The sequence below is a fragment of the Saccoglossus kowalevskii genome, chromosome 10, assembly GCF_978046115.1.
Source record: "Saccoglossus kowalevskii chromosome 10, keSacKowa6.1, whole genome shotgun sequence".
NCBI lineage: Eukaryota > Metazoa > Hemichordata > Enteropneusta > Harrimaniidae > Saccoglossus > Saccoglossus kowalevskii.
The window spans coordinates 19936408-20080586 of record NC_140650.1 but is presented as its reverse complement, the minus strand read 5'-3'; the positions used below and the strand labels follow the sequence as shown (position 1 = coordinate 20080586).

General features: G+C 34.6%; 7 protein-coding genes and 1 long non-coding RNA gene across 8 annotated transcripts; 7 read left to right on the top strand and 1 right to left on the bottom strand.

The window, feature by feature from the left end:
- Positions 1 to 4615: 4615 nt before the first annotated feature.
- LOC146737944 (uncharacterized) lies at positions 4616 to 5613 on the bottom strand. The gene is made up of 2 exons (XR_014930793.1): positions 5284 to 5613; positions 4616 to 4789 (listed from the first exon to the last, which is right to left on the bottom strand). It is a non-coding gene; the product is annotated as an uncharacterized LOC146737944 (long non-coding RNA).
- A 31-nt stretch (positions 5614 to 5644) lies between these two features.
- LOC146737943 (uncharacterized) lies at positions 5645 to 16076 on the top strand. The gene is made up of 8 exons (XM_085504628.1): positions 5645 to 5662; positions 6274 to 6412; positions 8578 to 8700; positions 9606 to 9725; positions 13197 to 13319; positions 13989 to 14271; positions 15232 to 15305; positions 15769 to 16076. The coding sequence occupies exons 1-8, from the start codon at positions 5645 to 5647 to the stop codon at positions 15774 to 15776; spliced, it is 888 nt and encodes a 295-aa protein (XP_085360754.1). The 3' UTR covers positions 15777 to 16076.
- A 19654-nt stretch (positions 16077 to 35730) lies between these two features.
- On the top strand, positions 35731 to 49564 carry LOC102808774 (uncharacterized). Its single transcript, XM_085504747.1, has 10 exons — positions 35731 to 35814; positions 36043 to 36169; positions 39028 to 39150; positions 39778 to 39900; positions 42066 to 42188; positions 43094 to 43213; positions 46685 to 46807; positions 47477 to 47759; positions 48720 to 48793; positions 49257 to 49564. Exons 1-10 carry the CDS (start codon positions 35788 to 35790, stop codon positions 49262 to 49264), a joined length of 1131 nt encoding a protein of 376 aa, XP_085360873.1. The 5' UTR covers positions 35731 to 35787; the 3' UTR covers positions 49265 to 49564.
- Positions 49565 to 66244: 16680 nt separating this feature from the next.
- LOC146737942 (uncharacterized) lies at positions 66245 to 80329 on the top strand. Its single transcript, XM_085504746.1, has 10 exons — positions 66245 to 66328; positions 66557 to 66683; positions 69542 to 69664; positions 70292 to 70414; positions 72580 to 72702; positions 73608 to 73727; positions 77198 to 77320; positions 77990 to 78272; positions 79233 to 79306; positions 79769 to 80329. The coding sequence occupies exons 1-10, from the start codon at positions 66302 to 66304 to the stop codon at positions 79774 to 79776; spliced, it is 1131 nt and encodes a 376-aa protein (XP_085360872.1). The 5' UTR covers positions 66245 to 66301; the 3' UTR covers positions 79777 to 80329.
- A 2053-nt stretch (positions 80330 to 82382) lies between these two features.
- On the top strand, positions 82383 to 87120 carry LOC146737941 (uncharacterized). Its single transcript, XM_085504627.1, has one exon. The coding sequence runs from the start codon at positions 82681 to 82683 to the stop codon at positions 87118 to 87120; it is 4440 nt and encodes a 1479-aa protein (XP_085360753.1). The 5' UTR covers positions 82383 to 82680.
- A 24136-nt stretch (positions 87121 to 111256) lies between these two features.
- On the top strand, positions 111257 to 112927 carry LOC146737940 (uncharacterized). The gene is made up of 5 exons (XM_085504745.1): positions 111257 to 111696; positions 111876 to 111916; positions 112210 to 112286; positions 112529 to 112587; positions 112783 to 112927. The coding sequence occupies exons 1-5, from the start codon at positions 111571 to 111573 to the stop codon at positions 112849 to 112851; spliced, it is 372 nt and encodes a 123-aa protein (XP_085360871.1). The 5' UTR covers positions 111257 to 111570; the 3' UTR covers positions 112852 to 112927.
- Positions 112928 to 113074: 147 nt separating this feature from the next.
- On the top strand, positions 113075 to 121918 carry LOC102809783 (uncharacterized). Its single transcript, XM_085504626.1, has 13 exons — positions 113075 to 113188; positions 114183 to 114236; positions 114617 to 114696; positions 115668 to 115749; positions 117883 to 117933; positions 118199 to 118240; positions 118370 to 118419; positions 119002 to 119048; positions 119198 to 119268; positions 120482 to 120649; positions 121139 to 121203; positions 121282 to 121365; positions 121465 to 121918. Exons 1-13 carry the CDS (start codon positions 113075 to 113077, stop codon positions 121592 to 121594), a joined length of 1038 nt encoding a protein of 345 aa, XP_085360752.1. The 3' UTR covers positions 121595 to 121918.
- Positions 121919 to 131480: 9562 nt separating this feature from the next.
- On the top strand, positions 131481 to 138934 carry LOC146737939 (uncharacterized). The gene is made up of 9 exons (XM_085504625.1): positions 131481 to 131581; positions 132219 to 132341; positions 134383 to 134505; positions 135093 to 135159; positions 135360 to 135479; positions 136039 to 136161; positions 136854 to 137136; positions 138099 to 138172; positions 138636 to 138934. The coding sequence occupies exons 1-9, from the start codon at positions 131564 to 131566 to the stop codon at positions 138641 to 138643; spliced, it is 939 nt and encodes a 312-aa protein (XP_085360751.1). The 5' UTR covers positions 131481 to 131563; the 3' UTR covers positions 138644 to 138934.
- The last annotated feature ends 5245 nt before the right edge of the window (positions 138935 to 144179 follow it).

Genomic DNA, 144179 nt, shown 5'->3' with positions numbered 1-144179 from the left:
ATGCTCATAGATGCAAAAGAAGGATATATATTACTTTTCAGTATACACATCTCTGTTGATACTATCCCTCACATATTCTACTCCCAATTATTCCTGCGTAAAATTGAATAGCCTCTTTCCATGTTGACATTTTGAGTAAAATCACGTGACAGGCTGTTAAAATTGGCTGTTACATACTCTTCCGCCGGTCTGGAAAAATGTTTATTAGCTCTCATTCAAGCAACAATGCAGATTTCCCAGTGGGAGTGAAACAGTTCGACTCTACCATTACAAAATAGGGGTGTTTTCAGCAAAAAGCGAATAACCCTGGAGTGCACAAAACACACTTAATTTCGCAACAAATTTTGCATTAGTTACAGTAGCAGAATACAACAGAAATATCAGACGTTACATGAAAACACTATATATTGTATTTCGGCCCGAACCCTCTCTATTGTAATTCCAGGAATTACCCCCATAAGTGCATCCATTTTCCACCTTGGTATCACCCAGCCCTGCTAACAAACTCTTAATACCACGCTGAAGCGTTTGGTAATAAGACTGTAGCCTAAGGTTGTAACCCAAGTAAAAAAAACGTTCGTTGAAATATTGATATTCATTAAGCTTTTGGGATGACGTGCTTTCAATAAGCGTGTCCATAGGCCTTGATTACTGCGTTCCATTTGCCTATGAATAAAGAATGACACCTTGACGACCATAACAAATATCAAAGTATTGATCAGAAATTTTATAGAAAAAGCTGAGATTATCATTGCCTTATTTACCATTATGTACCACGTGTTACGTAGTTATTAAAAGATAACCTGGCAGTACAAAGTATTCTTTTCCTCTCTTTCATCCTACAGCTAAGATTGGTATTATGCGGCTATTCATAACAAAGTTCACGAAATGAACTAACTGCGGCAGTCACAATTGAGTCAATCAATAGCATTGCCATAAAACAGCAGTCTTTACCATTCAGGCACAGCATGAATCGTCTCGCACCGACAGATTCGGTAAGTTTTTAAGTGAGGTATATTCATTTCACCGTTAAACGTTGAATACTTATTGCTGTTTTGAACATTACTAATATATACTGAAAGAGTTATTAGTTCCACTATGGCAATCAAAGGTGTGGCTGTCGGGGGTAATGACCGACGTAAATTCACAAATGAAAAAAATCCAGTTGCTAAAGCATATCTGGTAAAGCAAACGTGCAATTAAAATATATCTCATGTACTCAGGAAAACACAAATCAGCAGTCGCGTGTTTCAAGGATGGCAAAGTATGTCATTGGACTCGCAACGTTGACAGTGATTGGTTCAGGTGCAGCTATTGGTGGTGGTTTGTTGTTGGGTACAAAATCATCAGGTAAGTTAGTATATGTGGAGTTGATTGTTGTATACACCGGAAGGTACATGTATGAGGTGATGGGGCGTATTTGTGAACGACTAAACTTTGAAAATCTTGTATGGTGAAATTGCGTTCCTGAAAATGTGTACATATTTAATTAAATTGAAATAAACTTAAATTTTGTTGCCAAAGTTAGGATTTACATAGAACTAATTTACTGTTTATTTATAACTATACTAATATATAACACTATTACGCCAATAAAACACCTTTGTCTAGATTTGTTTTCACCATGTTTAATATATGCAACATTACGATGTATATAATACACTATAAATTTAGGTCTGACAGAGTTCCAGTTTTAAATTAGTTAGTCACATATGGGGATGGAAATGATATCAATTGTACAGGAATGACAATGAGTATCATTTTTTTAAACAATGCAAAACAAATCCAACCTCACAGGTTATCGAGGGATATGCTATACGCCAATCTGTAACTAAGACATGTTTAGTACACTTCCCAGAGCAATACGATCAGAATTCTTAAAATCTTTAATAATATTAACAATGGAAGAAAGTCTTTATACTTTGCTAATGGCTAAAAAAACTGTTTGACCCATAGAAGCAGAGCTTCCAAGCTCTTTAAAATTAAGCTGTTAATTTCAGCTTGCAGATACATATGATTGTAGGCTGTATTGCTTGGCAACCAATATACACTGATACGCAATTGCAAATTAATTAGCATGTCTATGGTCAGAATAGACATAACTTTCATGCATTATTTTCATTGAGTTACCTAAATTGATTTGAACCAAGAAATACACCATCAACATTTCCTCCATTCATTACAAAATAATACTGGAAAAAATGTGGTATATGGTTGCTTAGTACATAGATGTTTTTACAGACGCAGCCAGTGATACATTTCGAAAATAAAAATACAAAATAAACGCAATCAGAGGCGCCGACCACGCGCGTTGCAAATAAATAGAACGCGTTGTGACACAGTCTCACCAGCTCCTTTCACTCACGCAATATAATTATGCTATTTCCTAACGCACTTATATATAATACATTGACGAAAAACACCACAAGAAAAATGTAAATCAGGCTTGTAATTACTAGTAACTCAACTCGAACGCAATATTCATCACTGTAAAAGTGGATAAATTCAAACCAGCCAGCTCATGACCGAAGACGTCCGGTCGTCTTCGTTGATATCCTCGCTAACTCATCATAATCGTGGTGGTGAACTGTTCAGCTGATTTTTCAAAAGATGGATATTCAATTCATATTCATCCCAACTTATTTGAATATTCTGTCGGAAATGCGAGACATTGTTCAAACAATTCTCTACAGGGATATGTCTGATGTCAACTAGTAATACGCAATTATCCAGGCAGTACTAGAAATTATTGCTGATACTAATCATGTTTTGTATTGAGAAGTTGGATACTTGAACGTGTAGTCCCCGGGCGTGTAGTAGACGAGCATAATCGTACTGTCACATGTTTTTCGTCTTAGCCTTGTATTTTCGTCTTAACCGTCGCAGTCCGCTTCATTGGATGTTTAGTTTGATAATTGATAAATGTGCTGTACACAAGTTTATTTAGAATTTCAATTGTTATCGTTATTTCGTGATTCGTCGAAACAGAAAGGCTGCTAATAGCACCACCTACGCATGTAGAGTGCGCCATCACAGGTCATGTTAGAATCGCGCTAAAACGTTTGTTTATGACAGGCAGCCATGATGAAAAGCTACGAGCACATTTATATGCAGCGTCTACTGAACCTTTCAACCGAAATACTGCTTTAGAGACCCAACGATGCAAGTCTATAATCTTCTGAACGTTTATTTGAGACCTGTATGTTATATTGTGTTACTGGAACTGTGTGATACTTCTACAGTCATTCATAAAGTGAGATCGTTGCCTCATGGTTACAAATAGTTTCACAGTTACTTTCACAGTGTCTGTATTGCTTTTATGTTATAGAATTCACCGTGTTTTAAATAAATCTGACCTAAACCGACGCACTGGAGGGATGATTATTTGAGCATGGTTGACACTAGTATGGGTATGATAGACGCAGTTTGACTACAGAACAATGAACATATATTCAGTGTGAGACTGTTGCTTTCAGGTTGTGTTAATACAAATATGATTTAAACTTGTCTCTTCCGTTGTCAACGTATTCAATATACGGAAATAGCATGTGTGTGTGCGTTTGCGTGAGTGAAATATGCGGGTGAGATTTCTCGTCGCAACGCGTTCTATTTATTTCCAACGCGCGTGGTAGGCGCCTTTAAATGCGTTTATTTTGTTATTTCATTCGCTGGCACTGTTTATTTTGTCATTTCTCACAACTGAATGTCCAAGCTGACTGTTTTGGCTGTAACATTATATAGATCCACAATGTTTCAGTATCTGAAACATCAAAATCACATTTCATAGAAAAACTTCATAGAAAGGAAGCATACGACATTATATGAAACAGCATAACATATAATCAATGATTAATTCAAAAAATGCCATGACAATGAGTCAACTGTACAAGAAAGTTCACACTTTAGTATACGTAAATGCATTGTTTCATGCTGACGGGCTGCGATTATCTTTTGAATTTGGTCTATTGGTATTGTTTTTCATATCATTTCGGTTTTCAATAACCTGTTTTAAAGTTTCGAAACCAAATGTAAGATGTATCACATAATTTATTTAAATGTGTATCAATAATGCTCAGACGCCAGAAAATAGCTTACGACAGTGAACTGATAATTCAATAACATAATATTAGTAACATCCTGGGTAATCCATAATACTTACGTTTTTCATCGTTAAAATGTTAATCGTTGCTATTTATACATATTCACAGATATTGATGAGTGTCTGGTTGACAATGGTGGATGTACTCATAAATGTATTAATATTAAAGGCAATTTGACATGTGACTGTTGGCCTGGATTCAATCTGATTAAAATCTGATGTAGTGTACAGGCTTTAATTATTTTGGCTATAAACTTGTTTTAATTTTATTTTGTATTACTTTTGTTATTAATGCCCTTTTATTTTATTATTTTACTTTGATTTTGATTTTTTTTAATTCCGCCCTACCTACATCTGAACCGATGCCTATGTAAGTCCCGTTCAAATCTCGCGTAAGTAACAGCCAATCACAGTCCCCCTTTTATACAGGCTGTCGGTTGCTTACTTTTCAGTGTATACGGGCAATTCTTCTGTACATTTATATTTTGCCCACTTGAATAAACCATTAATAGAAAATTGCTAGTATATTTTTATTTGCAAAAGAAATTCCACAGCATTTTACAATTTTTGTCATTTCATTGAATATTTTTTTCACTTCCAACAAATGTGTACACTTCCAGATACATCTTCGCCAGCCAAGGTTCGTTCATTCAGTCATCGCTTCAATTTTACATCACTGAGCATAATTATCTAGAATGGAAGCAAAAAAAAAGTAAATCGTAATGATTAGAACACTGTAAACAGCTATAGTAAACAATGCAAACTGATTTTAAATTGTATAGCGGTCACCGGCCCACGGCATCGACGCAGAAAATTGGAGCAAAACAATATTTCCTGATCAATTGCGATGTGTTCCAAATAAAAAATATTTTATTCCAGTCCAAATCAGCTCATTTACTTTAATAAAGTGTTATTGTATAATGTACAAAATGTTGATACAATTTGATGAATATTTACAGCTACGGCTTCAATACCGTAGACGATTTTGGCCCGATCTTCAACAAAACATCACCCGTCTCCAGGGCCGGCGACTGGAAAAAGACACTGGTGTTCGGTCGAACCGGTGGAAACAAAATCGTCACTCCCAGAATAACTATGCAAAATAACGATCTAAAGTCGAACCATTCGAGCCACAATATTAACATAAAAATGACTTTCGTTGCATTTGACAATGATAAACTTACCGAAAAGCCGTGTTTTTTTCGGTCGGTATAATCCGCCATTTTATTTGAGTGTGTTTGCCATCAGACTCTGCCCGGTGACGTCATCATGTGCGCTATAAAAGGAGGTCTGTGATTCGTTGACTAAAATCGTCGATAGTGGGTCTCGTTGAAATCTCGTTACATAGGCATCGGTTCAGATGTAGGTAGGGCGGAATTAAAAAAAATCACAAAATCAAAATCAAAGTAAAATAATAAAATAAAAGGGCATTAATAACAAAAGTAATAAAAAATAAAATTAAAATAAGTTTATAGCCAAAATAATTAAAGCCCGTACACTACATCAGATTTTAATCAGATTGGCCTGGATTCTACTTGGGTTCTGATGGCTCGTCCTGTTATGGTAAGTATCAACAACATATTTTGTTCAGCGAAAATTCAGCAATTTCAACGCAACCAAAATTAGGAATAGACAAAACAAACTGAATACATCAATAATAGAGCCACAACCACACATGATCTCGGTAGATGTAGTAATGTTATTTTGAATCAAATAGTCGTCTACAATTATGCGACTCTATTTTTAAATTTATCTTTAGTTTTTAGTCCCTTTGTATAGTGTGCTCAGTACAAGTTTGGTTTATAAAACCACGGCCATATATTCTGGATTCTCAAGCATGTTTTAAAACCAACATCATTCTTTGTTCTGACCATTTAGTTTAGATCATTTCGGTTTATCAAAACATTTAAGCACACATAACTTAACGAAGAAGTTTTGATGTATTTTCAGTTATTTAATTTTTTTCTATTTATATTGTATCTGTACCAGCTTAGGTTTTAATGTAGAGTTACTGTTTTTGTATGTGCCTTCTACTATATCTATACTGTCTAGTGCATTTATACATTTGTGAAACTTGATACAAGTTTTGGTCAGAGGGTTAAGTGCTAAGAAAATTCTGTTATTTCCTACCGATCCAATATTTAGTATGTCTATATGCATATCATGTTAATCAGTGTTCAATATTCACAGACATTGACGAATGTCAAACTATTAATGGTGGTTGTAGTCATGAGTGTACCAATAGTGTTGGCAATTTCACATGTAGCTGTCGTGATGGTTTCAGCATTGACTCTGATGGTTATTCATGTTATGGTAAGTATCACTAAACATATCCTGATCAGTGAACACACTTTACATGCATAAAAATAAAGTATAGTGGGCAAAGTTTTCATTTTTAATAGCATGTATAGTTTACATGTGACACAACGCTCATCTTCATTAGGATGTTATCACATCACAAGTCTCATGGTCGGTTGGTCGATGACTAAATCGGTCCCTTCCCCACCATCAGGCTTGACGTACTAAAATAATAATCTGTTGGAGGGCGGTGAGCTAATGCCATCCATACCCGAATCTTAAAATGCAGACGTTGTTTGGAACAAACTATCTTCATCCTGCCGACCACTTTGAACTTTCCAAAATTTAATATTTGCGGTTGTTTCACAAATAACATAAACATTGAATACGTTCACATGACAACATCACGATCATCACACGGAATGAAAAAAAAAGTAGTTCCCCGGGGGGAAACATCACGCCGAATAACGTCATGCACTGTCAAAATGTAAAATAATTTAAAGATATTCGTAAATTGTGTTTCATTCTTGGCATAATGTAATAGTCTCACGAAGTACTTAGTGAAACACAAGCTGGATTTTAAAAGGGAAGAAGCAATGCAAAACAAATTCACAAATTATTAGTAAAAACTAGCAAAACAATAAAATGTGTTTTCTCCATAAGCTCCAAGATAGGTTTCGACAGAGGCATAGCATGGGAGCATTGTAGTGCACAATAGAAAGTATGATATTTGCACAACAGTGACTCGCCTAATTCAGCACTTGTACCAGAAAGTTTGAACAAACGTCATCACTACAGTAGTTTAGTTTTGTTTGGTTTGATACAAAATTCGGTGACCGACATTTAGATGTATTCTGTTAGTCACTCTTCACACCGAAAAAAAGTTATGGAGTGAATATCAATGTAGGAAAAAGTCAAAAAAATTATGAAAACATTATTCTAGCAGAAATACTTGTTATACAGAATATGAAGATTCTGCAAAATGTAAACTGTTTCAAATATACTGATGCCACAATAACAACAGATTCTACCAGAAATAAGTTTAAACACGGAATTGAAACAGCTACTAGTACACTGACTAGACTAGAGGAAACCAAACGATAAAATCTGATTTTCAAAAAAACTAATAAATACGTTGATGACAGCTATTGTAACATCAGTTTCATTATATTGAACTTTAGTAGAAACCGAAGTGTTACAGCGGGCTGTTATTTATTAGTTATAGGGAAAAGACAGACAGAGCAGCCAAAGGAATGGAGGATGGACGATGTCACATGACTAAACTCAAAGACAATGAACTTGAGCTATTTTGCAACACGACTTGTCTGTAACTTAGTTCAACATCTTTGTGAATGCTGTGTTCCGTTCACAATTGCCTTATCTTATATTTTTGTGACAAGTTAACCTGGATCTTTATTCTAACTCATATGAAGCCTGGTAATGACTCGATATATATTCACAATATATATATTCATATACATTGATGTAGTTACTGATTGATGTATTCTGGTACGTTTTGTCTTCGATGTAAGTTTAGACTGAAACACATTTTCAAAATCATCTTATATTAACAAAATATCAACGAATATTCAAATACGGCATCCTCACCCATAATATGTGTTATAGGTGAAAAATGGAGACAATAGTACTGCGTATAATGTAGAACAAAGTTAACCACACGAGGCATCGAATACCAACAGTGTGATCCGTTACTTTCAATTCAATATACCACAGCACTGCAGTACAAAATTATCATTAACGTTAAATACTCTGTATTAGAACGTGGTGACAATTCATCAATCGGTGGTCATGCATATTTGGCACAGAAGGCACAGAAAAAACACAGAATTTCATGTCCCGCCTTTTGAGGGAAACATTTCGTCAGTACAAATTATTATTTGCTCTTAGAATACATTTCCATGACCGTAGTGTTAAAATAAAAGAACATTTACTAGCCATAATCCCCACATAAAGTAGAAATAACATTCTCATAAATACACTCTTTGAAAAAGTCGCACAGGGTAATTTACAAGTACAAGAGCACAACAAATATATCCAGACATATCCAGTTTGAGGCCAAATACGAAACATTTTACAATCACTAAAAACTATAATACTTTCAAAATTAACCGCCATGTTTCTTTGAGTAAAATTATACGGAAGTTCTAATATATTCCCAGACAATGATGAGTGTATGGTTGATAACGGTAGATGTAGCCAAGTGTGTACTAATGATATTGGAACGTACACATGTAGCTGTCGAGCTGGTTATATTATTGATTCTGATTCTCATTCCTGCAATGGTATGTATCTATCAATTTTGACAAGCTATATATCTCTTGCTGTAAATACTGAGTAGAAATAAAATGTTATTCTGGGTAAAAAGAAATGTCAGATATTTCATAATGTGCATGGGAATTAACAAAAAACGACAGAACATTAACAATTGGGTAAGACAATAGCTTTTAATTCATGAATTATGAATAGAAAGTAACCCGGAAATTATATTACAGAAGCCACGCACAGAATTTTGAGAACAATACTGTTTTCACAACTACACTACATATATTAATCACAAAAATTTATAGTAAAACTATTAAGTAGGTACAAGCTGTTTAGATCGATAACTATGATATATAGTACGCACTAATTGGCAATCATTGTCCCAAGCACTAATCGGCATATGTTGAAACTATAGCCTTTTTGCTGTTCAGCAAAATGTAAAAATGTTTATATTTTCAATACTAACTTTCAGTTAATTATATGTGATTGTTGATAAACCCCTAATGCAGTCCAATAAATTAATAAAGATATCTGGCACTGTGATATCAAGTTAACTATGATTTATATGGCAAATATGAACTTTTTTCAGCTATAGTTTTAGAAGTCGTGATCGTTGCATGCCCTAATCACACAAAAGCATAATTCCTATAGGGATTTACAAAGCTAAATAGAATTGCAGCAATGTCATATGATATAACAGCATTGCAACTGTTCCAACGTTGGGTTAAACAATGAGGAAGACGTTTGTTTCCCATTACATGTACTGTAGGATGTTAAATGCTTCCTCTTCATATGAAATAATATGCGGACGTTTAACAAATGCCTGTTTTAGGGGTGAAAACTATCTGGATAGAACAAATTGCTTGATGACACAGAATATATGTTGTTTGTTATTACCAAGTAAACTTATGTGACATATTCGTAGATATTGACGAGTGTCTGATTGAAAATGGCGACTGTTTCCACGAGTGCACCAATACTGATGGTAATTTTACATGCAGCTGTTGGCCAGGTTTCGCCATGGCTGCAGATAATTCATGCATTGGTGAGTATTAATTACTAATTTTAACCAGCGACGATTTGATTCTTGTTTAGCAAATAATGACAGAAAAGGACAAATTTGAATATGCCTGGCATACTACAAACAATTATACCTAAATTCTACATAGATGATAACATTTAATTTAATGTTAATCACCAACAATAGATCATTAAATATATAGCACAAATAACAAAATTGTATTTGTTCGTAACATATTTGCACGAATGAGAGAAGTGAATCGCGTAAGACGTTGTTTCCTAAAATTTGAGGCTATCTCTCAATACATTATTACTAGAAACGTAGGGCAAAGGTGTATACAAATGGCTTTACGGCATTGCATCGACATTCTCACGGTATTTTCGTCATATCATATTTATGCTTCATCTTTAAAAGCTCTTTAAGACACATTACTATAACCACATAAATTAAACATATATTGTACTATGCCTACTTGGTAGTACAGGAACTATTGTAAACGTATGTTGTATTATGCCTACTTGGTAGTACAGGAACTATTGTAAACGTATGTTGTACTATGCCTACTTGGTAGTACAGGGACTATTGTAAACGTATGTTGTACTATGCCTACTTGGTAGTACAGGGACTATTGTAAATGTATGTTGTATTATGCCTACTTGGTAGTACAGGGACTATTGTAAACGTATGTTGTACTATGCCTACTTGGTAGTACAGGGACTATTGTAAACGTATGTTGTATTATGCCTACTTGGTAGTACAGGGACTATTGTAAACGTATGTTGTACTATGCCTACCTGGTAGTACAGGGACTATTGTAAATGTATGTTGTATTATGCCTACTTGGTAGTACAGGGACTATTGTAAACGTATGTTGTACTATGCCTACTTGGTAGTACAGGGACTATTGTAAACGTATGTTGTATTATGCCTACTTGGTAGTACAGGGACTATTGTAAACGTATGTTGTATTATGCCTACTTGGTAGTACAGGGACTATTGTAAACGTATGTTGTATTATGCCTACTTGGTAGTACAGAGACTATTGTAAACGTATGTTGTACTATGCCTACCTGGTAGTACAGGGACTATTGTAAATGTATGTTGTATTATGTTGTATTATGCCTACTTGGTAGTACAGGGACTATTGTAAACGTATGTTGTATTATGCCTACTTGGTAGTACAGGGACTATTGTAAACGTATGTTGTACTATGCCTACTTGGTAGTACAGGGACTATTGTAAACGTATGTTGTATTATGCCTACTTGGTAGTACAGGGACTATTGTAAACGTATGTTGTATTATGCCTACTTGGTAGTACAGGGACTATTGTAAACGTATGTTGTACTATGCCTACTCGGTAGTACAGGGATTATTGTAAACGTATGTTGTATTATGCCTACTTGGTAGTACAGGGACTATTGTAAACGTATGTTGTACTATGCCTACTTGGTAGTACAGGGACTATTGTAAACGTATGTTGTATTATGCCTACTTGGTAGTACAGGGACTATTGTAAACGTATGCTGTAATATGCCTACTTGGTAGTACAGGGACTATTGTAAACGTATGTTGTATTATGCCTACTTGGTAGTACAGGAACTATTGTAAACGTATGTTGTATTATGCCTACTTGGTAGTACAGGGACTATTGTAAACGTATGTTGTATTATGCCTACTTGATAGTACAGGGACTATTGTAAACGTATATTGTACTATGCCTACTTGGTAGTACAGGGACTATTGTAAACGTATGTTGTATTATGCCTACTTGGTAGTACAGGGACTATTGTAAACGTATGTTGTATTATGCCTACTTGGTAGTACAGGGACTATTGTAAACGTATGTTGTATTATGCCTACTTATTAGTACAGGGACTATTGTAAACATATGTTGTACTATGCCTACTTGGTAGTACAGGGACTATTGTAAACGTATGTTGTATTATGCCTGCTTATTAGTATAGGGACTATTGTAAACGTATGTTATACTATGCCTACTTGGTAGTACAGGGACTATTGTAAACGTATGTTGTATTATGCCTACTTTGTACTACAGGGACTATTTTAAACGTGTGTTGTATTATGCCTACTTGGTAGTACATGGACTATTGTAAACGTATGCTGTACTATGCCTATTTGGTAGTACGGGGACTATTGTAAACGTATGCTGTACTATGCCTATTTGGTAGTACATGGACTATTGTAAACGTATGCTGTACTATGCCTATTTGGTAGTACAGGGACTATTGTAAAAGTATGTAAGTATTATGCCTAATTGGTAGTACAGGGACTATTGTAAAAGTATGTTGTATTTGTATTTGTATTTATTTATTTACACCAGAAAAAGAAAATATACATAACACAATTAATTTTTCCTTTTTACCACTGCAAAGGATTCTGGTGTGGGTCATGGAAATAGCTCATTTGAGCTAGTCGAGTCCTAGACCCGGAATAAGAAATAATACTGTACTGACGTGCGGATTATCATAAATTTATCATATACATATATTTTTATCGTGAAGTGGTGCAACATTATAGTTCAATTACTAAATATCAAAATAAAATAAATAAGTCATTGAAATTGCTGAGTGAATATAAACATTATTTTGTCGCACAATAAATAAATCACTAAATTTAATAAATCATTTTCTACAAAATAAACTAATCACTAAACTGCAAAATCAAGCAAACAATCAGTCTGTCAATGAAAAAAAAAATATCAAAAGGTAATCATATATATGTATATATGTGATTTTTATGCTCTATCCTGATATGGTGAATAATCATAATTCAATTGAATAAATAAGTAAATAAATAACTATGCCTTGGTAGTACATGGACTATAGTAAACGTATGTTGTATTATGCCTACTTGTTAGTACATGGACTATAGTAAACGTATGTTGTATTATGCCTACTTGGTAGTACAGGGACTATTGTAAAAGTATGTTGTATTATGCCTACTTATTAGTACAGGGACTATTGTAAAAGTATGTTGTACTATGCCTTCTTGGTAGTACATGGACTATAGTAAACGTATGTTGTATTATGCCTACTTGGTAGTACAGGGACTATTGTAAAAGTATGTTGTACTATGCCTACTTATTAGTACATGGACTATTGTAAAAGTATGTTGTACTATGCCTTCTTGGTAGTACATGGACTATAGTAAACGTATGTTGTATTATGCCGACCTGGTAGTACAGGGACTATTGTAAAAGTATGTTGTATTATGCCTACTTATTAGTACAGGGACTATTGTAAAAGTATGTTGTATTTTGCCTACTTGGTAGTACAGGGACTATTGTAAACGTATGTTGTATTATGCCTACTTATTAGTACAGGGACTATTGTAAACGTATGTTGTATTATGCATACTTATTAGTACAGGGACTATTGTGAACGGATGTTGCATTATGCCTACTTGGTAGTACAGGGACTATTTTAAACGTATGTGTCCTGCGACATTGCTACATTATATTATATATTCATAGACATTGACGAATGCCAGACAAACAATGGTGGATGTAGTGATTATTGCACCAATGATGTTGGTGCATACACGTGTAGCTGTTCAAATGGTTATTTTTTGGATTCAGATGGCCACTCATGCTATGGTATGTATTAAAGACAGATTACATTCATATATTACTATTAAATATATCAATTTTAAAACACAGGCCCATGTATATTACTTACTCTAATTCATAAATCAAGCAGTGTACTGTGCCGTGAATAACCTAATCTCATTGTTGTTTTGCGTTACATTTTTACCGACCGCCGACTTATTCATAATTTAACATATTAATTATAATCGTGATATTATAGCAGTTTTAATCTACATGAAAATGTTCATAAATGGGGTTATTTGATGTGCTTATATAACGTCGCTTAAAGTGACCCTATTTTACTTGTTCCGCCGGAAAACAGAACTTTAATCGTTCGTTATGACATTGTGTATTAAGTCATCCAAACGTTATAGCTTACGTCAGATTTTGCAAATAAAATATTTGAAACATCTAACAAATTTAAAAGAAAAGAGTGTGACACATTATCTTGGTGCAAAATATCGGTTTAGTTCACTGCATTAGACATGGTACGACTAGAAAAACGAACAGAACAATATTTAATGTAAAATATCTAATGATTTATTCGTGTATGCACATAGTTCAAGTACACATCTGTACCATATTAAATTATTAGACATGAAATTAATGAGTTTATTTACAACACACTAATGGGGCGACATACAAACAAAAATAAAGCTTGTTTATGTTATTGTGCAGGTCCTACAGTGGAATGTTCAAGATATTTCATCATACAAGAAATTTTACCCTTTTTGGAAGCACAGGCTCGGTGTGCTGAATTTAATGGGACGCTGGGGAGTATTAATTCTGACGAAGCGTACTCTGCTGTGGACGCTTTCTTTGGGGAAGTTCGACCACATGTAAATGCGTGGGTTGGAGCTAAAAGAATATCCGGAGAGTACTTCTGGCTTGATGGCAGTGAGTTCAATCATGCGAAGTGGGCGAATAACCAACCCAACAACCAGGATTGTGTATACAAAGGGTAAGCAAACCAATATTGGTCGATAAAAAGTAACTAAACTATGTTATGAATTTCATAATGTTTGTGGTATACAATATGTGTATGTTGCCTGCGATTTTTCAGCCGTTTTTCATAGTTTATTTCAAGTACATACAACATAAAATCATTTAACAAAATAGCAGCAGTTCTGATTCCATTTGTCTATTGTTCAAATTTTAACTCGTTCAATTATTCAACCATCGTTCTACCTAAACAAAATGCAGATGATTTTAGTAAATATATACTAGTATATATTGAGCAAGAGACCAGAACAGAAATAATTCAAATTTGATGAAAACAGCTTACAATATGTATTAAATAGTGTGAAAGATGGGTCGATTATGAAATAAAACATTGTTTCACGATATGTGCGATATTTTCACAGCTTTATATTTGAAACCTGTTACGCTATTTAATAAAATGACATTTATGTAACGGTGGTTGAGGTTATTCGTATATGTAGTAGAGGCGCAGAGTGAAGGAACAGTAATTACTCGTAATTTATTTCCTCTCTGGATATAAGACAGGTACATAACTGAGAATTAAATGATTTTACATACATACGGTATATTTCTTCCTGTTTATGTTACCACATATAAGTAACGTTTACACAAGTGCCAAATTGTCAAATACAAACGTAATAGGATTAGTTTAGAACAATGCGTTACGCCATGGATTAGTTTGAATATTAAGAAAGTTTGTTACAATATCACGATAACACACGTTATCACTGTTATAAATTTGGCATACAATATGCAATACGAATAAAAATTTATTTTTGATATTCTATGTTTTTCTTCTGTTCAAAATAGTTTTACTTTGAATTTGTTATCAAGTTACCTAACTTGTCATTGTATTCATTTTTTGTAAGCGTACAGCTGTGCAATATATTGTTATACTACTACAAATAATAACAAATAATCATGAATTGTTTTATTGTAGATGGAGTACTAACCACAGATATTATACTGGTGGTTGCGGGATGACACATCCAGCCTCTCTGTGTGAAGAAAACGGTAAATTTTAATATGAAAATTACATAAATTCCACGTTATCCCTCATTTTGATGTAATGAAATACAAGTATCCGTCTGCCACTTATAACACGCGTGTTGTAACTTTCTCAGTTGAGAAAACATTATACACAAATTGACCAGCGTTATTATTTAAAAAAAAAGAATGTCTGGAGCAGATCAGGCAACAATCTTAAAATCAATCGCAATTTCTGTCGCAACTGTCCAAACATACTATATTTTGTCCTGATCTGATTGAAGATGACCGAATGACAATAATTTTAATTCCAAAATTATATCGAAATTAGAGATTCATCCAATACTGAAGCGGATCGCAGTCCTATGTGTTCAGTCACGTTTAGTGTGTAACAATTACATCATACTACTATATAGCTGGTGTACATGTATAATACAAACATTGCATCTAATCCACTCTGTAAATGTTATTGTGTTTCTATCTTTGGCAGTATGTTAAGCAGGAATTGGTGGGCAGAGTGACATGTCGTCGTGGGATATGAACTATAAACTTAGCGAATTTAGTATTGAATGTGTCAGTTTGTGACAGTATGCATTATCAAATAACGAATAACACACAGTTGCTCTAAGACGCTACATCTCGGGTTATATCTTTATGAGACTGTATATTCTATTTGTAAATCATACGTTACAACTAATTTGTATGAATTGCACATTGTATTTTTTATACAACATAATACTTGTTTATTTGTTTGTTTTGCTATTGCTATTGCCAGATTAAAGCTGGTGCTAAACCTAACATATTGTCGCCTGTTATCTTACTTTCATCTGTCTAATCATTAAGCATTCCATCACCTTTTTCAAAACTTTAATTTCATAAATTACCCGCCATATTTTATAATACTCTTTGATAGCTGAAAACCAGGCATCCCAAATATATGAGACGACTATGTGTTCTAGTAAAAAAAAAATCTACATGTGTAGGACAAAATAAATGACCTATTAGAACGTGTTCATTGTGGTTAGGATGTGCGATATTACAATCCTCTTGTTATATGACGGCAGACAGTTCATTACATCTTATTATCTCCTAATATTACTCATATGAAAGCCAATTTAATCGTGTGTTTTCAAGTATCTGTGTACGCATGTTCGCCCTCCTGTATTCGGTCATATCTCACATTTGCCCGGACCGATCAAGTTGAAACTTCAAAATATATCTAACATCGCATCGGAACTATGCATCAGCATTTGTCATGGTCATGGTAGCTATTTTGTTTTAAAGCACGTGGTTCAAGATTTATGTGTTTAACATGCATGGACTGATCAAGTTTCAACTTCACACGTACATTATATCGCAGGTATGCACACACAGATTACATACTTCTAACACTGGCAGCGCTCTCAATTTCTTTACAGTTAGAAGTGGAAAGGAGTTGAGAACGCCATTAATGTTAAAAGTGTGATATGTCCATGTATTTTTTTTATTCGATTAAAACTAGATCTCGCACAGTTCATTATTTGATGCTTTTCATAAACGTATGGTTTCTGTTATTATGTTCGGAATTACAAAAATATGATTGCAATGTAGCTGTGAGTTTTGGAACTGATATTCCAGGAAGGCGTGTCCAATATATTGCAGATAATGACAATATCCAAACGATAGGTGTGTTCAATACGTTTCACTAATGTCAATGGAAAGACAACAAAGTGGTCCATCATATAGTAGATAGGCACAATGAAGGAAATAATTTATGCTCATAATGCTCATATGCTCAGTGGATTGGCCGTATTGCGGACCGATAGGAACATATTCTTGTAGAACCTGTTCTGACTAGTATTTTGTTATCAAAGATATTCAACTTCCATGAAGGCAAGTTGTAATCAGATGATATTATCGATCTACCTGATGATAACAGTGTTGATAATGGGTGATTCAATGTCAAAAAAAGTCAAGTTGCTGAGACATAAACGGCCATTCATGATTCACCTACAGATGAATTAGATACTAATTACTCGCTAACGACTCATTGCTGTGAAGTGTATGGTATTTAAAAAAGAAATGATCACCTTATTCACATAAAAAAATGTGTACTAATCAATTATTGGATAACGCTGGTCTACTTTGATATGCCAAAAAACAGCTTTCATTCTTCTGTTGCAATAACGTTGGTTGCAAAATAGTATCCATTTAAGAAAATGTTATGCAAGTATGTGTTGAAGAGAGGGTCATTACACCAGGGAATTCCATGGTCTGGGAGTCATACATACAATGGAATATGTTGCCGTTATGTGCAATACATCATTCAAAAATATTGAAATGAAGCAGTAATTTTTTTGATGGGTACTCAAATAACTCGTCACAGCACATCTCGGACGTAACATGGAACTGAAAAGAATATATATTTTCCATGTGACGAGGCCAGGAATATGAAATAATAAGAAGAAGAAATGTTTTTAGATTTATTAAACATGTTGAGAGGAATATCGAGTATCATTGTCGTGTTTAGGGAGTGTGCATCAGTATGTGACAACACATAAATGCAATGAATAATCTCTAGTTATGTTGTACAATATAAATTGATGCACTCAGAATCAATAAGTTTTTTTATGGAAGGTAGTGACAAGTGTAACGTTAACTCCTGATCATAGTTTTCGAGTGCACTTGTAAATTCAAGTGTGGAGTGGTAAAGTGTACAACAGTGCGTGTACAAACTGTAAAAGCTCCTGCACCAGATAATCTTCTTAAATTAAACAGTGCTTCCAGATTCCAGATTTGAATTCTATATTTCAATGTCTCTCATTCAATTGATATGTCACATATAAATCTTTGAAGACAATTACGTAAGTTTAAATTATAATAACATTTTCCATAAGACATTGGAGATCTAAAATACAAAGGTTGCTTGCACGTTTAGAGGGGTTAATTGTAGCCGTATATAGACTATATAATTTCCTCAAATATACATTAAAATTAATGTTTTTAAAAAAAACGTATTTCTTATCTTTTGATTTGTCTCTACTTTTTTCTGTTACTAAGCTGCATTGCATTATAACAAAATAATTGAAATACCTCCTGTTGAAGCTTTTTTGGGGTTGAGGCATTTTAACAATTTGACTGAATTGTCTAAAATATTGTTATGATAACATAGTTTATTATTTTTTATTGAATTCAATGATGTGCGGGTCATCACAAGATGGCAATCTCTCACCATCACTGAATTACTATCGCGCTAAAAAACTCGCGTGTGAAACTACGAAATCATTGAAACAAAATAAAAGAAAAAAAATGATACATATGATACCTATTAATTGTACTTTGCAAAGTTGTCAAGTTCGACCAGAGACCATAATAAAGATGATACACGCTGTACTGTACTGCAGTGGTCATGGCAATGCAAAGATTGACATCAGTCAAATGAGTTGGGAATATTTGATGCGATTTTATTTTGTGAGAGGTGACGGAATTTTTCTTTGGCGTTCAAAAGATTATACAGTTTGATATAGTCCTGTTATTTTCCATTGTGTCATCTTGAGCATAACTAATATTAACTATGTCTAACTGTCATGTTATGTAAGTCTATTTTTTATATTAGTCATTTGTCTACCAATGGTGTTGGCAATTTCCTAGGCTGGATTCAGCATAGGTGGGTTTTCATGTAACGGTTAGAAACATGAACACATTAAGATGAAGAAAACCAATTATCTATAAAGAACATATTAGTGTAGGTTCGCGTTCATTACATAACAATTCCACTCGTCTCTCTTCGGGGCTGTTTGGCGCAGTGAGGTGTATAAAAAGCCGTACGGGGCCCATGATACCACGAACAATACACAGTAAAGAATTGCATTCCAAAATTCTTACAAACTACAAAAACGAGGATTTCCGAAACCAATTTAGTATTGTAAGTAAGTGTCGGGATGAATGTAGCTTGTGCTTGTACCAACATTCAGTAGTCAAAATAAACTGTAGTCGCAAACTGCATGCCTAGAGCACCGTCTATCTCAGTAGTTGTCCCTATTTTCAGTAGTTGTACGTCCAAATGGAGTCAACGTGCGCGCGTTCTTTCCAGTTTCTGTTGCTGAGAATATCATTTGTGTGAAACTGAGCCAACGCGTGTTTTTTTCCGGGTAATTAGTTAAATAAATAAAAGAACAATATTATCACTTGTACACTGAATTCACAAAAGACACTAGTACCGATTATAATCATGTATTAGAAAGTAATTCAATTGAAACATATAATTCCAATAATGTATATTAAATGAAACAAGTTTCTAACCAATTTTCAAAACATGTTTCAAAGAACTCATTTTGGTAAGGGTTGAATATATATCGTTTATTTTACTCTACAAGCACAATATTGAATCAAATGTGATTTTATTGGGTATAAATTAGATATATGTACGTGTCTTCAGATGGTCAATACACTTCATAGTGTTGAAAACCACTTGAGCTGCTATGTATCTTGTTAAAATATCTCTGACTAACAAATTAGGATCTACAATTTCGATAAACCCTATTAAGGTTGCTTTGACGAAAAAAGGAAATTTTTAAACTTGAAGATATGTATGCTTAAAAACTCTTGCGTTGCAAGTAGTTAAAATTTAGCTATTCGTGCCGGGTATCAATTTATATTACACTGAAAAATATATAGTTTGATCTCGGATTAAACCCAGTAATACACGCATACCCATATTTTAGCCAAGTGTCCCGCTTCAGTGAGTGTTTAACATAATGTGCAAGAATCACAGAAAATATTTTTAAAAGTAATGAATTAAATCTTTTGTAAAAAATATGTGATGTAGCATATTTGAAAAAAAAATGTTACATAAACAACTGGGAAAGTTGTGGTTGTTTAAATTTGTTGCATAGTAGTACGTGACGCACTAAGATAAGTGTTTTCAACATCATCGATATATTCTTCATTTGTGGCCCAGTTGCACTTATGCAAAACTACACGTCCTATTGCTACTATACATGTAGATAATATTGCGAGTAATACGCCACCAACGACAGACCACTGCCAATCTGTTTCACGATCCTGTAAAACAATAGCATTTTCAAAATCAAAGAAAGCTTAGAAAGAACTCCATGTGCTGAGAGTATTGGAGACACATTAAATATAATTCGAAATTACTTAGCTGAAAACTAATTATGCAAATCAGAAAATTAATATGACCAGATTTGAGTGTAAAACTAATGAGGTCTGCGCAATGTAACAGAAAATCTATGTCTCCAAGTTTAATTGAAATGTGATTAGAACCAAAAAATTATGAATTATTATGCTTATTAGGGAATTAATATGAACAGATTTTTACCCCAAACTAATTAGGTTTGTACACTGTCCTAGAGCATCTTTGTACTAAGTTTCATTGAAATGGAATAATTAGAACCGTGAAAACTCCAAAATTTCGACCCATCTAAAAATTCGACCACCTTTTTATTTGCCGGGTTTCGGTGTTTTATTTACCTCCAAATTTTCGACTCCACTAAAAATTGCCGACTCATTCTTATTCGAAAATTGCGACCAGTTTTAGTTTTCCCCCAAACGAAAAAAAAAACGATGTGAGCGTTCAAACGGGACCTTCCTCAAAGGCATGAATCCGGGTTTCTGATTGACTGAGAGATTTTTATTTTATTGGTAACGAAAATATATTCTAAATAAACGAAGTTTCAAATAAAAACGAACACAAAAATCTCGGCATGCTGCGTTTCTGAATTGTTGATTATTACTGTACTCAGTAGTGATTATAATAATGTACACAAAATAAATTTGTTGAATGGTTATGAAATACAAATAAAAGTCAACTTAGTTTCATCGTAAGCGAATGATTCCGGTCTCGTATAAACGTTTGATGCTGTAGGATATCCGCCATGTTCTCTTAGGTCAAATCGCTAATTAACCAATCAAAAAGCTGGATGATGCCAACGTGTTCAAATTACCATAGCTTATTTAAATATGTTAATGTTATTGAACGCAATGCGGAAGAGATTGATGTTGTAGTACGATATTTTGGCTTGGATTTTGATGCGAAAACGGCATGATTTTTTTTAAATAAAAAAATTAGTTGTTTTTAAAAAATAAACTGGTCATCTGAAGAATAATTTAACATTGTTCACAGTGATAACAGCTCATTCTCGAAAGGAAGCTTACCCGCTCACGCTAGTCACGATAAAAATCATACACGTGTACTCTTGAATAGACAGACGTCAATGACTACGGTAAAACTTAGACTCTATTTTAGCCGGCAGGATTGATTGAAATGTCCGAAAAATGACGCCAAAATACACCTTAAAAGTCCCATTTTATTTTCTTAAATCCCATTTTATTTTTTAATCCAAGGGCGAATTTATGGCAGAATTTCGTCCCTCAAATAAGGGACACGTGAGCTTTGATTCTAACCGGATACATTGCACTGGGTCGGGGAGATCGTTTGCTAAACTTCCATGTATCTTTTGTCCAATGGGTACCTGTACTTCGAACATTCGCAAGTTTTCCTAGGTAGTGCGAGACAGCTTTGTCTTTTGACCTATTAGTTTTGTGCTGACCTCTTCTCCGCGTCTTGATGTTTTGTTTTGCTTGTCATAATACTCACTGATTGATGACTTTGTTTAGATTTTGAGTTACAACTCGGCCACGACCTTTGCTTTTACCGTGAAACATGAGGAAGTTTACGTCAATTGACGGACATTGCATTTTTTAAAAACTAATGAAGCACACTGTCTATCATCCCCATTTTTTTTTGCTGATTTCTATTCTGAAAAATTCGACCGTCCAAAAATGCACCTTAATTTTGACTCTAAAAACACGTCACATTTCTAACACCAATTATTTAAAACCGGTCGAAATTTTGGAGTTTTTACGGTACTTTTGATATCAGTGTGAAAGCCTAAAATTGGTTAATTATGCAAATTTGGTAATTAATATGTACAGATTTTAACCCACAATTATTCAGGTCTGTCTATTGTCCTACAGCATCCATGTACATTCATTGATATGTGATGTATAGTACCTGAGATATCAGTGTGAAAGTTGGTTAATTATGCAAATTAGGTGATTAATATGCACAAATATTTACCGGAAACTAATTGGGTCTGCATAATTCTAGATTCATTGAAATGTGATGATTAGTACTTTAGATATCAGTAGAAAAGCTGAAAATTAATTATGCAAATTAGGTAATTAATATGCACAATTATTTACCCTAAAACTAATCAGGTCTCTGCATAGTCCTAAAGGATCTATGTACCAAGTTTCATTGAAATGCGATGATTAGTACTTGAGATACCCGTGGAAAAGCTGAAAATTAACTAATTATGCAAATTAGGTGATTAATATGCACAAATATTTATCGAAAACAATCAATCTCTGCATAAACCTTGAGTATGTAAGTACCAAGTTTCATTGAAATGTAATGCTAACTACTTATATCAAATGCTGAAAATTAATTAATTATGCAAATTAGGTAATTAATATGTACTGATATTACCATAAAAACTATCAGGTCTGTGCAGTGTCGTATGACATCTATGTACCAAGTTTCATTGAAATGTGATGATTAGTACTTGAGATATCAGTGGAAAAACCGAAAATTGACTAATCATTATGCAAATTAGGTAATTAATATCCACGGATTATTACCAAAAACTAATCAAAACCTAGCATTAGTTCAGAGCATCTATGTACCAAGTTTCATCAAAATCCAATGAGTGGTTGTTTAGATATCAGTGGAACAGTCATGGAACCACTAAAAAATAGCTAATTATCATGCAAATTAGGTAATTAACGAGCATGGATTTTTACCAAAACCTAATCAAATCTGTGCATTGGTCCAGAGCATCTATGCACCAAGTTTCATCAAAAACCGATGTATGGTTCTTGAGATAGCAGTGGAACAGTCGGACACACATACACACATACACACACACATACACACATACACACATACACACATACACACATACACACATACACACATACACACATACAGACACACTAACTGCAAAGACTCCCATTTTGTGCTTTGCACATGGGAGTCAACAATATTCAATCAAAGAAAGCTTAGAAACAACTCCCGTGTTCTAAAGACATGAAGTACAAATAAGAAATACTGTATTTACTATATTAGAACTATATATCTTACATAATATAATATATATATATAATACATATAAAGTAAAAACTGTGTTTACTGCATGCAAAATTATTATAATATGTCTTTGTCACTTATATTTACAGTAAGAACATGTGTCTCTAATAGAGAAAGTACAGCATTTAAAAATATATCTGCAAGTGCAACGATCTAGGTGGTTCCAAGTAGCTATGATTTAACAATTATAAATAATTAATAAAATAATAATCATATATGATGATGTAGTATTTTTGTCAGACAGCGTAATTATAACACCATGTGTCACATGACCATGTAGAGTCATCAGATACATTGGTCATATAACATTGCTAGATATTTTATATCACTGTTTGCATGTCACTATCTACAGCAGTGATAGTACATTACTGTTATGCATAGTAAGAAAGAAACATGAAACTTAATAATATGCATGAATTTCAACCCTGAAGTAATCAGATCTGTTGATTGTCCAAAAACACCCATTAAAATTTGATGAGTGGTACTCAAGTTACATGTAGAGCACCTATACATTGGTTAATTTAAATACACAACAAATAACTGAACATGTATTTAGCTTATTCCAGAGCATCTATACACCACGTTTCTTTGTTTCTGATGAGTGGTTGAGATATTGGTGGAAAAGTTAAATATTGGATAATTAATTTTAGGTCATCAATATGCAGGAATTTCAACCAAAAACTATCCCAGAGCATTTATGTACCATGTTCCATTAAAATATGTTGAATGGAACTTAAAAAAACAAGTGAAAATGCTTAAAATTGGCTAATTAGTATGCAAATTAGGTGATTTATATGCTCGAATTTCAACCAAAACTTAATTAGTTTTGCGCATTATCCAAAAGCATCTATGTAACGAGTTTCATTGAAATCTGTTTAAAGGTTCTTAAGAAACAAGTGAAATTAGGCAAATTAATATGCAAATTTGGTGATTAATTGCCTAAAACAGAGTATTATTCGATAGCATCTATGTACCAAGTTTCATTAAGATCTGATAATTGGTTCTTGAAATACCAGTGGAACAGATATATCGATAGAATTATTGAAACAGTTTAATGTGGTTTGGATTGTACTCACCGGAGCAGACACGCTAATTGGAGTAAGCCCACTAACTGTAGAAGACATACTGTCTGGGGTAGACACAATATCTGGTGTAGAGACAATAGATACGGTAGAGACAATGTTCGGTGTTGTCACTATAGATGTAGGTGGCGGAGTAGGTGCTGGAGTAGACGTACCATCTTCTTCACCCCCTCGCAACTCTGCTATGTAATCTATCACAAACAACTTTAACTTTAACACTGTCAGTTGAATCAGCCATTCCTGTTACTGTGAGCATTACGACACTAAAATGAAAAATAATATTAGTTATAAGTGCCACACTAATGTTTCCTAATCATTTCGTTGTCTTTCCAGTATGAATATTATTCGCGATTTCATTTTGTACGATGCTTGGATGTATACCTTACAGTGCCTTCGTCAGTACCATCATCTGCAGCTACCAGTATATATCCATCTACAAATTCACTATTACCTACAGTGACGTCACTAATCATTAACTCCCGAACAAAACCTAACTCATCGGAGCAAGAGAGCGTATAGTTATCTGGATTGTCACCATTGTTCTCCACAGTGAACTTTATGAAAACCGCGCTACCATTAGTGTCCAGATAATCTATAAGACATGAGATATATACATATATAAGTATATGCATTCGTTATCAATGTAACATGTACATTTTCAACTGGTTACATATTTACTCGAGCGTTATACCTTTCCCAATATCCAAGTAGATCGCAAGAGCAATTGTTCGGATAACTAGACATGATACACATCAATTTAAAGGGGTGATTTCTGGCTACAAAGGAATTACGCGTGTGATTAAACAAGGATCGGCCACATGGTATTCTAAAACAAGTTTCAATTCTTTTAAACAAAGCATGTAAACAGGTTTACACAAACATGAAAGGGGAATTTATTTCTATGTTGTAAGTAGTCTCCTGGGTATTGGCTTTTGCGCGTTAACAGGAGCAGTTGGCAAGTCATAATGAGTGTGACATTATGTCAATGCACTTATATTGCAATCCACCGTGGATATTCAAACTGACATCCGTAACCTGAACTGCAATAGTTTTAGTTCTATAGAATGTATTTGAATTCACATCCATGCCTTGCACGATCAAACTGAAACCCTATAAAAGCACATAAACTGCGATAATTTATGCAAATGAGTAAGGCTAGTTTTTATTTTAAGAAACTGCAAAACGGATATACGAGATAAACAGGTTATTGAGTATGTGAACCTATGTTGGTGCAGTTTTTTTCCTAGCCTATTGCGAGCCTTTGTCAAGGTCAAGTAAAAATAACCTCGCTCGTTCAATAAATCTGATACTGACGAGCACCTGTGAGATATGCTAATATTTTTTAATAACCGTCACAGACTTGGTACAAAGTACAAAGTTGGTGCATACCTGTTGTGGGAATAAAGTTGATGCAGAGTAAGAATTCGTGTCAACTGCCTTCAGAAACACACGTCGAAGCCGAGTTACATTATGATTTGTTAAATATAGATCACTTACATTATAAACATATTCCTGTCCAACCATTGTGATGATGATAGTTACATTTTTCCCTAATAAACCAATAAAAGAATAAATTATGTAATCATTGACCGTGATCAGAGGTGTATTGACTTTGATCTGATAAATGTAAATATGATGTCAATGACTACATATATTCTGTTTTTCAATACTCTGTTTTCAATGTTCGTGTGAAGTTAAATAATAATATGTTTCCAACACGTTCACTCTGCCTTTAGCAGGAGTTCCATACATTGGGATGAGTTCACCACGATCACCTTCCACATAAAAACGATGAATAAAATCAATTGCACTGGTGGCATTTATTACAACACTTCGACTGCGGTCATCCAGAAATAATAAAGTCCATTGACCGTATGCGGGTGAGTTGTGTGCTAAAATAAGGTTAGATGATGTGTGAACGACGGTTGTATACACATTGAACGTATTACCTAGAATGAATGAAATGTTATATTAGTCTCTAGCAGTGATTCTGATTCCTGTTTCAGAACTTTAAAATTAATAGTTATTTGTTATTTGTACTGAATGCATGATATATGGTTCTTGTGAATTGTAAATCTAAATCTCATTAACTACATTAATATCTAATAGAATTGTTGCTTTTCACGTTGAACATACGTTTCCACTATTTTGAAAATGGGCGCTCCATTCTTATACTTTCTTTTCTAGTTATGTTAATTGAACTATGTGTTTGTGTTTTTTTTAATTATGTGTATGTAACTATTTACGAAAGATAATATTAAGACGCATTTAATTGAGATGTGTCCAAACAAAAACTGTGCTATAATGTAATGTACTATAATGTGGTGTAATGTAATGTAATGTAATGCATCTGGTGAAACGTGACATAAGCTGAATTAATATATGAAATACGTGTTATGCATAGATTCGTTCGTTCACAAGGTTAAATTTATTATTATTTGTCTAACATTAAGTGGCAACAAACGTAGCAGGAACAATCACAGTTGGTGATAAATAATACTTAGCATACCCAATGGCTCTTCAAGTTAGAATTGTATTAATTCCATTACCCTTTTAAATTTAATGCTTTATTAAACAGTTAATTATTTATTGTCAACCATATATTTGTATATAAAGAATTCTTATACTTATTCTTAATCTTATTCTTATTTTAGGAATGTATAGGTAGTTTTCACTTTGAATGGAAAATGGACAACATGCACAAACAAAGCATGTCAAGGCAACTTATCGTCCTATGTTCGCCTATATTTTAAGATATCTGCCTGCAGCAACAACTGATACCGCCTCTATACATCAATAGTAAAGTCATCAGTACGATGTTACCTAGTATAGTTTATTGCTAGCTCAGTTTTTGTTATCTTACTCTTATTTTAGGAATGTATAGGTAGTTTTCACTTTGAATGGAATATTGACAAAATGCACAAACAAAATATGTCAAGGCAGCTTGTCATTCTATGTTGGCCTTTATTGTAAGACATCTGACTGCCACAACAATTGATACCAATATGCATCAATAGTAAAGTCATCAGTACGATGTTACCTAGTATAGTTTATTGCTAGCTCAGTTCCGCTGTGAGATAATTCCGGACAATCACCTCCATCATAAGCAAAAAGAGCTCCAATCCAGTCTTTATATTCCTTAGGATTCTCTGTAACCTGCACAGGACCAAAACCTTAAACACGCAAAATATACATATTACACAAATATATCTCGAACCCAAAAAAAAACATTTTTAAATATTGTATAAATGACTGCACTGAAAGAACTCAAACGATAGTTTTCTTGTTCAGGTGGTATGTATTGCTATGTTCAATGATCCCTCCAAAAAGTACCATCACTTTTAAGAATTGTGTATGGAATAGCTATTTCATTGGTCGTAGTATGACTCGCAAACAAAAACAGCACACACTAAAAACAAAACAAAACAACAATACGTTTCTGGTGAAATGGAATTCAATCTAACCCACATAAATATTCGATTCACAAATAGTCATGAAATTCCCTAAATCGAAAAGTGAAACAAATCCTAAATGCAGTTTTGAAAGTCAAGTTTCCCCGCAAAACACGTGCAAAGTATATGCAGCGACGAGAGTGAAATACCTTCGTGAGCAAAAAAGGTTAAAAAGTTTTTTCCATCGGTTCACAAATTTGAGGTGATTCGCTGTACAATGCTGACAAACTTCAACGTGAAAGCAACCATGAATGTAGGGTAATAGTATACCCATAAGTCAATGCGGTTCGACAATTTCTTGACCAAGACATCTTACGTTTTTTGGCCTAATTGTACAGTGAACTAAATCAGTGAACTATACTGTTGCTATGATGTAGTCGAGACAGCTAGCCAAAACTCTGGTCCTTGTTGGTTCTTCTAGATCAAAAAGATGACTTCATGTGTATCGTAGATTTTGAGTGATAGAATTAAACTACATATCCTAAGCATACATTTGGTGAAATTGGTCACCAAAAATAAAAGTGACAGTTTGTCCGTCAGTCATGCATAAGTTAGTTGACACGTGAGTCAATGGAATTAAATGTGCACATGATCAAATTGCAAACACGAGACGACGGCCGAACAACAACTAGTCTTTAACCTGATTTTCCTTAATAGTGATACACAGAACATTTTATTTGTGTAGTTGTGACAGTATTTATGAGTCATCATAACAGCACAAAGGAAGAGGTCTTTTAACTTCTGTTCAACAGCGCGAAATAATAAAAAGAGACAGTACTTCAATTATTGTCATGAATTGTGCACGCTAGTTAAAAACAGTTGTCGTAATCAACGCATCCATATACGTCCAAATAGTCAAATAAGGGTAGTGAACGGACAGGGGGTGTTTGACAGATAGGACAGTAATTGGGGGGAAATAAAACAAAGAGTTACTTTTGCAGCATAAATGAGTTTTGCTCTAGAGGCAATAGTGTTAAAACATAGTTTTCACAGTGCTGTTGTTACAGTAGCAGGGTATGCAATCTCCTAAATATGTTGGTTTGATTTTGTTTAGTGTGTTTTTTCTTAATCATTGAGATTTTTTCATGGTTAATGAAGCCATCATATCGCCAAATCCAAGCTTGCTCTATATATGTTTGGCGGCTAACGTTGTTTCCTCACTCAAGCAAGTGCAACCACATTGTTGTTGCATTTTCAATTCAATGCGTCATTTTCTTTTGGTCGTCTGTACAGCTGTATGCATGGATTTTGTTCAAACTGGGTACAACCACCAAACCTTATGGGACTTCATTTATTTATTATTGTTGACATCCGATTCAAAATGACTGACTAGTGTTTTTTTTAATGAATGTAGTTCCACAGATATATCTCCGACATCCCTAGACTGACCATGTTCAGACTATATCTACATCATTCATCACGTGACGCCATTTTAGTGTTAAAATAAATCATTTGTGATATTCCGGAATGGGTCCCGGTAGATGGAGTTTGTTCAAATCTGGTACATAAATTGGACATGTTTTCAAATCTAATTCAAAATGCCCGACTGGTGGCTATTTTGTTTCAATGAATGCTTTTCTGGTGCTATATCACACTTTGACCGTTTATGTTCAAACTTTATATATTTTTCAAACTAGATAACACACAGAGACTATACAATGCGAATAAACGAAACACGATATGTCATTTAGAACTGTGGGAGATCTTGCAATGTAGCATTTGTGCAAAATGTGCCTTTCATTTTTTTTATATGAATGTTATTTCTAGCCAAATTGTAATATACAAATATAATATCAGAATTGAGCATTGGATACAGGGTACAATAAATAGTATTACACAATATTACTCTAAGTGTAGCTGTACACAAATAGGTTCATTTGTATAGTTATATCACCTGGGTCACTGAATGGAACAAGTACATATTCTGCAGGTTCATTCACAGTCCCAACTCGTTCATGTATAATTTCATAACATCCGTCCATGGCAATGCTCAAAGACACTTTGCTCTTCATCCTCAGATTGAATAAATTCAGAAAGGTGGTGTTGTCAGTGTGATACCGAAGCCCATATTCTTGAAAAAAAAACATGAAATATAAAATAATATGAATGTCAAGTGTTGAGTATCTGGCGCACAAGCTGTTTAAATGTGTATATATACTGGTGAAGGCCACTGATTATCAGGTTCAGGCAGCATGTGATCTGATTGAATTAAAGATCTCTATGGCCTCACTGTTTGGTCAACACCGTCCATTTCTTTCTCCAGTTGTGTTGAAAAAAGCTCTGGAGAAGCTGTAAACGCCTTTGTAACTACCATTTCTTAGTCGACCATGGTAACTTAGTCATAGTCAGTCTACATCTACTTGAATAACGATGATGTGATGTTGAAAGACTATAATACACATAAAATACATCGTGCATTATGAGATGTGTTATAACAATTTATTTTTTTATCTCTTTGATTAAATATAAATTAGTGAGAATTTTTAGTAATTGGTTGGATTTACTTAAGCGTGCATTGCGTATCTGTGTGCATAGTAAATGTTTATATAATTTATTTGAATTTGTGCTTTGCATCTGTTTATATGAACTGGTCTATTTAATAATCTCTGGTAAAACTCATTTTTACTATGCGAGTCACCCATGAATATTGAAGTTATGCTATGTTCTTGGTCATGCTGTAACCATAACCCACGTGATAGAGTGAAAGTACATTTTGGCGTTTGTTGAAATCTCTTTACAATGATGTGTCTCAGATCAGTAAATGAGTATGATATAGAACAAATTCAAGTTAAAAGAATAATGTACGCCACAATCCTTACCTGGAGCCAAAAAAAGTTCTCCGTTGCCATGATTGCTACTGCTGTAGCATTTTGAGGAAGATAGTAGTGAGGTGACAAAAAGAAGTCTTGAGATTCTTTGTTAATTCCACCAGTTGGATTTTTATATGTAAAATAATCATATTTACCGCCATAGGAACACTTCCCATTTACTGGTAAAATAATAAAAGATTAAATTAAATAAAGTAAGAAGACAAGACCTGCCTCCTCATAAACTGTTTTACAAGACTAACCGAATCGAAATTACGCAACTATAAGCAATAATAAAAAAATATGTTACATATTTATCTTTTAGAAAATTGTATTGTTTAAATAATATGACAAAGCCATATTATTTTCCATTATTTTCACAAAGCTTTCCATTCTGGACAAGTCATTAATTTTTATTTTAAAATACTTTAAGACATCTTTTCTCTCTACTTCATAGAAATTGCAATCTAAGATGAAATGCATTTCATCTTCAATTTGATCTGAATTGCATTTTTTGCACGTTCTTTCATTTTCTGGGGTTTTTTGTTTACTCTTCCTTCCCAATTCAATTTCAAGGTTGTGGTCACTGAGCCTAAACTTTGCTAAAACTCTACGTTGGCTGAAGTTTTTCATTTCATTTAGATAGTTTTCTAATTCAAATTTTTGTTTAAATATACTATATGTTCTAAGTTTGTTCCCCTCTTTTTTATTTAATTGTTTTTTCCATGATTGAATAAATTCATTTGTTTTTACATCATTGGTTTGTTGATTAATATTGTTGATCTTGTTAGTTTCTTTTATTTTAGACAAGTTTTTTTCTCCAAAAATTGTTTTTATTTGAGTAATCCAGATAGAATTATTTTGTATTTCCTTTAATGCATATTATAATATGTGATTTTCAGGAAGCAAATTTATTCTGTACCAATATTTAACTTTTGAAACCATTGCATTTATTCTTACTGGTAATCTACCTAGTTCACCCTCTTATACCAACTGATGGTGTAAATTTACTAACACCAAGAATAAAACGATAATAATTATTACAAACTTGCTCTAGGTTATTTGTGTCGTTTGTTAGTTGACCTGCCCAAATTTCTGACCCATACATTAGAATGGCTGTAACCAACTGATCAAATAATTTTAAACACAATGAAGTTGAAATCATTTTATGACTAAGTATAGTTTGTCTAATGGCAAATAATGTCTTCATTGCTTAATTTTTTAGCATACAATGGTTTGTTTTAAATTTTCCATTCGGAGTGAATATCATACCCAAATAACAAAAAACCTTGACTGGTGTTATGTTTTTACCATCTATAATAACAGTTTGGTTTGTCAGTACTCTGTTACTTGTGTTGAATATCATCACTTTGGTTTTCTTAATAACATTCACATTAAGATCCCAGGTTTTACAATAGTCTGCTAATTTATTCAGACAATTTTGTAAACCCTCTGAAGTCTGTGAAAACAAAACAAGATCGTCTGCATATAAAATAGAGTTTAAGGGTTTATCACCAATCATGATTGGTGTATCACCACTTTTACCCAAATGACCTGGAAGATCATTGATGAATATGTTAAAAAGGGTGGGTGAGGTATTACAACCCTGTTTCACACCACATGTGGACTGAAAACCCCCTGTTAAACCATTTGACATCTTGACCTTGTAGTTTATGTTATTGTACATGGATTTAATGATTTCATAGAAATGACCATTAATTCCTAAATTTTGTAATTTTAGAAATAATGCTTTCCTCCAGACTCTGTCGAAAGCTTTTCTAAAATATGAGTACATGCGTTTTGGTTTATCATAATTTTTTCCTTGACTGCTTTACAATGTTTTATCTATAGCTGTTTTAAGTAAAAAATAGTGCAACGGCGCGGGATTGGAATGTGGGAACGTGAAGTCGCTATCATAAAACGTCCCTGAAATCAAAATCGGTATTTCCACACCCCGTATGCAAATGTGGTCTGAGAGCAAACAAAGTAGTCCTTTCAAAAGTAGCGTTTTTCGAAACATAGCAGAAATAAACAATATTTAGAAGTACGATATTTTACCCTTGGGTACATAAATATACTTGAAACACTGTAATGGTACTTCTAGGCAGTCACTTATTTTGACTAAAACTAATTTGCGTATAACCCATGCAATAATGTTTTCGGTATTTTCACGGTAAATATGCAAATCAACATGGTATTGGCGATCCGCTGCACTAGGATTGCCCTTAAAATCACTTCTGTGTGTGTGTGATTTCCAGTGTTTTCACGTATTAATTCTTCTGTGATTTGTTTGGCTTGGCAGATTTCGCTCAAACTTAGCAGGTAGGTCACCCCTTCACCCTAGTTATTAGGGAAAATCTGGGAAAAAAATGTTGCCCACTGTTGCCATAAAAACTGTTTTTGGATAGCTACGCGCTAAATGTATCTCCTCCTACAAATTTAGTATAAAACACATCAGACAGCTTGAATGCGGGCACAAAAGTTACTATTTGAATTTTTTATATCTTTTTTCATTGATGAGAAATTTGACCCCAAAGTTAGGGTAACTGTTCACCGGGAATGGCTTTTTAACTCTTCTGTGATTTTTTAGGCTGGGCTGATTTGGTTCAAACTTGGCAGGCAAGTCACACCTTCACTCTAGTTAGGTTGTAAAATCTGAAAACAAATCCTGGCTACCGTTTTCATGGCAACAGCCAAAAACTGATTGTTTGAATACCTTCACGCCAAATGTATCACACCCTACATTTCTATGATTAAAAAGCACGGACGTAGCTCATTCTACTCAGCTTGAGTGTGGGCAACAATTTGCTGTTTTTTATGTCTATCTTCATTACCGAGAAAATTGACCCCAACGTTGGGGTAACTTTTCACCAGCAAGGGCTTTTAACTCCTCTGATATTTTTTATGGCTTAGCTAATTTTGTTCATACTTGGTAGGCAGGTAGTTCATGGCCACTGCTACCATGGCAACAGCCAAAAACTGTCTTTTTAATACGTTCGCCCCAAATTTATTACCTCCTACCAATCTTGTAATAACAGTGTTCAAATGGTCATGCATTTTGTTTTGGCTACGTTGCACACCGGTAAGAGATCACCGGCGCCGACATTGTTACACTGTATCAACGTAATCACAACACAACTTTGAACTTTGAATGGAATGTAAATGCTGCCTTCCATCTAGAAAATACTATCGCAAAACGGTTGGCAATAATACATTTAACGGCAGAATACGTCCTAGCAATAAAATAAAGTGACTTTTGAAGACTTTTTTTGTGCGAACTTCGTATACGGTGCCCGGTTTTAGTTATAAACCGACGTTAGCTTCACGTTCATGTCCTACCATGACAACAGCCGAAAACAACTAACGAACTATTTTTATTTTGTAAAATTTTCGTCTGCTATATTTATCCAATTCAAAACTTTCAGCAAACTGTTGGCATATTAGGTGTACATTACATGGAATACTACGATTGACAGAACTTGATGTATGTTGACTGAGTTTTATCAAACCCTCTTGGAAGATCCACCCGCAGTAAAATTAGCGATTGTCATGAAGAGCAACCATCAACATCAAAGTACCAGGGGTTTTTTGCTGGCGAATTTGCGGCGTTACCTAGTTCCAAATAAAGATTACCAACGCCAAATAAGCAACATTTAAACCCGTAATCAAGATTCATTCAATCCTCCGTGGCGGCTAACAAGCAACATCACAAGCGAAGTTGTGGCGTGCAGCTCAACGATGACGCGGTCGACGAAAGTCAACCTGTCAGTGGAGTACCGAAGTTGAACGGCATGTTTGCCAAGGCACAATTCTGTGGAGGAACTTTTAACTTCAACATAAATTTAAACTACCTATGATTGATTCGAAACGTTCCATCGAGATCGGACGGCGGCCTATCTGCACCCTTCACTATTGTATTCAAACGAATCACGTGGTGTGTCGTTCTCCTTCAAACCCGGGATTCAATCAATAGGGGAGTTTCAGTATAAGAAAAAACATCGCAAATCATGCAAATTCAACATTTTCAAACCAGTATACTAAAACAGAAATGCTCATAGATGCAAAAGAAGGATATATATTACTTTTCAGTATACACATCTCTGTTGATACTATCCCTCACATATTCTACTCCCAATTATTCCTGCGTAAAATTGAATAGCCTCTTTCCATGTTGACATTTTGAGTAAAATCACGTGACAGGCTGTTAAAATTGGCTGTTACATACTCTTCCGCCGGTCTGGAAAAATGTTTATTAGCTCTCATTCAAGCAACAATGCAGATTTCCCAGTGGGAGTGAAACAGTTCGACTCTACCATTACAAAATAGGGGTGTTTTCAGCAAAAAGCGAATAACCCTGGAGTGCACAAAACACACTTAATTTCGCAACAAATTTTGCATTAGTTACAGTAGCAGAATACAACAGAAATATCAGACGTTACATGAAAACACTATATATTGTATTTCGGCCCGAACCCTCTCTATTGTAATTCCAGGAATTACCCCCATAAGTGCATCCATTTTCCACCTTGGTATCACCCAGCCCTGCTAACAAACTCTTAATACCACGCTGAAGCGTTTGGTAATAAGACTGTAGCCTAAGGTTGTAACCCAAGTAAAAAAAACGTTCGTTGAAATATTGATATTCATTAAGCTTTTGGGATGACGTGCTTTCAATAAGCGTGTCCATAGGCCTTGATTACTGCGTTCCATTTGCCTATGAATAAAGAATGACACCTTGACGACCATAACAAATATCAAAGTATTGATCAGAAATTTTATAGAAAAAGCTGAGATTATCATTGCCTTATTTACCATTATGTACCACGTGTTACGTAGTTATTAAAAGATAACCTGGCAGTACCAAGTATTCTTTTCCTCTCTTTCATCCTACAGCTAAGATTGGTATTATGCGGCTATTCATAACAAAGTTCACGAAATGAACTAACTGCGGCAGTCACAATTGAGTCAATCAATAGCATTGCCATAAAACAGCAGTCTTTACCATTCAGGCACAGCATGAATCGTCTCGCACCGACAGATTCGGTAAGTTTTTAAGTGAGGTATATTCATTTCACCGTTAAACGTTGAATACTTATTGCTGTTTTGAACATTACTAATATATACTGAAAGAGTTATTAGTTCCACTATGGCAATCAAAGGTGTGGCTGTCGGGGGTAATGACCGACGTAAATTCACAAATGAAAAAAATCCAGTTGCTAAAGCATATCTGGTAAAGCAAACGTGCAATTAAAATATATCTCATGTACTCAGGAAAACACAAATCAGCAGTCGCGTGTTTCAAGGATGGCAAAGTATGTCATTGGACTCGCAACGTTGACAGTGATTGGTTCAGGTGCAGCTATTGGTGGTGGTTTGTTGTTGGGTACAAAATCATCAGGTAAGTTAGTATATGTGGAGTTGATTGTTGTATACACCGGAAGGTACATGTATGAGGTGATGGGGCGTATTTGTGAACGACTAAACTTTGAAAATCTTGTATGGTGAAATTGCGTTCCTGAAAATGTGTACATATTTAATTAAATTGAAATAAACTTAAATTTTGTTGCCAAAGTTAGGATTTACATAGAACTAATTTACTGTTTATTTATAACTATACTAATATATAACACTATTACGCCAATAAAACACCTTTGTCTAGATTTGTTTTCACCATGTTTAATATATGCAACATTACGATGTATATAATACACTATAAATTTAGGTCTGACAGAGTTCCAGTTTTAAATTAGTTAGTCACATATGGGGATGGAAATGATATCAATTGTACAGGAATGACAATGAGTATCATTTTTTTAAACAATGCAAAACAAATCCAACCTCACAGGTTATCGAGGGATATGCTATACGCCAATCTGTAACTAAGACATGTTTAGTACACTTCCCAGAGCAATACGATCAGAATTCTTAAAATCTTTAATAATATTAACAATGGAAGAAAGTCTTTATACTTTGCTAATGGCTAAAAAAACTGTTTGACCCATAGAAGCAGAGCTTCCAAGCTCTTTAAAATTAAGCTGTTAATTTCAGCTTGCAGATACATATGATTGTAGGCTGTATTGCTTGGCAACCAATATACACAGATACGCAATTGCAAATTAATTAGCATGTCTATGGTCAGAATAGACATAACTTTCATGCATTATTTTCATTGAGTTACCTAAATTGATTTGAACCAAGAAATACACCATCAACATTTCCTCCATTCATTACAAAATAATACTGGAAAAAATGTGGTATATGGTTGCTTAGTACATAGATGTTTTTACAGACGCAGCCAGTGATACATTTCGAAAATAAAAATACAAAATAAACGCAATCAGAGGCGCCGACCACGCGCGTTGCAAATAAATAGAACGCGTTGTGACACAGTCTCACCAGCTCCTTTCACTCACGCAATATAATTATGCTATTTCCTAACGCACTTATATATAATACATTGACGAAAAACACCACAAGAAAAATGTAAATCAGGCTTGTAATTACTAGTAACTCAACTCGAACGCAATATTCATCACTGTAAAAGTGGATAAATTCAAACCAGCCAGCTCATGACCGAAGACGTCCGGTCGTCTTCGTTGATATCCTCGCTAACTCATCATAATCGTGGTGGTGAACTGTTCAGCTGATTTTTCAAAAGATGGATATTCAATTCATATTCATCCCAACTTATTTGAATATTCTGTCGGAAATGCGAGACATTGTTCAAACAATTCTCTACAGGGATATGTCTGATGTCAACTAGTAATACGCAATTATCCAGGCAGTACTAGAAATTATTGCTGATACTAATCATGTTTTGTATTGAGAAGTTGGATACTTGAACGTGTAGTCCCCGGGCGTGTAGTAGACGAGCATAATCGTACTGTCACATGTTTTTCGTCTTAGCCTTGTATTTTCGTCTTAACCGTCGCAGTCCGCTTCATTGGATGTTTAGTTTGATAATTGATAAATGTGCTGTACACAAGTTTATTTAGAATTTCAATTGTTATCGTTATTTCGTGATTCGTCGAAACAGAAAGGCTGCTAATAGCACCACCTACGCATGTAGAGTGCGCCATCACAGGTCATGTTAGAATCGCGCTAAAACGTTTGTTTATGACAGGCAGCCATGATGAAAAGCTACGAGCACATTTATATGCAGCGTCTACTGAACCTTTCAACCGAAATACTGCTTTAGAGACCCAACGATGCAAGTCTATAATCTTCTGAACGTTTATTTGAGACCTGTATGTTATATTGTGTTACTGGAACTGTGTGATACTTCTACAGTCATTCATAAAGTGAGATCGTTGCCTCATGGTTACAAATAGTTTCACAGTTACTTTCACAGTGTCTGTATTGCTTTTATGTTATAGAATTCACCGTGTTTTAAATAAATCTGACCTAAACCGACGCACTGGAGGGATGATTATTTGAGCATGGTTGACACTAGTATGGGTATGATAGACGCAGTTTGACTACAGAACAATGAACATATATTCAGTGTGAGACTGTTGCTTTCAGGTTGTGTTAATACAAATATGATTTAAACTTGTCTCTTCCGTTGTCAACGTATTCAATATACGGAAATAGCATGTGTGTGTGCGTTTGCGTGAGTGAAATATGCGGGTGAGATTTCTCGTCGCAACGCGTTCTATTTATTTCCAACGCGCGTGGTAGGCGCCTTTAAATGCGTTTATTTTGTTATTTCATTCGCTGGCACTGTTTATTTTGTCATTTCTCACAACTGAATGTCCAAGCTGACTGTTTTGGCTGTAACATTATATAGATCCACAATGTTTCAGTATCTGAAATATCAAAATCACATTTCATAGAAAAACTTCATAGAAAGGAAGCATACGACATTATATGAAACAGCATAACATATAATCAATGATTAATTCAAAAAATGCCATGACAATGAGTCAACTGTACAAGAAAGTTCACACTTTAGTATACGTAAATGCATTGTTTCATGCTGACGGGCTGCGATTATCTTTTGAATTTGGTCTATTGGTATTGTTTTTCATATCATTTCGGTTTTCAATAACCTGTTTTAAAGTTTCGAAACCAAATGTAAGATGTATCACATAATTTATTTAAATGTGTATCAATAATGCTCAGACGCCAGAAAATAGCTTACGACAGTGAACTGATAATTCAATAACATAATATTAGTAACATCCTGGGTAATCCATAATACTTACGTTTTTCATCGTTAAAATGTTAATCGTTGCTATTTATACATATTCACAGATATTGATGAGTGTCTGGTTGACAATGGTGGATGTACTCATAAATGTATTAATATTAAAGGCAATTTGACATGTGACTGTTGGCCTGGATTCTACTTGGGTTCTGATGGCTCGTCCTGTTATGGTAAGTATCAACAACATATTTTGTTCAGCGAAAATTCAGCAATTTCAACGCAACCAAAATTAGGAATAGACAAAACAAACTGAATACATCAATAATAGAGCCACAACCACACATGATCTCGGTAGATGTAGTAATGTTATTTTGAATCAAATAGTCGTCTACAATTATGCGACTCTATTTTTAAATTTATCTTTAGTTTTTAGTCCCTTTGTATAGTGTGCTCAGTACAAGTTTGGTTTATAAAACCACGGCCATATATTCTGGATTCTCAAGCATGTTTTAAAACCAACATCATTCTTTGTTCTGACCATTTAGTTTAGATCATTTCGGTTTATCAAAACATTTAAGCACACATAACTTAACGAAGAAGTTTTGATGTATTTTCAGTTATTTAATTTTTTTCTATTTATATTGTATCTGTACCAGCTTAGGTTTTAATGTAGAGTTACTGTTTTTGTATGTGCCTTCTACTATATCTATACTGTCTAGTGCATTTATACATTTGTGAAACTTGATACAAGTTTTGGTCAGAGGGTTAAGTGCTAAGAAAATTCTGTTATTTCCTACCGATCCAATATTTAGTATGTCTATATGCATATCATGTTAATCAGTGTTCAATATTCACAGACATTGACGAATGTCAAACTATTAATGGTGGTTGTAGTCATGAGTGTACCAATAGTGTTGGCAATTTCACATGTAGCTGTCGTGATGGTTTCAGCATTGACTCTGATGGTTATTCATGTTATGGTAAGTATCACTAAACATATCCTGATCAGTGAACACACTTTACATGCATAAAAATAAAGTATAGTGGGCAAAGTTTTCATTTTTAATAGCATGTATAGTTTACATGTGACACAACGCTCATCTTCATTAGGATGTTATCACATCACAAGTCTCATGGTCGGTTGGTCGATGACTAAATCGGTCCCTTCCCCACCATCAGGCTTGACGTACTAAAATAATAATCTGTTGGAGGGCGGTGAGCTAATGCCATCCATACCCGAATCTTAAAATGCAGACGTTGTTTGGAACAAACTATCTTCATCCTGCCGACCACTTTGAACTTTCCAAAATTTAATATTTGCGGTTGTTTCACAAATAACATAAACATTGAATACGTTCACATGACAACATCACGATCATCACACGGAATGAAAAAAAAAGTAGTTCCCCGGGGGGAAACATCACGCCGAATAACGTCATGCACTGTCAAAATGTAAAATAATTTAAAGATATTCGTAAATTGTGTTTCATTCTTGGCATAATGTAATAGTCTCACGAAGTACTTAGTGAAACACAAGCTGGATTTTAAAAGGGAAGAAGCAATGCAAAACAAATTCACAAATTATTAGTAAAAACTAGCAAAACAATAAAATGTGTTTTCTCCATAAGCTCCAAGATAGGTTTCGACAGAGGCATAGCATGGGAGCATTGTAGTGCACAATAGAAAATATGATATTTGCACAACAGTGACTCGCCTAATTCAGCACTTGTACCAGAAAGTTTGAACAAACGTCATCACTACAGTAGTTTAGTTTTGTTTGGTTTGATACAAAATTCGGTGACCGACATTTAGATGTATTCTGTTAGTCACTCTTCACACCGAAAAAAAGTTATGGAGTGAATATCAATGTAGGAAAAAGTCAAAAAAATTATGAAAACATTATTCTAGCAGAAATACTTGTTATACAGAATATGAAGATTCTGCAAAATGTAAACTGTTTCAAATATACTGATGCCACAATAACAACAGATTCTACCAGAAATAAGTTTAAACACGGAATTGAAACAGCTACTAGTACACTGACTAGACTAGAGGAAACCAAACGATAAAATCTGATTTTCAAAAAAACTAATAAATACGTTGATGACAGCTATTGTAACATCAGTTTCATTATATTGAACTTTAGTAGAAACCGAAGTGTTACAGCGGGCTGTTATTTATTAGTTATAGGGAAAAGACAGACAGAGCAGCCAAAGGAATGGAGGATGGACGATGTCACATGACTAAACTCAAAGACAATGAACTTGAGCTATTTTGCAACACGACTTGTCTGTAACTTAGTTCAACATCTTTGTGAATGCTGTGTTCCGTTCACAATTGCCTTATCTTATATTTTTGTGACAAGTTAACCTGGATCTTTATTCTAACTCATATGAAGCCTGGTAATGACTCGATATATATTCACAATATATATATTCATATACATTGATGTAGTTACTGATTGATGTATTCTGGTACGTTTTGTCTTCGATGTAAGTTTAGACTGAAACACATTTTCAAAATCATCTTATATTAACAAAATATCAACGAATATTCAAATACGGCATCCTCACCCATAATATGTGTTATAGGTGAAAAATGGAGACAATAGTACTGCGTATAATGTAGAACAAAGTTAACCACACGAGGCATAGAATACCAACAGTGTGATCCGTTACTTTCAATTCAATATACCACAGCACTGCAGTACAAAATTATCATTAACGTTAAATACTCTGTATTAGAACGTGGTGACAATTCATCAATCGGTGGTCATGCATATTTGGCACAGAAGGCACAGAAAAAACACAGAATTTCATGTCCCGCCTTTTGAGGGAAACATTTCGTCAGTACAAATTATTATTTGCTCTTAGAATACATTTCCATGACCGTAGTGTTAAAATAAAAGAACATTTACTAGCCATAATCCCCACATAAAGTAGAAATAACATTCTCATAAATACACTCTTTGAAAAAGTCGCACAGGGTAATTTACAAGTACAAGAGCACAACAAATATATCCAGACATATCCAGTTTGAGGCCAAATACGAAACATTTTACAATCACTAAAAACTATAATACTTTCAAAATTAACCGCCATGTTTCTTTGAGTAAAATTATACGGAAGTTCTAATATATTCCCAGACAATGATGAGTGTATGGTTGATAACGGTAGATGTAGCCAAGTGTGTACTAATGATATTGGAACGTACACATGTAGCTGTCGAGCTGGTTATATTATTGATTCTGATTCTCATTCCTGCAATGGTATGTATCTATCAATTTTGACAAGCTATATATCTCTTGCTGTAAATACTGAGTAGAAATAAAATGTTATTCTGGGTAAAAAGAAATGTCAGATATTTCATAATGTGCATGGGAATTAACAAAAAACGACAGAACATTAACAATTGGGTAAGACAATAGCTTTTAATTCATGAATTATGAATAGAAAGTAACCCGGAAATTATATTACAGAAGCCACGCACAGAATTTTGAGAACAATACTGTTTTCACAACTACACTACATATATTAATCACAAAAATTTATAGTAAAACTATTAAGTAGGTACAAGCTGTTTAGATCGATAACTATGATATATAGTACGCACTAATTGGCAATCATTGTCCCAAGCACTAATCGGCATATGTTGAAACTATAGCCTTTTTGCTGTTCAGCAAAATGTAAAAATGTTTATATTTTCAATACTAACTTTCAGTTAATTATATGTGATTGTTGATAAACCCCTAATGCAGTCCAATAAATTAATAAAGATATCTGGCACTGTGATATCAAGTTAACTATGATTTATATGGCAAATATGAACTTTTTTCAGCTATAGTTTTAGAAGTCGTGATCGTTGCATGCCCTAATCACACAAAAGCATAATTCCTATAGGGATTTACAAAGCTAAATAGAATTGCAGCAATGTCATATGATATAACAGCATTGCAACTGTTCCAACGTTGGGTTAAACAATGAGGAAGACGTTTGTTTCCCATTACATGTACTGTAGGATGTTAAATGCTTCCTCTTCATATGAAATAATATGCGGACGTTTAACAAATGCCTGTTTTAGGGGTGAAAACTATCTGGATAGAACAAATTGCTTGATGACACAGAATATATGTTGTTTGTTATTACCAAGTAAACTTATGTGACATATTCGTAGATATTGACGAGTGTCTGATTGAAAATGGCGACTGTTTCCACGAGTGCACCAATACTGATGGTAATTTTACATGCAGCTGTTGGCCAGGTTTCGCCATGGCTGCAGATAATTCATGCATTGGTGAGTATTAATTACTAATTTTAACCAGCGACGATTTGATTCTTGTTTAGCAAATAATGACAGAAAAGGACAAATTTGAATATGCCTGGCATACTACAAACAATTATACCTAAATTCTACATAGATGATAACATTTAATTTAATGTTAATCACCAACAATAGATCATTAAATATATAGCACAAATAACAAAATTGTATTTGTTCGTAACATATTTGCACGAATGAGAGAAGTGAATCGCGTAAGACGTTGTTTCCTAAAATTTGAGGCTATCTCTCAATACATTATTACTAGAAACGTAGGGCAAAGGTGTATACAAATGGCTTTACGGCATTGCATCGACATTCTCACGGTATTTTCGTCATATCATATTTATGCTTCATCTTTAAAAGCTCTTTAAGACACATTACTATAACCACATAAATTAAACATATATTGTACTATGCCTACTTGGTAGTACAGGAACTATTGTAAACGTATGTTGTATTATGCCTACTTGGTAGTACAGGAACTATTGTAAACGTATGTTGTACTATGCCTACTTGGTAGTACAGGGACTATTGTAAACGTATGTTGTACTATGCCTACTTGGTAGTACAGGGACTATTGTAAATGTATGTTGTATTATGCCTACTTGGTAGTACAGGGACTATTGTAAACGTATGTTGTACTATGCCTACTTGGTAGTACAGGGACTATTGTAAACGTATGTTGTATTATGCCTACTTGGTAGTACAGGGACTATTGTAAACGTATGTTGTACTATGCCTACCTGGTAGTACAGGGACTATTGTAAATGTATGTTGTATTATGCCTACTTGGTAGTACAGGGACTATTGTAAACGTATGTTGTACTATGCCTACTTGGTAGTACAGGGACTATTGTAAACGTATGTTGTATTATGCCTACTTGGTAGTACAGGGACTATTGTAAACGTATGTTGTATTATGCCTACTTGGTAGTACAGGGACTATTGTAAACGTATGTTGTATTATGCCTACTTGGTAGTACAGAGACTATTGTAAACGTATGTTGTACTATGCCTACCTGGTAGTACAGGGACTATTGTAAATGTATGTTGTATTATGTTGTATTATGCCTACTTGGTAGTACAGGGACTATTGTAAACGTATGTTGTATTATGCCTACTTGGTAGTACAGGGACTATTGTAAACGTATGTTGTACTATGCCTACTTGGTAGTACAGGGACTATTGTAAACGTATGTTGTATTATGCCTACTTGGTAGTACAGGGAGTATTGTAAACGTATGTTGTATTATGCCTACTTGGTAGTACAGGGACTATTGTAAACGTATGTTGTACTATGCCTACTCGGTAGTACAGGGATTATTGTAAACGTATGTTGTATTATGCCTACTTGGTAGTACAGGGACTATTGTAAACGTATGTTGTACTATGCCTACTTGGTAGTACAGGGACTATTGTAAACGTATGTTGTATTATGCCTACTTGGTAGTACAGGGACTATTGTAAACGTATGCTGTAATATGCCTACTTGGTAGTACAGGGACTATTGTAAACGTATGTTGTATTATGCCTACTTGGTAGTACAGGAACTATTGTAAACGTATGTTGTATTATGCCTACTTGGTAGTACAGGGACTATTGTAAACGTATGTTGTATTATGCCTACTTGATAGTACAGGGACTATTGTAAACGTATATTGTACTATGCCTACTTGGTAGTACAGGGACTATTGTAAACGTATGTTGTATTATGCCTACTTGGTAGTACAGGGACTATTGTAAACGTATGTTGTATTATGCCTACTTGGTAGTACAGGGACTATTGTAAACGTATGTTGTATTATGCCTACTTATTAGTACAGGGACTATTGTAAACATATGTTGTACTATGCCTACTTGGTAGTACAGGGACTATTGTAAACGTATGTTGTATTATGCCTGCTTATTAGTATAGGGACTATTGTAAACGTATGTTATACTATGCCTACTTGGTAGTACAGGGACTATTGTAAACGTATGTTGTATTATGCCTACTTTGTACTACAGGGACTATTTTAAACGTGTGTTGTATTATGCCTACTTGGTAGTACATGGACTATTGTAAACGTATGCTGTACTATGCCTATTTGGTAGTACGGGGACTATTGTAAACGTATGCTGTACTATGCCTATTTGGTAGTACATGGACTATTGTAAACGTATGCTGTACTATGCCTATTTGGTAGTACAGGGACTATTGTAAAAGTATGTAAGTATTATGCCTAATTGGTAGTACAGGGACTATTGTAAAAGTATGTTGTATTTGTATTTGTATTTATTTATTTACACCAGAAAAAGAAAATATACATAACACAATTAATTTTTCCTTTTTACCACTGCAAAGGATTCTGGTGTGGGTCATGGAAATAGCTCATTTGAGCTAGTCGAGTCCTAGACCCGGAATAAGAAATAATACTGTACTGACGTGCGGATTATCATAAATTTATCATATACATATATTTTTATCGTGAAGTGGTGCAACATTATAGTTCAATTACTAAATATCAAAATAAAATAAATAAGTCATTGAAATTGCTGAGTGAATATAAACATTATTTTGTCGCACAATAAATAAATCACTAAATTTAATAAATCATTTTCTACAAAATAAACTAATCACTAAACTGCAAAATCAAGCAAACAATCAGTCTGTCAATGAAAAAAAAAATATCAAAAGGTAATCATATATATGTATATATGTGATTTTTATGCTCTATCCTGATATGGTGAATAATCATAATTCAATTGAATAAATAAGTAAATAAATAACTATGCCTTGGTAGTACATGGACTATAGTAAACGTATGTTGTATTATGCCTACTTGTTAGTACATGGACTATAGTAAACGTATGTTGTATTATGCCTACTTGGTAGTACAGGGACTATTGTAAAAGTATGTTGTATTATGCCTACTTATTAGTACAGGGACTATTGTAAAAGTATGTTGTACTATGCCTTCTTGGTAGTACATGGACTATAGTAAACGTATGTTGTATTATGCCTACTTGGTAGTACAGGGACTATTGTAAAAGTATGTTGTACTATGCCTACTTATTAGTACATGGACTATTGTAAAAGTATGTTGTACTATGCCTTCTTGGTAGTACATGGACTATAGTAAACGTATGTTGTATTATGCCGACCTGGTAGTACAGGGACTATTGTAAAAGTATGTTGTATTATGCCTACTTATTAGTACAGGGACTATTGTAAAAGTATGTTGTATTTTGCCTACTTGGTAGTACAGGGACTATTGTAAACGTATGTTGTATTATGCCTACTTATTAGTACAGGGACTATTGTAAACGTATGTTGTATTATGCATACTTATTAGTACAGGGACTATTGTGAACGGATGTTGCATTATGCCTACTTGGTAGTACAGGGACTATTTTAAACGTATGTGTCCTGCGACATTGCTACATTATATTATATATTCATAGACATTGACGAATGCCAGACAAACAATGGTGGATGTAGTGATTATTGCACCAATGATGTTGGTGCATACACGTGTAGCTGTTCAAATGGTTATTTTTTGGATTCAGATGGCCACTCATGCTATGGTATGTATTAAAGACAGATTACATTCATATATTACTATTAAATATATCAATTTTAAAACACAGGCCCATGTATATTACTTACTCTAATTCATAAATCAAGCAGTGTACTGTGCCGTGAATAACCTAATCTCATTGTTGTTTTGCGTTACATTTTTACCGACCGCCGACTTATTCATAATTTAACATATTAATTATAATCGTGATATTATAGCAGTTTTAATCTACATGAAAATGTTCATAAATGGGGTTATTTGATGTGCTTATATAACGTCGCTTAAAGTGACCCTATTTTACTTGTTCCGCCGGAAAACAGAACTTTAATCGTTCGTTATGACATTGTGTATTAAGTCATCCAAACGTTATAGCTTACGTCAGATTTTGCAAATAAAATATTTGAAACATCTAACAAATTTAAAAGAAAAGAGTGTGACACATTATCTTGGTGCAAAATATCGGTTTAGTTCACTGCATTAGACATGGTACGACTAGAAAAACGAACAGAACAATATTTAATGTAAAATATCTAATGATTTATTCGTGTATGCACATAGTTCAAGTACACATCTGTACCATATTAAATTATTAGACATGAAATTAATGAGTTTATTTACAACACACTAATGGGGCGACATACAAACAAAAATAAAGCTTGTTTATGTTATTGTGCAGGTCCTACAGTGGAATGTTCAAGATATTTCATCATACAAGAAATTTTACCCTTTTTGGAAGCACAGGCTCGGTGTGCTGAATTTAATGGGACGCTGGGGAGTATTAATTCTGACGAAGCGTACTCTGCTGTGGACGCTTTCTTTGGGGAAGTTCGACCACATGTAAATGCGTGGGTTGGAGCTAAAAGAATATCCGGAGAGTACTTCTGGCTTGATGGCAGTGAGTTCAATCATGCGAAGTGGGCGAATAACCAACCCAACAACCAGGATTGTGTATACAAAGGGTAAGCAAACCAATATTGGTCGATAAAAAGTAACTAAACTATGTTATGAATTTCATAATGTTTGTGGTATACAATATGTGTATGTTGCCTGCGATTTTTCAGCCGTTTTTCATAGTTTATTTCAAGTACATACAACATAAAATCATTTAACAAAATAGCAGCAGTTCTGATTCCATTTGTCTATTGTTCAAATTTTAACTCGTTCAATTATTCAACCATCGTTCTACCTAAACAAAATGCAGATGATTTTAGTAAATATATACTAGTATATATTGAGCAAGAGACCAGAACAGAAATAATTCAAATTTGATGAAAACAGCTTACAATATGTATTAAATAGTGTGAAAGATGGGTCGATTATGAAATAAAACATTGTTTCACGATATGTGCGATATTTTCACAGCTTTATATTTGAAACCTGTTACGCTATTTAATAAAATGACATTTATGTAACGGTGGTTGAGGTTATTCGTATATGTAGTAGAGGCGCAGAGTGAAGGAACAGTAATTACTCGTAATTTATTTCCTCTCTGGATATAAGACAGGTACATAACTGAGAATTAAATGATTTTACATACATACGGTATATTTCTTCCTGTTTATGTTACCACATATAAGTAACGTTTACACAAGTGCCAAATTGTCAAATACAAACGTAATAGGATTAGTTTAGAACAATGCGTTACGCCATGGATTAGTTTGAATATTAAGAAAGTTTGTTACAATATCACGATAACACACGTTATCACTGTTATAAATTTGGCATACAATATGCAATACGAATAAAAATTTATTTTTGATATTCTATGTTTTTCTTCTGTTCAAAATAGTTTTACTTTGAATTTGTTATCAAGTTACCTAACTTGTCATTGTATTCATTTTTTGTAAGCGTACAGCTGTGCAATATATTGTTATACTACTACAAATAATAACAAATAATCATGAATTGTTTTATTGTAGATGGAGTACTAACCACAGATATTATACTGGTGGTTGCGGGATGACACATCCAGCCTCTCTGTGTGAAGAAAACGGTAAATTTTAATATGAAAATTACATAAATTCCACGTTATCCCTCATTTTGATGTAATGAAATACAAGTATCCGTCTGCCACTTATAACACGCGTGTTGTAACTTTCTCAGTTGAGAAAACATTATACACAAATTGACCAGCGTTATTATTTAAAAAAAAAGAATGTCTGGAGCAGATCAGGCAACAATCTTAAAATCAATCGCAATTTCTGTCGCAACTGTCCAAACATACTATATTTTGTCCTGATCTGATTGAAGATGACCGAATGACAATAATTTTAATTCCAAAATTATATCGAAATTAGAGATTCATCCAATACTGAAGCGGATCGCAGTCCTATGTGTTCAGTCACGTTTAGTGTGTAACAATTACATCATACTACTATATAGCTGGTGTACATGTATAATACAAACATTGCATCTAATCCACTCTGTAAATGTTATTGTGTTTCTATCTTTGGCAGTATGTTAAGCAGGAATTGGTGGGCAGAGTGACATGTCGTCGTGGGATATGAACTATAAACTTAGCGAATTTAGTATTGAATGTGTCAGTTTGTGACAGTATGCATTATCAAATAACGAATAACACACAGTTGCTCTAAGACGCTACATCTCGGGTTATATCTTTATGAGACTGTATATTCTATTTGTAAATCATACGTTACAACTAATTTGTATGAATTGCACATTGTATTTTTTATACAACATAATACTTGTTTATTTGTTTGTTTTGCTATTGCTATTGCCAGATTAAAGCTGGTGCTAAACCTAACATATTGTCGCCTGTTATCTTACTTTCATCTGTCTAATCATTAAGCATTCCATCACCTTTTTCAAAACTTTAATTTCATAAATTACCCGCCATATTTTATAATACTCTTTGATAGCTGAAAATCAGGCATCCCAAATATATGAGACGACTATGTGTTCCAGTAAAAAAAAATTCTACATGTGTAGAACAAAATAAATGACCTATTAGAACGTGTTCATTGTGGTTAGGATGTGCGATATTACAATCCTCTTGTTATATGACGGCAGACAGTTCATTACATCTTATTATCTCCTAATATTACTCATATGAAAGCCAATTTAATCGTGTGTTTTCAAGTATCTGTGTACGCATGTTCGCCCTCCTGTATTCGGTCATATCTCACATTTGCCCGGACCGATCAAGTTGAAACTTCAAAATATATCTAACATCGCATCGGAACTATGCATCAGCATTTGTCATGGTCATGGTAGCTATTTTGTTTTAAAGCACGTGGTTCAAGATTTATGTGTTTAACATGCATGGACTGATCAAGTTTCAACTTCACACGTACATTATATCGCAGGTATGCACACACAGATTACATACTTCTAACACTGGCAGCGCTCTCAATTTCTTTACAGTTAGAAGTGGAAAGGAGTTGAGAACGCCATTAATGTTAAAAGTGTGATATGTCCATGTATTTTTTTTATTCGATTAAAACTAGATCTCGCACAGTTTATTATTTGATGCTTTTCATAAACGTATGGTTTCTGTTATTATGTTCGGAATTACAAAAATATGATTGCAATGTAGCTGTGAGTTTTGGAACTGATATTCCTGGAAGGCGTGTCCAATATATTGCAGATAATGACAATATCCAAACGATAGGTGTGTTCAATACGTTTCACTAATGTCAATGGAAAGACAACAAAGTGGTCCATCATATAGTAGATAGGCACAATGAAGGAAATAATTTATGCTCATAATGCTCATATGCTCAGTGGAATGGCCGTATTTCGGACCGATAGGAACATATTCTTGTAGAACCTGTTCTGACTAGTATTTTGTTATCAAAGATATTCAACTTCCATGAAGGCAAGTTGTAATCAGATGATATTATCGATCTACCTGATGATAACAGTGTTGATAATGGGTGATTCAATGTCAAAAAAAGTCAAGTTGCTGAGACATAAACGGCCATTCATGATTCACCTACAGATGAATTAGATACTAATTACTCGCTAACGACTCATTGCTGTGAAGTGTATGGTATTTAAAAAAGAAATGATCACCTTATTCACATAAAAAAATGTGTACTAATCAATTATTGGATAACGCTGGTCTACTTTGATATGCCAAAAAACAGCTTTCATTCTTCTGTTGCAATAACGTTGGTTGCAAAATAGTATCCATTTAAGAAAATGTTATGCAAGTATGTGTTGAAGAGAGGGTCATTACACCAGGGAATTCCATGGTCTGGGAGTCATACATACAATGGAATATGTTGCCGTTATGTGCAATACATCATTCAAAAATATTGAAATGAAGCAGTAATTTTTTTGATGGGTACTCAAATAACTCGTCACAGCACATCTCGGACGTAACATGGAACTGAAAAGAATATATATTTTCCATGTGACGAGGCCAGGAATATGAAATAATAAGAAGAAGAAATGTTTTTAGATTTATTAAACATGTTGAGAGGAATATCGAGTATCATTGTCGTGTTTAGGGAGTGTGCATCAGTATGTGACAACACATAAATGCAATGAATAATCTCTAGTTATGTTGTACAATATAAATTGATGCACTCAGAATCAATAAGTTTTTTTATGGAAGGTAGTGACAAGTGTAACGTTAACTCCTGATCATAGTTTTCGAGTGCACTTGTAAATTCAAGTGTGGAGTGGTAAAGTGTACAACAGTACGTGTACAAACTGTAAAAGCTCCTGCACCAGATAATCTTCTTAAATTAAACAGTGCTTCCAGATTCCAGATTTGAATTCTATATTTCAATGTCTCTCATTCAATTGATATGTCACATATAAATCTTTGAAGACAATTACGTAAGTTTAAATTATAATAACATTTTCCATAAGACATTGGAGATCTAAAATACAAAGGTTGCTTGCACGTTTAGAGGGGTTAATTGTAGCCGTATATAGACTATATAATTTCCTCAAATATACATTAAAATTAATGTTTTTAAAAAAACGTATTTCTTATCTTTTGATTTGTCTCTACTTTTTTCTGTTACTAAGCTGCATTGCATTATAACAAAATAATTGAAATACCTCCTGTTGAAGCTTTTTTGGGGTTGAGGCATTTTAACAATTTGACTGAATTGTCTAAAATATTGTTATGATAACATAGTTTATTATTTTTTATTGAATTCAATGATGTGCGGGTCATCACAAGATGGCAATCTCTCACCATCACTGAATTACTATCGCGCTAAAAAACTCGCGTGTGAAACTACGAAATCATTGAAACAAAATGAAAGAAAAAAAATGATACATATGATACCTATTAATTGTACTTTGCAAAGTTGTCAAGTTCGACCAGAGACCATAATAAAGATGATACACGCTGTACTGTACTGCAGTGGTCATAGCAATGCAAAGATTGACATCAGTCAAATAAGTTGGGAATATTTGATGCGATTTTATTTTGTGAGAGGTGACGGAATTTTTCTTTGGCGTTCAAAAGATTATACAGTTTGATATAGTCCTGTTATTTTCCATTGTGTCATCTTGAGCATAACTAATATTAACTATGTCTAACTGTCATGTTATGTAAGTCTATTTTTTATATTAGTCATTTGTCTACCAATAGTGTTGGCAATTTCCTAGGCTGGATTCAGCATAGGTGGGTTTTCATGTAACGGTTAGAAACATGAACACATTAAGATGAAGAAAACCAATTATCTATAAAGAACATATTAGTGTAGGTTCGCGTTCATTACATAACAATTCCACTTGTCTCTCTTCGGGGCTGTTTGGCGCAGTGAGGTGTATAAAAAGCCGTACGGGGCCCATGATACCACGAACAATACACAGTAAAGAATTGCATTCCAAAATTCTTACAAACTACAAAAACGAGGATTTCCGAAACCAATTTAGTATTGTAAGTAAGTGTCGGGATGAATGTAGCTTGTGCTTGTACCAACATTCAGTAGTCAAAATAAACTGTAGTCGCAAACTGCATGCCTAGAGCACCGTCTATCTCAGTAGTTGTCCCTATTTTCAGTAGTTGTAAGTCCAAATGGAGTCAACGTGCGCGCGTTCTTTCCAGTTTCTGTTGCTGAGAATATCATTTGTGTGAAACTGAGCCAACGCGTGTTTTTTTCCGGGTAATTAGTTAAATAAATAAAAGAACAATATTATCACTTGTACACTGAATTCACAAAAGACACTAGTACCGATTATAATCATGTATTAGAAAGTAATTCAATTGAAACATATAATTCCAATAATGTATATTAAATGAAACAAGTTTCTAACCAATTTTCAAAACATGTTTGAAAGAACTCATTTTGGTAAGGGTTGAATATATATCGTTTATTTTACTCCACAAGCACAATATTGAATCAAATGTGATTTTCTTGGGTATAAATTAGATATATGTACGTGTCTTCAGATAGTCAATACACTTCATAGTGTTGAAAACCACTTGAGCTGCTATGTATCTTGTTAAAATATCTCTGACTAACAAATTAGAATCTACAATTTCGATAAACTCTATTAAGGTTGCTTTGACGAAAAAAGGAAATTTTTAAACTTGAAGATATGTATGCTTAAAAACTCTTGCGTTGCAAGTAGTTAAAATTTAGCTATTCGTGCCGGGTATCAATTTATATTACACTGAAAAAGATATAGTTTGATCTCGGATTAAACCCAGTAATACACGCATACCCATATTTTAGCCAAGTGTCCCGCTTCAGTGAGTGTTTAACATAATGTGCAAGAATCACAGAAAATATTTTTAAAAGTAATGAATTAAATCTTTTGTAAAAAATATGTGATGTAGCATATTTGAAAAAAAAATGTTACATAAACAACTGGGAAAGTTGTGGTTGTTTAAATTTGTTGCATAGTAGTACGTGACGCACTAAGACAAGTGTTTTCAACATCATCGATATATTCTTCATTTGTGGCCCAGTTGCACTTACGCAAAACTACACGTCCTATTGCTACTATACATGTAGATAATATTGCGAGTAATACGCCACCAACGACAGACCACTGCCAATCTGTTTCACGATCCTGTAAAACAATAGCATTTTCAAAACAATATTCAATCAAAGAAAGCTTAGAAACAACTCCCGTGTTCTAAAGACATGAAGTACAAATAAGAAATACTGTATTTACTATATTAGAACTATATATCTTACATAATATAATATATATATAATACATATAAAGTAAAAACTGTGTTTACTGCATGCAAAATTATTATAATATGTCTTTGTCACTTATATTTACAGTAAGAACATGTGTTTCTAATAGAGAAAGTACAGCATTTAAAAATATATCTGCAAGTGCAACGATCTAGGTGGTTCCAAGTAGCTATGATTTAACAATTATAAATAATTAATAAAATAATAATCATATATGATGATGTAGTATTTTTGTCAGACAGCGTAATTATAACACCATGTGTCACATGACCATGTAGAGTCATCAGATACATTGGTCATATAACATTGCTAGATATTTTATATCACTGTTTGCATGTCACTATCTACAGCAGTGATTAGTACATTACTGTTATGCATAGTAAGAAAGAAACATGAAACTTAATAATATGCATGAATTTCAACCCTGAAGTAATCAGATCTGTTGATTGTCCAAAAACACCCATTAAAATTTGATGAGTGGTACTCAAGTTACATGTAGAGCACCTATACATTGGTTAATTTAAATACACAACAAATAACTGAACATGTATTTAGCTTATTCCAGAGCATCTATACACCACGTTTCTTTGTTTCTGATGAGTGGTTGAGATATTGGTGGAAAAGTTAAATATTGGATAATTAATTTTAGGTCATCAATATGCAGGAATTTCAACCAAAAACTATCCCAGAGCATTTATGTACCATGTTCCATTAAAATATGTTGAATGGAACTTAAAAAACAAGTGAAAATGCTTAAAATTGGCTAATTAGTATGCAAATTAGGTGATTTATATGCTCGAATTTCAACCAAAACTTAATTAGTTTTGCGCATTATCCAAAAGCATCTATGTAACGAGTTTCATTGAAACCTGTTTAAAGGTTCTTAAGAAACAAGTGAAATTAGGCAAATTAATATGCAAATTTGGTGATTAATTGCCTAAAACAGAGCATTATTCGATAGCATCTATGTACCAAGTTTCATTAAGATCTGATAATTGGTTCTTGAAATACCAGTGGAACAGATATATCGATAGAATTATTGAAACAGTTTAATGTGGTTTGGATTGTACTCACCGGAGCAGACATGCTAATTGGAGTAAGCCCACTAACTGTAGAAGACATACTGTCTGGGGTAGACACAATATCTGGTGTAGAGACAATAGATACGGTAGAGACAATGTCCGGTGTTGTCACTATAGATGTAGGTGGCGGAGTAGGTGCTGGAGTAGACGTACCATCTTCTTCACCCCCTCTGCTATGTAATCTATCACAAACAACTTTAACTTTAACACTGTCAGTTGAATCAGCCATTCCTGTTTCTGTGAGCATTACGACACTAAAATGAAAAATAATATTAGTTATAAGTGCCAAACTAATGTTTCCTAATCATCTCGTTGTCTTTCCAGTATGAATATTATTCGCGATTTCATTTTGTACGATGCTTGGATGTATACCTTACAGTGCCTTCGTCAGTACCATCATCTGCAGCTACCAGTATATATCCATCTACAAATTCATTATTACCTACAGTGACGTCACTAATCATTAACTCCCGAACAAAACCTAACTCATCGGAGCAAGAGAGCGTATAGTTATCTGGATTGTCACCATTGTTCTCCACAGTGAACTTTATGAAAACCGCGCTAACATTAGTGTCCAGATAATCTATAAGACATGAGATATATACATATATAAGTATATGCATTCGTTATCAATGTAACATGTACATTTTCAACTGGTTACATATTTACTCGAGCGTTATACCTTTCCCAATATCCAAGTAGATCGCAAGAGCAATTGTTCTGATAACTAGACATGATACACATCAATTTAAAGGGGTGATTTCTGGCTACAAAGAAATTACGCGTGTGATTAAACAAGGATCGGCCACATGGTATTCTAAAACAAGTTTCAATTCTTTTAAACAAAGCATGTAAACACGTTTACACAGACATGAAAGGGGAATTTATTTCTATGTTGTAAGTAGTCTCCTGGGTATTGGCTTTTGCGCGTTAACAGGAGCAGTTGGCAAGTCATAATGAGTGTGACATTATGTCAATGCACTTATATTGCAATCCACCGTGGATATTCAAACTGACATCCGTAACCAGAACTGCAATAGTTTTAGTTCTATAGAATGTATTTGAATTCACATCCATGCCTTGCACGATCAAACTGAAACCCTATAAAAGCACATAAACTGCGATAATTTATGCAAATGAGTAAGGCTAGTTTTTATTTTAAGAAACTGCAAAACGGATATACGAGATAAACAGGTTATTGAGTATGTGAACCTATGTTGGTGCAGTTTTTTTCCTAGCCTATTGCGAGCCTTTGTCAAGGAACAAGTAAAAATAACCTCGCTTGTTCAATAAATCTGATACTGACGAGCACCCGTGAGATATGCTAATATTTTTTAATAACCGTCACAGACTTGGTACAAAGTACAAAGTTGGTGCATACCTGTTGTGGGAATAAAGTTGATGCAGAGTAAGAATTCGTGTCAACTGCCTTCAGAAACACACGTCGAAGCCGAGTTACATTATGATTTGTTAAATATAGATCACTTACGTTATAAACATATTCCTGTCCAACCATTGTGATGATGATAGTTACATTTTTCCCTCATAAACCAATAAAAGAATAAATTATGTAATCATTGACCGTGATCAGAGGTGTATTGACTTTGATCTGATAAATGTAAATATGATGTCAATGACTACATATATTCTGTTTTTCAATACTCTGTTTTCAATGTTCGTGTGAAGTTAAATAATAATATGTTTCCAACACGTTCACTCTGCCTTTAGCAGGAGTTCCATACATTGGGATGAGTTCACCACGATCACCTTCCACATAAAAACGATGAATAAAATCAATTGCACTGGTGGCATTTATTACAACACTTCGACTGCGGTCATCCAGAAATAATAAAGTCCATTGACCGTATGCGGGTGAGTTGTGTGCTAAAATAAGGTTAGATGATGTGTGAACGACGGTTGTATACACATTGAACGTATTACCTAGAATGAATGAAATGTTATATTAGTCTCTAGCAGTGATTCTGATTCCTGTTTCAGAACTTTAAAATTAATAGTTATTTGTTATTTGTACTGAATGCATGATATATGGTTCTTGTGAATTGTAAATCTAAATCTCATTAACTACATTAATATCTAATAGAATTGTTGCTTTTCACGTTGAACATACGTTTCCACTATTTTGAAAATGGGCGCTCCATTCTTATACTTTCTTTTCTAGTTATGTTAATTGAACTATGTATGTGTTTGTGTTTTTTTTAATTATGTGTATGTAACTATTTACGAAAGATAATATTAAGACGCATTTAATTGAGATGTGTCCAAACAAAAACTGTGCTATAATGTAATGTACTATAATGTGGTGTAATGTAATGTAATGTAATGCATCTGGTGAAACGTGACATAAGCTGAATTAATATATGAAATACGTGTTATGCATAGATTCGTTCGTTCACAAGGTTAAATTTATTATTATTTGTCTAACATTAAGTGGCAACAAACGTAGCAGGAACAATCACAGTTGGTGATAAATGATACTTAGCATACCCAATGGCTCTTCAAGTTAGAATTGTATTAATTCCATTACCCTTTTAAATTTAATGCTTTATTAAACAGTTAATTATTTATTGTCAACCATATATTTGTATATAAAGAATTCTTATACTTATTCTTAATCTTATTCTTATTTTAGGAATGTATAGGTAGTTTTCACTTTGAATGGAAAATGGACAACATGCACAAACAAAGCATGTCAAGGCAACTTATCGTCCTATGGTCGCCTATATTTTAAGATATCTGCCTGCAGCAACAACTGATACCGCCTCTATACATCAATAGTAAAGTCATCAGTACGATGTTACCTAGTATAGTTTATTGCTAGCTCAGTTTTTTTTATCTTACTCTTATTTTAGGAATGTATAGGTAGTTTTCACTTTGAATGGAATATTGACAAAATGCACAAACAAAATATGTCAAGGCAGCTTGTCATTCTATGTTGGCCTTTATTGTAAGACATCTGACTGCCACAACAATTGATACCAATATGCATCAATAGTAAAGTCATCAGTACGATGTTACCTAGTATAGTTTATTGCTAGCTCAGTTCCGCTGTGAGATAATTCCGGACAATCACCTCCATCATAAGCAAAAAGAGCTCCAATCCAGTCTTTATATTCCTTAGGATTCTCTGTAACCTGCACAGGACCAAAACCTTAAACACGCAAAATATACATATTACACAAATATATCTCGAACCCAAAAAAAAACATTTTTAAATATTGTATAAATGACTGCACTGAAAGAACTCAAACGATAGTTTTCTTGTTCAGGTGGTATGTATTGCTATGTTCAATGATCCCTCCAAAAAGTACCATCACTTTTAAGAATTGTGTATGGAATAGCTATTTCATTGGTCGTAGTATGACTCGCAAACAAAAACAGCACACACTAAAAACAAAACAAAACAACAATACGTTTCTGGTGAAATGGAATTCAATCTAACCCACATAAATATTCGATTCACAAATAGTCATGAAATTCCCTAAATCGAAAAGTGAAACAAATCCTAAATGCAGTTTTGAAAGTCAAGTTTCCCCGCAAAACACGTGCAAAGTATATGCAGCGACGAGAGTGAAATACCTTCGTGAGCAAAAAAGGTTAAAAAGTTTTTTCCATCGGTTCACAAATTTGAGGTGATTCGCTGTACAATGCTGACAAACTTCAACGTGAAAGCAACCATGAATGTAGGGTAATAGTATATCCATAAGTCAATGCGGTTCGACAATTTCTTGACCAAGACATCTTACGTTTTTTGGCCTAATTGTACAGTGAACTAAATCAGTGAACTATACTGTTGCTATGATGTAGTCGAGACAGCTAGCCAAAACTCTGGTCCTTGTTGGTTCTTCTAGATCAAAAAGATGACTTCATGTGTATCGTAGATTTTGAGTGATAGAATTAAACTACATATCCTAAGCATACATTTGGTGAAATTGGTCACCAAAAATAAAAGTGACAGTTTGTCCGTCAGTCATGCATAAGTTAGTTGACACGTGAGTCAATGGAATTAAATGTGCACATGATCAAATTGCAAACACGAGACGACGGCCGAACAACAACTAGTCTTTAACCTGATTTTCCTTAATAGTGATACACAGAACATTTTATTTGTGTAGTTGTGACAGTATTTATGAGTCATCATAACAGCACAAAGGAAGAGGTCTTTTAACTTCTGTTCAACAGCGCGAAATAATAAAAAGAGACAGTACTTCAATTATTGTCATGAATTGTGCACGCTAGTTAAAAACAGTTGTCGTAATCAACGCATCCATATACGTCCAAATAGTCAAATAAGGGTAGTGAACGGACAGGGGGTGTTTGACAGATAGGACAGTAATTGGGGGGAAATAAAACAAAGAGTTACTTTTGCAGCATAAATGAGTTTTGCTCTAGAGGCAATAGTGTTAAAACATAGTTTTCACAGTGCTGTTGTTACAGTAGCAGGGTATGCAATCTCCTAAATATGTTGGTTTGATTTTGTTTAGTGTGTTTTTTCTTAATCATTGAGATTTTTTCATGGTTAATGAAGCCATCATATCGCCAAATCCAAGCTTGCTCTATATATGTTTGGCGGCTAACGTTGTTTCCTCACTCAAGCAAGTGCAACCACATTGTTGTTGCATTTTCAATTCAATGCGTCATTTTCTTTTGGTCGTCTGTACAGCTGTATGCATGGATTTTGTTCAAACTGGGTACAACCACCAAACCTTATGGGACTTCATTTATTTATTATTGTTGACATCCGATTCAAAATGACTGACTAGTGTTTTTTTTAATGAATGTAGTTCCACAGATATATCTCCGACATCCCTAGACTGACCATGTTCAGACTATATCTACATCATTCATCACGTGACGCCATTTTAGTGTTAAAATAAATCATTTGTGATATTCCGGAATGGGTCCCGGTAGATGGAGTTTGTTCAAATCTGGTACATAAATTGGACATGTTTTCAAATCTAATTCAAAATGCCCGACTGGTGGCTATTTTGTTTCAATGAATGCTTTTCTGGTGCTATATCACACTTTGACCGTTTATGTTCAAACTTTATATATTTTTCAAACTAGATAACACACAGAGACTATACAATGCGAATAAACGAAACACGATATGTCATTTAGAACTGTGGGAGATCTTGCAATGTAGCATTTGTGCAAAATGTGCCTTTCATTTTTTTTATATGAATGTTATTTCTAGCCAAATTGTAATATACAAATATAATATCAGAATTGAGCATTGGATACAGGGTACAATAAATAGTATTACACAATATTACTCTAAGTGTAGCTGTACACAAATAGGTTCATTTGTATAGTTATATCACCTGGGTCACTGAATGGAACAAGTACATATTCTGCAGGTTCATTCACAGTCCCAACTCGTTCATGTATAATTTCATAACATCCGTCCATGGCAATGCTCAAAGACACTTTGCTCTTCATCCTCAGATTGAATAAATTCAGAAAGGTGGTGTTGTCAGTGTGATACCGAAGCCCATATTCTTGAAAAAAAAACATGAAATATAAAATAATATGAATGTCAAGTGTTGAGTATCTGGCGCACAAGCTGTTTAAATGTGTATATATACTGGTGAAGGCCACTGATTATCAGGTTCAGGCAGCATGTGATCTGATTGAATTAAAGATCTCTATGGCCTCACTGTTTGGTCAACACCGTCCATTTCTTTCTCCAGTTGTGTTGAAAAAAGCTCTGGAGAAGCTGTAAACGCCTTTGTAACTACCATTTCTTAGTCGACCATGGTAACTTAGTCATAGTCAGTCTACATCTACTTGAATAACGATGATGTGATGTTGAAAGACTATAATACACATAAAATACATCGTGCATTATGAGATGTGTTATAACAATTTATTTTTTTATCTCTTTGATTAAATATAAATTAGTGAGAATTTTTAGTAATTGGTTGGATTTACTTAAGCGTGCATTGCGTATCTGTGTGCATAGTAAATGTTTATATAATTTATTTGAATTTGTGCTTTGCATCTGTTTATATGAACTGGTCTATTTAATAATCTCTGGTAAAACTCATTTTTACTATGCGAGTCACCCATGAATATTGAAGTTATGCTATGTTCTTGGTCATGCTGTAACCATAACCCACGTGATAGAGTGAAAGTACATTTTGGCGTTTGTTGAAATCTCTTTACAATGATGTGTCTCAGATCAGTAAATGAGTATGATATAGAACAAATTCAAGTTAAAAGAATAATGTACGCCACAATCCTTACCTGGAGCCAAAAAAAGTTCTCCGTTGCCATGATTGCTACTGCTGTAGCATTTTGAGGAAGATAGTAGTGAGGTGACAAAAAGAAGTCTTGAGATTCTTTGTTAATTCCACCAGTTGGATTTTTATATGTAAAATAATCATATTTACCGCCATAGGAACACTTCCCATTTACTGGTAAAATAATAAAAGATTAAATTAAATAAAGTAAGAAGACAAGACCTGCCTCCTCATAAACTGTTTTACAAGACTAACCGAATCGAAATTACGCAACTATAAGCAATAATAAAAAAATATGTTACATATTTATCTTTTAGAAAATTGTATTGTTTAAATAATATGACAAAGCCATATTATTTTCCATTATTTTCACAAAGCTTTCCATTCTGGACAAGTCATTAATTTTTATTTTAAAATACTTTAAGACATCTTTTCTCTCTACTTCATAGAAATTGCAATCTAAGATGAAATGCATTTCATCTTCAATTTGATCTGAATTGCATTTTTTGCACGTTCTTTCATTTTCTGGGGTTTTTTGTTTACTCTTCCTTCCCAATTCAATTTCAAGGTTGTGGTCACTGAGCCTAAACTTTGCTAAAACTCTACGTTGGCTGAAGTTTTTCATTTCATTTAGATAGTTTTCTAATTCAAATTTTTGTTTAAATATACTATATGTTCTAAGTTTGTTCCCCTCTTTTTTATTTAATTGTTTTTTCCATGATTGAATAAATTCATTTGTTTTTACATCATTGGTTTGTTGATTAATATTGTTGATCTTGTTAGTTTCTTTTATTTTAGACAAGTTTTTTTCTCCAAAAATTGTTTTTATTTGAGTAATCCAGATAGAATTATTTTGTATTTCCTTTAATGCATATTATAATATGTGATTTTCAGGAAGCAAATTTATTCTGTACCAATATTTAACTTTTGAAACCATTGCATTTATTCTTACTGGTAATCTACCTAGTTCACCCTCTTATACCAACTGATGGTGTAAATTTACTAACACCAAGAATAAAACGATAATAATTATTACAAACTTGCTCTAGGTTATTTGTGTCGTTTGTTAGTTGACCTGCCCAAATTTCTGACCCATACATTAGAATGGCTGTAACCAACTGATCAAATAATTTTAAACACAATGAAGTTGAAATCATTTTATGACTAAGTATAGTTTGTCTAATGGCAAATAATGTCTTCATTGCTTAATTTTTTAGCATACAATGGTTTGTTTTAAATTTTCCATTCGGAGTGAATATCATACCCAAATAACAAAAAACCTTGACTGGTGTTATGTTTTTACCATCTATAATAACAGTTTGGTTTGTCAGTACTCTGTTACTTGTGTTGAATATCATCACTTTGGTTTTCTTAATAACATTCACATTAAGATCCCAGGTTTTACAATAGTCTGCTAATTTATTCAGACAATTTTGTAAACCCTCTGAAGTCTGTGAAAACAAAACAAGATCGTCTGCATATAAAATAGAGTTTAAGGGTTTATCACCAATCATGATTGGTGTATCACCACTTTTACCCAAATGACCTGGAAGATCATTGATGAATATGTTAAAAAGGGTGGGTGAGGTATTACAACCCTGTTTCACACCACATGTGGACTGAAAACCCCCTGTTAAACCATTTGACATCTTGACCTTGTAGTTTATGTTATTGTACATGGATTTAATGATTTCATAGAAATGACCATTAATTCCTAAATTTTGTAATTTTAGAAATAATGCTTTCCTCCAGACTCTGTCGAAAGCTTTTCTAAAATATGAGTACATGCGTTTTGGTTTATCATAATTTTTTCCTTGACTGCTTTACAATGTTTTATCTATAGCTGTTTTAAGTAAAAAATAGTGCAACGGCGCGGGATTGGAATGTGGGAACGTGAAGTCGCTATCATAAAACGTCCCTGAAATCAAAATCGGTATTTCCACACCCCGTATGCAAATGTGGTCTGAGAGCAAACAAAGTAGTCCTTTCAAAAGTAGCGTTTTTCGAAACATAGCAGAAATAAACAATATTTAGAAGTACGATATTTTACCCTTGGGTACATAAATATACTTGAAACACTGTAATGGTACTTCTAGGCAGTCACTTATTTTGACTAAAACTAATTTGCGTATAACCCATGCAATAATGTTTTCGGTATTTTCACGGTAAATATGCAAATCAACATGGTACATGTATTGGCGATCCGCTGCACTAGGATTGCCCTTAAAATCACTTCTGTGTGTGTGTGATTTCCAGTGTTTTCACGTATTAATTCTTCTGTGATTTGTTTGGCTTGGCAGATTTCGCTCAAACTTAGCAGGTAGGTCACCCCTTCACCCTAGTTATTAGGGAAAATCTGGGGAAAAAATGTTGCCCACTGTTGCCATAAAAACTGTTTTTGGATAGCTACGCGCTAAATGTATCTCCTCCTACAAATTTAGTATAAAACACATCAGACAGCTTGAATGCGGGCACAAAAGTTACTATTTGAATTTTTTATATCTTTTTTCATTGATGAGAAATTTGACCCCAAAGTTAGGGTAACTGTTCACCGGGAATGGCTTTTTAACTCTTCTGTGATTTTTTAGGCTGGGCTGATTTGGTTCAAACTTGGCAGGCAAGTCACACCTTCACTCTAGTTAGGTTGTAAAATCTGAAAACAAATCCTGGCTACCGTTTTCATGGCAACAGCCAAAAACTGATTGTTTGAATACCTTCACGCCAAATGTATCACACCCTACATTTCTATGATTAAAAAGCACGGACGTAGCTCATTCTACTCAGCTTGAGTGTGGGCAACAATTTGCTGTTTTTTATGTCTATCTTCATTACCGAGAAAATTGACCCCAACGTTGGGGTAACTTTTCACCAGCAAGGGCTTTTAACTCCTCTGATATTTTTTATGGCTTAGCTAATTTTGTTCATACTTGGTAGGCAGGTAGTTCATGGCCACTGCTACCATGGCAACAGCCAAAAACTGTCTTTTTAATACGTTCGCCCCAAATTTATTACCTCCTACCAATCTTGTAATAACAGTGTTCAAATGGTCATGCATTTTGTTTTGGCTACGTTGCACACCGGTAAGAGATCACCGGCGCCGACATTGTTACACTGTATCAACGTAATCACAACACAACTTTGAACTTTGAATGGAATGTAAATGCTGCCTTCCATCTAGAAAATACTATCGCAAAACGGTTGGCAATAATACATTTAACGGCAGAATACGTCCTAGCAATAAAATAAAGTGACTTTTGAAGACTTTTTTTGTGCGAACTTCGTATACGGTGCCCGGTTTTAGTTATAAACCGACGTTAGCTTCACGTTCATGTCCTACCATGACAACAGCCGAAAACAACTAACGAACTATTTTTATTTTGTAAAATTTTCGTCTGCTATATTTATCCAATTCAAAACTTTCAGCAAACTGTTGGCATATTAGGTGTACATTACATGGAATACTACGATTGACAGAACTTGATGTATGTTGACTGAGTTTTATCAAACCCTCTTGGAAGATCCACCCGCAGTAAAATTAGCGATTGTCATGAAGAGCAACCATCAACATCAAAGTACCAGGGGTTTTTTGCTGGCGAATTTGCGGCGTTACCTAGTTCCAAATAAAGATTACCAACGCCAAATAAGCAACATTTAAACCCGTAATCAAGATTCATTCAATCCTCCGTGGCGGCTAACAAGCAACATCACAAGCGAAGTTGTGGCGTGCAGCTCAACGATGACGCGGTCGACGAAAGTCAACCTGTCAGTGGAGTACCGAAGTTGAACGGCATGTTTGCCAAGGCACAATTCTGTGGAGGAACTTTTAACTTCAACATAAATTTAAACTACCTATGATTGATTCGAAACGTTCCATCGAGATCGGACGGCGGCCTATCTGCACCCTTCACTATTGTATTCAAACGAATCACGTGGTGTGTCGTTCTCCTTCAAACCCGGGATTCAATCAATAGGGGAGTTTCAGTATAAGAAAAAACATCGCAAATCATGCAAATTCAACATTTTCAAACCAGTATACTAAAACAGAAATGCTCATAGATGCAAAAGAAGGATATATATTACTTTTCAGTATACACATCTCTGTTGATACTATCCCTCACATATTCTACTCCCAATTATTCCTGCGTAAAATTGAATAGCCTCTTTCCATGTTGACATTTTGAGTAAAATCACGTGACAGGCTGTTAAAATTGGCTGTTACATACTCTTCCGCCGGTCTGGAAAAATGTTTATTAGCTCTCATTCAAGCAACAATGCAGATTTCCCAGTGGGAGTGAAACAGTTCGACTCTACCATTACAAAATAGGGGTGTTTTCAGCAAAAAGCGAATAACCCTGGAGTGCACAAAACACACTTAATTTCGCAACAAATTTTGCATTAGTTACAGTAGCAGAATACAACAGAAATATCAGACGTTACATGAAAACACTATATATTGTATTTCGGCCCGAACCCTCTCTATTGTAATTCCAGGAATTACCCCCATAAGTGCATCCATTTTCCACCTTGGTATCACCCAGCCCTGCTAACAAACTCTTAATACCACGCTGAAGCGTTTGGTAATAAGACTGTAGCCTAAGGTTGTAACCCAAGTAAAAAAAACGTTCGTTGAAATATTGATATTCATTAAGCTTTTGGGATGACGTGCTTTCAATAAGCGTGTCCATAGGCCTTGATTACTGCGTTCCATTTGCCTATGAATAAAGAATGACACCTTGACGACCATAACAAATATCAAAGTATTGATCAGAAATTTTATAGAAAAAGCTGAGATTATCATTGCCTTATTTACCATTATGTACCACGTGTTACGTAGTTATTAAAAGATAACCTGGCAGTACCAAGTATTCTTTTCCTCTCTTTCATCCTACAGCTAAGATTGGTATTATGCGGCTATTCATAACAAAGTTCACGAAATGAACTAACTGCGGCAGTCACAATTGAGTCAATCAATAGCATTGCCATAAAACAGCAGTCTTTACCATTCAGGCACAGCATGAATCGTCTCGCACCGACAGATTCGGTAAGTTTTTAAGTGAGGTATATTCATTTCACCGTTAAACGTTGAATACTTATTGCTGTTTTGAACATTACTAATATATACTGAAAGAGTTATTAGTTCCACTATGGCAATCAAAGGTGTGGCTGTCGGGGGTAATGACCGACGTAAATTCACAAATGAAAAAAATCCAGTTGCTAAAGCATATCTGGTAAAGCAAACGTGCAATTAAAATATATCTCATGTACTCAGGAAAACACAAATCAGCAGTCGCGTGTTTCAAGGATGGCAAAGTATGTCATTGGACTCGCAACGTTGACAGTGATTGGTTCAGGTGCAGCTATTGGTGGTGGTTTGTTGTTGGGTACAAAATCATCAGGTAAGTTAGTATATGTGGAGTTGATTGTTGTATACACCGGAAGGTACATGTATGAGGTGATGGGGCGTATTTGTGAACGACTAAACTTTGAAAATCTTGTATGGTGAAATTGCGTTCCTGAAAATGTGTACATATTTAATTAAATTGAAATAAACTTAAATTTTGTTGCCAAAGTTAGGATTTACATAGAACTAATTTACTGTTTATTTATAACTATACTAATATATAACACTATTACGCCAATAAAACACCTTTGTCTAGATTTGTTTTCACCATGTTTAATATATGCAACATTACGATGTATATAATACACTATAAATTTAGGTCTGACAGAGTTCCAGTTTTAAATTAGTTAGTCACATATGGGGATGGAAATGATATCAATTGTACAGGAATGACAATGAGTATCATTTTTTTAAACAATGCAAAACAAATCCAACCTCACAGGTTATCGAGGGATATGCTATACGCCAATCTGTAACTAAGACATGTTTAGTACACTTCCCAGAGCAATACGATCAGAATTCTTAAAATCTTTAATAATATTAACAATGGAAGAAAGTCTTTATACTTTGCTAATGGCTAAAAAAACTGTTTGACCCATAGAAGCAGAGCTTCCAAGCTCTTTAAAATTAAGCTGTTAATTTCAGCTTGCAGATACATATGATTGTAGGCTGTATTGCTTGGCAACCAATATACACAGATACGCAATTGCAAATTAATTAGCATGTCTATGGTCAGAATAGACATAACTTTCATGCATTATTTTCATTGAGTTACCTAAATTGATTTGAACCAAGAAATACACCATCAACATTTCCTCCATTCATTACAAAATAATACTGGAAAAAATGTGGTATATGGTTGCTTAGTACATAGATGTTTTTACAGACGCAGCCAGTGATACATTTCGAAAATAAAAATACAAAATAAACGCAATCAGAGGCGCCGACCACGCGCGTTGCAAATAAATAGAACGCGTTGTGACACAGTCTCACCAGCTCCTTTCACTCACGCAATATAATTATGCTATTTCCTAACGCACTTATATATAATACATTGACGAAAAACACCACAAGAAAAATGTAAATCAGGCTTGTAATTACTAGTAACTCAACTCGAACGCAATATTCATCACTGTAAAAGTGGATAAATTCAAACCAGCCAGCTCATGACCGAAGACGTCCGGTCGTCTTCGTTGATATCCTCGCTAACTCATCATAATCGTGGTGGTGAACTGTTCAGCTGATTTTTCAAAAGATGGATATTCAATTCATATTCATCCCAACTTATTTGAATATTCTGTCGGAAATGCGAGACATTGTTCAAACAATTCTCTACAGGGATATGTCTGATGTCAACTAGTAATACGCAATTATCCAGGCAGTACTAGAAATTATTGCTGATACTAATCATGTTTTGTATTGAGAAGTTGGATACTTGAACGTGTAGTCCCCGGGCGTGTAGTAGACGAGCATAATCGTACTGTCACATGTTTTTCGTCTTAGCCTTGTATTTTCGTCTTAACCGTCGCAGTCCGCTTCATTGGATGTTTAGTTTGATAATTGATAAATGTGCTGTACACAAGTTTATTTAGAATTTCAATTGTTATCGTTATTTCGTGATTCGTCGAAACAGAAAGGCTGCTAATAGCACCACCTACGCATGTAGAGTGCGCCATCACAGGTCATGTTAGAATCGCGCTAAAACGTTTGTTTATGACAGGCAGCCATGATGAAAAGCTACGAGCACATTTATATGCAGCGTCTACTGAACCTTTCAACCGAAATACTGCTTTAGAGACCCAACGATGCAAGTCTATAATCTTCTGAACGTTTATTTGAGACCTGTATGTTATATTGTGTTACTGGAACTGTGTGATACTTCTACAGTCATTCATAAAGTGAGATCGTTGCCTCATGGTTACAAATAGTTTCACAGTTACTTTCACAGTGTCTGTATTGCTTTTATGTTATAGAATTCACCGTGTTTTAAATAAATCTGACCTAAACCGACGCACTGGAGGGATGATTATTTGAGCATGGTTGACACTAGTATGGGTATGATAGACGCAGTTTGACTACAGAACAATGAACATATATTCAGTGTGAGACTGTTGCTTTCAGGTTGTGTTAATACAAATATGATTTAAACTTGTCTCTTCCGTTGTCAACGTATTCAATATACGGAAATAGCATGTGTGTGTGCGTTTGCGTGAGTGAAATATGCGGGTGAGATTTCTCGTCGCAACGCGTTCTATTTATTTCCAACGCGCGTGGTAGGCGCCTTTAAATGCGTTTATTTTGTTATTTCATTCGCTGGCACTGTTTATTTTGTCATTTCTCACAACTGAATGTCCAAGCTGACTGTTTTGGCTGTAACATTATATAGATCCACAATGTTTCAGTATCTGAAACATCAAAATCACATTTCATAGAAAAACTTCATAGAAAGGAAGCATACGACATTATATGAAACAGCATAACATATAATCAATGATTAATTCAAAAAATGCCATGACAATGAGTCAACTGTACAAGAAAGTTCACACTTTAGTATACGTAAATGCATTGTTTCATGCTGACGGGCTGCGATTATCTTTTGAATTTGGTCTATTGGTATTGTTTTTCATATCATTTCGGTTTTCAATAACCTGTTTTAAAGTTTCGAAACCAAATGTAAGATGTATCACATAATTTATTTAAATGTGTATCAATAATGCTCAGACGCCAGAAAATAGCTTACGACAGTGAACTGATAATTCAATAACATAATATTAGTAACATCCTGGGTAATCCATAATACTTACGTTTTTCATCGTTAAAATGTTAATCGTTGCTATTTATACATATTCACAGATATTGATGAGTGTCTGGTTGACAATGGTGGATGTACTCATAAATGTATTAATATTAAAGGCAATTTGACATGTGACTGTTGGCCTGGATTCTACTTGGGTTCTGATGGCTCGTCCTGTTATGGTAAGTATCAACAACATATTTTGTTCAGCGAAAATTCAGCAATTTCAACGCAACCAAAATTAGGAATAGACAAAACAAACTGAATACATCAATAATAGAGCCACAACCACACATGATCTCGGTAGATGTAGTAATGTTATTTTGAATCAAATAGTCGTCTACAATTATGCGACTCTATTTTTAAATTTATCTTTAGTTTTTAGTCCCTTTGTATAGTGTGCTCAGTACAAGTTTGGTTTATAAAACCACGGCCATATATTCTGGATTCTCAAGCATGTTTTAAAACCAACATCATTCTTTGTTCTGACCATTTAGTTTAGATCATTTCGGTTTATCAAAACATTTAAGCACACATAACTTAACGAAGAAGTTTTGATGTATTTTCAGTTATTTAATTTTTTTCTATTTATATTGTATCTGTACCAGCTTAGGTTTTAATGTAGAGTTACTGTTTTTGTATGTGCCTTCTACTATATCTATACTGTCTAGTGCATTTATACATTTGTGAAACTTGATACAAGTTTTGGTCAGAGGGTTAAGTGCTAAGAAAATTCTGTTATTTCCTACCGATCCAATATTTAGTATGTCTATATGCATATCATGTTAATCAGTGTTCAATATTCACAGACATTGACGAATGTCAAACTATTAATGGTGGTTGTAGTCATGAGTGTACCAATAGTGTTGGCAATTTCACATGTAGCTGTCGTGATGGTTTCAGCATTGACTCTGATGGTTATTCATGTTATGGTAAGTATCACTAAACATATCCTGATCAGTGAACACACTTTACATGCATAAAAATAAAGTATAGTGGGCAAAGTTTTCATTTTTAATAGCATGTATAGTTTACATGTGACACAACGCTCATCTTCATTAGGATGTTATCACATCACAAGTCTCATGGTCGGTTGGTCGATGACTAAATCGGTCCCTTCCCCACCATCAGGCTTGACGTACTAAAATAATAATCTGTTGGAGGGCGGTGAGCTAATGCCATCCATACCCGAATCTTAAAATGCAGACGTTGTTTGGAACAAACTATCTTCATCCTGCCGACCACTTTGAACTTTCCAAAATTTAATATTTGCGGTTGTTTCACAAATAACATAAACATTGAATACGTTCACATGACAACATCACGATCATCACACGGAATGAAAAAAAAAGTAGTTCCCCGGGGGGAAACATCACGCCGAATAACGTCATGCACTGTCAAAATGTAAAATAATTTAAAGATATTCGTAAATTGTGTTTCATTCTTGGCATAATGTAATAGTCTCACGAAGTACTTAGTGAAACACAAGCTGGATTTTAAAAGGGAAGAAGCAATGCAAAACAAATTCACAAATTATTAGTAAAAACTAGCAAAACAATAAAATGTGTTTTCTCCATAAGCTCCAAGATAGGTTTCGACAGAGGCATAGCATGGGAGCATTGTAGTGCACAATAGAAAATATGATATTTGCACAACAGTGACTCGCCTAATTCAGCACTTGTACCAGAAAGTTTGAACAAACGTCATCACTACAGTAGTTTAGTTTTGTTTGGTTTGATACAAAATTCGGTGACCGACATTTAGATGTATTCTGTTAGTCACTCTTCACACCGAAAAAAAGTTATGGAGTGAATATCAATGTAGGAAAAAGTCAAAAAAATTATGAAAACATTATTCTAGCAGAAATACTTGTTATACAGAATATGAAGATTCTGCAAAATGTAAACTGTTTCAAATATACTGATGCCACAATAACAACAGATTCTACCAGAAATAAGTTTAAACACGGAATTGAAACAGCTACTAGTACACTGACTAGACTAGAGGAAACCAAACGATAAAATCTGATTTTCAAAAAAACTAATAAATACGTTGATGACAGCTATTGTAACATCAGTTTCATTATATTGAACTTTAGTAGAAACCGAAGTGTTACAGCGGGCTGTTATTTATTAGTTATAGGGAAAAGACAGACAGAGCAGCCAAAGGAATGGAGGATGGACGATGTCACATGACTAAACTCAAAGACAATGAACTTGAGCTATTTTGCAACACGACTTGTCTGTAACTTAGTTCAACATCTTTGTGAATGCTGTGTTCCGTTCACAATTGCCTTATCTTATATTTTTGTGACAAGTTAACCTGGATCTTTATTCTAACTCATATGAAGCCTGGTAATGACTCGATATATATTCACAATATATATATTCATATACATTGATGTAGTTACTGATTGATGTATTCTGGTACGTTTTGTCTTCGATGTAAGTTTAGACTGAAACACATTTTCAAAATCATCTTATATTAACAAAATATCAACGAATATTCAAATACGGCATCCTCACCCATAATATGTGTTATAGGTGAAAAATGGAGACAATAGTACTGCGTATAATGTAGAACAAAGTTAACCACACGAGGCATAGAATACCAACAGTGTGATCCGTTACTTTCAATTCAATATACCACAGCACTGCAGTACAAAATTATCATTAACGTTAAATACTCTGTATTAGAACGTGGTGACAATTCATCAATCGGTGGTCATGCATATTTGGCACAGAAGGCACAGAAAAAACACAGAATTTCATGTCCCGCCTTTTGAGGGAAACATTTCGTCAGTACAAATTATTATTTGCTCTTAGAATACATTTCCATGACCGTAGTGTTAAAATAAAAGAACATTTACTAGCCATAATCCCCACATAAAGTAGAAATAACATTCTCATAAATACACTCTTTGAAAAAGTCGCACAGGGTAATTTACAAGTACAAGAGCACAACAAATATATCCAGACATATCCAGTTTGAGGCCAAATACGAAACATTTTACAATCACTAAAAACTATAATACTTTCAAAATTAACCGCCATGTTTCTTTGAGTAAAATTATACGGAAGTTCTAATATATTCCCAGACAATGATGAGTGTATGGTTGATAACGGTAGATGTAGCCAAGTGTGTACTAATGATATTGGAACGTACACATGTAGCTGTCGAGCTGGTTATATTATTGATTCTGATTCTCATTCCTGCAATGGTATGTATCTATCAATTTTGACAAGCTATATATCTCTTGCTGTAAATACTGAGTAGAAATAAAATGTTATTCTGGGTAAAAAGAAATGTCAGATATTTCATAATGTGCATGGGAATTAACAAAAAACGACAGAACATTAACAATTGGGTAAGACAATAGCTTTTAATTCATGAATTATGAATAGAAAGTAACCCGGAAATTATATTACAGAAGCCACGCACAGAATTTTGAGAACAATACTGTTTTCACAACTACACTACATATATTAATCACAAAAATTTATAGTAAAACTATTAAGTAGGTACAAGCTGTTTAGATCGATAACTATGATATATAGTACGCACTAATTGGCAATCATTGTCCCAAGCACTAATCGGCATATGTTGAAACTATAGCCTTTTTGCTGTTCAGCAAAATGTAAAAATGTTTATATTTTCAATACTAACTTTCAGTTAATTATATGTGATTGTTGATAAACCCCTAATGCAGTCCAATAAATTAATAAAGATATCTGGCACTGTGATATCAAGTTAACTATGATTTATATGGCAAATATGAACTTTTTTCAGCTATAGTTTTAGAAGTCGTGATCGTTGCATGCCCTAATCACACAAAAGCATAATTCCTATAGGGATTTACAAAGCTAAATAGAATTGCAGCAATGTCATATGATATAACAGCATTGCAACTGTTCCAACGTTGGGTTAAACAATGAGGAAGACGTTTGTTTCCCATTACATGTACTGTAGGATGTTAAATGCTTCCTCTTCATATGAAATAATATGCGGACGTTTAACAAATGCCTGTTTTAGGGGTGAAAACTATCTGGATAGAACAAATTGCTTGATGACACAGAATATATGTTGTTTGTTATTACCAAGTAAACTTATGTGACATATTCGTAGATATTGACGAGTGTCTGATTGAAAATGGCGACTGTTTCCACGAGTGCACCAATACTGATGGTAATTTTACATGCAGCTGTTGGCCAGGTTTCGCCATGGCTGCAGATAATTCATGCATTGGTGAGTATTAATTACTAATTTTAACCAGCGACGATTTGATTCTTGTTTAGCAAATAATGACAGAAAAGGACAAATTTGAATATGCCTGGCATACTACAAACAATTATACCTAAATTCTACATAGATGATAACATTTAATTTAATGTTAATCACCAACAATAGATCATTAAATATATAGCACAAATAACAAAATTGTATTTGTTCGTAACATATTTGCACGAATGAGAGAAGTGAATCGCGTAAGACGTTGTTTCCTAAAATTTGAGGCTATCTCTCAATACATTATTACTAGAAACGTAGGGCAAAGGTGTATACAAATGGCTTTACGGCATTGCATCGACATTCTCACGGTATTTTCGTCATATCATATTTATGCTTCATCTTTAAAAGCTCTTTAAGACACATTACTATAACCACATAAATTAAACATATATTGTACTATGCCTACTTGGTAGTACAGGAACTATTGTAAACGTATGTTGTATTATGCCTACTTGGTAGTACAGGAACTATTGTAAACGTATGTTGTACTATGCCTACTTGGTAGTACAGGGACTATTGTAAACGTATGTTGTACTATGCCTACTTGGTAGTACAGGGACTATTGTAAATGTATGTTGTATTATGCCTACTTGGTAGTACAGGGACTATTGTAAACGTATGTTGTACTATGCCTACTTGGTAGTACAGGGACTATTGTAAACGTATGTTGTATTATGCCTACTTGGTAGTACAGGGACTATTGTAAACGTATGTTGTACTATGCCTACCTGGTAGTACAGGGACTATTGTAAATGTATGTTGTATTATGCCTACTTGGTAGTACAGGGACTATTGTAAACGTATGTTGTACTATGCCTACTTGGTAGTACAGGGACTATTGTAAACGTATGTTGTATTATGCCTACTTGGTAGTACAGGGACTATTGTAAACGTATGTTGTATTATGCCTACTTGGTAGTACAGGGACTATTGTAAACGTATGTTGTATTATGCCTACTTGGTAGTACAGAGACTATTGTAAACGTATGTTGTACTATGCCTACCTGGTAGTACAGGGACTATTGTAAATGTATGTTGTATTATGTTGTATTATGCCTACTTGGTAGTACAGGGACTATTGTAAACGTATGTTGTATTATGCCTACTTGGTAGTACAGGGACTATTGTAAACGTATGTTGTACTATGCCTACTTGGTAGTACAGGGACTATTGTAAACGTATGTTGTATTATGCCTACTTGGTAGTACAGGGACTATTGTAAACGTATGTTGTATTATGCCTACTTGGTAGTACAGGGACTATTGTAAACGTATGTTGTACTATGCCTACTCGGTAGTACAGGGATTATTGTAAACGTATGTTGTATTATGCCTACTTGGTAGTACAGGGACTATTGTAAACGTATGTTGTACTATGCCTACTTGGTAGTACAGGGACTATTGTAAACGTATGTTGTATTATGCCTACTTGGTAGTACAGGGACTATTGTAAACGTATGCTGTAATATGCCTACTTGGTAGTACAGGGACTATTGTAAACGTATGTTGTATTATGCCTACTTGGTAGTACAGGAACTATTGTAAACGTATGTTGTATTATGCCTACTTGGTAGTACAGGGACTATTGTAAACGTATGTTGTATTATGCCTACTTGATAGTACAGGGACTATTGTAAACGTATATTGTACTATGCCTACTTGGTAGTACAGGGACTATTGTAAACGTATGTTGTATTATGCCTACTTGGTAGTACAGGGACTATTGTAAACGTATGTTGTATTATGCCTACTTGGTAGTACAGGGACTATTGTAAACGTATGTTGTATTATGCCTACTTATTAGTACAGGGACTATTGTAAACATATGTTGTACTATGCCTACTTGGTAGTACAGGGACTATTGTAAACGTATGTTGTATTATGCCTGCTTATTAGTATAGGGACTATTGTAAACGTATGTTATACTATGCCTACTTGGTAGTACAGGGACTATTGTAAACGTATGTTGTATTATGCCTACTTTGTACTACAGGGACTATTTTAAACGTGTGTTGTATTATGCCTACTTGGTAGTACATGGACTATTGTAAACGTATGCTGTACTATGCCTATTTGGTAGTACGGGGACTATTGTAAACGTATGCTGTACTATGCCTATTTGGTAGTACATGGACTATTGTAAACGTATGCTGTACTATGCCTATTTGGTAGTACAGGGACTATTGTAAAAGTATGTAAGTATTATGCCTAATTGGTAGTACAAGGACTATTGTAAAAGTATGTTGTATTTGTATTTGTATTTATTTATTTACACCAGAAAAAGAAAATATACATAACACAATTAATTTTTCCTTTTTACCACTGCAAAGGATTCTGGTGTGGGTCATGGAAATAGCTCATTTGAGCTAGTCGAGTCCTAGACCCGGAATAAGAAATAATACTGTACTGACGTGCGGATTATCATAAATTTATCATATACATATATTTTTATCGTGAAGTGGTGCAACATTATAGTTCAATTACTAAATATCAAAATAAAATAAATAAGTCATTGAAATTGCTGAGTGAATATAAACATTATTTTGTCGCACAATAAATAAATCACTAAATTTAATAAATCATTTTCTACAAAATAAACTAATCACTAAACTGCAAAATCAAGCAAACAATCAGTCTGTCAATGAAAAAAAAATATCAAAAGGTAATCATATATATGTATATATGTGATTTTTATGCTCTATCCTGATATGGTGAATAATCATAATTCAATTGAATAAATAAGTAAATAAATAACTATGCCTTGGTAGTACATGGACTATAGTAAACGTATGTTGTATTATGCCTACTTGTTAGTACATGGACTATAGTAAACGTATGTTGTATTATGCCTACTTGGTAGTACAGGGACTATTGTAAAAGTATGTTGTATTATGCCTACTTATTAGTACAGGGACTATTGTAAAAGTATGTTGTACTATGCCTTCTTGGTAGTACATGGACTATAGTAAACGTATGTTGTATTATGCCTACTTGGTAGTACAGGGACTATTGTAAAAGTATGTTGTACTATGCCTACTTATTAGTACATGGACTATTGTAAAAGTATGTTGTACTATGCCTTCTTGGTAGTACATGGACTATAGTAAACGTATGTTGTATTATGCCGACCTGGTAGTACAGGGACTATTGTAAAAGTATGTTGTATTATGCCTACTTATTAGTACAGGGACTATTGTAAAAGTATGTTGTATTTTGCCTACTTGGTAGTACAGGGACTATTGTAAACGTATGTTGTATTATGCCTACTTATTAGTACAGGGACTATTGTAAACGTATGTTGTATTATGCATACTTATTAGTACAGGGACTATTGTGAACGGATGTTGCATTATGCCTACTTGGTAGTACAGGGACTATTTTAAACGTATGTGTCCTGCGACATTGCTACATTATATTATATATTCATAGACATTGACGAATGCCAGACAAACAATGGTGGATGTAGTGATTATTGCACCAATGATGTTGGTGCATACACGTGTAGCTGTTCAAATGGTTATTTTTTGGATTCAGATGGCCACTCATGCTATGGTATGTATTAAAGACAGATTACATTCATATATTACTATTAAATATATCAATTTTAAAACACAGGCCCATGTATATTACTTACTCTAATTCATAAATCAAGCAGTGTACTGTGCCGTGAATAACCTAATCTCATTGTTGTTTTGCGTTACATTTTTACCGACCGCCGACTTATTCATAATTTAACATATTAATTATAATCGTGATATTATAGCAGTTTTAATCTACATGAAAATGTTCATAAATGGGGTTATTTGATGTGCTTATATAACGTCGCTTAAAGTGACCCTATTTTACTTGTTCCGCCGGAAAACAGAACTTTAATCGTTCGTTATGACATTGTGTATTAAGTCATCCAAACGTTATAGCTTACGTCAGATTTTGCAAATAAAATATTTGAAACATCTAACAAATTTAAAAGAAAAGAGTGTGACACATTATCTTGGTGCAAAATATCGGTTTAGTTCACTGCATTAGACATGGTACGACTAGAAAAACGAACAGAACAATATTTAATGTAAAATATCTAATGATTTATTCGTGTATGCACATAGTTCAAGTACACATCTGTACCATATTAAATTATTAGACATGAAATTAATGAGTTTATTTACAACACACTAATGGGGCGACATACAAACAAAAATAAAGCTTGTTTATGTTATTGTGCAGGTCCTACAGTGGAATGTTCAAGATATTTCATCATACAAGAAATTTTACCCTTTTTGGAAGCACAGGCTCGGTGTGCTGAATTTAATGGGACGCTGGGGAGTATTAATTCTGACGAAGCGTACTCTGCTGTGGACGCTTTCTTTGGGGAAGTTCGACCACATGTAAATGCGTGGGTTGGAGCTAAAAGAATATCCGGAGAGTACTTCTGGCTTGATGGCAGTGAGTTCAATCATGCGAAGTGGGCGAATAACCAACCCAACAACCAGGATTGTGTATACAAAGGGTAAGCAAACCAATATTGGTCGATAAAAAGTAACTAAACTATGTTATGAATTTCATAATGTTTGTGGTATACAATATGTGTATGTTGCCTGCGATTTTTCAGCCGTTTTTCATAGTTTATTTCAAGTACATACAACATAAAATCATTTAACAAAATAGCAGCAGTTCTGATTCCATTTGTCTATTGTTCAAATTTTAACTCGTTCAATTATTCAACCATCGTTCTACCTAAACAAAATGCAGATGATTTTAGTAAATATATACTAGTATATATTGAGCAAGAGACCAGAACAGAAATAATTCAAATTTGATGAAAACAGCTTACAATATGTATTAAATAGTGTGAAAGATGGGTCGATTATGAAATAAAACATTGTTTCACGATATGTGCGATATTTTCACAGCTTTATATTTGAAACCTGTTACGCTATTTAATAAAATGACATTTATGTAACGGTGGTTGAGGTTATTCGTATATGTAGTAGAGGCGCAGAGTGAAGGAACAGTAATTACTCGTAATTTATTTCCTCTCTGGATATAAGACAGGTACATAACTGAGAATTAAATGATTTTACATACATACGGTATATTTCTTCCTGTTTATGTTACCACATATAAGTAACGTTTACACAAGTGCCAAATTGTCAAATACAAACGTAATAGGATTAGTTTAGAACAATGCGTTACGCCATGGATTAGTTTGAATATTAAGAAAGTTTGTTACAATATCACGATAACACACGTTATCACTGTTATAAATTTGGCATACAATATGCAATACGAATAAAAATTTATTTTTGATATTCTATGTTTTTCTTCTGTTCAAAATAGTTTTACTTTGAATTTGTTATCAAGTTACCTAACTTGTCATTGTATTCATTTTTTGTAAGCGTACAGCTGTGCAATATATTGTTATACTACTACAAATAATAACAAATAATCATGAATTGTTTTATTGTAGATGGAGTACTAACCACAGATATTATACTGGTGGTTGCGGGATGACACATCCAGCCTCTCTGTGTGAAGAAAACGGTAAATTTTAATATGAAAATTACATAAATTCCACGTTATCCCTCATTTTGATGTAATGAAATACAAGTATCCGTCTGCCACTTATAACACGCGTGTTGTAACTTTCTCAGTTGAGAAAACATTATACACAAATTGACCAGCGTTATTATTTAAAAAAAAAGAATGTCTGGAGCAGATCAGGCAACAATCTTAAAATCAATCGCAATTTCTGTCGCAACTGTCCAAACATACTATATTTTGTCCTGATCTGATTGAAGATGACCGAATGACAATAATTTTAATTCCAAAATTATATCGAAATTAGAGATTCATCCAATACTGAAGCGGATCGCAGTCCTATGTGTTCAGTCACGTTTAGTGTGTAACAATTACATCATACTACTATATAGCTGGTGTACATGTATAATACAAACATTGCATCTAATCCCTCTGTAAATGTTATCGTGTTTCTATCTTTGGCAGTATGTTAAGCAGGAATTGGTGGGCAGAGTGACATGTCGTCGTGGGATATGAACTATAAACTTAGCGAATTTAGTATTGAATGTGTCAGTTTGTGACAGTATGCATTATCAAATAACGAATAACACACAGTTGCTCTAAGACGCTACATCTCGGGTTATATCTTTATGAGACTGTATATTCTATTTGTAAATCATACGTTACAACTAATTTGTATGAATTGCCCCTTGTATTTTTTATACAACATAATACTAACATCGCATAATACTAACATCGCATCGGAACTATGCATCAGCATTTGTCATGGTCATGGTAGCTATTTTGTTTTAAAGCACGTGGTTCAAGATTTATGTGTTTAACATGCATGGACTGATCAAGTTTCAACTTCACACGTACATTATATCGCAGGTATGCACACACAGATTACATACTTCTAACACTGGCAGCGCTCTCAATTTCTTTACAGTTAGAAGTGGAAAGGAATTGAGAACGCCATTAATGTTAAAAGTGTGATATGTCCATGTATTTTTTTTATTCGATTAAAACTAGATCTCGCACAGTTTATTATTTGATGCTTTTCATAAACGTATGGTTTCTGTTATTATGTTCGGAATTACAAAAATATGATTGCAATGTAGCTGTGAGTTTTGGAACTGATATTCCAGGAAGGCGTGTCCAATATATTGCAGATAATGACAATATCCAAACGATAGGTGTGTTCAATACGTTTCACTAATGTCAATGGAAAGACAACAAAGTGGTCCATCATATAGTAGATAGGCACAATAAAGGAAATAATTTATGCTCATAATGCTCATATGCTCAGTGGAATGGCCGTATTGCGGACCGATAGGAACATATTCTTGTAGAACCTGTTCTGACTAGTATTTTGTTATCAAAGATATTCAACTTCCATGAAGGCAAGTTGTAATCAGATGATATTATCGATCTACCTGATGATAACAGTGTTGATAATGGGTGATTCAATGTCAAAAAAAGTCAAGTTGCTGAGACATAAACGGCCATTCATGATTCACCTACAGATGAATTAGATACTAATTACTCGCTAACGACTCATTGCTGTGAAGTGTATGGTATTTAAAAAAGAAATGATCACCTTATTCACATAAAAAAATGTGTACTAATCAATTATTGGATAACGCTGGTCTACTTTGATATGCCAAAAAACAGCTTTCATTCTTCTGTTGCAATAACGTTGGTTGCAAAATAGTATCCATTTAAGAAAATGTTATGCAAGTATGTGTTGAAGAGAGGGTCATTACACCAGGGAATTCCATGGTCTGGGAGTCATACATACAATGGAATATGTTGCAGTTATGTGCAATACATCATTCAAAAATATTGAAATGAAGCAGTAATTTTCTTGATGGGTACTCAAATAACTCGTCACAGCACATCTCGGACGTAACATGGAACTGAAAAGAATATATATTTTCCATGTGACGAGGCCAGGAATATGAAATAATAAGAAGAAGAAATGTTTTTAGATTTATTAAACATGTTGAGAGGAATATCGAGTATCATTGTCGTGTTTAGGGAGTGTGCATCAGTATGTGACAACACATAAATGCAATGAATAATCTCTAGTTATGTTGTACAATATAAATTGATGCACTCAGAATCAATAAGTTTTTTTATGGAAGGTAGTGACAAGTGTAACGTTAACTCCTGATCATAGTTTTCGAGTGCACTTGTAAATTCAAGTGTGGAGTGGTAAAGTGTACAACAGTGCGTGTACAAACTGTAAAAGCTCCTGCACCAGATAATCTTCTTAAATTAAACAGTGCTTCCAGATTCCAGATTTGAATTCTATATTTCAATGTCTCTCATTCAATTGATATGTCACATATAAATCTTTGAAGACAATTACGTAAGTTTAAATTATAATAACATTTTCCATAAGACATTGGAGATCTAAAATACAAAGGTTGCTTGCACGTTTAGAGGGGTTAATTGTAGCCATATATAGACTATATAATTTCCTCAAATATACATTAAAATTAATGTTTTTAAAAAAACGTATTTCTTATCTTTTGAATTCTTATTATTTATTCTTACATTAATTTGCATAAGTGGTTTTACGAGGTGCGCCCTCTGTGGCAGGAGGAAAACACTCAGGCGGTGGCTAAGATGGCGGAGTAGCTAGCGAGGACTGATGGTGAGTGATCTGTCGTGCTGGTTTTGTTATAGCGTTCTGTGACATATGGGGGCTCGTCCGGGAGCTTGTTTTCTTGTGTTATAGGGATCCTGTGGTATTTTATTTATGTTTCTTGAATTTCAAGTGCTGAAGTTAAGCCAGAAAATTTTGAGAACATTCGCGAACATGTGCTTGCCCCCCCCCCCCGAGGTATAGATAGCAAAAAAAAATTATCATGTTTTTCAGGCGATAATTTGATCATTGTAGATCACTTGCTGTGACAGTGCTGGTTGGTATCTCTTGGACACCTTACATCTTGCGGGGTAGTGGACTCATGCGTGAAGGTGCTTAGCACTGTGTGTGAAACTATCGAGATATCAGCTGATGTGTCCGCCTTTTCGAGACTAATTTTTAATTGCTACGGGCATTAGTAGATTTAATGTAATATAATAGTTTTGGCGAGTTTATTGATGGTAATTTAATGATTGTCATAAAGGAGTAAATTTGGTAACAGTAATCATAATTGTATAGCACTAGGACGCATTGTACGGCATAGGGTTAGTCATATTATAATTGTGTTTATTATATTTGGTGGTATATAGCCTAAGGTGTGTCTTGGTCGGTGAGTTTTTGGTGTGTACAATTCCATTTAAAAAACAAAACGGTGAACGTACGTGTCCGGCCACTAGTTGTATTATTGATATTTGAGATTGTGTATCTGTTATTATTATTTTGATTATCTTGGTGTAACTTCGATATGGAGAAATTAATAGAGTCGGGTTCTAAGCTTGGGTTGGAAGGTAAAAATTTGTTAGATTTTGTAACTCAACAGCAGAATATAGAGCGCGAAGAAAGACAGAGAGAACGTGAGTTCAAAAGGGTAGAGATTGAGAGAGGGCTTGAAGAGAAAAAGAAGGCTATGCAGCTTGAAGCTGATAGAAAAAGACAGCAGGCTGAGTTTGAAGAAAATGAAGCTCAGCGAAAACATGAGTTAGAAATGAAACAACTTGAGTTAAAAGGTGCTCTAAGTAGAAGCCCTGATAGTAGGTACACTGATTTAGCAAAATCACCTAAGCTTCCTGCTTTTGTTGATGGGAAGGATGAGTTGGATAGCTATTTGTTGCGTTTTGAGCGTTTTGCCGCAAGCAATGAGTGGGATAAATCCAAATGGGCTACGTCATTAAGTGCGTTGTTAACTGGTAAAGCTTTAGATGTATATTCTAGGCTTTCAGATATGGCAGCATCCGATTATGGGTTGGTTAAAGAAGCTTTGCTAAAAAGATATGAATTGACGGAGGAGGGCTATAGATTGAGGTTTATGAATTTCAAGCCCGAGAATGGTGAGAGTTGTGATCAATGTATAGTCAGGCTGAAAAATTACTTTCTTAAGTGGGTTGAGTTGTCTGGTACGGATAGGTCATTTAATGGTGTATGTGACTTGATGATTAAGCAACGGTTTATTGATTCTTGTCCCAGGGATGTATCCATACGCATGCGCGAGAAGCAGCCTAGAACTCTTGATGAGTTGGCTAAGTATGCTGACCGTTACTTAATTGCTCATGACAGGAAGTTGACCTCCCCTTGCGACTTCCCATGTATAAAATCTCAGATGCCGGGTGGTCAGGAAATCAATTCTGATGTTCAGTGTTATAAATGCAAAGAGTATGGTCATATGTCTCGAGAGTGCAAAGTGAGGCCTTCACAGGGTTACGGGGTCAGATGTTATAATTGTGGCCGTTTGGGACACAGATCTGTTACATGTCGATTTTCAACAAGGTTTGGTGATAGGCCTAATGTGAGAAAAGTCGGTGCTGCTGTGGTTGATTTAGGTGGTGATGCAGAACAGGAAGGTGAAATTAGTGCAGTATGTTTAGTGCAACCCAAGTTCACAACCAAGGCTGATATTGAATCTTGTATTGATGGTGGCGAGCTTTTGTTGGCTGGCGGAAAGAGAATACCACTAGTCCATAATGCCTGTTTCCAACAATCTGTTAAATCTAAAACCAAAATGCCTGTGGTAAAAGGAAGGATTGGAGAGAAAGTAGTTACCACATTGAGGGACACTGGCTGTAGTGGTGTGGTAGTAAAAAGAGATTTTGTTAGTGACAACCAGTACACTGGAAAGTTTTGTTGTATGCTCATGATAGATAATACTGCACGTACTGTACCTATAGCTAAGCTTTATGTAGACACCCCGTATTTCACTGGTGAGGTGGAGGCACAGTGTTTGCCTGATGCTATTTATGATCTAGTCATTGGTAATGTTGAAGGAGCCAGGGCACCAGATGATCCTGACCCACAATGGCAAGAAATGTGTGCAGTGGCTACTCGTGCTATGGCTAAGAAAGGTAACAAAATAGTCCCTCTGTGTGTACCTGATGGGGGTAAGTCATTAGATGTAAGTAAGGCTCAGCTAGTAAAATTGCAGCATGACGATCCATCTCTCAGTAAATATTGGTCCTTGAAGGAACCTAAGTTTAAAGGTAACCAGGAAGTTATGTTTCTGGAGAAAGGCGATATACTATACAGACAGTTTACTCATCCTCATGTGAATCAGGGTAGGCCTGTTAAGCAGATGGTTGTACCTATGCCATTGCGTAACCAGGTCATGATGGTGGCGCATGATTCGATAACGGGAGGGCATATGGGCGTAAAGAAAACTAGTGATAGAGTCCTGAGCAATTTCTACTGGCCAGGAATACATGGTGACATAACAAGATTCTGTAGATCTTGTGATATTTGCCAGAGAACGGTACCTAAAGGTAAAATTGCAAAAGTCCCCCTTCAGAAGATGCCACTGATAGATGTGCCGTTCAAAAGGGTTGCTATTGATTTAGTTGGTCCTATTCACCCTCCTAGTGAAAAAGGTCATAAGTACATCTTGACATTAGTAGACTATGCTACCAGGTATCCAGAGGCAATACCCCTGAAACATATCAGTACAGAGGATGTAGCTGAAGCACTGGTTGATATGTACAGTCGCCTAGGTATACCAGAGGAGATTCTACATGACATGGGAACTCAATTCGTGTCAGAGTGTATGTGTGAAGTTTCTCGTCTGTTGAGTATTAGACAACTGTCAACCACCCCTTATCATCCAATGTGTAATGGCCTGGTTGAAAAGTTTAATGGTACGTTAAAAGCAATGTTGAAGCGTTTGTGCAGTGAGCAGCCAAAGCAGTGGCACCGCTACATCAATGCATTGTTATTCGCCTATAGAGAAGTGCCCCAAGAATCAACAGGTTTTGCTCCATTTGAGCTGATGTATGGGAGGACTATCAGAGGTCCTATGCATATTTTGAAGCAACTCTGGACGACAGAGACTGAGGAACCAGAAATTAGAAACAGTTATCAGTATGTGTTTGAGTTAAGAGAGCGCTTGGACGAAACACTGAAAATTGCACAGGTAGAGATGCAGAAATCCCAGCAACGGTACAAGCACTACTATGATAGGAAGGTGAAAGTCAGAAGGTTTCAACCTGGACAAACGGTTCTTATTCTACTACCAACTGATAGTAACAAGTTATTAATGCAGTGGAAGGGGCCATATGAAATTGATAGTGTGATTGGTGTAAATGACTATAGAGTAAAGGTACGTGGAAAGTACAAAACTTATCATGCTAACTTGCTGAAGAAGTATATTCAACGAAATGAGCAGAGTAGTGAAGCTGATGACAATCTGCCTGTCTTGGGCATTGCTAGTGCAGCTGTCATAGAGTATGAAGAGTCTTTAGATGAAGACGCTGTACAGGATGATGACTTGTTGGTGCTGAATTCTTGCATGTCAAAGGAGTCAGTAGCTGACGTGAAGTATGGCAGGAACCTGACTCATGATCAGGAGCAATCAGTTCGCTGTCTAGTGCACGAGTATAAGCACATATTTACAGACCTACCTGGCACTACCAACCTTATCCAGCATCGTATTCAACTGAGAACCGATGAACCTATAAGATCGAGGCCTTACCCGGTGCCATATAGTGTACGAGAGTCTTTGAAAGAGGACATTCAAAGTATGTTGAAGATGGGAGTTATAAGAGAAACCGAATCCCCATACGCATCACCTGTCGTGATAGTACGCAAAAAAGATGGATCGAATCGTATATGTATTGACTACCGAAAACTAAACAAGGTAACAGTGTTTGATCCAGAGCCAATGGTGACGCCAGATGATATGTTCCAAGATCTCAGTAAAGACAAGTACTTTACTAAGGTGGATCTTAGTAAGGGGTTTTGGCAGGTTCCTGTGGCGGGGGAGGACATACACAAAACAGCTTTTGTTACCCCAGATGGTACCTACGAGTTTTTGAAAATGCCATTCGGAATGATGAATTCTGGTGCAACCCTGGTCCGTGGTGTCAGAAAGATGTTGAGTGGGATGTGTAAGGTGGTTAGTTATGTTGACGATATTTTGGTTCACACCATCACTTGGTGTGAGCATATAACTACACTCAAAGAGTTGTTCAGCAGGATGGCTGATGCTCAGCTTACTGCTAGACCATCCAAGTGCATAATAGCTTCTGATGTTATTGATTTCGTCGGTCATCGAGTTGGTCAGGGTTTTCTGAGTCCACACGAGGATAATGTAAAAAAGGTTAGAAATGTTCCTCGGCCCATGACTAAGAAGGAAGTCAGGTCGTTTCTTGGTCTAACTGGATTTTACAGGGAGTATATACCTAACTATGCAGCTATTGCAGTACCATTAACTGATTTAACAAAGAATGGCCAACCCATCAAAGTTGTGTGGGGAGAAGCACAAGAGAAGGCTTACCGAACTCTTATCCATGTAATAACCAGTAAACCTATATTGAGGTTGCATGATTCACACAAGCGTTACGTGTTACGTACAGATGCTTCTGATGTTGGGATTGCAGCAGTCCTGTTACAAGGTCATGATGGAAAGTTATTCCCTGTGAGTTATGCTAGCAAGAAGTTGTCACAAAGAGAAAAGGCATATTCGACTATCGAAAAGGAATGCTTGGCGATCGTGTGGTCTGTAAAGAAGTATATGATGTATTTGTATGGAACCCAGTTCATTCTCCAGACAGACCATCAGCCGTTATTGTATGTTGACAAGGCTAAATTCATCAATGACAAAGTAATGCGATGGGCAATGTTTCTGCAGAACTACCGATTTACCGTTGAATGTATTAAGGGCTCAGATAACCATGGAGCTGATTTTCTAAGTAGAGCAGTTTAAGGACTATGTAACAGAATTCATGTGCTGTGCAGAAACTTTATAAGTTTCCTCTTGAAAGGGGAGTGATGTCATGAATTCTTATTATTTATTCTTACATTAATTTGCATAAGTGGTTTTACGAGGTGCGCCCTCTGTGGCAGGAGGAAAACACTCAGGCGGTGGCTAAGATGGCGGAGTAGCTAGCGAGGACTGATGGTGAGTGATCTGTCGTGCCTGTTTTGTTATAGCGTTCTGTGACAATATAGACTATATAATTTCCTCAAATATACATTAAAATTAATGTTTTTAAAAAAACGTATTTCTTATCTTTTGATTTGTCTCTACTTTGTTCTGTTACTATGCTGCATTGCATTATAACAAAATAATTGAAATACCTCCTGTTGAAGCTTTTTTGGGGTTGAGGCATTTTAACAATTTGACTGAATTGTCTAAAATATTGTTATGATAACATAGTTTATTATTTTTTATTGAATTCAATGATGTGCGGGTCATCACAAGATGGCAATCTCTCACCATCACTGAATTACTATCGCGCTAAAAAACTCGCGTGTGAAACTACGAAATCATTGAAACAAAATGAAAGAAGAAAAATGATACATATGATACCTATTAATTGTACTTTGCAAAGTTGTCAAGTTCGACCAGAGACCATAATAAAGATGATACACGCTGTACTGTACTGCAGTGGTCATAGCAATGCAAAGATTGACATCAGTCAAATGAGTTGGGAATATTTGATGCGATTTTATTTTGTGAGAGGTGACGGAATTTTTCTTTGGCGTTCAAAAGATTATACAGTTTGATATAGTCCTGTTATTTTCCATTGTGTCATCTTGAGCGTCACTAATATTAACTATGTCTAACTGTCATGTTATGTAAGTCTATTTTTTATATTAGTCATTTGTCTACCAATAGTGTTGGCAATTTCCTAGGCTGGATTCAGCATAGGTGGGTTTTCATGTAACGGTTAGAAACATGAACACATTAAGATGAAGAAAACAAATTATCTATAAAGAACATATTAGTGTAGGTTCGCGTTCATTACATAACAATTCCACTCGTCTCTCTTCGGGGCTGTTTGGCGCAGTGAGGTGTATAAAAAGCCGTACGGGGCCCATGATACCACGAACAATACACAGTAAAGAATTGCATTCCAAAATTCTTACAAACTACAAAAACGAGGATTTCCGAAACCAATTTAGTATTGTAAGTAAGTGTCGGGATGAATGTAGCTTGTGCTTGTACCAACATTCAGTAGTCAAAATAAACTGTAGTCGCAAACTGCATGCCTAGAGCACCGTCTATCTCAGTAGTTGTCCCTATTTTCAGTAGTTGTACGTCCAAATGGAGTCAACGTGCGCGCGTTCTTTCCAGTTTCTGTTGCTGAGAATATCATTTGTGTGAAACTGAGCCAACGCGTGTTTTTTTCCGGGTAATTAGTTAAATAAATAAAAGAACAATATTATCACTTGTACACTGAATTCACAAAAGACACTAGTACCGATTATAATCATGTATTAGAAAGTAATTCAATTGAAACATATAATTCCAATAATGTATATTAAATGAAACAAGTTTCTAACCAATTTTCAAAACATGTTTGAAAGAACTCATTTTGGTAAGGGTTGAATATATATCGTTTATTTTACTCCACAAGCACAATATTGAATCAAATGTGATTTTCTTGGGTATAAATTAGATATATGTACGTGTCTTCAGATAGTCAATACACTTCATAGTGTTGAAAACCACTTGAGCTGCTATGTATCTTGTTAAAATATCTCTGACTAACAAATTAGAATCTACAATTTCGATAAACTCTATTAAGGTTGCTTTGACGAAAAAAGGAAATTTTTAAACTTGAAGATATGTATGCTTAAAAACTCTTGCGTTGCAAGTAGTTAAAATTTAGCTATTCGTGCCGGGTATCAATTTATATTACACTGAAAAAGATATAGTTTGATCTCGGATTAAACCCAGTAATACACGCATACCCATATTTTAGCCAAGTGTCCCGCTTCAGTGAGTGTTTAACATAATGTGCAAGAATCACAGAAAATATTTTTAAAAGTAATGAATTAAATCTTTTGTAAAAAATATGTGATGTAGCATATTTGAAAAAAAAATGTTACATAAACAACTGGGAAAGTTGTGGTTGTTTAAATTTGTTGCATAGTAGTACGTGACGCACTAAGACAAGTGTTTTCAACATCATCGATATATTCTTCATTTGTGGCCCAGTTGCACTTACGCAAAACTACACGTCCTATTGCTACTATACATGTAGATAATATTGCGAGTAATACGCCACCAACGACAGACCACTGCCAATCTGTTTCACGATCCTGTAAAACAATAGCATTTTCAAAACAATATTCAATCAAAGAAAGCTTAGAAACAACTCCCGTGTTCTAAAGACATGAAGTACAAATAAGAAATACTGTATTTACTATATTAGAACTATATATCTTACATAATATAATATATATATAATACATATAAAGTAAAAACTGTGTTTACTGCATGCAAAATTATTATAATATGTCTTTGTCACTTATATTTACAGTAAGAACATGTGTTTCTAATAGAGAAAGTACAGCATTTAAAAATAGATCTGCAAGTGCAACGATCTAGGTGGTTCCAAGTAGCTATGATTTAACAATTATAAATAATTAATAAAATAATAATCATATATGATGATGTAGTATTTTTGTCAGACAGCGTAATTATAACACCATGTGTCACATGACCATGTAGAGTCATCAGATACATTGGTCATATAACATTGCTAGATATTTTATATCACTGTTTGCATGTCACTATCTACAGCAGTGATTAGTACATTACTGTTATGCATAGTAAGAAAGAAACATGAAACTTAATAATATGCATGAATTTCAACCCTGAAGTAATCAGATCTGTTGATTGTCCAAAAACACCCATTAAAATTTGATGAGTGGTACTCAAGTTACATGTAGAGCACCTATACATTGGTTAATTTAAATACACAACAAATAACTGAACATGTATTTAGCTTATTCCAGAGCATCTATACACCACGTTTCTTTGTTTCTGATGAGTGGTTGAGATATTGGTGGAAAAGTTAAATATTGGATAATTAATTTTAGGTCATCAATATGCAGGAATTTCAACCAAAAACTATCCCAGAGCATTTATGTACCATGTTCCATTAAAATATGTTGAATGGAACTTAAAAAACAAGTGAAAATGCTTAAAATTGGCTAATTAGTATGCAAATTAGGTGATTTATATGCTCGAATTTCAACCAAAACTTAATTAGTTTTGCGCATTATCCAAAAGCATCTATGTAACGAGTTTCATTGAAACCTGTTTAAAGGTTCTTAAGAAACAAGTGAAATTAGGCAAATTAATATGCAAATTTGGTGATTAATTGCCTAAAACAGAGCATTATTCGATAGCATCTATGTACCAAGTTTCATTAAGATCTGATAATTGGTTCTTGAAATACCAGTGGAACAGATATATCGATAGAATTATTGAAACAGTTTAATGTGGTTTGGATTGTACTCACCGGAGCAGACATGCTAATTGGAGTAAGCCCACTAACTGTAGAAGACATACTGTCTGGGGTAGACACAGTATCTGGTGTAGAGACAATAGATACGGTAGAGACAATGTCCGGTGTTGTCACTATAGATGTAGGTGGCGGAGTAGGTGCTGGAGTAGACGTACCATCTTCTTCACCCCCTCTGCTATGTAATCTATCACAAACAAATTTAACTTTAACACTGTCAGTTGAATCAGCCATTCCTGTTTCTGTGAGCATTACGACACTAAAATGAAAAATAATATTAGTTATAAGTGCCAAACTAATGTTTCCTAATCATCTCGTTGTCTTTCCAGTATGAATATTATTCGCGATTTCATTTTGTACGATGCTTGGATGTATACCTTACAGTGCCTTCGTCAGTACCATCATCTGCAGCTACCAGTATATATCCATCTACAAATTCATTATTACCTACAGTGACGTCACTAATCATTAACTCCCGAACAAAACCTAACTCATCGGAGCAAGAGAGCGTATAGTTATCTGGATTGTCACCATTGTTCTCCACAGTGAACTTTATGAAAACCGCGCTACCATTAGTGTCCAGATAATCTATAAGACATGAGATATATACATATATAAGTATATGCATTCGTTATCAATGTAACATGTACATTTTCAACTGGTTACATATTTACTCGAGCGTTATACCTTTCCCAATATCCAAGTAGATCGCAAGAGCAATTGTTCTGATAACTAGACATGATACACATCAATTTAAAGGGGTGATTTCTGGCTACAAAGAAATTACGCGTGTGATTAAACAAGGATCGGCCACATGGTATTCTAAAACAAGTTTCAATTCTTTTAAACAAAGCATGTAAACACGTTTACACAGACATGAAAGGGGAATTTATTTCTATGTTGTAAGTAGTCTCCTGGGTATTGGCTTTTGCGCGTTAACAGGAGCAGTTGGCAAGTCATAATGAGTGTGACATTATGTCAATGCACTTATATTGCAATCCACCGTGGATATTCAAACTGACATCCGTAACCAGAACTGCAATAGTTTTAGTTCTATAGAATGTATTTGAATTCACATCCATGCCTTGCACGATCAAACTGAAACCCTATAAAAGCACATAAACTGCGATAATTTATGCAAATGAGTAAGGCTAGTTTTTATTTTAAGAAACTGCAAAACGGATATACGAGATAAACAGGTTATTGAGTATGTGAACCTATGTTGGTGCAGTTTTTTTCCTAGCCTATTGCGAGCCTTTGTCAAGGAACAAGTAAAAATAACCTCGCTTGTTCAATAAATCTGATACTGACGAGCACCCGTGAGATATGCTAATATTTTTTAATAACCGTCACAGACTTGGTACAAAGTACAAAGTTGGTGCATACCTGTTGTGGGAATAAAGTTGATGCAGAGTAAGAATTCGTGTCAACTGCCTCCAGAAACACACGTCGAAGCCGAGTTACATTATGATTTGTTAAATATAGATCACTTACGTTATAAACATATTCCTGTCCAACCATTGTGATGATGATAGTTACATTTTTCCCTCATAAACCAATAAAAGAATAAATTATGTAATCATTGACCGTGATCAGAGGTGTTCAACATGCACAAACAAAGCATGTCAAGGCAACTTATCGTCCTATGGTCGCCTATATTTTAAGATATCTGCCTGCAGCAACAACTGATACCGCCTCTATACATCAATAGTAAAGTCATCAGTACGATGTTACCTAGTATAGTTTATTGCTAGCTCAGTTTTTTTTATCTTACTCTTATTTTAGGAATGTATAGGTAGTTTTCACTTTGAATGGAATATTGACAAAATGCACAAACAAAATATGTCAAGGCAGCTTGTCATTCTATGTTGGCCTTTATTGTAAGACATCTGACTGCCACAACAATTGATACCAATATGCATCAATAGTAAAGTCATCAGTACGATGTTACCTAGTATAGTTTATTGCTAGCTCAGTTCCGCTGTGAGATAATTCCGGACAATCACCTCCAACATAAGCAAAAAGAGCTCCAATCCAGTCTTTATATTCATTAGGATTCTCTGTAACCTGCACAGGACCAAAACCTTAAACACGCAAAATATACATATTACACAAATACATCTCGAACCCAAAAAAGCATTTTTAAATATTGTATAAATGACTGCACTGAAAGAACTCAAACGATAGTTTTCTTGTTCAGGTGGTATGTATTGCTATGTTCAATGATCCCTCCAAAAAGTACCATCACTTTTAAGAATTGTGTATGGAATAGCTATTTCATTGGTCGTAGTATGACTCGCAAACAAAAACAGCACACACTAAAAACAAAACAAAACAACAATACGTTTCTGGTGAAATGGAATTCAATCTAACCCACATAAATATTCGATTCACAAATAGTCATGAAATTCCCTTGATGGAATAAATCGAAAAGTGAAACAAATCCTAAATGCAGTTTTGAAAGTCAAGTTTCCCCGCAAAACACGTGCAAAGTATATGCAGCGACGAGAGTGAAATACCTTCGTGAGCAAAAAAGGTTAAAAAGTTTTTTCCATCGGTTCACAAATTTGAGGTGATTCGCTGTACAATGCTGACAAACTTCAACGTGAAAGCAACCATGAATGTAGGGTAATAGTATATCCATAAGTCAATGCGGTTCGCCAATTTCTTGACCAAGACATCTTACGTTTTTTGGCCTAATTGTACAGTGAACTAAATCAGTGAACTATACTGTTGCTATGATGTAGTCGAGACAGCTAGCCAAAACTCTGGTCCTTGTTGGTTCTTCTAGATCAAAAAGATGACTTCATGTGTATCGTAGATTTTGAGTGATAGAATTAAACTACATATCCTAAGCATACATTTGGTGAAATTGGTCACCAAAAATAAAAGTGACAGTTTGTCCGTCAGTCATGCATAAGTTAGTTGACACGTGAGTCAATGGAATTAAATGTGCACATGATAAAATTGCAAACACGAGACGACGGCCGAACAACAACTAGTCTTTAACCTGATTTTCCTTAATAGTGATACACAGAACATTTTATTTGTGTAGTTGTGACAGTATTTATGAGTCATCATAACAGCACAAAGGAAGAGGTCTTTTAACATCTGTTCAACAGCGCGAAATAATAAAAAGAGACAGTACTTCAATTACTGTCATGAATTGTGCACGCTAGTTAAAAACAGTTGTCGTAATCAACGCATCCATATACGTTCAAATAGTCAAATAAGGATAGTGAACGGACAGGGGGTGTTTGACAGATAGGACAGTAATTGGGGGGAAATAAAACAAAGAGTTACTTTTGCAGCATAAATGAGTTTTGCTCTAGAGGCAATAGTGTTAAAACATAGTTTTCACAGTGCTGTTGTTACAGTAGCAGGGTATGCAATCTCCTAAATATGTTGGTTTGATTTTGTTTAGTGTGTTTTTCCTTAATCATTGAGATTTTTTCATGGTTAATGAAGCCATCATATCGCCAAATCCAAGCTTGCTCTATATATGTTTGGCGGCTAACGTTGTTTCCTCGCTCAAGCAAGTGCAACCACATTGTTGTTGCATTTTCAATTCAATGCGTCATTTACTTTTGGTCGTCTGTACAGCTGTATGCATGGATTTTGTTCAAACTGGGTACAACCACCAAACCTTATGGGACTTCATTTATTTATTATTGTTGACATCCGATTCAAAATGACTGACTAGTGTTTTTTTTAATGAATGTAGTTCCACAGATATATCTCCGACATCCCTAGACTGACCATGTTCAGACTATATCTACATCATTCATCACGTGACGCCATTTTAGTGTTAAAATCAAGCATTTATGATATTCCGGACTGGGTCCTGGTAGATGGATTTCGTTCAAACCTGGTACATAAATTGGACATGTTTTCAAATCTAATTCAAAATGCCCGACTGGTGGCTATTTTGTTTCAATGAATGCTTTTCTGGTGCTATATCACACTTTGACCGTTTATGTTCAAACTTTATATATTTTTCAAACTAGATAACACACAAAGACTATACAATGCGAATAAACGAAACACGATATGTCATTTAGAACTGTGGGAGATCTTGCAATGTAGCATTTGTGCAAAATGTGCCTTTCATTTTTTTTTTATATGAATGTTATTTCTAGCCAAATTGTAATATACAAATATAATATCAGAATTGAGCATTGGATACAGGGTACAATAAATAGTATTACACAATGTTACTCTAAGTGTAGCTGTACACAAATAGGTTCATTTGTATAGTTATATCACCTGGGTCACTGAATGGAACAAGTACATATTCTGCAGGTTCATTCACAGTCCCAACTCGTTCATGTATAATTTCATAACATCCGTCCATGGCAATGCTCAAAGACACTTTGCTCTTCATCCTCAGATTGAATAAATTCAGAAAGGTGGTGTTGTCAGTGTGATACCGAAGCCCATATTCTTGAAAAAAAAAACATGAAATATAAAATAATATGAATGTCAAGTGTTGAGTATCTGGCGCACAAGCTGTTTAAATGTGTATATATACTGGTGAAGGCCACTGATCATCAGGTTCATGCAGCATGTGATCTGATTGAATTAAAGATCTCTATGGCCTCACTGTTTGGTCAACACCGTCCATTTCTTTCTCCAGTTGTGTTGAAAAAAGCTCTGGAGAAGCTGTAAACGCCTTTGTAACTACCATTTCTTAGTCGACCATGGTAACTTAGTCATAGTCAGTCTACATCTACTTGAATAACGATGATGTGATGTTGAAAGACTATAGTACACATAAAATACATCGTGCATTATGAGATGTGTTATAACAATTTATTTTTTTATCTCTTTGATTAAATATAAATTAGTGAGAATTTTTAGTAATTGGTTGGATTTACTTAAGCGTGCATTGCGTATCTGTGTGCATAGTAAATGTTTATATAATTTATTTGAATTTGTGTTTTGCATCTGTTTATATGAACTGGTCTATTTAATAATCTCTGGTAAAACTCATTTTTACTATGCGAGTCACCCATGAATATTGAAGTTATGCTATGTTCTTGGTCATGCTGTAACCATAACCCACGTGATATAGTGAAAGTACATTTTGGCGTTTGTTGAAACCTCTTTACAATGATGTGTCTCAGATCAGTAAATGAGTATGATATAGAACAAATTCAAGTTAAAAGAATAATGTACGCCACAATCCTTACCTGGAGCCAAAAAAAAGTTCTCCGTTGCCATGATTGCTACTGCTGTAGCATTTTGATGAAGATAGTAGTGAGGTGACAAAAAGAAGTCTTGAGATTCTTTGTTAATTCCACCAGTTGGATTTTTATATGTAAAATAATCATATTTACCGCCATAGGAACACTTCCCATTTACTGGTAAAATAATAAAAGATTAAATTAAATAAAGTAAGAAGACAAGACCTGCCTCCTCATAAACTGTTTTACAAGACTAACCGAATCGAAATTACGCAACTATAAGCAATAATAAAAAAATATGTTACATATTTATCTTTTAGAAAATTGTATTTTTTAAATAATATGACAAAGCCATATTATTTTCCATTATTTTCACAAAGCTTTCCATTCTGGACAAGTCATTAATTTTTATTTTAAAATACTTTAAGACATCTTTTCTCTCTACTTCATAGAAATTGCAATCTAAGATGAAATGCATTTCATCTTCAATTTGATTTGAATTGCATTTTTTGCACGTTCTTTCATTTTCTGGGGTTTTTTGTTTACTCTTCCTTCCCAATTCAATTTCAAGGTTGTGGTCACTGAGCCTAAACTTTGCTAAAACTCTACGTTGGCTGAAGTTTTTCATTTCATTTAGATAGTTTTCTAATTCAAATTTTTGTTTAAATATACTATATGTTCTAAGTTTGTTCCCCTCTTTTTTATTTAATTGTTTTCTCCATGATTGAATAAATTCATTTGTTTTTACATCATTGGTTAGTTGATTAATATTGTTGATCTTGTTAGTTTCTTTTATTTTAGACAAGTTTTTTTCTCCAAAAATTGTTTTTATTTGAGTAATCCAGATAGAATTATTTTGTATTTCCTTTAATGCATATTATAATATGTGATTTTCAGGAAGCAAATTTATTCTGTACCAGTATTTAACCTTTGAAACCATTGCATTTATTCTTACTGGTAATCTACCTAGTTCACCCCCTTATACCAACTGATGGTGTAAATTTACTAACACCAAGAATAAAACGATAATAATTACTACAAACTTGCTCTAGGTTATTTGTGTCATTTGTTAGTTCACCTGCCCAAATTTCTGACCCATACATTAGAATGGGTGTAAACAACTGATCAAATAATTTTAAACACAATGAAGATGAAATCATTTTATGACTAAGTATAGTTTGTCTAATGGCAAATAATGTCTTCATTGCTTAATTTTTTAGCATATAATGGTTTGTTTTAAATTTTCCATTCGGAGTGAATATCATACCCAAATAACAGAACTCCTTGACTGGTGTTATGTTTTTACCATCTATAATAACAGTTTAGTTTGTCAGTACTCTGTTACTTGTGTTGAATATCATCACTTTGGTTTTCTTAATAACATTCACATTAAGATTCCAGGTTTTACAATCGTCTGCTAATTTATTCAGACAATTTTGTAAACCCTCTGAAGTCTGTGAAAACAAAACAAGATCGTCTGCATATAAAATAGAGTTTAAGGGTTTATCAACAATCATGATTGGTGTATCACCACTTTTACCCAAATGACCTGGAAGATCATTGATGAATATGTTAAAAAGGGTGGGTGAGATATTACAACCCTGTTTCACACCACATGTGGACTGAAAACCCCCTGTTAAACCATTTGACATCTTGGCCTTGTAGTTTATGTTATTGTACATGGATTTAATGATTTCATAGAAATGACCATTAATTCCTAAATTTTGTAATTTTAGAAATAATGCTTTCCTCCAGACGCTGTCGAAAGCTTTTCTAAAATATGAGTACATGCGTTTTGGTTTATCATAATTTTTTCCTTGACTGCTTTACAATGTTTTATCTATAGCTGTTTTAAGTAAAAAATAGTGCAACGGCGTGGGATTGGAATGTAGGAACGTGAAGTCGCTATCATAAAACGTCCCTGAAATCAAAATCGGTATTTCCACACCCCGTATGCAAATGTTGTCTGAGAGCAAACAAAGTAGTCCTTTCAAAAGTAGCGTTTTTCGAAACATAGCAGAAATAAACAATATTTAGAAGTACGATATTTTACCCTTGGGTACATAAATATACTTGAACAACTGTAATGGTACTTCTAGGCAGTCACTTATTTTGACTAAAACTAATTTGCGTATAACCCATGCAATAATGTTTTCGGTATTTTCACGGTAAATATGCAAATCAACATGGTATTGGCGATCCGCTCCACTAGGATTGCCCTTAAAATCACTTCTATGTGTGTGTGATTTCCAGTGTTTTCACGTATTAATTCTTCTGTGATTTGTTTGGCTTGGCTGATTTCGCTCAAACTTAGCAGGTAGGTCACCCCTTCACCCTAGTTATTAGGAAAAATCTGGGGAAAAAATGTTGCCCACTGTTGCCATAAAAACTGTTTTTGGATAGCTACGCGCTAAATGTATCTCCTCCTACAAATTTAGTATAAAACACATCAGACAGCTTGAATGCGGGCACAAAAGTTACTATTTGAATTTTTTATATCTTTTTTCATTGATGAGAAATTTGACCCCAAAGTTAGGGTAACTGTTCACCGGGAATGGCTTTTTAACTCTTCTGTGATTTTTTAGGCTGGGCTGATTTGGTTCAAACTTGGCAGGCAAGTCACACCTTCACTCTAGTTAGGTTGTAAAATCTGAAAACAAGTTCTGGCTACCGTTTTCATGGCAACAGCCAAAAACTGGTTGTTTGAATACCTTCACGCCAAATGTATCACACCCTACATTTCTATGATTAAAAAGCACGGACGTAGCTCATTCTACTCACTTTAAGTGTGGGCAACAATTTACTGTTTTTTATGTCTATCTTCATTACCGAGAAAATTGACCCCAACGTTGGGGTAACTTCACCAGCAAGGGCTTTTAACTCCTCTGATATTTTTTATGGCTTAGCTAATTTTGTTCATACTTGGTAGGCAGGTAGTTCATGGCCACTGCTACCATGGCAACAGACAAAAACTGTTTTTTTAATACGTTCGCCCCAAATTTATTACCTCCAACCAATCTTGTAATAACAGTGTTCAAATGGTCATGCATTTTGTTTTGGCTACGTTGCACACCGGTAAGAGATCACCGGCGCCGACATTGTTACACTGTATCAACGTAATCACAACACAACTTTGAACTTTGAATGGAATGTAAATGCTGCCTCCCATCTAGAAAATACTATCGCAAAACGGTTGGCAATAATACATTTAACGGCAGAATACGTCCTAGCAATAAAATAAAGTGACTTTTGAAGACTTTTTTTTGCGAACTTCGTATACGGTGCCCGGTTTTAGTTATAAACCGACGTTAGCTTCACGTTCATGTCCTACCATGACAACATCCGAAAACAAATTGCTTGTTTTTGAGCGGAGCAGATCGACAACCAGCCTACCGGCTTGTTTTCATTGGCAATCGAGCTATTTTTATTTTGTAAAATTTTCGTCTGCTATATTTATCCAGTTCAAAACGTTCAGCAAACTGTTGGCATATTAGGTGTACATTACATGGAATACTACGATTGACATAACTTGATGTATGTTGACTGAGTTTTATCAAACCCTCTTGGAAGATCCACCCGCAGTAAAATTAGCGATTGCCATGAAGAGCAACCATCAACATCAAAGTACCAGGGGTTTTTTGCTGGCGAATTTGCGGCGTTACCTAGTTCCAAATAAAGATTACCAACGCCAAATAAGCAACATTTAAACCCGTAATCAAGATTCATTCAATCCTCCGTGGCGGCTAACAAGCAACATCACAAGCGAAGTTGTGGCGTGCAGCTCAACGACGACGCGGTCGACGAAAGTCAACCTGTCAGTGGAGTACCGAAGTTGAACGGCATGTTTGCCAAGGCACAATTCTGTGGAGGAACTTTTAACTTCAACATAAATTTAAACTACCTATGATTGATTCGAAACGTTCCATCGAGATCGGACGGCGGCCTATCTGCACCCTTCACTATTGTATTCAAACGAATCACGTGGTGTGTCGTTCTCCTTCAAACCCGGGATTCAATCAATAGGGGAGTTTCAGTAAAAGAAAAAACATCGCAAATCATGCAAATTCAACATTTTCAAACCAGTATACTAAAACAGAAATGCTCAGAGATGCAAAAGAAGGATATATATTACTTTTCAGTATACACATCTCTGTTGATACTATCCCTCACATATTCTACTCCCAATTATTCCTGCGTAAAATTGAATAGCCTCTTTCCATGTTGACATTTTGAGTAAAATCACGTGACAGGCTGTTAAAATTGGCTGTTACATACTCTTCCGCCAGTCTGGAAAAATGTTTAATTAGCTTTCATTCAAGCAACAATGCAGATTTCCCAGTGGGAGTGAAACAGTTCGACTCTACCATTAAAAAATAGGGGTGTTTTCAGCAAAAAGCGAATAACCCTGGAGTGCACAAAACACACTTAATTTCGCAACAAATTTTGCATTAGTTACAGTAGCAGAATACAACAGAAATATCAGACGTTACATGAAAACACTATATATTGTATTTCGGCCCGAACCCTCTCTATTGTAATTCCAGGAATTACCCCCATAAGTGCATCCATTTTCCACCTTGGTATCACCCAGCCCTGCAAACAAACTCTTAATACCACGCTGAAGCGTTTGGTAATAAGACAGTAGCCTAAGGTTGTAACCCAAGTAAAAAAACGTTCGTTGAAATATTGATATTCATTAAGCTTTTGGAATGACGTGTGTTAAGCGTCCGTAGGGGTTTTTAACGCCATAGGGGCCTACATTACAGTATATTTCGAAGTTTTCATTAGTTTTTCGTAATTATTTTGCATGTAATGAACGTATTACACAATTTTGTAGAAAATTTATACATATTCTACCAAAAGTGAGATAGTATACCAATTGTTTTAATATTTTTCTTCTCAAACAGTATTGGTGCAATTATCCATACATTTACGCCGAATTACGAGTTTTCAGTTACCTAGGGCGCACATACAAGGTCGCCATTTTTTTTTATTTTCTCAGAACGCGAAACCTGCAGACCGGATTTCAGATCGGCATACGATAAAATAGGTGTACAGAGAGGTGACATAAAGCAAAACAGTACAGGTGAGTTATTCATAATTAGTGGAAATTCCAGCATATGAAAAACGGGCAAGTGAATCAGTCTGATTGTCTGACCGACGGATCTATTCGCTGGAACGGCAGTGTCCCGGGCGCACTGTACAGTACAGGCCAAGTGGTACGGGCTGTGTCAAGCAATATTCGAGCCCACGAAATATTCCGTGTTCATTGTATTACTTTGTAGTATGTTATTAGTTTGATTCATGTCGACCTGAACAGCGCAATGTACTTTGATTACTGTCGACTCACTGACAGTACCCGTTTACAACTGAAAAAAAATCCGTCAAGATATCGGGCAACACAACATCTTGCGCTAAACTATCCGACTGTTCGCTACCATTTTGAAACAAAACTGAGAGATCCTGGAAAACCAGTGAGAAGGGATTTGCTTTACTCTAATGTACTCTTATGTTAACTCCTTATTCCACACACACAAAATGACCCAAAATTCATTTTTGGGTAGTTTATAATTGGTTCCTTTGACAGAAACATCCCATCATATCTGAAAAATATGTTCGTTGACCTATGTTGAAAAAAATCATATGTAGTCTCGGGGGGGGGCAACATATGGTTGTCGCAAAATATTGGAAATTCTGTCGGTAGCTGGTAAATTGGAAAACTGGTAGCCCATAATAATTTTTAGTAGCCAACATTTGTGGTTCAAGTCATAAACAGATGTGACTGTCAATACTCATTTCATGAATGATATCCAGTTTGTTGTTCCATACTTTGTTTTGATGATAAATTCTAGTTTTATAAATTTCTAGTAGTCCTATTGGGCTACTAATGTTCAACAATGGTGGCCCCTGGAGAAGAACTGGTAGCCTATGTGCCTTAGACTACTGTTAATTTTTAGCCTTGAAAATTATATGTAGTATTGGTAGTCAAGTAAAATAAATGTAGTGGCCACCTGGCTACCAAGAAAATATTTGTTGTGGCCAGTCTGAAAATGTGATTGCCACAGCTACTTAGAGGGCTGCTTTAGAGTTCTCAAATCACTAATGAACCAATCACATTCATAGTGGAGGGTTTAAATAGCAAGTATTGACCAACTATTTTTCCTGCTTTTTTTCTCAAGTAAACCTTGTTTATATATTTTTTTTTATTGCATGCCTTTTAGGGAGGGGGGTATCCTTTAAAACAATACATTTGTCAGAGAATTGGCCAGAATGTTGAGTTCAAGCATAAAATATGTATAAATGTTAGTAACAAGTGTAAATGTGTACCTCCCTAAAATGTGAAATATCCCTATTCTAAAACACAGGCTCCAGGTTGTGAGTCATTATAGGCTTGTAATAAGGAGAGGTACCTATAGCTCTGTCACATGTTTGCTGAAATTATTGGTTCATTTGATTTTCTAATTGTTTACTAATTTGTTTTATTCCCTTAGGTTTCAGCATGCCTAATTTAGGCTCTGTGATCTCTCCAACACGTGAAAAGTACAAGGTCATGCTTGATATTTTGTCTAAGCAAAAAGTCTTGACAGACTTACCAAAGGGGCCAATCAGAAGGAGTGTTTACAAAACACTTCACAAAGCTGACCATGGCTACACTGTTGATAATACAATTTATCCTTTGACTGGGAAAACAACTGAACTGATTTTATTTAATGGTAGAATTTTGGTGCCAAAGGAAGATGTGTCCAAAGTAGTTATGTACTACTATACTACAATGAAAGGGTCAGGTGCACGTGCAATTCACTATAGACTCAATTCAGTGTTTGCAGGGATCAGTGAAAAGGTAGTCCAAGTGGAGTTGAACAAAAGTAAAACACATGGTAGAGAAAAGCCCATATTTGATGGGAAGGCACCCTTAGTACCTGTGACAGCACAGTCTGTAATGGATATTCATCAGATAGATCTCATAGATATGTCCAAACATCCATGTGAACGGAATGGCATTACATACCGCTACATTCTAACTTTGGAGGACATATTTTCAAGGTTTATATTTTTGCGCGTGCTTTGTCCAACAAAGAACCAACTACAGTTGCTGAAGTTCTACTTCCCATTTACAATTCCTATGGTCCCCCCAGAATACTTCAATGTGATCAGGGCAATGAGTTTAAAGGCGATCTCCCTATACTGTGTAGCAGTTTCAATATACGGATGATCAGAAGTCGAAGTAGACATCCTCAATCTCAGGGGAAGGTATGTATTATATGGGTGTGCATGCATGCATGTGTGTGTGTATGTATGTATGTGATGATTGGTGGTGGGGGTTTATCGGTGTCAATCCAGGCTGTTTCTGTGTAATTTTCAGTTAAACATTGAATTGTTGGTTGTTGTCGGGTAGTGCATTTTTGAATTTCATGTAAATAAACAATTCAACTAGCATTTTTCTTCTTTAAATTTATAAATTGCTTGTTGAACAGTGGTTGGTACAATCCAGTATAAAATTATTGATTGCAAATTTCTAATCATTCTTTGATGTATACTACTTTTAGGTTGAGCGTTCCCATCGAACCATTAAATCTCGACTAAGATTTGATGAATTTAGTAAGCTATCTGAAACAAAAGGTATAGAATGGGTGGACAGTGTTCCAGCATGTGAACAGCTGTACAACAATACATATCACCAAGCTATAAGTAAGTGATTGGTATTTGAACTTGTGTTATTTGTTCCCACTCATACCATGGTGCACGTATAGGAACACATGTTTATTAATTCTCATACATGATTTTGTACAAAGACCTGATGGTTTACAATACATAATGATATGAACATGAGTAATTTATAATTTGTTTAGATTTAAATGATAACTGGCCATCTCCCCTTCCAAAGCTGAAGTTGAACATGTTTGTTTGTCGACTTTGTCAAGCGGAGCTAATCAAATTACTGATTGTTCACGTCAACTTTTTACTTTTTCGACTTCTTCTTGAAAACCGCAAGTCTGATTGTTTTGGTACTTGGTGTATATTAACCTTGGGTAGACCTCTTTTAGATTTGTTCATTTCGTGATGATATCTTCAATTCTCTTGATTGTCTATCAATTGATGGGGTCTTCAATTGGTTCATGTTCATATGCTTGAACCTGTGTAACGCTGTTCACAGCTTTAAATTTTGATTGTTATTATAAATATCCCCTACATCAAATTCATGCCTTCAATTCACTCTGCATACAGGTCATCTTTTTTATACTGTGGTACAGATTTCTTGTGAAATGTGCATAACTAACAGCGGAGCTATCTCAGCCAAGAGGCTGCTTGTTATTTATATAATGCATATTAAACTGAATCGCCCTTGAATGTGTTCTGCCTGTGTTCTAAATGGTACATGTTGTGTTGAGTATATAAAAACATCCTGTAACATGTCTTTCTGTCACTTTTTCAGAGATGTCACCATTTGAAGCATTTTTTGCTAGACAAAATAATAAATTTTCAAGGCAACCTGATATTCCAAATGAGAAGGTAGGTTGTGTGCAATGGAGTGTTATGCTAATTTATCAGATTTTGATACAGTTAATTGTAATTTCAAGTGAAATTGAAGCTCTAATATTATTACTGTAATATCTCCCTTGAATATCTTTCCTTGACTTAAATGTTTGATTTAATTTTGTCCAAATTTGAATTCTGTTTCAATTGCAAGCAAATTTTCCCGAAATTGATATTTGCAAATTCTTGTGATAACATAATTCAGAAGGGTTTCAAATTTAATTTGCAGGTTCTTAGGGGGATCTCTCTCCTCTCTCAGATTTGTTCATGTATCGTTGTGTGTGGGTGTGGTCATATTTGCAGGGCTTGAACTTCACGGAGGCCATTGCCTAGATGCCCCACCTGATTGCCTTGGTGCCCTTTGAAATTTGAAAATTTTCGCCATACAATTTCAATGAGACCAAAGTACTGCTATAATGTTTGGCCTTGAAAATGGGTGCCCTCACACTTATAAAGTTCAAGCCCTGTGCCGGTATTTGTTTGTAAACAGCTGGTGTGTGTGTGGGGGGGGGGGGGGTTACTTGTTTTACTTGTACTGATTGATTGAAAACCCAGTTGGAATTCATAGGGAAGAGTGGAGTTTTCCAGGCCTGGATCCTATGGGGAGAATTCACCTTCAAAAATGTTGTCAGAATGGATATCAGTGGCAGATGTGGTACGTGGTAAAGCTCTTCAATCAAACAAAAATGAATCTGACAAAATGGTTCAGAGAGAAATGTCAAAGCATGCTATATCAATGTATGACATCAATGATAATGTGTTGGTGAAAGTTAAGCCAAAAACTAAATTGTCAGGAAAGTACAAGACACATGTAGTGAAGGGAAAAGTAGTTGATTTTAATGATGACACATCCATGTACAAAATTGAGTTACAAACAGGAAACACCAAGTAGTTTTCAGTCTCAGAACTGACCAGTATGTGTAGGGCGAAAGAGAAAGAAAACAGGTCTAAAGGTAGACAATTTATGGATTTTAAAATGTTAACAAGTTATTAAAGTTCATTTTAATTTAATGTATTTAATATACTTGATCAATGAAGACACTGGAACATACTGTAACAAAACAGGGAGGATCTGGGTGATATCTACAAGAAATAAATCACACCAAACTGCTTGTTATTATTGCTTTGTGCAATACTGGGTTTTAAGCAGCACCACAGTTTCTACTCGGGTGTATACAATTTTTGGCATGTTGCCTGACATTTTGAGTGGCCGAGTGAATGCTCATGAATTTCGGATATCTGCGAAGGTTTCACCCAGGTCCAGGCTCCTTAAAAAGTAAAGACTTTGCTTTGACTAAATGGCATACAACTGTCTATTATGGGCAACTTATACTAGTATACTACCAGAACTCAAGACCAAAGCCAATTAAATCACCTAAGAACAGCCAATAGTAATATCAGTATGTTATTCCAAAGATAAAGTCTGCTAAGATCCAAGGTTAACGCTCTTTTAGCCAATATATATTTTGTGTTATCCTACCGACACCATAAAAAAACATTTTTGAGGCATTTTTGTCTGATACCTTAAAATACCATAGCCATTTTTGCACATTGTCCCTTTTGGTTTTACATTTCCTGAACATTAGAATATGGAATATTCTTACAATTTCTTGTATGCATAATATCTAATATGATGTCTTTTATGTATTATACTACTTTTATGAAATACACAAAAGGTATTTTTCTAGTCATCACTAAAAAATCACACATGGCTTTTTATGGATTGGGCCATATTGCTGTTGGTATGGATTTATGGTTTATTATGGTATCAGCTGTTATGGACATTATGGCCTTTTATGATAAAATTAGTTACACTTAGATTGAATATGGTATTTTATGTCATTTTATATGATACTTGATTGTGTAATGGTATATTATGGCTTCAAATTTTAAATTTTATGGTAATATATGGTGTCAGAGTTCACTAAACCATGTGTTACTATAGCATCAGGATTTCATTAAAATTTGATACACAGGTGCAAATCCGTTTAGACTATAGACATATTTTTGTTTCTAGCTGTCCAGACGTTTTTGTTTATCATATTCATACTTAGTTTTTCTTTAGCCAAGTTGTCAAACTGTAGAAATGTTCATTTCTTTTGATAAGCAAATTCTTCTAGTGCCACTAGTCTATAAACAAATGAAGATCATTAACATTTTAAATGACAGCTGTTTTAGCCCATAAAAAAGTTACTACACAGGCAGTACATGTAAATGCTAAATCTGTTGACAACATTTTGAGTTTCAAAATAAATTCTGAGTTTAACAGAATTTTATTGTCTCATTTAGGTAATTATATTCTCCCAAATGTCTAGATAAACCTGAAGCCATATTTTACCATAACATGGTATTTTATGGACCAAAGATTTCCTTTCCCAAGCCATAAAAACCCATATTGTCTGGCTGAATACTTATTCCTTCTGAAACCATAAAGTACCATATCTTTAATTATTACTGTAGCCATATAATGCCATAAGATAAATGCCTTACGTACTGCACAATCTGAACGCATAAAATACCATATAATTGATTTTAGACTGGAAACACCCCAAGCCATACAAAACCATATTTTGGGGGGTAGCATTTTTTTGGACCCCCCAGAATTCAAATTCTCTAGTAGCATAGTTACTTGATAAACCATGACTTACTCTTTTAGACAAGGTCACTTTTCTCTCTGGTTTCATGATTTATTAACAAAATTCACAGCTGTCATGTTATCTTAATTAGCATATTTTTGTAACCCTACTCTAATCGTACAATTTAATTTATGTGTCTGAATTTCATGAAATGAGGAGACAATAATCTATTCTAAATGGAAAACCAAGTTTAGTGTCAATTTGATTAATTAAAATGCAGTAATTGAAAATTGAAATTGGGTGAAATTACACAAAAAGTCTTGGCTAGTTAGTGTGAAAAGTATGCTGACAGAATAGGTGTCCATTTTTCAAATGGTATTTTATGGCGTCGGTAGGAAGAGGGTTAAAAGCTGTAACCTTTTTTTCTTGTTTTTGTTGTCTGATTTTATTTCTATGTACCAATTATTTTAAGTTGTGACATTCATGTACTAAGATATCTGTGCAACAGTAAGGGCCAAATATTGTCTATGTTGCTGCTTTTTGCATTTTGTTTGTTTACTCAGAACTAACATTTAGTAGTTGATATTATTGTTGTTCTTATATTATCTAATCAATTTTAAGAAGTTTCTTATGAATATGCATGCGTTATTATTTAATCAAAAACAGCATGCATATACAATTCTCATGAAGAAGACATCTAATGATTGTCATTATGTCTCTACTTTTTGAGCAGATCCAGTTCGATGTAAATGCAAGAAAGCATGTATGAAGATTGCAAGTAGAAAGTGTACTTATAGTATAAATAAAGTTTGTTGTAAGAGAACTGTTAAAGATGGCCCATGTAGCATCAAGCAGCATAATCATGCTAAACAGATCTGGTAAGCCGTATAATTTTTGTTTTCAGAAACAAAATTACATATGTAACCCCCCCCCCCCCCCCAATGTTCACGCTGTAATCAATTACCTTCAATTATTTTGAAATTTAGTTGGGTACCTTCAGGCAAAAAATAATTAGACAGAAAAAATAGTGTAACATTTTATTTTTTCTATTGATGATTTAATCATACACATTTAAAATAAAAACATAGTGGATAGTGAATAATGCATATTCACTACGTTCAATTACCCACCATAGACTCTGGTCAGTCAAAATGACTATTTTGAACTGTAGGCATTAATCAGCAATTCTGCCAGTAACGGAGAGATAGATCAGGGGAAGCCCCATGACCCCAAGATTCTTTTACCCTTACGTCACGAACTCACATGACCGAGGCCACATGGCAGCACCATAGACGGCCGTACAATCACTCTTTCATCTCCGCCTCGTCGGGAAAGATTCTGAGCGGCTCTGCCTGGCTCATTTGCTTTTTCCTGTCCGGGTTTCTAGCGTGGGTCATTGCCGCAGCCGCGGCATCCGACATTCTAGCTGGTAGGATATGTTTTTCTTGTCTTTTTACCCTCATGTCGTTTTCCCCTTTGTGTGTTATGCTTTTCCAAAACAAAGAAATTAAAACCCGGTGCCACCACGTAGCCACTTGTTGGTTTCATGGCGGCACCTTTGACAACTGTATTTCATTTCCCTCATGCATGTCGTCTTTTATTTACAATGTATTTAGAAATGGATAGATGCACTGGCAACGCCAGAAGCTCGCCGCCGGTATTGTACCCTCAGTTTTTTGAGGCGGACCTGCAACCATTGTACATGGAACTTGCAAGACTGGAACCCACATGCTAAATGCTACCGATGTATTACCTGCGTTCGGGGTTCGGGTGTCTGCCCAGAGAATATTTGCAATCACTGGGGTTCTGAAGCCTGGGATTCTTTCCAGCGGTTTGTAAAAATTGCCAAGACTGACCGCGTTGCTCGCAAAAAGATCGCTCGGCAAGTGGAACCGGCATAGGTATGTGTGTGTTGTGCGTTGGCATGAGGAGAAGTCCTCGCGCTTGGCTACCGGTACTCGTACTGGGATACCAAGCAAAAGGTCTGATGGTGGAGGAACCAACGTATTTCGTTTTCCTCCCGCTGATCAGAGTGCATCTGCACAGTCAGATTTTTCAGGCAGTGGGTTACCCGACTTTACCGGCAACAGCGAGGCTGCGCCCCTAGAGGTTTTTTCCTTCTATGGGGCCCTGCACATCTCCCCTGGTCCAGCTGAGCGTGCAGACAGTGTTGAGGGGCGGTCATTGGTCAGCCGCAGAGGAGGTAACGCCAAAAGCCTGGGGTAATCTTTTGCATAACCCCTTTCGCTGGACCAAACGCTACCCTATCGGGGCAATTTCGGATTCGGACCCCAATTCGTGGGACGAAACCAGAAGCCCCGATCGGACCCCAAGTCTCCTTCCCCAGACCCCGGTACCACAAATTTCTGTTTTGCTAACCGGGTAAAGGGGGACGGCTGCGTTCCATTGTCATTCTCATTGACCCAGTCTGAGACTATCCAACACGCCCTGAGGGCAGAGTTGCGACCCATCAATTTCTTAGAATTCGTGGCCGCCACACTGGAGTACTTTCTTGTGCGCGCCCAGGACTCTGACACCTCAGACGCAGAACGCACCTGCCTCCTAGACCAGGCGACACAGTTAATGGTAGGCCACCGCACGGCTATGTGCGATATCCTCCATTGTCATATGGCTCTCTTGGCCGGGGCTACTACTGTGCAGCGAGACACGGTTTTAGACGCGTGTGCTTTCGGCGGCGAACTGAGTCAGGGAGTACGCCATAGCATCAGTTACGCAGAATGGACATCGCCCACTCTCTTTGATGGGGAGATAGCGGGTGCAGTCGCCGAGCTTCGGGGTGTAACAAACCAAATGGTCCAAGGGGCTTATTTCTGTGTTTTGTTGGCCTCATTAAGGACAAATGCTGACAGCTGAATCCCAATAAATGCTTTTTTTATCTGTAGCTGTACATTTTGTAGCTCCATATGCATGTTCATGCATTTATTTCTATTATGAATTCAAATTTATGAGTGAAAATTTCAATCATTTGAACGTGTCAAATAATTTCATGGATTTTGCAAGGAAACAGGGCAACCCATGTGTGGTGAAATTAAATAATTAAAGATTTGGTTCATGGTACATGGCCCACCTCTCCATTAGTTGTTTAATCCTGACACAGACAAAACCATATTCCTGTGGTGAAATATAAATTTAAAAGAATAGGTCTCAATAATTTTTCAGGATTACACACACAGCTAAGAAAGATTCAAAGAAAACAGTTCAAAGTTCAAAGAAAACAGTAACCACAAAATGTACAGATGGTGATAAGAGTGACAAATTCAAAACAAAAAGTGATGATACTGGTACGTGTTATAGAAATCAACCTATTGTTATGCATAGAACACCTTTATGAATAGTAATGAAATGACACATCTACAGTTTAGGAGTAATCACCAGCACCACAAAAATCAAAAACGGGGACTATTTATTTGGGGTCCATCTATAGCCATTTCTCGGACATGTTTTGACTGATCTCATTCAAACTTGACTCATGGAAAATGTATGATGTCTTACATGCAAATGCATTCATGTCAATTTTTTTTGTCGTTCCGTAAAATACGGCAGACTAAGCCCAGTGTGATTGCTATTTTTAACGTCACTATATTCCAATATCATTTAGTGACTGCTCCTTATTTTGTTTCATATTCTGCAGCTGCCTACCTTCATGAACTTTCTGAGGCATTAAAAAGCATTGAAACACATGAAGAAAGATTGATGCAGAGAGTAAGATCAGAAGGTTTATTTGTCCGAAACTCTGTGATTGGTGATGGAAACTGTTTTTTCCGAGCAGTACAGGATCAGTTAGAAAGATTCCCATTCCATCCAATTCTTAATCATGCAGGAATAAGAAAGAAAGTTGTTAATTATTTGAAAGGACATCCTACAACAGTAAGTCAAAGTGATTCACATTAGGCCATTGAATTGTTAATACTTTCTTTTTGTGGCAGGTATCTTTATCATTAGCTCAGTGAATTGTAGGTTGAGCCACTACCTAGTTTATTTGATTCAGTAAATCGGAACATAAGCAGTTCTCTGATATTTATTCATTTGGTTGCAATATCTTCAATATTTTTGACATTTTTGGTCAAAATTGATATTTTTGTAATACAAGCCACAAGTGATATGCTGAAAATTCCTATTAAGATAATCACTTCTGCCTCACCAGAATCCGATGCTTATGATATCATATTCAGTCCACATGATTCTATTGAGAATACCACGCTCTTGTTAGGACACCTTAGCGAAAATCATTATATGAGTTTAGAGATTTCAGGTACAGTGTTGCTTGTATTTGCTTAGTTTTTGTACATAACTTACATCATGTTTAGCAACAACAACTGAATTGTTGTCATACAATTGTCTATTCATGTGTTGCTAGTCATTTATAACATCCTTTGACAGATTTTGTTCAAAGTTTGTTTTGTGTTATGTTAATTGGTAGTTAGATGCATGTCAAAGTTGTGCAAGATTCAATCCAGAATAACTAATTGGTGGAATTTACATTTGCTGCTTAAATCACACTAGAGGATACCATTTCAAACCAGAAAAAAATGATAATAAAAACAAAATCTCATCATAAATTGTTTTCAACCACAAAATGTGTTGCTTCATCATGTTCATGCTTTTAGTTGCATTCTTTGAATTTAACACACCATTTTCATTTATTGTCTTAGAACCATCATTGAAACGGACTACATATGATTTGAGAAACTTCCCACCGAAGGTAAATGCTCTCATAAATCGGCCTGTCTGTTTTTTTTCTTTCACGTGCATGTTAATCGCAGATAACCATTTGAAATAATCAAAACTGGAACCATTTTCAGGTAATTGCTGCTTATTTTTCAACTATATACTATATATTCACTGGAATTCTTTTAATAATCTTTCCTTTATTTACTGTAGAAACGGTTCTCTAAAAGCTGGTTAACTGTTGATCCTAAAAGGTATATGGAATTATAATGGAATATGCACTTGAAACTTGCTTGAGTGGGAGATCAACATTGCAATTTATTCATTTGCATAGGGCATTTCATGATGTTGTACTCACTATGCATTGTATGTTTAATGTTTTAAAGGCCAGATGTATTTTGAAAGAAGCATTAATAATATTGGTTGTTTGAAATAAACTAGTTTAACAAATGTAATAGTTTTTGTGACATGAGTTATGATTGCAAAATTATGGAATATCTTGGGTCTAAACAACAACAACAATAATAACAATTTGTTTATTATTCAGGAGTTCCGTTAATAGTGGTCTTGATGCAGCAGGTGGCTTATCATCAAAGAATAGTCACAAAAGTGCATTGACAATAGGTATGTAACCATCGAATGTTTTAACTAAATTTGAAAATTTCACTCTCTGTTTAAATATGCAATATTTGAAATGAATCTAATTTGATCAATCATCAGAACACCATGACAGTGTGTATTTGCGAATTTTGACTTTAATTTTACAAATGGTTAGATCACATGATATGTTCTCTAGTCACGACTAATTACCGAGATTTGTATGAAATAACACTCATTCTCAAGTTTTAAACTGAATACTTTTTCAGAACATAGTAAAATTGAGAGTTGTGAGGATATCATTGACAATAAGCAGTTAAATTCTGATGTAAGTATTTTATTTTGAGTGGTGTTATTACTACTGCAGTATATATTTTCATGTGAGCATTTAATGTTAGTCAATAAGTGAAATGTTTCTTGTCATATAATATAATTTATAATACAGCTGCTGCTTTGTTTTATCGGATTAGGGTTGAAAACTATCAAATAAAAAAGGTTTAATTGATTTTTACTTTTATTATAGAAAATGAACATGTACTGCCAATTGCTGCACACACATGCTTGTAGTAAGGCGAGTATAAAAAATATGTGAAATAGTACTTTCAACTACCGGTAGGCATTTCTAATGATTGTACACTGGTAGTTGGTTAAACAGGAAATCAGTTACATAATCCCAATATATGTTGATTTTTATATGATATCTGATTTATAGAGTTAGATTTGTTTGGCGTTTATATATAATGTATATTATTGCAATATTTTCTAATATTTATAATGTATTATTTGTATATGTTCACTTGTAAAAATGTCATGAAATGTACATTTTTCAGGATGGAAGTTGTGACTATATTGGTATTGCTTCTACTTTCCTAATACCAGCAGTTATAAAGGGAACAGCTGCAGCAAAGTACAAGTCTTACATCACAAAGGTAATTGCGTAATCAAAGTCAAATTTACATGACACAATTTACTTTTTAATCTAGTTGTGTATCAACAGGTTGAAAGCTAATAATATTTATACTATTTTTTGTGTATTATAATGTATGTACATACTTTCAAATCTAAATAATGCTGTATTCTGTAAAACATCACTGTGTATTATGCATATTGTACAGTATATGTGTTTGTGAACATAATGGAAAATCGTTGATGCCAACTTTGCATATTTCATTATAATTAACAGCCTCAATCTCGAAAGAAATTGTGATTGATTGTAACAATATATCATTCCTCTAAAAGTGGACCCCAAATGAAATCCATATTGATTTTTTTGCAGGCATCCTTGACACTGAAATTACAAAAAGTATGCTAGAACCTTAGCTGAGAAATTAGTTAGCAAATTGCTCCAAAAATAATAACCTCAACTTCAAACAGATCCAAATAGTGAAAAATCATACATTGGTCTTAAAACGTATTCAGTGCACGCAGTTTGGTACAATAGGTTTTGTTAACGTAACAATTGCTGAATCCTTGTCCAGTCAAGTTTGTGTTAATTCATCCACAGTCCAATGTTTTAAAATGGAATTCAGCTGTTTATTCTGTAGTCAAAGTTATACATTGCTAGTCTGAAATTATTAAAAAGTGTTTTAAAACGAGACTGGTTCCATGCCCATTGTGCCAAGGGCTGTGTATTCGCCATCATCTTGCCAGCGATTTGTAACAGTAGATCTAAGTGAATTGTCATTTGATAAACAGAGTGATTTGTGTTTTAAGTAGCCCTATAGATAAGATGAATGAATTTCAGGAAAACTTAACCTGTTTATACAATGTAATATGAATATACATTTAATAATTTCCTTGAACCGGTCATTTGATTACCTGTTAGCTCAATAGGCTGTATGTCCAATGAGCTATTGGGATGGTGCTGTGTCCGGCGTTTGTTGGAAAATTTAACCAAATGTTTTTTCTGCTTTTACCTTACAGAGTTTATCTCTCTGGAATCTGAAACTGTTGTATGTACCTGTACATATTCCTGCTGTAAGCATGACTTATCATTGAAATTGTTGTCATTGGGTTTTTGCTGTAAACTGATACTATCTATATACTTGTGAACATAAATTTGAAACATATTGTCAATGTAATTTATTGAGTATTGTGTTAAGTTTGCCATGCAAAATCAACTTCACACCAATGATTTACTTAGGAATTTATTAGAACCTATAATCGTATTTGCACTATTAGACATGTATATGCTTATGTAAATGGCAGAGGTGATTTTATTGTTAAAAATAAGATATTTTAACATTACAGTACACAATTAATGCAATATTTGGTTTAGATGCACTTCTGTTAGTAATAACCATGTAATAGAGCAAATATGGCAATACATGTACATGTACTATATTATTGAATTGCAGAAAATTGATGTAGAAAAGCAAGTCGTTGATATTTACAACTCCCTCTCATCAGAGTATTCTTATGTGGAAGATTCACTTAGGTGAGTTAATTAACATATTGGAACATTTTTAACTGCCATTGTGCTCAGCACAAAAACTGGAGCTAATGTCATAGCAGTGTCTTTCTGTGTGTACATCTGTGTGTACGATCTTATTCCACTGATCAGATTAGATTAACCAATGATTAGATTTGAATGAAACTGTACAGTAAGATACTATATGATAGTTGCCAGATCCAATTAGTTTTTGTTAAAAGTTTGTGTGTATATTAATATTAGGGTTAACTAGTTTCTAAATTGGGATTTAATCTTTCCTGATATGAAAAACCAGTTGTCATTTCGAATTTTATTCTCTTCGAAATCAGATTTATGCATATTAATCAGTTTAATTACTTTGTTTATTGGCAATTATACTTTCATGAATATGTCAAGAACCACCATTTGGATTTGAATAAAACTTGACAATAATTTAGACACACTTGAAAAATTCACATGTTTGATTACTTTGGGTAACAAATTATTATTATTAGTTTGATACAAAAATATTTCACTGATATCTCACAAATCAAACTCAACAATTATGAACTATTGCACTCACTGTTGATTAGGCCTTGACAATTCACCTTGTTGAAATACTGGATAATAGAAATCCTACACCTAAAGTATTATTTTAATCACGGACTGCAGTACCGTACTATCAGAGCTTGAACCTCGTGATTTTGAGGTCATTCATTTTCAAGTCCTTGAATTCTGATTTTAAATATCATATGGCACCAAAAATATCACTTTTGGAATCTAGGCCAGCGGAGTTCAAGACCTGTTTTTATGTTCAGTCAGTAGACAATCTCAATGAACAGTTCTTGCAGTGTCTGCAATGGGACCTCAACCTCGAGCTGCAAGTCTAGAGTTCAATGTGTTTGTGAACAATGTGAAATGTATTTGAGTTTTCTTGTTCACATTTGTATTCACTACTTTGTGTTATTTAACACACACTACAATTTATCCTTTTTCAGAAAATACATATCAGGAGATTCTCAAAGTTCAGATACGATCATGACACGTGAAAAGTCCAAATGGAAATACCATTATGTTAAGGTACACAATTGTAGGAACTAAGTGTAATTTTCAGATGCTTTGGTCATAAAACTGCAAACATTCGACAATAATAACCACAATTTTTTTTTTCTGTTTTGTGTAAAAAAAATCAAAAATGTTTAGTTTAATAGTGTTAATATATTATAATATGATAATAGTAACAATGAATTTGACTCATTACATTGTTAGCTGTAATTACTTATTAGTCCCCGTTCGGACGAAGTCCGAAAACGGGGACTTATAATTCGGTCTCCGTGCGTCCGTCCGGAGTCATATCTCAGAATCCCTTGGACCGATTCCGTTTATTCTTTGCATGTGCCTAGTACTTTATGTGGGACATATGCACATGCAGTGGTTTAGCGATTCGATTCAAAATGGCCGACTGGCAGCCATCTTGTTTTTTGAAAATGTTGTATTTTGGACATGCTTTGTCAGTTGTCATTCAAACTTGGTACATAGATTATACATGTTAGGATACATGTCCATGACGATTTATTTCGCAATTGGATCAAAGATGGTCGACTGGCAGGCATCTTGTTTTTGTTTTTTTATGCGGTATCTTGGACATGCTCTGTCAGTTTTCATTCAAATTTGGCACATACATGTTAGGATGCATTTGTCATCAAAATCTGGTCAAGGATGGCCGATTGACAGCCGTCTGACTTTTTGGCCTTACTACTATATTTCCACAATTTATGTACCATTTTCATTTGTATTTGGCACATACATCATACAACGAACGTCATAATTGCGTGAAATTAGTTTGGAACGTTTGGTCCGTTTGATTGATTGTGCGTTTGTCCTGCCAGACGCTCGGTGCAGTCGATTGCTTGTTGGCCGGTATAACTGTAACAACAAACTGGCTACATTTTAAAAACAATCAGTGACGAAAAGGCGGAGGTTAATGAGACAAACCATTTTACTCAAAGGAGTGGTAACTGTGATGTCATTTGTGTCGAACAAACCCAGAATGTGACAGGGATCGTTCGTATAAAAACAAGATTTGGATGGTTACAGTTCAACAATTTTCGAAATATACCGATAACTAAATCCTGTAATAAACTGGAGCTGCCTGGCACCCCGGTCTGGCAACCCAGTGTGGCACCCATTTGTGTTCAGTCATCATTGTTTTATAAAGCGTTTTTGTGTGTGGAATAGTCCAGGGAATTTTGTTTTAACAAAATCAAAAAGTACTTAGAGCGACCACCGTTGTCTTTAATCAGCTTCGGAAATTTTCCGTATTCTATATACTCTGCCGTCGAGCAAATTACACCAGCTGACACTAGGTCATTCTTTAGTGCAACAGGATTTCTGTTCGTTTAGCGTTTAGCTCAGAAACTGAACAAAACTGCCCTTTTTGTGGCCACCACATTCTCCAGAAAGAGATATACCGTGTTCTAACAAGTGGCGGATCTAGGGGGTTTGGCGTCCAGACCCCCCCCCCCCCCACACCGTTGAAAAATGTTTTCAATTTGTTTTTGTATAATATAAGTCTGGCCATATTAAAGTTTGGTCCCCCATGAAAAATCGTGTATCCGCCCCTGGATCAGTTGCTCTTTTCAAGTTGTGTCGACGTTTAGTCTCTGTGGTGTGTTTTTAGTTGGTGTCATCAAATTTTTATTTTCATACATTGTTATCGACACTGAAGAGCTATGCCCCTCTATAAACTAGTCTAACACAAATGTGCGTCGCCAATACAACATTTACCGTCACCTATTTATATAACATGTAGTGGACGGTTGGGCGTTATGTTTGCAACAATGTATTTGTTTATCATAAATGTCTACTCTACTAACCAAAACATAACCGTTTACAAAGCCTGTCACCGACACTGGGACACGTTTTGATCTGACTAATTTCACGCAATTGTGACGTTTGTTGTACATATCAGTGTGTTTCATAATCAGATCAAAGATGGCTGAATAACGGCTTTTTTATTTTGGCCATATTACTATGACACGAAACCCGTGTTTTGATGTAAATAAACAATCTGTTGTATACGCCACTTGGAACTCAACTTTAAAGGACACGCTCGCGACAACCCCTCTGCTTTAATATGATGAGCACAAAGAGAACTTAACGGGGACTGTGTCATTTTCAATGACTTGTTTCTTTATCATTTGATTTATTTAGGGATTACCATGCCAAAATAATGACAGTGACTGTGGTGTGTTTGTTTTGAAGGTATTTTAAGCTGCATGTTCACCAAATATTCAATTTCAGTGTATAGTGTTGCTAAGAATTGAATGTGTTAGTAAAAAATGATGTTATGTTTAACTAGAAAATAGTTTTCATTAACTTCTATTACCTGAACACATCAGTCTGAATTTGCATATCTACATTTCTGTATTTATGTATAAAGCATCCAAGTTCAAATATATTTTGCCAAATACTGCATGAATACAAGTTTTAGAGATTCACCATTACTCTGTTATACTTTTTTGTGTAGTATTTGAAATGCTGTTTGCTTGGTGAAGACATAAACTTTCAGGTGAGAAATAACATATCTGAGTTGTAGTATGCAGCTTTATTATGTAACTTTGATATTTGTTGATGTAACACTCATTGAACAACAAAATGATTTGATAAAAAATGATGGATTCTGTGTTTATTCTTGTAGGCTGAATCGTCTTCATTGAGACAAGAACTGAAAAATGATTTGCTGCAGTGGTGAGTATATTATTATTATCATTATTATCATTATTATTATTATTATTCAAATATAAAAGTAAAGGCTAACTATATTTTTAAGTTTACACCAATTTGGTACTTCACATTTTTTTTAAGTTGATATTAACTATCCTTAAAATAATGTATGGCAATATACTCATGGCAATAACACATACTTAAAAACAAAAATGATATACTTACCTTGTGAATGAATAAATAAAAACATTGTAAAAATATGTTTACATTAAAGACACATAGTTAAAATTATCCATAGTATGAGAAGTTTCATAATTTGTAATTTAATAATTGTAATTGTTAGTACGTCTTTGCTTTTTGTTGAGAAATGTCTGAAAGAACATTCTGTGGAAAAAAAAATTATACTTTCATTTTTACCTGGTTTTGTTACATATTTGTGTGTGTTTAGTCCAAATGTATTAACCAAATGTTTGTAAAAACAAAATTGGTTTCTCCATGTACATGCTTCATACATAAGTGTTTACCCCTTTTCATAGATTGCAGACATGTTGTCAAAACGTAATTGACAGTTTCCTATCAAAGCTTTTGTTCATTTTTTTTATTCAGGAAAATAGAACCTGAAGAAACAGTCCATGAAAAGATTCTTATACCAGGTTAATATTTCACACGTGTTAAAATTATGGGTACATTCAATCGCAATATTTCTAAAACAACTTACTTTCTCGTTGTGGTGTTCGATGTCTACCTTTTTACATACATGTACACAACAAAAAATATTTCAAATAGATTGTTTACATTTCAGAGTCGGACAGTTTGAAAGATGTCTCAGATGAAGATCAAAGTGAGAAAATAAATGCAATCACAAATGACGAGGTACAGTTATAGTTACGATATATAATTGCAGTGTTTTGTATATTAGCGGATGAGTGTGCCTGTTGTCTAATTCTTGTGACATTTGTATGAATTTGATAATGAAATGTATTCATCATTAAGTCACATTCATTTTTTAGTCTTTTCGAATACATTTCAATGTGTTCTACTCCATCCTCACCTATATCTGAGACATTTTGTCCATTCACATTCAACCTGAAACATACATGTTGCACACCAATCTGTTTCAAGATCAGATTCAATATACCCAACCAATGGTCATTTAAGTAATATAAAATCATTGATTTATTATGCATTCCCCTTCCTACCTTTTTTCTCTAGTAATGAAAGTCCTTGTCTTGATCTCTCAGAAACAAAAACACTGCATCCCCTTATTTTAGGTGTCCTAGCTCTGGGTTGCTTGAATGAGGTTCTACGGGTCAAAGTTCACAACTCCCTGACCCATGATGCATAGCGAACCATATTGGAAATCAGTTGTTTTTGTTTCTCAATGACCTTGGACCTGATTTCTGTAGTTCCCGCTTAGGAAAACTGGCGGTCTGTTTTATTGAAAAAATATTTCGGTCTCTCTACTGTAAGTCTGCTCACTGGTTGTACCTTGAGTGATTCTATCGGTACTTGTGGTTTTAATTTAGTTTGGTTTGAAGTTGCACATGATACTAAGGTGGAAGATTTTTATTGTTCATTTTATGATTTATGGTTTTCTTTCGCGTGCCAACGCGGCGTTCATTGTTGCGACCGGTATTTTAGTCAGTAGTCTGATGTGCCTTTGTTATTATTATTACTGGTACCTGTGTTTATCACGCTTTTGTGGCATGGAGAGTGGTGATTAGTAGTGGGCGTTGTCATGTTGCATTTTGACCACCAGTATATTATGCATTTTCATTCACGTTTTACACATGTATATCATATAAGTTGGAATACAAGTTTCCTTTCTATTCTCCTATAAAAGATGGTTAACTGGCAGCCATTATGTTTTTGAAAATGCTGTATTGTTTGTGATTAGATCAAAGTTGGCTTTTACCAATGTTTCAAACGCATGCAGCTACATTTTTCTCCAAATAAAATGAATTTTAACTGTATTACAATCAAATAATACGCATGTAAAATAATACTCAGTCTGCTTGTTATTTATCTCCTATGCATGGAATTCTTTTCTCGGCTTTCCTTGATTAATTTTTGTTTATCCACACAGTATGTAGACATATTGTCACACACGAATAAAGTCATTCAGTGTAATTATAGTAGGTGTGATGATCACCTAGACAGACATAAAGTGTTTCTAAAGAATTATCAGAAACTTTACGGTGAGAGAAGAGCCCTTATCAAATATGGATATGGCATGAACCATATATCCATTCAGGTGAGTTGAGAGGTTGAGAGAAAAGTTGTTTGTGCCTATTGAGGCAGTGTATTTCTCATTTGAGTCATTTTAACTACTTATATTAGTTTAATTGCTAAAATCTGTGCATATCCATTTTTCATTTTTTACAAATTTCTTCAGAATCTTTCATTTATTCTCTTTTTTCTGAACTCGTTTGACAGAAAATGCACTGAAATTTGTTGAACATGTATCTGCGATCTGTGTGTCAAATTATTTTTCTTAAAAAACAAAAACTATTACAATCAAGTCAGTTGTTCCTTAGTTGTAATGTAGTCTACCAGAGAGAAATAATTGGCAAATAATTTTGTCTTTTTGAGTCAAACCTGATATTTTGGACTATTTCTTTGTTTCATATTTGCTATGCAAGGACCTTGGGCGGTATCGATCTTTATTCTGTAGAGCTATTTTAACAAGGTTCTGTGTTTTACACAGAAATTGAAAGTATATTCATATATGCATATATTGCAGGCCTATGAGGAAGTTCAAGAGCGTCTAATGAAAGAGCACCTAGTGAAAAAGAGACTGGGCAAAAGGTATGTGTATGTAAATTGTGCTATATTCATATAAACATGTAGAGTGTTCGTTTGAAAAACTTTTGGTTTTGATTTCAGCATATTTGATGCAAGCACTTCTATGGTATGCACTACAGAAAAAACAGTATTCATGGTGAAAGAAGCTAAAAAGTCTCCTATCCAGTATGTAAACCTTGTTAATTACAAATATTATATCATATTTGATTTTTACAGGTTACCCTAAAATGTTTAATCAATTTTTATAAACATTTCTCTTTTCAGTTTTGCTGTAAGGTTCATTGCAGATGTCTTGGTGAAAGAGGTCATTGCACTGTTAGTGAAGAAACAAAAAAACATATCTCTAAAAGATGCAGATAAATTATGTGAAGAGACAGAAAAATGTGCTTATTAGTTGACAACATGATTGTGTAACTTGCTTTGGTGTATACAGTATATTTATGCATTATTAGGCCGAAGGAAATCTCTGTTTCCAGTAAACTAGCTAGGGATTTTATTTTTTCCAAACCTTTTTGCAGCCATAAAGGATTTATTTTATGCATAAAGATGCATTTGCTTGTAATGAAAATAACTGTTATGATCTACATTTCTATAGCCATCCTCTTACTGATGATGGCAGCCCAAATTGGGTCATTTGATTAAAAGTAAAATATTTAGTCCCTGTTCAAATTAGATCAATGCAGTTATTTTCAGAACCCAATTTCAAAATAGCTTCCTTGTCATCAAAAGTCATCTTTTAGGTTATTATTACTCTACCCAAAAAATATGCAAATTAGCTAAATCCAGTTATTTCCTTTGATCTCAGCAACCATTGAGCTGATTTCGTTGGTATTTGGTAGGATTACACCTTGACACGAGTAGATGTGCTTCTGACAGTAATGACCAAACTCTCCCAAAAGTATGCAAATTAGATCAAGGCAGTTATTTGCTGCTATCTCTACCACCACTGTGTCGATTTTATTCATATTTGGTATGATAACACCTTGGCACGAGTAGATGTGCTTTTGGCAATAATGACCACATCCTCCCAAAAATATGCAATTATTTGCTCTTATCCCAGCAACCATTGGGCCAATTTAGTTTATATGTGGTTAGGATCACACCTTGAAATGAGTAGATATGCTTTTAGCAATAATGACCACGCTCCTCAAATTACATGTACTTGCTCTGAAAACATAGCTTCTCCAATTGTTTAACAATTGTAGAAGCTATGTTTTCAGCATTTATTATGGTATCCATGATATATATGGAAGTACTTGAATAATTACAATATTATTTAGTGTATAAAGAGTGTGTTAAGTATAATCTTGCATTGTAAGTCACTTGAACCAATCTGGTAATGATAGTTATACAAATAAGATATGTAACGCCATAGGGGCTACATTTAAAGCCATAGGGGTTTGCCCTCATTTATTATGGTATCCATGATATATATGGAAGTACTTGAATAATTACAATATTATTTAGTGTGTAAAGAGTGTGTTAAGTATAATCTTCCAGTATAAGTCATTTGAACCAATCTGGTAATGATAGTTATACAAATAAGATATGTAACGCCATAGGGGCTGCATTTAACGCCATAGGGGTTTGCCCTCATTTATTATGGTACCCTTGATACATATGGAAGTACTGGAATAATTACAATATTATTTAGTGTATAAAGAGTGTGTTAAGTATAATCTTCCAGTATAAATCATTTGAACCAATCTGGTAATGATAGTTATTCCGGTACAAATAAGATATGTAACGCCGTAGGGGCTACATTTAAAGCCATAGGGGTTTGCCCTCATTTATTATGGTATCCATGATATATATGGAAGTACTTGAATAATTACAATATTATTTAGTGTATAAAGAGTGTGTTAAGTATAATCTTCCAGTATAAGTCATTTGAACCAATCTGGTAATGATAGTTATTCCGGTACAAATAAGATATGTAACGCCATAGGGGCTACATTTAACGCCATAGGGGTTTGCCCTCATTTATTATGGTATCCATGATATATATGGAAGTACTTGAATAATTACAATATTATTTAGTGTATAAAGAGTGTGTTAAGTATAATCTTGCATTGTAAGTCACTTGAACCAATCTGGTAATGATAGTTATACGAATAAGATATGTAACGCCATAGTGGCTGCATTTAACGCCATAGGGGTTTGCCCTCATTTATTATGGTACCCTTGATACATATGGAAGTACTGGAATAATTACAATATTATTTAGTGTATAAAGAGTGTGTTAAGTATAATCTTCCAGTATAAGTCACTTGAACCAATCTGGTAATGATAGTTATACAAATAAGGTATGTAACGCCGTAGGGGCTGCATTTAACGCCATAGGGGTTTGCCCTCGTTTATTATGGTATCCATGATATATATGGAAGTACTTGAATAATTACAATATTATTTAGTGTATAAAGAGTGTGTTAAGTATAATCTTCCAGTATAAGTCATTTGAACCAATCTGGTAATGATAGTTATACAAATAAGATATGTAACGCCGTAGGGGCTGCATTTAACGCCATAGGGGTTTGCCCTCGTTTATTATGGTATCCATGATATATATGGAAGTACTTGAATAATTACAATATTATTTAGTGTATAAAGAGTGTGTTAAGTATAATCTTCCAGTATAAGTCATTTGAACCAATCTGGTAATGATAGTTATACAAATAAGATATGTAACGCCATAGGGGCTGCATTTAACGCCATAGGGGTTTGCCCTCATTTATTATGGTACCCTTGATACATATGGAAGTACTGGAATAATTACAATATTATTTAGTGTATAAAGAGTGTGTTAAGTATAATCTTGCATTATAAGTCATTTGAACCAATCTGGTAATGATAGTTATACAAATAAGATATGTAACTCCGTAGGGGCTGCATTTAACGCCATAGGGGTTTGCCCTCATTTATTATGGTATCCATGATATATATGGAAGTACTTGAATAATTACAATATTATTTAGTGTATAAAGAGTGTGTTAAGTATAATCTTCCAGTATAAGTCATTTGAACCAATCTGGTAATGATAGTTATTCCGGTACAAATAAGATATGTAACGCCGTAGGGGCTACATTTAAAGCCATAGGGGTTTGCCCTCATTTATTATGGTATCCATGATATATATGGAAGTACTTGAATAATTACAATATTATTTAGTGTATAAAGAGTGTGTTAAGTATAATCTTGCATTGTAAGTCACTTGAACCAATCTGGTAATGATAGTTATACAAATAAGATATGTAACGCCGTAGGGGCTGCATTTAACGCCATAGGGGTTTGCCCTCATTTATTATGGTACCCTTGATACATATGGAAGTACTGGAATAATTACAATATTATTTAGTGTATAAAGAGTGTGTTAAGTATAATCTTGCATTATAAGTCATTTGAACCAATCTGGTAATGATAGTTATACAAATAAGATATGTAACGCCGTAGGGGCTGCATTTAACGCCATAGGGGTTTGCCCTCATTTATTATGGTATCCATGATATATATGGAAGTACTTGAATAATTACAATATTATTTAGTGTGTAAAGAGTGTGTTAAGTATAATCTTGCGTTATAAGTCATTTGAACCAATCTGGTAATGATAGTTATACAAATAAGATATGTAACGCCATAGGGGCTACATTTAACGCCATAGGGGCTTGCCCTCATTTATTATTGTATCCCTGATATATATGGAAGTACTGGAATAATTACAATATTATTTTGTGTGTAGAGTACATTCTTGCATTATAAGTCATTTGTACCAAACTGGTAGTGACAGTTACATGTATGTCAATCATTATCGCAACACCTTAGGGTTGCAATTATTAGGTTTTTTGACTCGTATTATCTGGTATCCCTGGTTGATATGGTTTTATTTGTTTGTCTGGATTTCGTAGATTATAATCTTGCAAGTTTATTAGTCATTTGTACCAAACTGGTAATATTAACTGGTAATATTGTTTGTCAATAGTGGGTCTTCCAGGTGTCCAGGATACATAATGCCATGAAAAACATTTTGTTGGATGGGAAAGCCTTGCATCCCATTTAATTGAGTGTTCCTGTTATTTTTTACAGCTGTGTAATAAAGTTATTCATATTATTGTTATTGGTGTCTCAGAGTAGTTTCTATAACATAGCTGCAGAATATCGATTATCCATATCATGCCCAATATGGCGATTCAATAAAATTAACATCTTTATTTGCAATATTGGAATAGTTGTTGATGCCAACCTGTGCCGTTTCATTACATTTAAATGTAGTACATACCACTAGTGTAAGGTAACAATTGGATAGAAACGAGCAGAACTAATGCAAAACCTATTTGGTATGGATGGAATTGATCTCCATGAACTTGGCCTAAGTCTCTGCTGGACCCTGATTGTAAATGATGCAGATGCTGATTTACTGGATTGAAGTAGGACAATTGTCGCCCCCAAATTCCACCCTAGACCAGCATTTAGCATATTAATGAGTCATGCATCATCTGGCAAACAGGTTTATTTCAATGAGGTGCATCATCCATGTTAATGCGTGTAACTGCGAAAGTAGGTCAAAGGTCAATACAAAATTTTGGAAAAGTGTTTTTCAACAGTTGTCCATGCTAAGATGTGTATCAGTATTTCTAAGGTCGTTTCCAAAATTTCCAATATTTCAATGAGGTGCATCATCCATGTTAATGCGTGTAACTGCGAAAGTAGGTCAAAGGTCAATATAAAATTTTGGAAAAGTGTTTTGCAACAGTTGTCCATGCTAAGATGTGTATCAGTATTTCTAAGGTCATTTCCAGAATTTGAAAAAAAAAAAGAAAAAAATTATTCCACAAGTTCCATCTCACACATCTGATACTCAGTGTGGAATCAGGTTTTTAGTTATACATACCCCAACTATTTCATAGACTTGCAAAAATCTTATTTTCCCAATTGGGTGTATCAATAAAGTGTCACTTTATCATATAAATAATTCTGTGTTTATCTATTGTCGACTTGCATTGTGGCATTTATTGGTGGATAGCTTGACTCAATACAACCAAAACCAGACTACCTAGAACACTGTTTAATGGTGCGGATTTCCCTACGGCGTTAAAAACCCCTACGGACGCTTAACAGACGTGCTTTCAATAAGCGTGTCCAAAGGCCTTGATTACTGCGTTCCATTTGCCTATGAATAAAGAATGACACCTTGACTACCATAACAAATATCAAAGTATTGATCAGAAATTTTATAGAAAAAGCTGAGATTATCATTGCCTTATTTACCATTATGTACCACGTGTTACGTGGCAGTACCAAGTATTCTTTTCCTCTCTTTCATCCTACAGCTAAGATTGGTATTATGTGGCTATTCATAACAAAGTTCACGAAATGAACTAACTGCGGCAGTCACGACTGAGTCAATCAATAGCATTGCCATAAAACAGCAGTCTTTACCATTCAGGCACAGCATGAATCGTCTCGCACCGACAGATTCGGTAAGTTTTTAAGTGAGGTATATTCATTTCACCGTTAAACGTTGAATACTTATTGCTGTTTTGAACATTACTAATATATACTGAAAGAGTTATTAGTTCCACTATGGCAATCAAAGGTGTGGCTGTCGGGGTAATGACCGACGTAAATTCACAAATGAAAAAAATCCAGTTGCTAAAGCATATCTGGTAAAGCAAACGTGCAATTAAAATATATCTCATGTACTCAGGAAAACACAAATCAGCAGTCGCGTGTTTCAAGGATGGCAAAGTATGTCATTGGACTCGCAACGTTGACCGTGATTGGTTCAGGTGCAGCTATTGGTGGTGGTTTGTTGTTGGGTACAAAATCATCAGGTAAGTTAGTATATGTGGAGTTGATTGTTGTATACACAGATAGATACATGTTTGAGGTGATGGGGCGTATTTGTGAACGACTAAACTTTGAAAATCTTGTATGGTGAAATTGCGTTCCTGAAAATGTGTACATATTTAATTAAATTGAAATAAACTGAAATTTTGTTGCCAAAGTTAGGATTTACATAGAACTAATTTACTGTTCATTTATAACTATACTAATATATAACACTTTTACGCCAATAAAACACCTTTGTCTAGATTTGTTTTCACCATGTTTAATATATGCAACATTACGATGTATATAATACACTATAAATTTAGGTCTGACAGAGTTCCAGTTTTAAATTAGTTAGTCACATATGGGGATGGAAATGATCTCAATTGTACAGGAATGACAATGAGTATCATTTTTTTAAACAATGCAAAACAAATCCGACCTCACAGGTTATCGAGGGATATGCTATACGCCAATCTGTAACTAAGACATGTTTAGTTCACTTCCCAGAGCAATACGGTCAGAATTCTTAAAATCGTTAATAATATTAACAATGGAAGAAAGTCTTTATACTTTGCTAATGGCTAAAAAAAACTGTTTGACCCATAGAAGCAGAGCTTCCAAGCTCTTTAAAATTAAGCTGTTGATTTCAGCTTGCAGATACATATGATTGTAGGCTGTATTGCTTGGCAACCAATATACACAGATACGCAATTGTAAATTAATTAGCATGTCTATGGTCAGAATAGACATAACTTTCATGCATTATTTTCATTGAGTTACCTAAATTGATTTGAACCAAGAAATACACCATCAACATTTCCTCCATTCATTACAAAATAATACTGGAAAAAATGTGGTATATGGTGCTTAGTACATAGATGTTTTTACAGACGCAGCCAGTGATACATTTCGAAAATAAAAATACAAAATAAACGCAATCAGAGGCGCCGACCACGTGCGGTGGAAATAAATAGAACGCGTTGTGACACTGTCTCACCAGCTCCTTTCACTCACGCCATATACTTATGCTATTTCCTAACGCACTTATATATAATACATTGACGAAAAACACCACAAGAAAAATGTAAATCAGGCTTGTAATTACTAGTAACTCAACTCGAACGCAATATTCATCACTGTAAAAGTGGATAAATTCAAACCAGCCAGCTCATGACCGAAGACGTCCGGTCGTCTTCCTTGATATCCTCGCTAACTCATCATAATCGTGGTGGTGAACTGTTCAGCTGAATTTTCAAAAGATGGATATTCAATTCATATTCATCCCAACTTATTTGAATATTCTGTCGGAAATGTGAGACATTGTTCAAAAAATTCTATACAGGGATATGTCTGATGTCAACTAGTAATACGCAATTATCCAGGCAGTACTAGAAATCATTGCTGATACTAATCATGTTTTGTATTTGGAAGTTGGATACTTGAACGTGTAGTCCCCGGGCGTGTAGCAGACGAGCATAATCGTACTGTCACATGTTTTTTGTCTTAGCCTTGTATTTTCGTCTTAACCGTCGCAGTTCGCTTTAATGAACGTTTAGTTTGATAATTGATAGATGTGCTGTACACAAGTTTATTTAGAATTTCAATTGTTATCGTTATTTCGTGATTCGTCGAAACAGAAAGACTGCTAATCCTTGGGGGCGAGGCTACGTCACGGACGTTCTACGTTGCTAAGACGCGCACCACTGTACCACGTATTTCTATGGGCTTTGTGCTCGCTGCTGTGGAACGCCGGTGGAGCCGGTGAAAACTCGAGAAAACAACACAAACTCAACTTTGAAGTAATCCTGAACAACCAAATTCATATATGTTACACACGTAGGGCTAATCTTGTTACACTGTTCAGGGGACTCTCAACAACCTTCGCAAAGTACCGTTTTCTGCGAGTTTTTTGGTCTTTGTTTTCACCGCGAGGGTTGCCAGGCGGTAGAAAATACCCGGATGTCCGCCTCCGAGGTATCCTCCTACGCATGTAGAGTGCGCCATCACAGGTCATGTTAGAATCGCGCTAAAACGTTTGTTTATGACAGGCAGCCATGATGAAAAGCTACGGGCACATTTATATGTAGCTCTGTGTACAGGTCTGTGAATGTGGAGGCGCTCCTATTCATCGGGACCTTATCTGCGCCCCAATACACAGCCCTGTGAACGACCATAGGCATTTTCAAAAACACTACACATGTCATACAAAATGTCTCATTTCGGGACGAATTCGTACCTTTTTGCACCAAAAGCAGCGTCGATCACCTTAACATACTGTAATGAACACTCGGTTGTTGAATTGATGTACTGTAGGGGAGTTTTGGATGTTAAAACAGACTATTTATTGCCCAAAATGCGTATACACGGTACTTAAGTATATAAACAGAGACGCCATTTTGGTCACGCGAGATTGATCACGTGATAAAACTTTTTACTATGACGTCAGAGCTGAATGACGAAAAAGTGTTTTCTATGAGGAAAATCAATATAAAACTTGTTTTACAAATAATTGTTGTGGTTTTTGACTAAAATGTTTAAATGTTCAGTTATTTTCAAGAAAAAATACTTTAATTTTAAAAAGTAATATATTATTTTGTTATCCATCATGCTTGGCAGAAAAAGTATACTAAATCTTAATGATGGAGGTTATAGCTGCTACAGATGTGTCTCAAATATATACAGCTCAACACAACATCTGTGATCGAAGATGGGTGGAGACTGCTCAACATGATGGGTTTTTAAAATTAAAAATAAATAAAAATAAATTAAATTTTAGTTATAATACATCATTTATTTATGTTAATTTTCAAAATAAATACACAATAAATGAATAATAAATTCATGAAATATTTATTGAACAGTTGTATTCATGTTTCTTTATAGTGTTCGTTGAACGGGATTCGATGAAAGTACATGCAGATTTCTTTTTCGCGGCTGTGACGTCAAGAAAAAGTTGTATCACGTGATCACCGTTAATCAATTAAGTCACGCGTGATTCAAGATGGCTGCCACAGTTTGTTGACAAATGCGAGTTTGACGACAAAACGTGAATTTTTCCACTTTATAATTGTCAAGACATGCGTAAGGTACAAACCGAGTGTTCATTAAATGTTATTGAAACGATCGGTGCCATTTACTGATGGAGGATGGTTAAGTTTCTGAAACAAAATGTAATTTTCCATGCCACGTCCGCTGGGGATGTGGGGTTTTAGAAAATCATAGTGACCGTTCACATGGCTGTGTTGGGGTGGCGTAAGAAGCCCAATGTAAATATCACCCCTACACATCCATGTACGCAGGGCTAATTTATATGCAGCGTCTACCGAACATTGCAACCGAAATACTGCTTTAGAGACCCAACGATGTAAGTCTATAATCTTCTGAACGTTTATTTGAGACGTGTCATGTTACCTTGTGTTACTGGAACTGTGTGATACTTCTACATTCATTCATAAAGTGAGATCGTTGCCTCATGGTTACAAATAGTTTCACAGTTACTTTCACAGTGCCTGTATTGCTTTTATGTTATAGAATTCACCGTGTTTTAAATAAATCTGACCTAAACCGACGCACTGGAGGGATGATTATTTGAGCATGGTTGACACTAGTATGGGTATGATAGACGCAGTTTGACCCCAGAACAATGAACATATATTCAGTGTGAGACTGTTGCTTTCAGGTTGTGTTAATACAAATATGATTTAAACTTGTCTCTTCCGTTGTCAACGTATTCAATATACGGAAATAGCATGTGTGTGTGCGTTTGCGTGAGTGAAATATGCGGGTGAGATTTCTCGTCGCAACGCGTTCTATTTATTTCCAACGCGCGTGGTAGGCGCCTTTAAATGCGTTTATTTTGTTATTTCATTCTCGAAATCTGTCGCTGGCACTGTTTATTTTGTCATTTCTCACAACTGAATGTCCAAGCTGACTGTTTTGGCTGTAAAATTATATAGATCCACAATGTTTCAGTATCTGAAACATCAAAATCACATTTCATAGAAAAACTTCATAGAAAGGAAGCATACGACATTATATGTAACAGCATAACATATAATCAATGATTAATTCAAAAAATTCCATGATATGAGTCAACTGTACAAGCAAGTTCACACTTCAGTATACGTAAATGCATTGTTTCATGCTGACGGGCTGCGATTATCTTTTGAATTTGGTCTATTGGTATTGTTTTTCATATCATTTCGGTTTTCAATAACCTGTTTTAAAGTTTCGAAACCAAATGTAAGATGTATCACATAATTTATTAAAATGTGTATCAATAATGCTCAGACGCCAGAAAATAGCTTACGACAGTGAACTGATAATTCAATAACATAATATTAGTAACATCCTGGGTAATCCATATTTATTATACTACACGTTTTCCATCTTTAAAATGTTAATCGTTGCTATTTATACATATTCACAGATATTGACGAGTGTCTGGTTGACAATGGTGGATGTACTCATAAATGTATTAATATTAAAGGCAATTTGACATGTGACTGTTGGCCTGGATTCTACTTGGGTTCTGATGGCTCGTCCTGTTATGGTAAGTATCAACAACATATTTTGTTCAGCGAAAATTCAGCAATTTCAACGCAACCAAAATTAGGAAAAGACAAAACAAACTGAATACATCAATAATAGAGCCACAGCCACACGTGTAGTACATAATCCCGGTATATGTAGTAATGTTATTTTGAATCAAATAGTCGTCTACAATTATGCGACTCTATTTTTAAATTTATCTTTAGTTTTTAGTCCCTTTGTATAGTGTGCTCAGTACAAGTTTGGTTTATAAAAAGCACGATCACATATTCTGGATTCTCAAGCATGTTTCAAAACCAACACTATCCTTTGTTCTGACCATTTAGTTTAGATTATTTCGGTCTATCAAAACATTTAAGCACACATAACTTAACGAAGGAGTTTTGATGTATTTTCAGTTATTTAATTTTTTTCTATTTATATTGTATCTGTACCAGCTTAGGTTTTAATGTAGGGTTACTGTTTTTGTATGTGCCTTCTACTATATCTATACTGTCTAGTGCATTTATACATTTGTGAAACTTGATACAAGTTTTGGTCAGAGGGTTAAGTGCTAAGAAAATTCTGTTATTTACTACTGATCCAATATTTGGTATGTCTATATGCATATCATGTTAATCAGTGTTCAATATTCACAGACATTGACGAATGTCAGACTAATAATGGTGGTTGTAGTCATGAGTGTACCAATAGTGTTGGCAATTTCACATGTAGCTGTCGTGATGGTTTCAGCATTGACTCTGATGGTTATTCATGTTATGGTAAGTATCACTAAACATATCCTGATCAGTGAACACACTTTACATGCATAAAAATAAATTATCTATGGGCAAAGTTTTCATATTTGGTAGCATGTATAGTTTACATGTGACACAACGCTCATCTTCATTAGGATGTTATCACATCACAAGTCTCATGGTCGGTTGGTCGATGACTAAATCGGTCCCTTCCCCACCATCAGGCTTGACGTACTAAAATAATAATCTGTTGGAGGGCGGTGAGCTAATGCCATCCATACCCGAATCTTAAAATGCAGACGTTGTTTGGAACAAACTATCTTCATCCTGCCGACCACTTTGAACTTTCCAAAATTTAATATTTGCGGTTGTTTCACAAATAACATAAACATTGAATACGTTCTCACATGACAACATCACGATCATCACACGGAATGAAAAAAAAAGTAGTTCCGCGGGGGGAAACACCACGCCGAATAACGTCATGCACTGTCAAAATGTAAAATAATTTAAAGATATTCGTAAATTGTGTTTCATTCTTGGCATAATGTAATAGTCTCACGAAGTACTTAGTGAAACACAAGCTGGATTTTAAAAGGGAAGAAGCAATGTAAAACAAATTCACGAATTATTAGTAAAAACTAGCAAAACAATAAAATGTGTTTTCTCCATAAGCTCCAAAACAGGTTTCGACAGAGGTATAGCATGGGAGCATTGTAGTGCACAATAGAAAATATAATATTTGCACAACAATGACTCGCCTAATACAGCACTTGTATCAGAAAGTTTGAACAAAAGTACGGTAGTTTAGTTTTGTTTGGTTTGATACAAAATTCGGTGTCCGACATTTAGATGTATCATATTAGTCACTCTTCACTCCGAAAAAAATTATGGAGTAGATATCAAGGCAAGAAAAAGTCAGAAAAATTATGAAAACATTCTAGCAGAAATACTTGTTATACAGTCACAGAATATGAAGATTCTGCAAAATGTAAGCTGTTTCAAATATACTGATGCCACAATAACAACAGATTGTACCAAAAATAAGGTTAAACACAGAATTGAAACAGCTACTAGTACACTGACTAGACTAGAGGAAACCAAACGATAAAATCTGATTTTCAATAAAAATAATAAATACGTTGATGACAGATATTGTAACATCAGTTTCATTCTATTGAACCTTAGTAGAAACCGAAGTGTTACAGCGGGCTGTTATTTATTAGTTATAGGGAAAAGACAGACAGGGCAGCCAAAGAGACGGGGGATGGACGATGTCACATGACTAAACTCAAAGACAATGAACGTATTTTGCAACACGACTTGTCTGTAACTTAGTTCAACATCTTTGTGAATGCTGTGTTACGTTCAAAATTGCCTTATCTTATATTTTTGTGACAAGTTAACCAGGATCTTTATTTATATGAAGCCTGGAAATGACTCGATATATTCACAATATATATATTCATATACATTGATGTAGTTAATGATTGATGTATATGTGTTATAGGTGAAAAGCGGAGACAATAGTAGTGCGTATAATGTAGAACAAAGTCAACCACATGAGGCATAGAATACCAACAGTGTGATCCGTCACTTTCAATTCAATATACCACAGCACTGCAGTACAACATTATCAATAACGTTAAATACTCTGTATTACAACGTGGTGACAATTCATCAATCGGTGGTCATGCATATTTGGTACAGAAGGCACAGAAAAAGCACAGAATGTCATGTTTTGAGGGAAACATTTCGTCTGTACAAATTATTTTTTGGTCTTAGAATACATTTCCATGACCGTAGTGTTAAAATAAAAGAACATTTACCAGCCATAATCTCCACATAAAGTAGAAATAACATTCTCATGAATACACTCTTTGAAAAAGTCGCACTGGGTAATTTACAAGTACAAGAGCACAACATATATATCTAGACATATCCAGTTTGAGGCCAAAAACGAAACATTTTACAACCACTAGAAACTATAATACTTAAAAATTAACAAAATTAGCCGCCATGTTTCTTTGAGTAAAATTATACGGAAGTTCTATTATATTCCCAGACAATGATGAGTGTATGGTTGATAACGGTAGATGTAGCCAAGTGTGTACTAATGATATTGGAACGTACACATGTAGCTGTCGAGCTGGTTATATTATGGATTCTGATTCTCATTCTTGCAATGGTAAGTATCTATCAATTTTGACAAGCTATATATTTCTTGCTGTAACTTGATACTGAGTAGAAATAAAATGTTATTTTGGGTAAGAAGAGATGTCAGATATTACATAATGTGCATGGGAAGTAACAACACACGACAGAACAATAACAATTGGGTAAAAAAAACGTTTTGAATTCATGAATTACGAATAGAAATTAAATGACAGAAGCCACGCACAGAATTACAATACTGTTTGTCACAACTACACTACATATATTAATCACAAGAATTGACTAATAGTAAAACTAGTATATAGCTGTTTAGACCGATAACTATGATATATAGTACGCACTAATTGGCAATCATTGTCCCAAGCCATAATCGGTATATGTTGAAACTAGCAAAATGTAAATATGTTTATATTTTCAATAATAACTTTCAGTTGGTTATATGTGATTGTTGATAAACCCCCAATGCAGTCCAATAAATTAATAAAGATATCTGGCACTGTGATATCAAGTTAACTATGCTTTATTTGCAAATATGAACTTTTTTCAGCTTCAGTCGTGATCGTTGCATGTCCTAATCACACAAAAGTATAATTCTTATAGGAATTTACAAAGCTAAATGGAACTGCAGCAATGTCATATGATATAACAGCATTGCAACTGCTCCAACGTTAGGTTGAGGGAGACGTTTGTTTCCCATTACATGTACTGTAGGATGTTAAATGCTTCCTCTTCATATGAAATAATATGCGGACGTTTAACAAATGCCTGTTTTAGGGGTGAAAACTATCTGGATAGAACAAATTGCTTGATGACACAGAATATGTGTTGTTTGTTATTACCAAGTAAACGTATGTGACATATTCGCAGATATTGACGAGTGTCTGATTGAAAATGGTGACTGTGTTCACGAGTGCACCAATACTGATGGTAATTTTACATGCAGCTGTTGGTCAGGTTTCGCCATGGCTGCAGATGGTTCATGCATTGGTGAGTATTAATTACTAATTTTAACCAGCGACGTTTTGATTCTTCTAGAGCAAAGAATGACAGAAAAGGGCAAATTTGAACATGCCAGGCATACTACAAACAATTATACCTAAATTCTACAGAGATGACAACATTTGATTCAATGTATATCACCAACAATAAATGATTAAACATGTAGTACGAATAACAAAATTGTAATTGTTCGACACATATTTGCACATGAATCTCGTAAGTGGCTACTCTCAATAAATTATTACTAGAAAAGTAGGAAAAAGGTATATAAACATGTGGTTATAATCAGGCTTTATGGTATTGCATCGACATTCCCTCCCACGGTATTTTTGTCATATCATATTTATGCATTGAAATCTTTAAGAGCTCCGAAAAATAATAGACATATTACTATAACCAAATAAATTAAACATATGTTGTACTGTACCTACTTGCTAGTACAGATACTATTGTAAAAGTATGTTCTATTATGCCTACTTGGTAGTACAGGGACTATTTTAAACGTATGTGTTCTGCGACATTGCTACATTATATTATATATTCATAGACATTGACGAATGCCAGATAAACAATGGTGGATGTAGTGATTATTGCACCAATGATGTTGGTGCATACACGTGTAGCTGTTCAAATGGTTATTTTTTGGATTCAGATGGCCACTCATGCTATGGTATGTATTAAAGACAGATTACATTCATATATTACTATTAAATATATCAATTTTAAAACACAGGCCCATGTATATTACTTACTCTAATTCATAAATCAAGCAGTGTACTGTGCCGTGAATAACCTAATCTCATTGTTGTTTTGCGTTACATTTTTACCGACCGCCGACTTATTCATAATTTAACATATTAATTATAATCGTGATATTATAGCAGTTTTAATCTACATGAAAATGTTCATAAATGGGGTTATTTGATGTGCTTATATAACGTCGCTTAAAGTGACCCTATTTTACTTGTTCCGCCGGAAAACAGAACTTTAATCGTTCGTTATGACATTGTGTATTAAGTCATCCAAACGTTATAGCTTACGTCAGATTTTGCAAATAAAATATTTGAAACATCTAACAAATTTAAAAGAAAAGAGTGTGACACATTATCTTTGTGCAAAATATCGGTTTAGTTCACTGCATTAGACATGGTACGACTAGAAAAACGAACAGAACAATATTTAATGTAAAATATCTAATGATTTATTCGTGTATGCACATAGTTCAAGTACACATCTGTACCATATTAAATTATTAGACATGAAATTAATGAGTTTATTTACAACACACTAATGGGCGACTACCTTTCATAACTGGTGTTTGATATACAAACACAAATAAAGCTTATTTATGTTATTGTGCAGGTCCTACAGTAGAATGTTCAAGATATTTCATCATACAAGAAATTTTACCCTTTTTGGAAGCACAGGCTCGGTGTGCTGAATTTAATGGGACGCTGGGGAGTATTAATTCTGACGAAGCGTACTCTGCTGTGGACGCTTTCTTTGGGGAAGTTCGACCACATGTAAATGCGTGGGTTGGAGCTAAAAGAATATCCGGAGAGTACTTCTGGCTTGATGGCAGTGAGTTCAATCATGCGAAGTGGGCGAATAACCAACCCAACAACCAGGATTGTGTATACAAAGGGTAAGCAAACCAATATTGGTCGATAAAAAGTAACTAAACTATGTTATGAATTTCATAATGTTTGTGGTATACAATATGTGTATGTTGCCTGCGATTTTTCAGCCGTTTTTCATAGTTTATTTCAAGTACATACAACATAAAATCATTTAACAAAATAGCAGCAGTTCTGATTCCATTTGTCTATTGTTCAAATTTTAACTCGTTCAATTATTCAACCATCGTTCTACCTAAACAAAATGCAGATGATTTTAGTAAATATATACTAGTACATGTATATATTGAGCAAGAGACCAGAACAGAAATAAGTCAAATTTGATGAAAACAGCTTACAATATGTATTAAATAGTGTGAAAGATGGGTCGATTATTAAAGAAAATATTGTTTCACGATATGTGCGATATTTTCACAGCTTTATATTTAAAACCTGTTACGCTATTTAATAAAATGACATTTATGTAACGGTGGTTGAGGTTATTCGTATATGTAGTAGAGGCGCAGAGTGAAGGAACAGTAATTACTCGTAATTTATTTCCTCTCTGGATATAAGACAGGTACATAACTGAGAATTAAATGATTTTACATACATACGGTATATTTCTTCCTGTTTATGTTACCACATATAAGTAACGTTTACACAAGTGCCAAATTGTCAAATACAAACGTAATAGGATTAGTTTAGAACAATGCGTTACGCCATGGATTAGTTTGAATAATAAGAAAGTTTGTTACAATATCACGATAACACACGGTATCACTGTTATAAATTTGGCATACAATATGCAATACGAATAAAAATTTATTTTTAATATTCTATGTTTTTCTTCTGTTCAAAATATTTTTACTTTGAATTTGTTATCAAGTTACCTAACTTGTCATTGTATTCATTTTTTGTAAGCGTACAGCTGTGCAATATACTGTTATACTACTACAAATAATAACAAATAATAATTGTTTTATTGTAGATGGAGTACTAACCACAGATATTATACTGGTGGTTGCGGGATGACACATCCAGCCTCTCTGTGTGAAGAAAACGGTAAATTTTAATATGAAAATTACATAAATTCCACGTTATCCCTCATTTTGATGTAATGAAATACAAGTATCCGTCTGCCACTTATAACACGCGTGTTGTAACTTTCTCAGTTGAGAAAACGTTATACACAAATTGACCAGCGTTATTATTTAAAAAAAAAAGAATGTCTGGAGCAGATCAGGCAACAATCTTAAAATCAATCGCAATTTCTGTCGCAACTGTCCAAACATACTATATTTTGTCCTGATCTGATTGAAGATGACCGAATGACAATAATTTTAATTCCAAAATTATATCGAAATTAGAGATTCATCCAATACTGAAGCGGATCGCAGTCCTATGTGTTCAGTCAGGTTTAGTGTGTAACAATCGCATCATACTACTATATAGCTGGTGTACATGTATAATACAAACATTGCATCTAATCCCTCTATAAATGTTATCGTGTTTCTATCTTTGGCAGTATGTTAAGCAGGAATTGGTGGGCAGAGTGACATGTCTTCGTGGTATATGAACTATAAACTTAGCGAATTTAGTATTGAATGTGGCAGTTGGTGACAGTATGCATTATCAAATAACGAATAACACACAGTTGCTCTAAGACGCTACATCTCGGGTTATATCTTTATAAGACTGTATATTCTATTTGTAAATCATACGTTACAACTAATTTGTATGAATTGCACATTGTATTTTTTATACAACATAATATTTTATTTGTTTGTTTTGCTATTGCCAGATTAAAGCTGGTGCTAAACCTAACATATTGTCGCCTGTTATCTTACTTTCATCTGTCTAATCATTAAGCATTCCATCACCTTTTTCAAAACTTTAATTTCATAAATTACCCGCCATATTTTTTAATACTCTTTGATAGCTGAAAACCAGGCATCCCAAATATATGAGACGACTATGTGTTCCAGTAAAAAAAATTTCTACATTTGTAGAACAAAATAAATGACCTATTAGAACGTGTTCATTGTGGTTAGGATGTGCAATATTACAATCCTCTTGTTATATGACGGCAGACAGTTCATTACATCTTATTATCTCCTAATATTACTCATATGAAAGCCAATTTAATTGTGTGTTTTCAAGTATCTGTGTACGCATGTTCGCCTTCTGTATTCGGTCATATCTTACATTTGCCCGGACCGATCAAGTTGAAACTTCAAAATATATCTAACATCGCATCGAAACTATGCATCAGCATTTGTCATGGTCATGGTAGCCATTTTGTTTTAAAGCACGTGGTTCAAGATTTATGTGTTTAACATGCATAGACTGATCAAGTTTCAACTTCACACGTACATTATATCGCAGGTATGCATACATAGATTACATACTTCTAACACTGGCGGCGCTCTCAATTTCTTTACAGTTAGAAGTGGAAAGGAGTTGAGAACGCCATTAATGTTAGAAGTGTGATATGTACATGTATTTTTTTATTCGATTGGAACTAGGTCTCGCACAGATTATTATTTGATGCTTTGATGTATGGTTTATGTTATTATGTTTGGAATTACCAAAATATGATTGCAATGTAGCTGTGAGTTTCGGAACTGATATTCCTGGAAGGCGTGTCCAATATATTGCAGATAATGACAACATCCAAACGATAGGTCTGTTCAATACGTTTCACCAATGTCAACGGAAAGACAACAAAGTGGTCCAATATATAGTAGATAGGCACAATGAAGGGAATAATTTATGCTCATAATGCTCATATGCTCAGTAGATGGCCGTATCGCGGACTAATAGGCACATATTCTTGTAGATCCTGTTCTGACTAGTATTTTGTTATCAAAGATATTCAACTTTCATGAAGGCAAGTTGTAATCAGATAATATTATCGATCTACCTGATGATGACATTGTTGATAATGGGCGATTCAATGTCAGAAAAAGTTGCTGAGACATAAACGGCCATTCATGATTCACCTGCAGATGAATTAAATACTAATTACACGCTAACGACTCATTGCTGTGAAGTGTATGGTATTTAAAAAAAAAATGATCACCTTATTCACATAACAAAATGTGTACTCTACTTTGATATGCCAAAAAACATAGCTATCATTCTTCTGTTAAAAATAACGTTGGTTGCGAAATAGTATCTATTTAAGGAAATGCGCAAGCATGTGTTGGAGAGAGGTCATTACCTCAGAGAATTCCATTGTCTGGGAGTCATACATACAATGGAAAATGTAACCCTTATGTGCAATACATCATTCAAAAATATTGAAATGAAGCGGTAATTGTTTGAGATGGTTACTCAAATAACTCGTCACAGCACATCTCGGACGTAACATGGAACTGAAAAGAATATATATTTTCCAAGTGACATGGCCATGAATATAAAATAAGAATAAGAAAAGTTTTCAGATTTATTAAACATGTTGAGTGGAATATCGAGTTGCATTGTCGTGCTTAGGGAGTGTGCAGCAGTATGTGACACATAAATGCAATGAATAATCAATCTCTAGTTATGTTGCACAATATAAATTGATGCACTCAGAATCAATAAGTTTTTTTTATGGAAGGTAGCGACATGTGTAACGTTAACTCCTGAGCATAGTTTTCGAGTGCACTTGTAAATTAAAGTGTGGAGTGGTAATAAAGATACCTGAAGAACGGTGATGCAACACGGTAAAGTGTACAATGGTATGTGTACAAACTGAAAAAGCACCAGATAATCTTATTAAATTAAACTGTGCTTGGAACTATCTAAAAATGTGATATCACAAAATATATTTTCCCGATTTCAGATTTGAAATTATAATAACATTTTCCATAAGAGAACAACATAGGAGATCTAAAATACAAAGGTCCTAAACTGCGATGCATTGAAGCTTGTTTTGGGTTGAGGCATTTTAACAATTTGACTAAATTTGTCTAAAATACTGTTACGATAACATAGTTTTTTTTATTTTTTATTGAATTCAATGATGTGCGGGTCATCCCAAGATGGCAATCTCTCACCATCACTGAATTACTATCGCGCTAAAAAAACTCGTATGTGAAACTACGAAATCATTGAAACAAAATAAAAGAAAAAAATGATACATATGATACCTATTAATTGTACTTTGCAAAGTTCGACCAGAGACCATAATAAAGATGATACATGCTATACCGTACTGCAGTTGTCATAGCAATGCAAAGATTGACATCAGTTAAATGAGTTGGGAATATTTGATGCGATTTTATTCTGTGAGAGGTGACGGAATTTTACTTTGGAGTGCAGAAGATTATGCAGTTTGATATAGTCCTGTTATTTTCCATTGTGTCATCTTGAGCGTCACTAATATTAACTATGTCTAGCTGTCATGTTATGTAAGTCTATTAGTCATTTGTCTACCAATAGTGTTGGCAATTTCTTAGGCTGGATTCAGCATAGATGGGTTTTCATGTAACGGTTAGAAACATGAACACATTAAGATGAAGAAAACCATTTATCTATAAAGAACATATTAGTGTAGGTTCGCGTTCATTACATAACAATTCCACTCGTCTCTTTTTGGGGCTGTTTGGAGCAGTGAGGTGTATGAAAAGCCGTACGGGACCCATGATACCACGAACAATACACAGTAAAGAATTGCATTCCAAAATTCTTACAAACTACAAAAACGAAGATTTCCGAAACCAATTAAGGTAGCAAGAAGGGAAATTTTCACTTTTTTCCTGATTTTTCAAAATTTTTTAAACCGGTTACTTTAGACCTTGATACATCACCCCAGGTTTACAAAAGATCGAAATTGCGAAATAACGTTGCTCAAATTTGTGTTTTAAAACACTAGCAGAAAAGACTACAACTGCCGTTTCGTGGATATTTGCATAGTGTTTATCTTTGGAAGGAATTAAATGATAACATCTTATCTGTATACTCTGTTGTTGATGATTCTGATATAACGGGTGATAAGCTTCCAGTTGCAAACAATGCGTGTTTATCTAACGTCCATTGTCAGCATTATTGTCAGTCGAGACTTCGTTGGAGAAACATGGTGATACAGTACTCATTTCGCCCAACCTTCCGCTTTTACATCGACCGCTTATCGCTTTAATTTCCGACCACGCGGTCTTGTCCGACCGGAAACCGACCGTATTTTAATCGCGTTTTTTTTTCGCTCGCTCGCTCATTGAAAACATTGACCGCTCGCCCAAACACTGAAAACTGGCACATGGGTGGTCGAAATGGTGGTTTTGATAGTAAAGTGTGAACATACAACTAGTATTAACTATTATTACATTCTGAACGACACCTCAAATCTAATAGCTGTATTACACTTGTATCGTGAAAGCAACTGAACTGGGACCTCTTGTTACGTGTTTTGGGTGCTTGTTCTAGATGTAATATTTTTATTTTTATTTTAATGAGACAGTTACGTGAAAAAGGCCTAGGTAACTCCTTTTGACAGAGCAGAGAAACGAGGAAATGTTAGTGATTAATTCCAAAAATAACGATATCGAATCCACATCGGTCCACGTCTGGTAAAATTTGACATTCAATTTTTAAAATTAAGTCACGATCATTGAATGAGCTCGGTCTATACCGTATACGTACCGCAAAAGCGTTCCCACAAAAAATATTTTCGACTAAAAACGGCCACATGCCCTGAAAAAATCGAACAGAGCTTGACATGTATGAATAATTTATTGGGCTTAAAAGAAAAACGTGTCAAATTTAGTTATAGCCATAACTATTTGGTGGCCAGTCGATGAACAATTCAAAGTCCTTCAGGGCTGAAAGTCATCGACGCTACTCTGGTTTACTTTATTTCACAACTTGCAGAGAAAACTGATTCGCGTGAGCTCTAATGTATCTTAGCCTAGTATTTTCTTGTTGAACTAAGATCAAATTCCATCAGTTTGTCAAAATATATGTTTTTCAGCGAATAATTTTGAAGCCTGTCACAGCACAAACAACTATGTGAATCGACGCCGGTGATTGGATTGTACGACGACCCTTCAATTAGCGTCAAATATGCTTTGTCACAGAACCATATTTGTCCGTATTATCAACAGGACTTTGCAAAATAATCACACCCACATTTTCAATCTTTTTTAGCGCGGAAGTTGCCAACAAATGTAAAAAAAATCGTGAATTTCATGGATTCGAATAAAATAAAGCAAGCGATTGATAAGGATGATTATTAATATTTTCCCCGATACTCTTCGAATTTTTATTTTTTTTTATTTCAAGGTAAGAAATGGCTAGCTGAAGTTGCATTGTCTTCAATGCGGTTGTTTCACCGCGAACAACTCTAGCTCTGTTTTGGGCATGGTTTAGTTTTACGATGTAAAATAAAATATATATTAAAATAATAATACTTGATTAATTATTTTGGGTTTCAGCCCACAAATTACGGACATGATCTCCATGAATTACGGTCAATGTTTGTCTTCTCTCGGCTGATTGTCACGGTGTTGATCGACGCCCTTCCTAAACTCAGTATGGAGAAACCAACGGGGATCGACATTCCAAACAAACAATCGAAATTATCAACGAAAGACGAGATTTTTCTAGATATTTACAAACATACTGTCATGACAAACATATGTAAAATTAACAAATACACAAAGAGGTGTAATATTAGGTTTTATTTTAGGCTTAGAAATATTTTCTTTCACTCAGCCCATGCATGTATCTGCCATTTAGCTTTAAGGTCCTTCAGCATCGGGGGAAAACAACAATAATTATACAAAACACATTGCGAAGACTCAACAATCAGGAAAGAAACCCCAGACAACCCTGTCGTACTTGTGTTGAAATACATTTTGTATTTCACGTCAGAATATTGTTTAAAATAAAATATTCAGTCCAAGCCAAATCGAGGTCAAAGGGTCAGGTTGCGTGCATATAATTATATATAGTTAAAACAAAAAGTATTTGAACTTTTGTCAGCTGTTCAACATCTATAAAAAACAGAAAGACAATTATAAGACAATGTGAACCTCGGAAATTATTCTGTTAGTCCGAATTTTAAATGCCCGCGAGCGAGCAGGTG

Excerpts from the sequence above, each read along its gene's own strand:
- LOC146737943 (XM_085504628.1), top strand. Across the intron at positions 6,413-8,577 it reads TGATGGTTATTCATGTTATG|ACAATGATGAGTGTATGGTT; the intron begins GTAAGTATCACT and ends ATATATTCCCAG. Across the intron at positions 13,320-13,988 it reads AGATGGCCACTCATGCTATG|GTCCTACAGTGGAATGTTCA; the intron begins GTATGTATTAAA and ends GTTATTGTGCAG.
- LOC102808774 (XM_085504747.1), top strand. The coding sequence starts at position 35,788 with ATGAATCGTCTCGCACCGACAGATTCG. Across the intron at positions 35,815-36,042 it reads GTCTCGCACCGACAGATTCG|GAAAACACAAATCAGCAGTC; the intron begins GTAAGTTTTTAA and ends TCATGTACTCAG. Across the intron at positions 47,760-48,719 it reads CAGGATTGTGTATACAAAGG|ATGGAGTACTAACCACAGAT; the intron begins GTAAGCAAACCA and ends GTTTTATTGTAG.
- LOC146737942 (XM_085504746.1), top strand. The coding sequence starts at position 66,302 with ATGAATCGTCTCGCACCGACAGATTCG. Across the intron at positions 66,684-69,541 it reads GTTGGGTACAAAATCATCAG|ATATTGATGAGTGTCTGGTT; the intron begins GTAAGTTAGTAT and ends ACATATTCACAG. Across the intron at positions 73,728-77,197 it reads TGCAGATAATTCATGCATTG|ACATTGACGAATGCCAGACA; the intron begins GTGAGTATTAAT and ends ATATATTCATAG.
- LOC146737941 (XM_085504627.1), top strand. The coding sequence starts at position 82,681 with ATGGAGAAATTAATAGAGTCGGGTTCTAAGCTTGGGTTGGAAGGTAAA.
- LOC146737940 (XM_085504745.1), top strand. The coding sequence starts at position 111,571 with ATGTGTTGCTTCATCATGTTCATGCTTTTAGTTGCATTCTTTGAATTT. Across the intron at positions 111,697-111,875 it reads TGAGAAACTTCCCACCGAAG|AAACGGTTCTCTAAAAGCTG; the intron begins GTAAATGCTCTC and ends TATTTACTGTAG. Across the intron at positions 112,287-112,528 it reads CAAAAGTGCATTGACAATAG|AACATAGTAAAATTGAGAGT; the intron begins GTATGTAACCAT and ends ATACTTTTTCAG.
- LOC102809783 (XM_085504626.1), top strand. The coding sequence starts at position 113,075 with ATGTACATTTTTCAGGATGGAAGTTGTGACTATATTGGTATTGCTTCT. Across the intron at positions 119,269-120,481 it reads ATGCAATCACAAATGACGAG|TATGTAGACATATTGTCACA; the intron begins GTACAGTTATAG and ends TTATCCACACAG. Across the intron at positions 120,650-121,138 it reads TGAACCATATATCCATTCAG|GCCTATGAGGAAGTTCAAGA; the intron begins GTGAGTTGAGAG and ends CATATATTGCAG.
- LOC146737939 (XM_085504625.1), top strand. Across the intron at positions 135,160-135,359 it reads AGCATTGCAACTGCTCCAAC|ATATTGACGAGTGTCTGATT; the intron begins GTTAGGTTGAGG and ends ACATATTCGCAG. Across the intron at positions 136,162-136,853 it reads AGATGGCCACTCATGCTATG|GTCCTACAGTAGAATGTTCA; the intron begins GTATGTATTAAA and ends GTTATTGTGCAG.